The sequence below is a fragment of the Sorghum bicolor genome, chromosome 2, assembly GCF_000003195.3.
Source record: "Sorghum bicolor cultivar BTx623 chromosome 2, Sorghum_bicolor_NCBIv3, whole genome shotgun sequence".
NCBI classification, from domain to species: Eukaryota; Viridiplantae; Streptophyta; class Magnoliopsida; order Poales; family Poaceae; genus Sorghum; species Sorghum bicolor.
The window spans coordinates 57,083,595-57,224,335 of NC_012871.2; the positions used below are offsets into that span (position 1 = coordinate 57,083,595).

At 44.0% G+C, this 140,741-nt stretch overlaps 13 protein-coding genes across 23 annotated transcripts in view; 7 read left to right on the forward strand and 6 right to left on the reverse strand.

The window, feature by feature from the left end:
* On the forward strand, window positions 25–2,383 carry LOC8056183 (protein STRICTOSIDINE SYNTHASE-LIKE 10). Its single transcript, XM_002460105.2, has 3 exons — window positions 25–407; window positions 528–800; window positions 1,707–2,383. The coding sequence occupies exons 1-3, from the start codon at window positions 127–129 to the stop codon at window positions 2,203–2,205; spliced, it is 1,053 nt and encodes a 350-aa protein (XP_002460150.1). The 5' UTR covers window positions 25–126; the 3' UTR covers window positions 2,206–2,383.
* On the forward strand, window positions 14,657–24,527 carry LOC8065382 (protein STRICTOSIDINE SYNTHASE-LIKE 10). Its single transcript, XM_002460106.2, has 3 exons — window positions 14,657–15,074; window positions 15,201–15,476; window positions 23,797–24,527. The coding sequence occupies exons 1-3, from the start codon at window positions 14,767–14,769 to the stop codon at window positions 24,311–24,313; spliced, it is 1,101 nt and encodes a 366-aa protein (XP_002460151.1). The 5' UTR covers window positions 14,657–14,766; the 3' UTR covers window positions 24,314–24,527.
* LOC8065383 (enolase 1, chloroplastic) lies at window positions 25,554–30,554 on the reverse strand. The gene is made up of 7 exons (XM_002462253.2): window positions 29,939–30,554; window positions 27,851–28,158; window positions 27,172–27,326; window positions 26,764–27,081; window positions 26,180–26,326; window positions 26,024–26,074; window positions 25,554–25,930 (listed from the first exon to the last, which is right to left on the reverse strand). Exons 1-7 carry the CDS (start codon window positions 30,328–30,330, stop codon window positions 25,865–25,867), a joined length of 1,437 nt encoding a protein of 478 aa, XP_002462298.1. The 5' UTR covers window positions 30,331–30,554; the 3' UTR covers window positions 25,554–25,864.
* On the reverse strand, window positions 56,383–60,596 carry LOC8056184 (pentatricopeptide repeat-containing protein At1g52640, mitochondrial). 2 transcript variants are annotated; one of them, XM_002462254.2, is made up of 5 exons: window positions 59,356–60,566; window positions 58,366–58,419; window positions 58,006–58,029; window positions 57,876–57,918; window positions 56,383–56,910 (listed from the first exon to the last, which is right to left on the reverse strand). In XM_002462254.2, exons 1-5 carry the CDS (start codon window positions 60,469–60,471, stop codon window positions 56,789–56,791), a joined length of 1,359 nt encoding a protein of 452 aa, XP_002462299.2. In that variant the 5' UTR covers window positions 60,472–60,566; the 3' UTR covers window positions 56,383–56,788. The 2 variants fall into 2 exon arrangements, 1 of the variants encoding a protein (XP_002462299.2); XR_002450239.1 differs by lacking the exons at window positions 56,383–56,910; window positions 57,876–57,918; window positions 58,006–58,029 and having other exon boundaries at window positions 58,364–58,419; window positions 58,764–60,596.
* LOC8056186 (protein ALTERED XYLOGLUCAN 4) lies at window positions 62,017–64,201 on the forward strand. The gene has a single exon (XM_002460107.2). It carries the CDS (start codon window positions 62,508–62,510, stop codon window positions 63,906–63,908), a length of 1,401 nt encoding a protein of 466 aa, XP_002460152.1. The 5' UTR covers window positions 62,017–62,507; the 3' UTR covers window positions 63,909–64,201.
* On the forward strand, window positions 67,989–69,866 carry LOC8065384 (protein ALTERED XYLOGLUCAN 4). The gene has a single exon (XM_002460108.2). The coding sequence runs from the start codon at window positions 68,233–68,235 to the stop codon at window positions 69,607–69,609; it is 1,377 nt and encodes a 458-aa protein (XP_002460153.1). The 5' UTR covers window positions 67,989–68,232; the 3' UTR covers window positions 69,610–69,866.
* Window positions 70,608–75,660, reverse strand: LOC8065385 (uncharacterized protein KIAA1522). 3 transcript variants are annotated; one of them, XR_002450291.1, is made up of 3 exons: window positions 74,257–75,660; window positions 72,852–72,898; window positions 70,704–71,036 (listed from the first exon to the last, which is right to left on the reverse strand). XR_002450291.1 is itself a non-coding variant. In XM_002462256.2 (2 exons), exon 1 carries the CDS (start codon window positions 75,337–75,339, stop codon window positions 74,260–74,262), a length of 1,080 nt encoding a protein of 359 aa, XP_002462301.2. In that variant the 5' UTR covers window positions 75,340–75,344; the 3' UTR covers window positions 70,608–71,036; window positions 74,257–74,259. The 3 variants fall into 3 exon arrangements, 1 of the variants encoding a protein (XP_002462301.2); XR_002450292.1 differs by having other exon boundaries at window positions 70,704–71,120; XM_002462256.2 differs by lacking the exon at window positions 72,852–72,898 and having other exon boundaries at window positions 70,608–71,036; window positions 74,257–75,344.
* On the reverse strand, window positions 79,689–83,184 carry LOC8056187 (probable serine/threonine-protein kinase PBL28). 3 transcript variants are annotated; one of them, XM_021452482.1, is made up of 8 exons: window positions 82,758–83,184; window positions 82,637–82,667; window positions 82,200–82,522; window positions 81,797–81,984; window positions 80,995–81,193; window positions 80,704–80,867; window positions 80,494–80,598; window positions 79,689–80,367 (listed from the first exon to the last, which is right to left on the reverse strand). In XM_021452482.1, exons 3-8 carry the CDS (start codon window positions 82,285–82,287, stop codon window positions 80,041–80,043), a joined length of 1,071 nt encoding a protein of 356 aa, XP_021308157.1. In that variant the 5' UTR covers window positions 82,288–82,522; window positions 82,637–82,667; window positions 82,758–83,184; the 3' UTR covers window positions 79,689–80,040. The 3 variants fall into 3 exon arrangements, with proteins under 3 accessions (XP_021308157.1, XP_021308158.1, XP_002462302.1); XM_021452483.1 differs by having other exon boundaries at window positions 82,637–82,684; XM_002462257.2 differs by having other exon boundaries at window positions 82,637–83,184.
* Window positions 90,595–92,982, forward strand: LOC8056188 (RING-H2 finger protein ATL48). Its single transcript, XM_002460109.2, has 2 exons — window positions 90,595–90,801; window positions 92,562–92,982. Exons 1-2 carry the CDS (start codon window positions 90,696–90,698, stop codon window positions 92,747–92,749), a joined length of 294 nt encoding a protein of 97 aa, XP_002460154.1. The 5' UTR covers window positions 90,595–90,695; the 3' UTR covers window positions 92,750–92,982.
* Window positions 99,344–111,797, reverse strand: LOC8065386 (CST complex subunit CTC1). 4 transcript variants are annotated; one of them, XM_021452353.1, is made up of 16 exons: window positions 110,654–111,797; window positions 110,444–110,562; window positions 109,826–109,900; window positions 109,630–109,708; window positions 109,445–109,504; window positions 108,684–108,761; window positions 108,405–108,596; window positions 107,747–107,851; window positions 102,993–103,253; window positions 102,567–102,902; window positions 101,862–102,458; window positions 101,690–101,778; window positions 100,953–101,148; window positions 100,703–100,793; window positions 100,212–100,540; window positions 99,344–99,791 (listed from the first exon to the last, which is right to left on the reverse strand). In XM_021452353.1, exons 1-16 carry the CDS (start codon window positions 111,746–111,748, stop codon window positions 99,630–99,632), a joined length of 3,864 nt encoding a protein of 1,287 aa, XP_021308028.1. In that variant the 5' UTR covers window positions 111,749–111,797; the 3' UTR covers window positions 99,344–99,629. The 4 variants fall into 4 exon arrangements, with proteins under 4 accessions (XP_021308028.1, XP_021308029.1, XP_021308031.1 ...); XM_021452354.1 differs by lacking the exon at window positions 99,344–99,791 and having other exon boundaries at window positions 100,158–100,540; XM_021452356.1 differs by lacking the exons at window positions 99,344–99,791; window positions 100,212–100,540; window positions 100,703–100,793 and having other exon boundaries at window positions 100,973–101,148; window positions 101,912–102,458.
* Window positions 122,807–125,803, forward strand: LOC110432930. 2 transcript variants are annotated; one of them, XM_021454182.1, is made up of 2 exons: window positions 122,807–124,163; window positions 125,212–125,803. In XM_021454182.1, exons 1-2 carry the CDS (start codon window positions 123,671–123,673, stop codon window positions 125,256–125,258), a joined length of 540 nt encoding a protein of 179 aa, XP_021309857.1. In that variant the 5' UTR covers window positions 122,807–123,670; the 3' UTR covers window positions 125,259–125,803. The 2 variants fall into 2 exon arrangements, with proteins under 2 accessions (XP_021309857.1, XP_021309856.1); XM_021454181.1 differs by lacking the exon at window positions 125,212–125,803 and having other exon boundaries at window positions 122,807–123,410; window positions 123,522–124,479.
* LOC8056189 (transcription initiation factor TFIID subunit 10) lies at window positions 131,227–136,882 on the forward strand. 2 transcript variants are annotated; one of them, XM_002460110.2, is made up of 8 exons: window positions 131,227–131,612; window positions 131,701–131,870; window positions 131,962–132,026; window positions 132,165–132,227; window positions 134,936–134,993; window positions 135,100–135,150; window positions 135,917–135,992; window positions 136,564–136,882. In XM_002460110.2, exons 2-8 carry the CDS (start codon window positions 131,727–131,729, stop codon window positions 136,647–136,649), a joined length of 543 nt encoding a protein of 180 aa, XP_002460155.1. In that variant the 5' UTR covers window positions 131,227–131,612; window positions 131,701–131,726; the 3' UTR covers window positions 136,650–136,882. The 2 variants fall into 2 exon arrangements, with proteins under 2 accessions (XP_002460155.1, XP_021309876.1); XM_021454201.1 differs by lacking the exon at window positions 135,917–135,992 and having other exon boundaries at window positions 131,235–131,612.
* Window positions 140,120–140,741, reverse strand: part of LOC8065387 — a 733-nt gene continuing 111 nt past the window's right edge. Inside the window, exon 1 of the mRNA XM_021454202.1 lies at window positions 140,120–140,741. This exon is cut by the window's right edge and continues 111 nt beyond it. Within this exon, the coding sequence (XP_021309877.1) occupies window positions 140,479–140,741 (263 nt within the window). The 3' untranslated portion in view covers window positions 140,120–140,478.

Genomic DNA, 140,741 nt, shown 5'->3' on the forward strand with positions numbered 1-140,741 from the left:
TAAAAATGCACAAACTGATTTTTTATTTTCTCTCGACCGGGTTACACAAACTGATCGAGCTGCACTCTATCATCAGTGTTCAGCTGCCCGACCGAGCCAAGCACGAAGGCCAAAGCAAGCTTTGACATGGCGGCTGCGGCTGCCACTCGTTCACTGCATTCCTTCCTTGTACTGCTTATTCTCCTGTTGCCCGCGGCTGCGGCTGCGGCGTCGTCATCGTACGAAACCAAGTCCATAGATCCTGGACTCGTCGTGATGACGCTGCCGGAGCCGGTGTCCGGGCCGGAGAGTCTCGCCTTCGACGGGCGCGGCGGCGGGCCATACTCCGGCGTCTCCGACGGCCGCATCCTCCGGTGGCAAGGTCGCCTCCGGGGATGGACCGAGTTCGCCTACAACTCCAAGCATAAGTCAGCGAGATCGAGCATGTTCATTCTTGCATGCATATATATGTGCACATTCAAGAATCGAATGATATACGGCTCACAGTCACAGGATTTTAACCCGTGCGTGCGAACGTCGTACTGCAGGAGCATGGCGGTGTGCGCGCCGGACAAGAAGCTGGTCGTGCCGGAGAGCCTGTGCGGGCGCCCGCTGGGCCTGCAGTTCCACCGGCGGTCCGGCGACCTTTTCATCGCCGATGCGTACCTGGGGCTGCTCAGGGTTGCCGCGCGCGGCGGGCTGGCGGAGGTCGTGGCGACGGAGGCCGGCGGCGAGCCGTTCAACTTCCTCAACGGACTCGACGTTGACCAGCGGACCGGCGACGTCTACTTTACTGACAGCAGCACCACGTACAGGAGGAGGTATGTACAGGCTAATTAACGGAGAGTTGCATGCATATATAGTAGATACACGCACGGAAAGAGAATATATTGTGCATATACTCACTGCCCAAAATGGTTTGACTTGTTAGTATCAATTAAAAAGAAATGCTTGGATCGGGTTATGCCATGGCCCGTTCTCCATTGTTTGAACTTAATTTTCAGCCGGCAAAACTTCAGTTTGTAAGATGTGAATATTTTTCAAACACGATATCTATATAATTGACATAATTTGTAATCAGTGTGGATTACCATGCATTCCGGTTAAAAAGAACGTTGCATAGCATCCGTAAAAACCCAGTGGCAGCAAGGTGAAAAGGGGCCATTATTCATCATTGTACGTATAGTACGTAGTAATATCTCCCCAACTGGTAACAAGAAACTAGCTAGAAACCCAATTTCACATAAACATCAATAAATAAACAGCACTTCTTGTGCCGTAGTAGCCTCGTAGGTCCTGCAACGACATTTCTGTGATAATGACTCAAACTTACGTTCAACACCGTAGCATGGATATCACAGCAACATTCTCGATGCTAATCTTCTTTGTTTACCTATATTCGGTAAAGTCATGATTTATGAAAAACATTTCGGAAGCAAATATGAGTTGATGGCTTGTTCACAAATTTTGTTCCCAAAATGTCAATTGCCCCCGCCGCCCTCCAATTTTCGTTGGACCCATCTCGTCATCACCGAACAAGGTCACATCAACTCAATTAATTTTATTCTGATTACTGTATTATTACTTGACCTCCCACATCTCAGATAAGCTCGTGGAATAGACCCAATCGTAAATATCGATCTGACAGTTATTATGATCCCAGCGGGAACCAACACTGATGCCAACCTGACTTTACTATCTTGCAAATCGCAATGCATTGCATGCAGTGACTACCTGCTGGTGGTGGCGCTGGGCGACGAGACGGGCCGCCTGCTGCGCTACGACCGCCGGAGCCGCCGCGTGTCCGTGCTCCAGTCGGGCCTCTCCTACCCGAACGGCGTGGCGGTGAGCGCGGACGGCACGCACGTGGTGGTGGCGCACACGGCGCTGTGCGAGCTGCGGAGGTACTGGGTCCGCGGCGCCCGGGCGGGCACCTCCGACTCCGAGACCTTCGCGGAGCTGCCGGGGTACCCGGACAACCTGCGCGCCGACGGCCGCGGCGGGTACTGGGTGGCGCTGAGCAACGGCGTCGCCGCTGCGGGCGGCGGCGGCGAGGAAGCGGCGCCCACGGTCGCCGTCAGGGTCTCCCGCGAGGGCAACGTGACGGAGGCGCTGGACGGGTTCAGCTTCGTGTCCGTGAGCGAGGTGGCCGAGCGAGGCGGCGCGCTCTGGGTCGGGTCCGTCGACACGCCGTACGCCGGCGCGCTGAAGCGGCGTACCAGCTAGTGCTTTCGTCTTCTGCAACTATATTTGTACCGTGCAGACGCGCCGTTTTGTCATATGCAACTGTACTATATGTGCGTGCATGCATGTATATGTGGTGGCATCAGCAGCGTGAAAGACATGCAATTTGACTGTACGTACCTCTGCTCTGGATATATAGGTGTGCCATGTCGTCGTCGTAGCTTAGCATTCGTCGCAAATTGTGGATGTGGACTCCGTTTTGTAGTTGCGGTGATCATCATGTACTAGGTCTTGTTTAGTTCCAAAATATTTTGCAAAATCGACACTGTAGCTTTTTCGTTTGTATTTAACAAATATTGTCCAATCATGGACTAACTAGGCTCAAAAAAATTTGTCTCGTCAATTTCGACCAAACTGTGTAATTATTTTTTATTTTTATCTATATTTAATACTCCATGCATGTGTCTAAAGATTCGATGTGACGGGGAATCTGAAAAATTTTGCAAAATTTTTTGAAACTAAACAAGGCCCTAGCAAGTTGGGCGAAATGAGAATTACCCGGGTATTGTTCGAGAATTGCGATTGGCAGGGCAGAGAAGGGCACGTCCCCAGAGAGTGGGGTGACATTATGTTGTCGGGTGGGGTGCCGGTCCATGTTGCCCAGAGCAGAAGGGCGGTGGGCGCTGGGCGTGTCACGGTCATGCAATTTAATTGCTGGACCCTAGGACAATAGATCGGCCACGGAGGGGCTCCATCGGTCGCGACCGGCAGGGGCTCCAGAGACCGATGACGGCGCGCTGATCTGGAGCCTGCTTGGTTGACTTTCAAAATTTATCATGTTAAAGATTTGACAAGCCAAAAATTAGGCAAGAAACAATATAGATTTGGCAAGCTAAATGTAAGAGTTTGGTAGGTTTAGCTAGCAAATCAAATACTAGCCAAAATCGTGGCTTGCCAAATCTCTAAGCGAACCAATCATGCCCGTCTTGTGGCCTACGCTAAATATGTGTCTCGGGGGATGTCGTAGTCATAGAGCGGCAGGGCGAGGTGCATGGCTCTCTGCCTAACGGCTTCGGCCGAGTTGGAGCGGTGCTGCCCACAAGGAGAATGACTATCCCTGGAGAAAAATAGGAAGTGTATGTTTGCTTAGGCCTTGTTTAGTTCGCAAAATTTTGGCTTTTTGGCTACTGTAGCACTTTCGTTTTTATTTGACAAACATTGTCCAATCACGGAGTAACTAGACTCAAAAGATTCATCTCACAAATTTCAGATAAACTGTGTAATTAGTTTTTATTTTTGTCTTTGTTTAATGCTCCATGCATACGACCAAAGATTCGATGTGACGGGGAATCTTGAAAATTTTTGCGAACTAAACAAGGCCTTAGACTCTGCCAGGTTATTGCTTTGAGGAAAGTGTATTGGGAAATTGCTCATATTGGTTGAGTCTAAGCATTGCCATGATTATGTAGAAATGTAGATGGCCTAATCGTCAACTCTTGCCTGTAAAATCAAACATTCAGATAACTATACACAATTAGGAACAAAATTATATGATAGAACACACATGTTCATGGGCTGAAATAGAAACTCCAATATTATCTGGGAGCTAGTCCTTTGGATAAGCATAAATCATAATAGAGTCAAATCTAATAATAATTTGACAAAAACTTTGAAAGTAATGACAGTATAGATACTAACTACAAATATAATTAGGGAAAGCACATGGTGTATATCTAGTCCCATCCATGACAGATACTTAATTTGGAGGGTTCTTTGTCATGTCAGGAACAAGAAATCCTTTGATCATGCAGTAGGTAAGCTGCAGAAGCTGTTAATGTTAGTAAGTTCAGAGATGTTGAGCTTATGGTACATATATTTGTCTTCAGTTAATTCTATGTATCAATTCGTTCTTAGTTGCAGATGTTTATAAGACACAAATATTACATGCTCACAGAAAAAGAGACATAAATATTACGAATAGTAATGCCACACATTTTAGATGTGGGCACCAAGAAGAGCACCAACCAAAAGCTAGCTCAGCCTATATATGGATATCAGGAAACAGGGGATATGTACAATAAGATCAGGCCACGTCACACCAAGCAGTAAAGCACTGCGATAAGCCAACTCGGGAATAGGTTACTGGATCAGGTCATGGTGCACAGTAATCAAGGGCAAAGTAGATGAAACTAGGGTGAACCTTGAGACTTCGTTGCCACCCGTTGCTCGAGAAGAGCCTGGAGTACAGCAAGTGTCGTGGCTACCATGGTGGAGAATCCCATAACCTTGTCCCTGAGCTCAGCGAGCGTGCGCGGATGCACACGGCGGCGGCGATGACATCTCTGTTACTCTGCAACGATAGAAATGCGTTATGTACAAATCATCTATAAAAATTGAGAGGAAGGTATACAGAAAAAAGATACCTTGTTCCCATTTCATCGAACACATTGGCTTCATTATCTGTGGAAGCGACGATGTCGGCATTGAGTTCTTTGGTTGCTGTCAGCAGCGAGCACACGAGGCAGCTGGCGCTGTCCAGTTGTAGTCTTCACCATCGCTTAGGTCGGGATCGCTGCAGACTGGTGCCGCCGCCGCTGGTCAGTCTTGTGCAGGCGCCGCCTTCTCCGGCATAGCGCGTGAGCGCTCTCAGCCACTGCTACTCCGGCGGCGCGAGCTTCGTGGGCTCTCGCGCATAGCAGCTGCTCCCCTGCTCCCCCGGCGCAGTGACCATCAGGCATCACCTCATAAGAGTTGCGCAGCTATGACGAGGAGGGGTCAAGGGCGAAGGAGTTGCTCACGGAGCGCAAGTACGATTAAGCAGTCCTACGACCTTGGCACGGGTCGGAGTGCGGGAGCGGCGGTCCCGGCGACCTTGGTGCGAGCGGGGGTGTAGGCATGGCCTTGGGGATGCGGCCACCCCAGAGTGGGCGGGGGCACGGGCACGGTGGCTGCGGCCACGCCGGCGCGAGCGTGGGGCTCGCAGAGGTCACAGGTTCAGTAAAGGCCAGAGGGAGACGGTGGCTCGACGACGGCAGCAAGGAGTCGTTTGCCATGAGCTCGAGACGAAGCCTCTGGAAACACCAGCTTGTGTAGCCGCTTCTGCACGCTCGATCAAAATCTGACGGCTGTGGAAAGAGCAGGCTACGTGGCCGAATGAGGTGCGTGAGAGTCTGGTGCAACTTTCGTCTATATAAAAGATTAGACTTGTACAACTTCTCTTGTTTAAGCTCGGTTGCATCAATTTTGTATCCTTAAAAACCAGTTTTGGCCTTTAGTTTTTAAAATCTGGATTCTGAGAAAAAAAAAACAGGTGGGGTATTTGGATCCTAGTTTTTTAGAATCTGACTTCATTTATTACTCTATGGATCACAAGAAACTAATAAAAGCTAGGTATCAATAGCTTCCTGGTTTTAAAAATCTGGCAAAATTTGATAGGAAAACTAGCCTGTTTGGATCCTACTCAGTTTTCAAAAGTCAGATTTTTAAAAACTGACAAAAACAGAACGAATCCAAACATGATCTTAGTAGACTTTGTACAAATACTATTTGAATTTACAAGTGTTGTGGATCTAATACCACAACAACTCCTACCCGCCACCTCCATATGCATTGGACCGTGAATTGCAAGAGGAAAAAAATTGGTGGTAGTTGACCCGGTGCCAAGCATTCGTGTCTCTAGGGCAACTCCAATCAACCTCTTAAATTTTTTCAACTACTCTCCTAAATGAGCCACTTGTCCCGATAACCCTCATTTTTCTCTGCACTCCAACCTAACTCTCATTTCAGTCCTCTTATATTTTTATACATAACCTCTTACTAGCAAATCCAACATTTGATATCTAAACTATGTTATTTTACATTAGTACTATTAAAGTGGATATTTGTTAATAATACTTTTATGGCTAAATATTAGAGGAATTATTTTTAAGATAAATTTTCAGTCTTGAAATGGCTATATATTTGAACTATCACTCTTTAGACGGCTACATATCAAACGGCCACTCTTCTAACAACTATATTGCAAGTGCTCGATCTCCAACGATTATACCTTTCCATCTCTCTATATATGGGCATTCTATTTCATGCATATAACACTCTAGAATTTTTAATTTTGGATTGTTATTAGAAAACACTAAATTAAATAAGGATTTAATTTTTTCTAAAATATTCCAAGATTTATTTAAATATTGAATTCAAAAAGAGAGAAAAATGTGGATAAAATTTGTCAACATCACTTCAGATTTCCATTTAGGAAAATGATGTTTTTTTCTAAAAAAAAATTAATTGTGTCGGCTTTTGTTGATTTGATGCTTGTCTATTACTTGGGTTTGTTGTTTTTGTGCACGTTAACATTTTACAAATACATTCGATGCCGCCGATCATTTCTAAGTATTTTCCAAATTTTTCTGGGACTTTTTCCCATTTTCCTAGAGAAAAATATAATTTTTGGACGCTCTAAAATTCTTGTTCATGGACACTAAAAACTTTATCTAGATTGATCAACTCTCAAAATATCTCTAAAAGTTTTCCTTTAATTTTTTTTAGAATTTCAGAAATATTTTTCAGGGATTTAAAATGGTTTTAGTTTTTTCTAGAATTATTTTTGAACTGAAAATGAATTTCTAAAAATCCCGAAATTAATAATTTTGAAACTTTTCCAAACCCTAGACCTATATATATGCCGCCGTTCTCCTTCTCGCGCTGATTCCAGAAGTACAAACCCTATCTCGAGCCGCCACTCCGTTTGCTCTAGATCTAATGCCGAAGTTCCACCGGTGAACTTTTCCGGCGAACACTCCGGCGAGCTTTTCCGATCAGTTCGTCGCGTTCCAGTGAATTTTACCACCACTACGAGGTAGCCCTCGTCATTCTCTTCGCCGTGGTATATTTGTTTACAAAAATCCACCACCGATTAACATATTTTCCATCCCATGTTTATAAATATAATTAGTTTAATTAATATTTTTTAATGTCATTTTTAATTAACAAAAAAACAATTTAGGTTTACACTTCGCTATTTTTATAATCTAATATTAACTTGATTGAAGTTAACTTAAATATTTATTAATTATAATTCTTTTAGTTAGACATAAAGTATATAATTAATTTGTTTAATATTTATTTAATGTCTTTTTGGATTAAAAGTAACCTATGTTTATAATTTAGATCTTTTATAAATAAATAAATGTTAACATTATTAATATCAACTTAAATGGTTCTTTATTAGTTATAACTTGTTTAATATAAATGTGATGCATGTTAGGATTTGATTAGCTGCTCTTACTTGCTTTATGTTTTCTAAAATTACAAAGGCGTAAATGGCTTAAATGATATATAACCATCTACAATTAAAATATAACTAAAATTTAACTCCGGCTTTTATAATTCAACATAATTTGGTTAATCTAATTAGGATAGTTCTATTAAATATCTGTCATATTATTTCATCTAATAAAATACGACCAACGTATAGCAAGCCCCAATAGTCGTGTCCGTTTAACGATAGCTCCGTTCTCAATCGTTCTTGTGTTGTCACAATTATAACAATAAGCCGTGTCGTTTATTGTGCTCTTCTTTTTCAAAGCTTTTCTTTTGATTGATGCTTGTTCTTAGTCGTGATTGTTGTTTGTCTGTTTGTGTTGCTTGGTTGCTACGAGTAGAAGAAGCGTGGTTCGTTAGCAGTGAAGACCCAGGAGCTAAGGACCGAAAGTCGAAGCAGAAGTTGGAGATCAGAAAAAAGAAGCCAAAGAATTCTGAGCAGATATACACTGGGAATTAAGGCAAGTGCAGACACCGTTTGATCATTTTGAACCTACTCATTAATGTCATTTACTTTACATGCATGTGTCCAATGAATGCAAACCCTAAGGACATGACTAGCTTTACTTACTATTCCTTGTTCACCTAGGGTTATGTATATGGGTAGACTAGGCATACTAGGTTTGCTTAGCTGCTCTACTCATCTTATACACATGCCTAAACAAGTAATAATCTCTACTCAACTTGATGCTTAAAGTGTGCTGAATCTTTGGTCACTGCGGTGATGGCGATGTTGGATGCGTACGAGCATCGTGATGATGGTGGTGACAGGGGGAGCGGGTACTGTTGGTGGTCCGGTTTGCCGGGCGTACCCGTCTCTGCTCTCCGTAAGGACTTAGTCAGGGAGCGCCCCCCTAGACATACAGTGCAGCTCCAAGCTATATGGCTCTGGCTTGACTAATTAGCAGGACCTCCACTAGTAGGGTGTTACTTTCTGGGTAGGTGTGAGGAAGTAACTTGGGTAATAAATATTAAGTTGTCGGTTGATCGGTACGCCATGGCTATGGGTATCGACTGCCGAGCGCCCCGGCAAAAACTTGCGAGTGGCATCCTATTAGTTGGACCCTGTGAAAGGTCTCGTAGTGAGACCCTGCCTGCTCACCTTGGCAGTGTTTTGGGGAGTCATGACCCCGGGCAAATGGGAATCACGACTTGGAGTGAACGTGCACACCTCTGCAGAGTGTAAAACTGATATATCAGCCGTGCTCACGGTCACGAGCGGCCCAGACCCTCACTTGATGAGCAAATTGGATTCACTGGATACTTGGAGATGGAACTTGGCGAGGTTGCTACCTCGTGTTTTGGCGGAATGGCTATTCCGTGTTGGCAGGATTGCTATCCTATGTTAATAATTGGGGTTAATCCCTGGACTACTATAATTATTAGGATAGTTATTTAAAAGATGCTAATCACTATTTACACTAATTAAGGGTTGGGATATTCTACTCACCACTAGTAATAGGTTGTTTAATAAAAGAATTGTAATAAAAGTGTACCAACTTAAAAGCTCACCTCCAGTTAAACAGTGTCAGCTTTTCCTTTGATTAAGCCTTGCATGTCATTATATTTTCCGTCTGTACTTGTTGAGTTCGACGTGAACTCACCCTTGCTATTCCCCCACACCCCCAGTGTGTAGTAAAGTGCTGCTCAGAAGAAGGATAAAGATATCGTGAAGTTTTCTAGAAGCTTGTTAGAAGTGCTTGGCGTACGGAGCCCCCCAGTCAACCGTCCCTGAGAAGAATGGAGCCTAAGAAGTTTAGCTACTGTTTCCGCGTACTCTGATGTTTGTAAGTGTTAATATAAATATGTTTTCCGCTATATATAACATTGTTTCTGATATTTCTATTCTTTAGTTATATGTGTGGACTTCCTGGGCACACATATGACGACTCTGGTTTATTTTTAAAAGCCAGGGTGTGACAATGCACCATTGTGTTGCTTCTTGTCCAGTGAAAATGAGTCATCTCTCCTCAAGATGGTAACGGGGAATTTCTTGTCGGATATAGGTCTTCCATCCCTGTTCCCGTGGGGGAATTTTTCCCATCCCCATCTCTGTGAAAGCTCACGGGAGATGTTCCTCCCCATCCCCGAACCCAAGCAGGGAAATCATCCCCGACGGGGTCCCTGTCCTTGAATAAATAAGTACTTGAATTAACAATTCAAAAGAAGAAATGTGCAACTACAAAACACATCTTGCAACAACATGAGATAAGATTGCTTAGTTTATAAATCAAAACTCCCTTTCTTAACAAAATTGCAAAAAATGAAAAAAAAACTAACAATTCCACTAGTGCTTGCGTGGATGAGGATCTGTGCTTATGTCAGGCAAGAGCCACCTTAGTGCTTCTATTGTCCCCAACGAGGATGAGAAGCTGTAGTAGAGAGTGGAGAGTGGAGATGCAAGATAGATCTTCTTGCAGAGCAAGTACGAGGCAACACTACATCAGCACTAGGAGCAGAAGGCATGCTGCACACCAAGGGGAAGAGGCAGATAACTCTGGCTCATTGGCCGGGACTCTAGGAGCGTGGCTGTATGGGGACATGGCTGACACAGGCACACGATAGCGCTCGCATGAGGGTGTAAAACTGCGAATCAAGGCTGAACCAATGACGGTGTTAGCTCTTGGTGCTCTATCGGCTACCAGGTGAGCGGGGTACTGGAGGTTAGGGGCTAGGGGGTTGAAGAGATAAGGGATTAGGATTAGATTTTGCATATATATATACTCAAGACGATGCTGGGCCGATTTCAGTTGTGCCTGAACATGCTCTTGACAGGGCAGGTTTGCGGGGATCGGGGTCGGGGGACATACCTACCAGATTCGACGAGGACTGTTTTGCTACCAGTTAGATCCTTGTAGGGAATAATCTGACTCCATCCCCATTCCCTAATAGGGGAATTCCCTGTGGGGAATCTGTAAGGTCCAAATGGCTAGAGGAGGGGGTGAATAGCCTATTTAAATTTTCTACAACTCAACTAGATAAGTTTGTTAGTAAAACAAATGGTGAAGTAATGCTAGCACAAGCTTAACTAAGCTATGCAATCCACCTATATAAGTCTAGTACAAGGCTAAACAATAAGCCACACCAACAAGAGAAAGCAACACTAAACTCTACTTGTAAACAAGGAAACAAGGCTACACAAGCTAAACAACTAATAAGGTAAGCAAGTAAGTAAAGGAGTGAGTGATGATTTGTATACCGACATTGAAGAGTAGAGATATATCCATGAATCAAGCATAATAGCATACACAACACAATATAGAATCCTTGACAAGAGATGACACAAGATTTTTTTACCGAGGTTCACTTGCTTCTCGACAAGCTAGTCCGTGTTGTGGCGATACACCCACTTGATGGATCACGAGCTAATTGGCAATCCAAAGCTAAACCCTCAGCGGGTGTCGCACATCCACTCACAAGATAGGGATCCTCTAAGCCACAAGCAATCCACTAGAGTAGCCAATTACAATCTCTCACAGGAAAGGCTCAAGAACCCCTTACAAAACACTTGGTGAGGCTCGAAACAATCTCCAATCATGAGTTCAACACCTCTGCTGCTCCAAGCCATCTAGGGTGTCGGGCAACACCCAAAAGTAACAAGAAATATGTAGCCAACTCAAGGAACAAGTGCCACTAGATGCAACTCTCAATGCAATGCACTTAAATCTCACTCAACCTCACTAAAATGAGCAATCAAGCAAGGAGATGAGTGGAGGGGATGTTCTCTAGCTCAAAGTATGCCTCCAGTACTTAGAAGTGCAAGAGAGAGGCCCCTAAACATGGCCACCTTCAATTTATAACGATTCACTCGATGGCTAGCCGTTAGGGCCAAACTCAAGGGTTTTGATTCTACCTTGGAGGCTATAAAAACTTCCTCTTTACTCATCGAAATTTTGAGTACACACTCTAGATCCTATGGGTCCTCTTTCCTGACTTGGTTTCTACATCCACACAGAGGTTGATCTAGCTATCCACGTTGTGCTGAGCTTCATAGGTTTGAAGTCATGACGCAACATTTCCATGAAAAATGTATGACATAAATTGAGCCTACACTACATGTTAACACAGGTATAGCAACCATGGCAAAGTATTTCTCACATTTTCTCTTCCAAACCAAACATTTGGATGGTCGCCCTCAAACTTAAGAAATCAACCTTGGGTAACCTGAACTCCTTATGGATATGGTTGTGTAGTAAACAGGCTAGTCCTATGAGTAGATTCACCAAAGCAATGGTATGTACAGACTACAGAGTAACCATTGTGAAACTAACGGCCCTTGACTAGGAGCTGATGCAAGAGCAAAGCTCTAGCATCTGACCCGTAGGCAAGAAGATCAACAGACCTTGTTTACTTCCAAATTTCTTTGTAAAATAGGAATAGTAGCACTTTCGTTTGTATTTGACAAATATTGTTCAATTATGGACTAACTAGGCTTAAAAGATTCGTCTCGCCAATTCCGACCAAACTGTGCAATTAGATTTTATTTCCATCTGTATTTAATATTCTATGCATACATCTAAAGATTCGATGTGACGGAGAATCTAAAAAATTTTGCAAATTTTTTATCAACTAAGGCCTTGTTTAGTTGCCAAAAATTTTCAAGATTCCCCGTCACATCGAATCTTGCGGCACATGCATGAAGCATTAAATATAGACGAAAATAAAAACTAATTATGCAGTTTACTTGTAAATCGCGAGGCGAATCTTTTGATCCTAGTTAGTCTATGATTGGATAATATTTGCCACAAACAAACGAAATTGCTACAGTAGCGAAATCCAAAATTTTTGCCAAACTAAACAAGGCCTAAACAAGGTGGCCATGGGCCTGCCTGTCCCTCCACCTAGCAAAATGGGGCATGTGGCAGGATGGCAGAGCATTTATTCTAGATAAGGAGGATGACAGAGAAGACGAGGTGCATGCTTCCAATTTCCTGATAATGCCTCGGCGGTGTGCTATGCTGATAGCTTGATTAAGTTCGGTGGAGAACTTGTCCACTTTCGTTAGCCAATAGTGGAAAGCCTCCATCATGCATATTGAGCATGAAGGTCATATATGTGCCTCCAGACCATCGATTTTCTCCTTCGTCGTGATGGGACCACGATCACATGCCTCGTTGAGCCAACTCACATAGAATTTAGGGATCCAAGAGGAATTGGAAGAAAAAAGTTGTTTTTCTGATCACGCTGAGATCAGTACCCCGCAATGGCAATTTACCGCTAAGGCTAGCCACAATACAATCAATGATCAAAAGCAATCTGGCGGCTATATGCTACCGTGACGTGACTGGATGATGAGAATATTTTACTGGCACAATATTTAGCAGGGCCTTGTTTAGTTCCGAAAAGTGAAAAGTTTTCGGTACTGTAGCACTTTCGTTTATTTGTGACAAATATTATCCAATTATGGACTAACTAGGATCAAAAGATTCGTCTCGTGATTTACAGCTAAACTGTGTAATTAGTTTTTATTTTTCGTCTATATTTAATGTTTCATGCATGTGTCACAAGATTCGATGTGACGGAAAATCTTAAAAACTGGTTTTTAGGGTGAAGTAAACAAATGCCTTGTTTAGTTCCGAAAAATTTTGAGAAATCGACACTGTAACACTTTCGTTTGTATTTGATAAATATTGTTCAATTATGGACTAAGTAGGCTCAAAAGATTCATCTTATCAATTCCGACCAAACTGTGCAATTAGTTTTTATTTTCGTCTATATTTAATACTCCATGTATGCGTCTAAAGATTCGATGTGACGGAGAATGTGAAAAATTTTGTAAAAATTTCTGGAAACTAAACAAGGCCAAAGACTAGTGCGTTTGGGGCCCTCTTTTTTTTTCCCCTACCTGCCTCTTTAGTCATCAATGCGAAAAACGCTCGGATGAACACAACATCCAGGCATGTACTTGACTCGATGCCTAACTTTTTCAACCCAGTTCTCTGGCTTCAGCATCAGCTTTTTGTCACATTGTACGTGGCTACAATTCAGTTGGCAACCATATGTGATGAGCCTAATTGTACAAAGGATAGTTATCGATGAACAAGCTCAACGGTGAGCCGATGTCGATAGAGATTTTTTTTTTGTTTTTATAGTTGGTCTCCCAATACTTCCTACGTCCCAAATTAATCGTCATTTTCGGTTTCCACGTTGTAAGTTTAACTAAATTTATAAAAAATACGTGTAATATTTATATCTTTAAATATTTTTTAAACTGGATTTAAAGATCTTTCTGATGATACTAGTTAGAGCATCTTCAATGATTTGATTTTGGATTTTATCTTTGGCAAAACATAAAGTTTACCAAGTCTCAAATCAATATGGGGAGGAAAAAAAATGGTTACCTCCAATGGTTTGGCAAAATTGAATTGGCAAAACTCAAAATATGGACCCAACAGTTATTTTCTCAGATGGAAATTTTCTTCGCGCCGTCGACTTCAAGGTCCAAGCAAGAGCGGCACCAACACACAAACCCTAGGCACCATGGAAACCCGATGCGCATACTGGAAAGATAGACGAATCCATGGCCATGACGTACGTACCTCCCCCACAGATGGCTTGATGAAGATCGCCTCCCCCACAGCCGGCGTTGATGTCCAGCGATCTGCAGAACCGAAAGATCTCGGTCTCCAACTTTCCGCAGGAAGAAAACGGCGGTGGTAAGAGAACCACGCGCGGAGAAGAAAAACGCGCGGGGCTATGCAATGCCAAGCGCAATACACGGTTGGTATGTATACCAAACCTGATCAGAAATTTGCCAAGTTAACCAAAATGCAAAACTCATTTGCCAAACCGTTAAATAGAAGTTTTTAAAACTTTTTGGCAAAAACAAGAATACAAAGCCTATTTATAAAACTGTTAGAGACACTCTTATATAACATAAATATTAATATTTTTAATATATATTTAGTTAATATTATTTTTCAGAAAGTAGCGAAAACTACAGTTATTTTGGGTTCGAGAGAAAGTAGACGTCATCATGGGTCATATACTCATATGACCATTCGATGGTGCGCGGGCCGAAAATTGGATCTGGCCCGACCACACACGCCTCTCAGGCCGACCTTTTACAAGCCCAATAGCGCAAGGATAATTCAGGATTGCCTTGCTGTGCCATGGGCACACCTGTCGTTCCTCCGTGCGCTTCCGATCTCTGACGCCCGAGTCATGAGCCTGGCTGACAACTTCTATAAGAGCCGCCACATGCCTGCCCTTACACTGTCCGGCCACACATAGTAATAGTAATACCAAAAGCAAGCAGGGCTAGCCTGTTTTCCTCCCAAGAACATGGAGCCGGTCGCCAACGCCAAGAAGTGTTGTCGTCCCTCCATCTCCACCTCGCTCCAGCTGCTGCTACTGCTGCTTGTGCAGTTGCCGTCTATGGCCACCTGCCGGCACAAGGAGGAGATGAAGTCCATCTACAACGTGGGGCAGAGGGTTGTCCCCGTCCGCCTCGGCCGCCCCGCGTTCGGCCCCGAGAGCCTCGCCTTCGACCACCGCGGCGACGGGCCCTACACCGGCGTCTCCAACGGCCGCGTCCTCCGCTGGCGCGGCCGCCGCGGGTGGACCGAGTTCGCCCACAACTACAAGCACGAGTGAGTTCTACGTGTCTTGCATTGCATTGCATTGCATTGCAGCAGCATGCAGTAGCTGCACAGGAATGTCGATCGTCGTTGGTCTGTCCGCTACTCTTATAAACAAGCATATATATATATATGCAGGACGGAGGCGATGTGTGCGGCGAAGAAGAGGGCGGCGTCGCCGGCGGAGAGCGCGTGCGGCCGGCCGCTGGGGCTGCAGTTCCACCGCGCGTCGGGCGACCTGTACTACGCCGACGCGTACCTGGGGCTGATGCGCGTGGGGCGCCGCGGCGGCAGGGCGGAGGTGGTGGCCACGGAGGCCGGCGGCGCGACGCTCAACTTCGTCAACGGCGTGGACGTGGACCAGGAGACCGGACACGTCTACTTCACGGACAGCAGCGCCACGTACCAGCGGAGGTATGTACTAGGAGTACTCCTACGTCAGAAGGATCCCGCGCCACAGCTAACACTAATTTCGTTTCTTTTACTATTATACTGCGACGACACGCGCCGCCTACATACGTGTACGAACGTACATGTGGTGTGGTGTATCCTTCCCTCTTATGACTGCCACAAGTAGGAGTATACAAAAAAGTACTACTAGGGCTTGTTTAGGCCTTGTTGATTTAAAAAAGTTTTTAGATTTTGATATTGTAGTATTTTTTCATTTTTATTTAATAAATATTGTTCAATCATAGATTAACTAAGCTTAAAAAATCCGTCTCGCGATTTATAGATAAATTGTGCAATTAGTTTTTATTTTTTATTTATATTTAATGTTCCAGGCATATGCCGTAAGATTTGATGTGACGTGGAATCTTGAAAAGTTGTTGGTTTCTAGGTGAACTAAATAAGGTCTAATAGTTAAAAAAAATTGCAAAATTTTTCAGATTTCTTATCACATCGAATCTTGCGGCACATGCATAAAGCACTAAATTAGAAAAAATAACTAACTACATAGTTTGGCTATAATTTACGAGACGAATCTTCAGGACCTAGTTGGTTCATGATTAGATAATATTTGTTAAATATCAAGGAGAGCACTATAGTGTCCATTTGGCTAAAAATTTTAGAACTAAGGCCTTACTTAGTTCCGAAATCTTTTAGGTTTTGGGTACTATAGTACTTTCGTTTTTATTTGATAATTATTGTTCAATTATGGACTGACTAGGCTCAAAAGTTTCATCTCGTGATTTATAGGTAAACTGTGCAATTAATTTTTGTTTTTGTCTATATTTAATGTTTCATGCATGTGCCGCAAGGGTTCGATGTGACATGGAATCTTGAAAAGTTTCTAGTTTTTGAGTGGCCTAGTATATGTGTGTACTAGGGCCTCGTTTAGTTGCAAAAAAAATTATAAAATAAACACTATAACACTTTCGTTTATATTTGATAAATATTATCCAATCGTGAACTAACTAAGGTTAAAAAATTTGTCTCATAAATTATAGATAAACTATATAATTAGTTATTTTTTATCTATATTTGATGCTCAATACGCAAGATTCGATGTGACAAATTGGTCTTGTTTAGTTCGCAAATGGTTCGAGGTACTGTAGTATTTTCGTTTTTATTTGACAAATATTGTCTAATCATGGACTAACTAGACTCAAAATATTTATCTCGCGTTTTACAGGCAAACTGTGCAATTAATTTTTATTTTCGTCTATATTTAATGCTCGATGCATGTGCCACAAGATTTGATGTGACGAGGAATCTTGAAAAGTTTTTGGATTTTTGATGAACTAAGGCTTTGTTTAGTTCACTCAAAAACCAAAAAGTTTTCAAGATTCCCCATCACATCGAATCTTGCGGCATATGCATAAAGTATTAAATATAAAAAAAACTAATTATACAGTTTACCTGTAAATTACGAGATGAATCTTTTGATCCTAGTTAGTTCTGATTGGACAATATTTATTATAAACAAACGAAAATGCTATAATAGCAAAGTCAAAAAAAACTTTTCGCAACTAAACAAGCCTAAACAAGGCAAAGAATCTAATTTTTTAACTAACCGTGGTATAGGTTGATGATAGGCGTTGATTCTCGTGTCGCAACATGTCGTGACATAAAGTGCATGGTAGTACGTGCGTACAGTACATTCTCGTTACAGAAGTTTGCGCTACGGTGCATCCTGTTTCTTCATATACACGAAAGTCCCTGGATCCTAGGCTATGTTTAGATGCACAAAACTTTTAGAGAAATGAGTATTTTTTGGAAAAATAGATCTAAATAGAGACCTATAAAATTTAGATTGTAAAGATTTGGAATTTAGGACCTTAAAATCCTAAAACTGTGTAAACTTAATTAGAGGCATGTGTCTTATATGTTGCAAATCAAAAAATTTAAAAACCATCTAAATACCTATTTGTAATGTAAAATTGATTGGCAAAAGTTTTGGGATCTAAACAGAGCCTAGCTTTCCAGCGTAAATGCAAGTACCTGTTTAAGTTGCTAAGCTGCTACGGTATCTTATATTTAATACTTTGTAGATTCAAGGTGATGAGAAATCTTAAAAAGTTTTTGGTTTGTTGGATGAACTAATCAAGGCCTCATATAAATAAGATTGCATAGGAAAACAAAACCTAATTGCACATTGCATACGAAAATAAAAACGTAATTGCACATTTTTCTATAAATCGTAAGATAAATCTTTTGAATTTAGTTAGTCTATAATTAACTAATAATTATCAAATAAAAACAAAAGTGCTATCGTATCTAAAATAAAAAAAAATCGGAACTAAACAAGACCTTAGTAGGAAGAGAACATGATAACGCTTGATGACGGCCAAAACCAAAAAAAAAAAATTGGATCTAGAGGCTGTGTAGTTGATGGAAAATTTTGCAAAGTCGTTTGTACTTAATAATTTTGTCTAATTATAGGCTAACTAGATTTAAAAGATTTGTCTTATAAATTATAGGTAAACTATATAATTAGTTATTGTTTTATTTATATTTAATACTTTATATATATGTTGCAAAATTTGATATAATGAAAAATTTAAAAGTTTTGCAAAATATTTTAGGAACTAAAAAGGTGTTTGGTTGGAGGTGCTATGTATTTATTCTCTAACTGTGTTTTTAATTTTGTAAATAGTCTATATTTAGAATTTTATATATGTGTTTACATATTTAATGTGACGAGAGTTAAATTTTAGCTGAGGCCATGTTTAGTTCATCCTAAAAATCAAAAAGTTTTCAAGATTCTCTGTCACATCGAATCTTTCGGCACATGCATGAAGCATTAAATATAGACGAAAATAAAACTAATTACATAATTTAACTGTAAATAACGAGATGAATCTTTTAATACTAGTTAGTCTATGATTAGATAATATTTGCCACAAACAAATAAAAGTGCTACAATAGCAAAATTTAAAATCTTTTGCATGAATCAAACAGGGCTCCGGTCCTAAAAGGCATTCACTGCCGGTCCGAACAGTAGCACTAGCTAGGCTGTCCTCAAGTGGGCTCATGCGTTGGTAAAATTAGGCCTTGTTTAGATGTGAAAAGTTTTTGGATTTCGCTACTGTAACACTTTCGTTTGTTTGTGGTAAATATTGTCCAATCATAGACTAACTAAGATCAAAAGATTCGCCTTATGATTTAAAGGTAAACTGTGCAATTAGTTTTTATTTTTGTCTATATTTAATGCTTCATGCATGTACTGAAAGACTTGATGTGACGAAAAATCTTGAAAACTTTTTGGTTTTTGAGGTGAACTAAACATGCCCTAAAACGACGCGTGGATGCTGCTGCCTGTAATAAGCGACCGCATTTATGCCGCCCTGACCGTGAAGGTAGTAAAAATGGGTGCGGTGACACGCAGATGTCCCCATGACTTGTATACACTGACACGTGGTGCTGAGCTCGTAATTAACCGTACTACGTCTTAGAGCAAGTATTATAGCAGGCTGTAAGCCAGCTAAATGTTGTTGTGGAGGAGAGAGAAGAGGAAAGAGAGTAAAAGCGGGCTGCAAGCTTACAGTCGGCTCAGACACAAAAACCAAGAAAATCTGTGACACAGACAAGTGGGCCATGTATTAATAGTGATAAGCTAACCATTATATAGGTGGGCTGCAAGAAGGCTGTAAAGAAATCTTACAGCCAGCTGGCTGTATTATAATACTTGCTCTTAGGATCAGTATCATTGCATGTTTCATGAAAGTGTCATACACATTAAATAAGATGTCACGTAAGCAAAATTACTAACTTGACAGAGTTATTAAGTGAAGAAGTTTCATCAGATGAGAGAGGAGTTTCTTCCCCATAAAACTCATGTGGTTCGGTTACCTAGTTTATAGTCTTGTTAACTGTGTCATAAAACTATGCATTGAGACTGGCCTAAGAATCAAAAAGTTTCTCGATGTTGACACGGTAGCACTTTTATTTTTATTTGATAAATATTGTCTAACCATAAAATAACTCAGTTTAAAAGATTTATCTCACAATTTACAGATAAATTGTGCAATTAGTTTTTGTTTTTATCTATATTTAATGCTTCATGCATGTGCCGTAAAATTTGATGTGACGAAGAATCTTGAAAAGTTTTTTTTTACTTTGGAGTGAATAACAAAGCCTACACCTTAGTACTACACCTTAGGCCATGTTTAGATTGAAGATAAAAAAAATTTGGGTGTCACATCGGATGTGTCGAAAAGATGTCGGGAGGAGTTTTTAGAAACTAATAAAAAACAAATTACATAGGTCGTCTAGAAACTGCAAGACAAATCTATTAAGCATAATTAATCTGTCATTAGCACATGTGGGTTGTTGTAGCATTTAAGGCTAATCATGGATTAACTAGGCTTAAAAGATTTGTCTCGCGATTTTCAACCAAACTGTGTAATTAGTTTATTTTTTATCTATATTTGATGTTCCATACATATGTCGAAAGATTCGATGGGATAGATAAAAATTTTTTAGATGGAGAACTAAACGGGGCCTTAGTACGTCCGCATCTTCCTATGTCTTATAAATTATACTTTTTATACTAATTTATTTTTCTCTTATAATAAACCAATAAACAGTATTTCAACTATAACTATTTAGATAAGCCAACAGGCTAAGTAGTTAACTTACGTTGAGGAGAGAGACAACAACAAAGACTATTTTATACATATTTATCTTTTTATATATTATTAGACTCACATGTCAGTCTCTCAGATTTTTAGACTACGTGAAATAGATAGACTATTTACTTATCACGAGTGATAGTTCTCTTTCGGCCTTCTATAGTTCACTCCAAAATTCAAAAAATTTTCAAGATTTCCCGTTACATCAAATCTTGTGACATATGCATAGAGCACTAAATATAGACGAAAACAAAAACTAATTATACAGTTTATCTGTAATTTACGAGACACATCAAATCTTGTGACACATGCATGGAGCACTAAATATAGACGAAAACAAAAACTAATTGCACAGTTTGTCTGTAATTTACGAGACAAATCTTTTGAGCCTAGTAGTCTATAGTTAGACAATAATTATCAAATACAAACGAAAGTGCTACAATGTCAAAATCCAGAAACTTTTCACAACTAAACAAGGCCTTATTTTTTGGCTGTTCAAGTCATAACAGCTAGCCAAAATAGCTAACCATTGAGACACCCTTAGTGCATTCTCAATGGAAGTTTCATGATCCAGTTTCCAAAACATTCGTATTTTAAAAATTGTGTAGAAAAGTTTCGTTCCTATGAAATTTTTTTTACTCCTATAAAACTTTTATTATCTCTCTTTTTATTAATATAGTGCCACGTCATAAAACTGACCTTACACGCGCTAGATGGCCGTCCAGTGTTTCAGTCTTTTTTTTTTTGCCACTCCGAGTAAATCCCTCTCCCGTGGAAGTAGTAGTGGTATTACAGGTAAATTATAAAGTATTACAAGTGTAAAAGTAACAACAATTACTACCACAAAATTTAAAATAGAGTCTTCTTATCTATTAATACGTAGTACCTGTTAGTGATTAAAAAAATCAAAATAGAGTAAACATGTAGAAGGAGCCAGTGGTCTGGGGCTCCACTGCAACAACGCTACAATACAGCTACTGTATTCTCTATAGTACATTATTATTCTTTTTTTTAATTAATAGAATATAAGTTACACTCCAGTCCTTGAATCTTTGTTCTTAGGTCTTGTTTAGTTGTTGGGAGGAAAATTCTTTAAGTACCATAGTATTTTTGTTTGTATTTAACAATTATCGTCTAATTATAGACTAATTAACTAGACTTAAAATATTTATCTCATAAATTATAGATAAATTATGCAATTAGTTATTGTTTTATCTATATTTAATATTTTATATATGTACCGCAAGATTCGATGGGACGGAAATCTTAAAAAATTTTTAGTTTTTTGTGAAACTATTAAATGGAAAATGCAAACAATACAACGGTATCGAGAATGCGGAATCAATCTGCTTTTGTGTCGCGGATCTGACCAGACCAACACACATATCCGATCCGGCCTCGCATGGCAAGCCTTCAATTGTTCTGGGTCCAGGCACTGAGGGCCTGCTCTACCTCATTAACTGCACAGTGGTCTTGTGTTGTCCAAATGGGCCCGACCTGGTGCAATGCGCAACGATACGTGGAGGCCTACTGCATGTGGGAGGCATTAGAGCATCTCCAAGAGCTTTGCAAATCAACTTTGCATTGCCCAATTTGCAAAACAGAGTAGAAAACATTTCTCCAATGGCTTTGCAAATGAGGTTTGCAATTTGGTAAGGTTTGCAAATAGAGGTGGAAACTTTACATATATGCAAACCTCCTCAAGGCTTTGCATTTGGGATTCGCAAGGAATCCGGTCCGCCACGTAGGCCGCTCGGTCCCGTCGCGCGAAATATTTTGGGCGGCATTGCGGTTGCCCGACTCGGCGCGCCAAAGGACTCCCGCGCGATTTATCTCCCCCCCGCGATCTCCCTCCGCCGCCGCCACGCGACTTCTTCATCGCGCGGCTTCTTCATCGCTCGGCTTCTTCATCGCGCGACTGGCCTGGGCGAGTTTGGGGATGGGCGAGGAACGATGGGCGACGGGGAGACGGGGGCGATGGGCACTGGAACGACGGACTGCGATCTACGATGGCGCGAACACGGACTGCGATCTGGCACTGCGCGCGAAATTTTTTGGCCGGATGGCGCGTGGGAAAAAATTTCGGGAAAGGACTTGATGAGAATGCAAAACGGTTGGAGATCCCCCTTTGGGAACTTTGCAAACTCATTTGCAACTTTGCAAATCCCCTGAAATGCAAAGCTGAGAATGGAAAGCCCTTGGAGATGCTCTTAGGGCACTCACAATGCAAGACTCTACCACTGAGTCCAAAACAATTAATTACATATTATTTATGATATTTTGCTGATGTGGCAGCATATTTATTGAAGAAAAGAGATAGAAAAAATAAGACTCCAAGTCTTATTTAGACTCTAAGTCCATATTGTTCGAGGTAATAAATAACTTTAGACTCTATGATAGAGTCTGCATTGTGAGTGCCCTTATGCCTCTTCGCCGCAGGGCTCAAGGGCACGCCACAAGCGCATTATAGATGTTGTCTTGTTCATTTAAGCTTACTAGCCGAATCTGTTAGCCGAATCTGTCAGCCATTTAATAGTGTTTTTTCTCTCACAATAAATCAATCAATAATACTTTCTATCATAACTTATCAGCTAAACAAACAAGACTAGTTCTCTGAATCTATTAGCATAACAAATTAGCCAATAGTATTTTTTACCATAAACCAAACGAACGCGGTCACTGACCGGCCGGCATGTAGCATTTGCTGCTGCACATGCACGACTTCCAGCTTCCTGCCCAAAATTCCAATTTTCGCGATACCCGGCTGTGGCTACCCGTACTTTAACCCTAGCCCAGCTGATGCGCGCAGGTTTTTATTACTCGCATTTGCCATGAATGAATGTTCATTACTCCTGTATCATTGCATCAGGGCCGTGCACAGGGGTGTGCCGGCTGTGCGATGGTACAGGGTCCCAAAGTTTTAGGGACCTCAAAATTATAGCTCATTAATTATTAATATTAAATATTTTGTGTTGACTTTTGTACGTAGAGTTTATGGTAAATACTTGTACCAGCTATTAAAATTGCTACATTATTTCTTTTTATTTGGCACCATATAGTTTTATCTAAGTCGTGTCCGTCAGTCTGACTACTCCGTGTGTGATCTAACTTGTTGAGTCATGTCTCCGTAAAGTAGCTAAGAAATCTCGAGTCTAGTACTCAATTGATAACAATAAAGTGCAAATTATAGAGCGTTAACGATGGACACTGGAAAAAGCTATGTTGGCAAATGCCAACTATATATTATAGTGTTATGATCCATAAAAAATTTGAGATAATTGGTACTTGGAGGCTAGAAACCAACAAGTAGCCTAATTCTTTAAGATATGCCTATAATTCATGGCTTGTATAGAAAATATTCTTAGTTATTGAGTGCTACAAATTGGTGCTACCTAATATTATATATGATTATTGTTTTATTTTTTCTAGATAAATTGGGCCTATTTTAGTGTTGAAAACAGGGCTTTAATTTTTGCGGGCACGGCCCTGCATTGCATTAAATGTTAGTGGTATTTTACATCAATCACCTACATTCACCGTGGTCAATTTACATGTTAACGATTTGGTTATGTGCTACTCCGTACTGCCTTTGGGAGATTAGTTCTGTCTGTGCATATTACCCGTCGTTGTCCTGCACTGACCCCGATTTTTCTTTGCAGTGACTACATTATGATCATCCTGACCGGCGAAGCGACGGGGCGGCTGCTACGGTACGACCCGGCGACGAACAGCACCACCGTGCTGGCGTCGGGGCTGTCCTTCCCCAACGGCGTGGCGCTGAGCGCGGACGGGGCGCATGTCGTAGTGGCCGAGACCACGCGGTGCCGGCTGCTCCGCCATTGGCTGCGCGGCCCGGCCACCGGCACCACCGAGCCCTTCGCTGACCTGCCGGGCTACCCAGACAACGTGCGCCGCGCCGCCGACGCCGGTGCCGGTGCCGGTGGGTACCACTACTGGGTGGCGCTGAACCGGGACAAGTCGTGGCTGGTGAATGGGACGACGCCCAGGTCGGTGGCTGCTGTCAGGGTCCACGGGGAGACTGGTGCCGTCACCGAGGCACTGCGCGGGCTCGGGAACGCCACGGTCAGTGAGGTGGTGGAGCGGCCCGGCGGCGCGCTCTGGCTTGGCTCCGTCGACACGCCCTATGTTGGTCTGTTGAAGGTCGACGACCTTTAGAAATTTTCAGAGTTTTTCAGTCTCATTGGATGGTTTACCTGACCAAAAAAAAAACTAGGTGTAAACCTATCAGACTTCAACTGATCATTTTCAATGAATTTGCTAGGCGTGACTTGGCACAGCGAAGCCCTTGCTGACACAGAGGGTAAGAAGCTGTTTTATTTGTAACTGAACCATGAGTTGACATTAATTGAGCTTTTTTTTTAATGCAAAACTTGTTGTGATGTTTTTTCGGTAGAATAAATAGTTTATTCATCCATTATCATCCTATTGGGATGTGTTTGGGTGATAGGCGGGACATACGGTAACGGTCAACGGCTCACACTAGCACAATATATCCGTATCTATCTACCCTTCCTTTTCCTTGGAAAATGTCAAGTCATCGAAGTTTTTCTAAGATGAAATTTTCAAACTTTAAGCAAGTGTATGATAATCACTGAAGTTAACATCAAATTAGTTTTATTAAATTCACCATAAAATATTTTGATGTAATATTTATTCAGTGTTTATATATGTTATAGTATTCATAAAAAGTCAATTTATTTACTGTAAACTTTTGTTTGAAATCGGTACAGACGACTAGACGAGTCTATAACTTGAATCTCTAATGGATAGTACCCACCACAAAATATCTACACGCGCATCTAAGTCTAGAATTTGAATATATAGATTCTACCACAAGAAATCTAACCGACTAACACTCAACTCGCATTGTTCCATAAACTTTAAATTCAAATCAATTTGACTTAGAAAGAAATGAAAAAATATATATATACCTCGTCGAATCATATATATCAGATATAAACCTAAAATGGGCTTACAAGGAGTCATCGTTCGACGCCGTTCGTCGAGGGGAGCTGATGAATTATGTCCACTGTTGGTCAAATCTTATATGGACAAGTCTCGGGTGTTGTAAAATTTCTGCTACTCTTCTTCAGTTCAGAACTTTAACCTTGCGATAGTGCACGTAGTGTTGCATTTCAAACAGACCACAGTAAAATTCGTGAAATACATCCATTTAGGCCGTGTTTAGTCCGAAAAATTTCGCAACACTGTAGCACTTTCGTTTGTTTGTGGTAATTATTGTCCAACCATAGACTAAATAGACTCAAAAGATTCGTTTCGTAAATTCCAACCAAACTGTACAATTAGTTTTTATTTTTGTCTATATTTAATACTCCATACATGTATCTAAAGATTCGATGTGACGGAGAATCTTGAAAAATTTTAGGTTTTGGGATAGAAGTAAACAAGGCCTTATTGTATGACTATAACGCACGATTACAAGCATGATTGTTAATGGCCATGTCCATATAAAGCTGTCACTTTCTCACACTCGCGCGGTGCACAAGAAGCCTCTTCCTGGATGATGACTAAATCAGCAAATGCTCGCAGATAATAAGATGCGTCAAGAAAAAAAATCCGCAAAAAATTGGGATAACTCGTCGTAACAAGGATGAAAGCATGACTGGCCATGATCTAGTTCTTTTATTTCTACTGGATAGTACACATAATTTACGCTTTACTCAGATTCTGAAGTCTGTATAGTTCTTATGGAGACCTGAACGCCTCCCCTGCATAGCGCACGTTGCCAAGCTCCTCTTCAATCCGCAGAAGCTGTAGAGAAACATAACATAACTAGGATGATTTGAAAAGGAACAGAGGAACAGAAAAATGTCATAAATGGGAAAATCCAGAGGATGTTCTTACCTGATTATATTTGGCCAGCCTCTCGCTGCGGCATGGAGCCCCGGTTTTAATCTGAAATATATAATGAGTTCCATCATTATCATCTGAGGAAGACACAGGTGGAAATATAATGTGTCATTGTCAGCTATTCAGCTAGAGTTTCTAGCAGTCCTTTACCTGCCCACTTGCTAAGCCAACAGCCAAATCTGCAATGAAGTTGTCTTCGGTTTCACCACTTCTGTGGCTGACCATCACACCCCAACCAGCAGCTTTCGAATCGAGAGCAGCTTGAATTGATTCAGTGACAGTACCAATCTGGTTAACCTGGAAAGGCACACCGTTTTAACGAAGACATATATTTTATAGTTAAAGGTTATCTCAAGTTAGATACTGTTTGGCGAAGCCATGATGATGTTCAGCACTTGAAGGAAACAAAAAGAAGAAGAAAGGTATATTGTGCTTTACATCACATCCCTTTAGCCTAGCTGCTATTTTCAATCAAAAGAAATTATACTGAACAACTTATGCCAATATATTCAGAGCTAGACTGCCACATCCTACACCAGACTATGTTAAACAAAAACGATAAAACTAAAAAAGTGCAAATATCCATGTCTTTGTTATCACGGTAGAAGCAAATGTCAAAAGATAGTACTCCCTCCACTCCTCCAGTCATCAAAAGATGATGTTTGCACTAATTATCCTGTTCTAGCATCATCTATTGATGACCACAAAAAAATAGTAAATGAGTAAATGGTTACCTTTAGCAACAAAGCATTGCAAGCCTTCTTGCCAATAGCCTCTGATATACGTTTTGGGTTTGTGACAAGTAAATCATCACCCACAATTTGGATATCGACTGAGGATTGCAATGATGCCCATGAACTCCAGTCATCCTGATCAAAAGGGTCCTCAATTGATACAATAGGGAAATCCTTGACAAAATCTCTGTACAGATCACCCAGACGCTGGGCTGAAAGAACATGGGCTCCATCGTTAGGTTGATTCTTAAAGTTTAGATCGTAGCTCCCATCCTTTGTAAGAAACTCTGATGCCGCAACATCCATTCCAATTTTGATCTGCGTTAGGATTTACTTTTAACATTAAAAATAAAAAACAAGTGCGCAATAAAAAAAGTGGCCAATGAAACTATTTAGATGGTGTCACACCTTTCCAGTGTAGCCTGCCTTCTCAATGGCATCCATAAGCAAGACAAGACCCTCTCTGTTGTCTTGAACATTAGGAGCAAAACCTCCTTCATCTCCAACATTGCATGCATCTTGACCATATTTTGACTTAATGATGCCCTTCAGGACATGGTAAACTGTTACCAGAACAACGATATTCCAAGTGAGCATAGAAGATGAAGTGAACAGCAAATATTCCCAATGTAGTCGTTTTCTTATACAATGAATATGACTTTAAACAAACATGAAATACACTGGGAAATCAAAAGGTATGACATGAATAAAAGAGCAGCAAAAATTCCTCATAAAAGAATAGAAGAGCAAAATAGTCTGCTAGCAGATCATAAAATTACTAAAGTATACTGCTCCCACTGTTCCAAAATGTAGGTAGGTTTTTTTTTTTACCTACAAGTCAAATTTCTTTAACTTTGACCTAATTTATAGAAAAAAGCACCAGCATATAGAACAACAAATTAGTTTTCATTAAATCTACCATGAAATATGCCTTCATAGTTTTATTTGGTATTGTAGATGTTAACATAATTTTACATAAACTTGGTTAAAAATAGAAGTTTGAGTTAGGACAAAACTAAAAGAACCTACATTTTGGGACGGAAGGAGTACCATCTTATCTTATAGAAAAACACCAAAGCATTATTACCTTCACTGCCCATACGAAGAGCTTCAGCAAAAGTAGCTGCTCCAACAGGTAAAAGCATGAATTCCTGCATGGCAAGATTGTTGCCAGCATGGCTACCTCCATTTATTACATTGAAAGCAGGGACAGGCATGACAAGCTCCTTAATTCCCGCTAGCTCCTGAATATGTTTATACAAAGGAACTCCCTTTGCACCAGCGCCAGCCCTACATACACTCAAGGAGACTCCAAGAATAGCATTGGCACCCAACTTCGATTTATTCTCAGTTCCATCGATGTCTAGCATGATTGCATCAACATCGCTCTGGTTCCTGATAAAATAGTGGGTGCAGTTTGCATTAGACATGACATAGAAGATATGGTAATTAATAATGCAGCAGCACCTTCCAACATGTAAGCATATATCTGGATACAAAATCCAGTGGAAATATCATGAGTTGGCATTTTTCTTTTTTACATTTCTTCTGATGGCAATGAGGTGTGGTGGTAGTGTATTGTATTGCTTTCTTCCCTGTTCTTCAGTAAAACTGGCAATTTTATCATTATAAAAACCGAGGAACGGAGTCCGCCATAAATGGTGATTTTCCATATAAAAAACTGTTTAATAACTATAACATAAGTTGCACACATCAAACGTATGTCCTTTTAGCTAATTTGTGCAATTGTATTATCATAAAAACATGAGGAATGAAGTCCACCAGAATTGGTGGTCTTCAATATCCAAGAGCCTTTTGTAACTGTAGCACAAGTTCAACATATCAATTGGAGTAGTAACTTTGGTAGTCTAAATCAATTAGCTATTAGAAAAGAAATATTAAATTGGCACCCCAGAAATCATGCTCTATGCATCATATCATAGCATAAAAAGCACAGAAGTTTCTAAACAGGTCATCTTTGGACCTACCATACTATCCTCTTAGGTGTTGTGTGTGCTCTACTGTTCTGAAACAAGATGATCAAGTTTCAAAGCTGCCCAAAGATGCATTCCTGGCATCTAAGTTTATATATTAAACAAGAACAGTAGTATCAATTGTTCAGATTGTAAAAGGCTTGGGAGTTTAGCTGAAGCCCCATGATACTAGATCCTCCACTGCAAACACATAGTGGCTGCTCAAGCTAGAATTAGCCCCATTCCAAATATTAGTTGGAGAATTACTGTGGAAGTTCATAACATAATCATGCAAAACAGTAACTGTACTAGAAAAGCACACAGAAGTTTGCTTGAATAATGGATTGTTCGATTATGGACTTGCCATTATGAGCTTGCATGAGAAATATTCCATGCAGCACCAGAAATACAGTTCAGTATTTCACACCAGAACAATGGTAAGTAAAGCACACAAATCTTTAATAACTGTAACTATGCCAATACAAATTAATACGCTTCAGTAAGTTTCATATTTTAAGTGAAGGACCACAAAATGACTAATATGCTAACCTATTAGCGAACAGGACATGGAGGATCAGTAGTAACAATCATATGCTTTAAAAAGATATATATTGTTCTAGTAGGAACAGTGAGGTCAATAATAATCAAGAATCGTCTTTGCCACCCGAAAACAACTGTGGTGTTCATTAAACTAAAGAGACTGAAATGGGTACTAACCAGTAACTATACACACTACTTTGTTAGTTATCAATGCTTCCCACACTACACAACTCACAAAACATACCTTGACATCAAGTTATTTAGGACATTAGGGTTCTCCTTGTTGCTTTCTGTAAAAAATTGTTGCTCGGGAATGCATATAACAACCAAACTACATGCAAGTTTGCTCCATTACCTACCAAGCCAATAAGTTCCCAGCATATGTGAATAAACTAAGTATGGCATAAATATGCACTTCCACCAATTTAGCCACATTTTACTTCTAATTTTTAGGATGAATGGTCACCACAAGATCCAAAGCATCATTGTCAGATAGGAGTCAAACTAGTCAGGTCGCAAAACCCCATAAACTGAGCCAGTTCAACAATGGATCACAGACAAATGACACACCACGTTTCCCAACTACCCACTTCCCAGCAGTCACACTGGTGATCAAACAGACAGATCCATCAATCAATCCGAGATAGTGATCTCCAGCTCACCTCACATCGACGCCCACGAGCTTGGGCGCGATGACCTCGTTGATGTTACGCACGGCTTGGAGCACGCCCTTCCCGCCGTACACGGCCTTGTCGCCGTCGCGGAGCTCGAGCGCCTCGTAGATCCCCGTGGACGCCCCGCTGGGCACCGCGGAGCGGTGGAGGCGTCCGTCCCCGGCGACGAGGTCGACCTCGACGGTGGGGTTCCCGCGGCTGTCCACGATCTGCCGCGCGCGGATCGACCGCACCGCCTCCGCTCCCGCCGCCGCCTTGGCGGGCGGCGAAGCGGTGGAGAGCGCCGCGCGGACGGCGACGGCGCGGCGCGATGGAGTGGCGGTAGCGGCGGCGGGGAGAAGGGGCTTCGGGGAGGGGAGCACGAGCCGCGGGTGGGCCATGTGTTCGGAGGCGGAGGGTGGAGAGTCTGGGAGGAGGACGAGACGAGGGTCCACTTATATGGCGGCGGTGACGGCGGCGGCGGCGGCGAGGTAGAGGTCGTCGCGCTTGTTTGTTGGGCGGAGGCGGCGAGGTGGCAAGGGGTTTCGGCGAATAAAAATTTTGAAGAAGGCGGGGGTTGGTGGAGGCGACGGAGGCCCGTGTGTCATTGAGCTTTTGCTGGTCGTTTATGGTTTGGACGCCGTTGGCCTTTGAGGTGGCGCGTGGACGGGTGGGTTGGTCCGCATTCCGGTGGGTGGCCGGTGGGACGATTTTTTTTTTCTGCAGAAAATGTTGTAAATTGGCTATTGCAGTACTTTTATTTATGTTTAACATTTATTATCTTATTATAAACTAATTTGGTTTTACAAGATTCATCTTATAAATTATGGATAAACTGTAAAATTAGTTTTTTATATATTTAATGTTTCATACATGTGCTGTAAGATTCGATGAAACGAGAAATTTAAAAAAAAATTGCAATTTTATTTGAACTAAACAGCCCCTAAATATATCTGGGGCATGGAACTAAGGAATATCCCTGATACTCCACATAGACCTGTGTGTGAAATAGCAAATGCAAAGGAAAGGATGTTAAAACATACAAATAATCACTGCCCCAGATGCTAAATCTAACATGGCTTACCTGAAGCATGTCGGAGGAGCTAGCAATTGAAGACCTTGCTTGCTTGATGCTTTGGAATTTGAACAATCAAGTGATTTTAGTGATGCTAATGTATAAACTTAAAATGACTTTACCCATCGAAATTATAGTAGTGGAATACATAGATGTTGGCAAGCAAGGTTTTCTTGAGCCTTGCGGTGGCAAAGAAAATGCTTGCTAGGTGCCATGAGCCAATTTGGCTCGTTCAGCTTGGCAAGGCAAGACTCGCTCACAAAGGCGAGCTGAGAGAAAGCACCAAGTAGCATGTATATGGCGTCAAAGTATCTTAGAGGGTCAAAGTTTTTTAAGTTTGACCAAATTTATATAATAAAATAATAACATTTTTGGTATCGACCAAGTATCATTAGATTCTTTGTTAGTTATATTTTTATAGTGTACCTATTTTATGACATAAATCTTTATATTTCTCTCTATATTTTTGGTCAAACTTAAAAATGTTTTGACTCTCTAAGATTCTTGGAATGACTTATAGTTTGAAACGAAGGGAGTATAACTTTAGAATTGAACAAATTCATAAAAACTCTAATATAAATAAATTAAAGGCGCTACACATAGAAGGATGTGGATAATATCAGCAACACAACTACAATAATATATTGGATCTCTTATACGGCTATATTATAGAGGTTGGTTATTATCTTGCTACTAGCAAAAGTGCCCATGTGTTGCAACGGGTGAAAATGTATAGCGTCATCTAGACGCATATGCCAGAAGGACATACTGGTATGGCTATTGTCCTCGTCTCTCCTACTTCAAACCAATTAATCGAATCTGCCTCCAACGCATTTATGTCCTTCCTAATATGACTCAGAATCAATGTCGATGTGTATCCGTACGTCTGGTATGTAGGGCTATAGATGCTGACGAGGCTATGTACAATTGTGTCCATTTGGTACTCGACGAAGGAGTTCAATTGCAAGCAGCTTTGTGGATGCCCAAGAAAAAACAATCACGTCCGTTTGGTACTTGATGATGGAGTTCAATTGCAAGCATCTTTGTGGATGCCTAAGAAAAACAAAACAGAGTTGTTTAATTGTTAATAATGCTAATTTAATTATACATTGTTCAGATGAACGAGAGCACCAAGTAGCATGTATATGGCGTCCTTCGCTTGGATTCTATCAAGCCCAAGAACCTAATTAGACAAGGAGTCCTGGTGCCAGAATCTTTGGAAAAAAGAGAATATGGATACACATATTATCTCTCCATCTCCATCCTTAAATAAAAGATAATTTTAGATTTAGATTGAGTTAAACTTTCTTAAATTTAACCCACTATATAAAAAATATTATTGATATTTATAACTTCCAAATAAATATACTGAAAATCTATTTTACTATCAATCCATTGATATGATATTATAATACTTACCTTTCTAGGTCCCATATGGTGTCGTTAAATGAGAAAGAAAAAATAGAATAGAAGAAAGAATAAAAAATAAACTAAGAATAAATAAATGGAAGAAATAATTATGCAGAATAAACAATAAAATAAATATTGATAATATAAACATAATAAAATACACTGAGAACAAAAAAATAAAAAAGAAAAAGAAATCCTAAAATGAAAGAAAGAGAAGAAAGGATCGTACATACCTTGGACCTTAGACGGGGAGACGCGAACGTCGTTCCAAAGATTACTAACTCAACCTCGTAGAAATGTTGATCGTAACATCCCAGATTTTTACGTAAATTAAAAATACGAAATTTTTAAAATTTTTCCTATAATCATGTGGAGCATATAGTTTTTAGGTCTAACTCGATCCTAACCCGTTAACAAATCGTGGCATACATGTAGATTTGTTTGTAGGCGAGTGCTTTTGTTCGTGAGTCGTATTGGAGTTGAGTCTTGATTAGGGTTTGGAGTGCACAAATCCGTAGCAAAGTGTTGGGTACCATAAAAAGGATACCCAGATCAGAGCAACAAAAAACGTAAAAGACAGAGCAAATTAACCACAGTCACCAGAATACGGGTCCCAGCTCAACTGACTCTCAGGGCCTCGGACGCAAGTTCCGACTCGCCCGACCCCTCAGGGCCTCAGACGTAAGTTCCGACTCGCCCGACCCCTTAGGGCCTCGGACGCAAGTTCTGACTCGCCCGACCCCTCAGGACCTCGGACGCAAGTTCCGACTCGCCCGATCCCTCAGGGCCTCGGACGCAAACGCCGACTCACCCGACCCCTTCTGGGCTCGGGCGCCGGATCCCTATCTACCAGGATAGCAAGACCTCGACCACACGGCGCCCGTACCCACGACGAGACAAGCGCGATGACTCCCATATCGCAGCAGGGCAGGGTGGCGACTGTTCCAACCACCCTGGGCACTGCAGCCTTACCTCTTTCACTGTGTGCCCTTACCTCTTTCACTGTGGCGTACTGCCTCACAGTAGAAAAGAAATGGGGGAGGTTAATCAGCACCACTATTTGAGGTCTTTTCCCACTATTGACAGGATGATCAGCAGTACCGGCGATCCGACCCCCATGACTCCTACAGGGCTCGGTAACCCTCCACAGAAACAGCCATCCCTCAAGGACAAGATGGACAGGCATCCACAGGGTCGGGACTGTAACTCTTCCACTCGGCAGAGGGAAATTTACCCATGTAAATCCTTGTCTCCCCTTGAGGCTATAAAAGGGGAGCCAGGGCTCATAGCTAGAGGGAGATTCACACACAACCATCATACTCTTTCAGCAACCAGCACTCTGTCCATCACAAAGCCGAGACCTGAGACTTAGCCCTCTCTCGCAACCTGCTTGTACCCCCCTACTACAAGCACCTTTGGGTGCAAAGTTATATAGAACCCCCGATCACACTGGACGTAGGGCGTTCCTGGCCCGAACCAGTATAAATACTCTGTGTCTCACTTGCATCACCATCTAGGTTTGGGTAGTCACGCAGATTCACACTCGTTTGTGTCTAGGCCACGAGTCTAGACGCCGACAGTTGGCGCGCCAGGTAGGGGCCTTCTGCGTGACATTCACCTGTCCCTACTGGGAAGACTTCGATGGCAGACGGATTTCACCCACTCCGCCGTGGCACCATCATGACGTTCAGGTGTTTGGAGTTCATGTCCCTCGGCACCGGCTATGACATGATCCTCCTCCCACCACATGGTGACGTCGAGCCTCACCCCGAGCCGATCCCACCACAGCCTGCGCGTGGGAGCCGCTCGGGACGCCATGCGGGGGGCACCCGGCGGGGGCGCCAGAGGTCCAGGATTTCTGACCCTACTGCTGAGGCCAGGGTCCGTCCGGCCCTCCCCCCGCATATTCCTCACCAGATCGCCCGCTCCTCCTGCCCGACAGGCGCTAGAGAAAGGGCTCGCGGCGCGTCAAGCTCCGCTCCCCAGACCAACAGAGCATCATCGCGACCTCCCGTCCCGCCCCGGTCGAAGGGAAAGGCACGGCCCACGCCCGTCCCTTGCAAGGGGGACAAAGGGGCCTCAACATCCTGTCCACCTCCACCTGTGGATTGAGGAGAGACAGCGGCACCTCCCGAGCTCCCTTTTGGGCTCAGGAACGCGGCCGCCACCTACGCCTCTTCTGTGAGCACTTCATTAAGTGCGTACGCGGAACTTCCAGGGCACCACCTAAGATCTACCCTGGATCTTATCTCCACACCCCCCGTTTCGTCATATCCGGAGGATCCTACCTCAGGCGACGGCGAGTGGGCCGGCGCTGACTTTTCTGGATGTGGCGACCCGGAGACCTTCATACGCTTCTTGGAGGCCAGCAACTACTGTCTCGGCTACTCCGACTCTGACAACGGGAGCTATGACCCGTCACAAGAATGTTTCAACCTGGAAGTAGGAGGGACGCCACGTAACGCCCAGGGGGGCGCAGGACCCTCTAGGCACGAGAACGCGACCCCACCTCCCAACCCTACTCCCAGGACCGATCCTGGAGCCCGTGGGGTAGCATCAGCCCCAGTAGGAGGACACCGCCCTGACCTCGAGCAGCTCAATGAGCTAGAGGCCAGGCTCGAAGAAGAACGCGCCCGCCACCGCCAACTCCGCGAGGCCCTAGTCCGAGACCCGTCCTGCCGCGGAGACGGGGGCGAAGCTAGACACCGCGCCCGCGACGTCAACCGTCGTATCGTCGAGGACAAAGGGGGTGACGCCCCGGTCTTCAGCACGGCCAGCCAGAACGTGATGGCCGCTGCACTCCTCCTCAGGGCGATGCCCGAGCCGTCGACCCCTGAGGGAAGGAGAGTGCGCCAGGGGCTACGTGGCCTCCTAGAGCAGGCTGTGGTGTAGAATGCAGAAAGTTCTGCATCACAATCCCATGGCACGAGACGCCAAGAGGACCGACCCCCTCCGAACAAGGCACCAACGGTGCAGGGTCCGCCGCCCCCTATTCCGCAAGGGGGCAACAGGGCCCCATCAGTCCACGAACGCGTCGGGGCTGACGCAGACGTTCGGGCCACCCTCAAGGCCAGACGGCGTGACAGGGACGAAGCCGAGTCTCGGCGCTATCGACCGCGCCGAGGTGGAACATACGACCCTGATCACGACCGCAGCACGTCTCGAGAGCCTCCGGGTCCCCGCGTCTTCAGCGAGGCCATACGCAGGGCCAAGTTCCCGGCGCGATTCCGACAGCCCGCCAACCTCGCCAAGTACTCGGGAGAAACCAACCCTGAGCTCTGGCTGGCGGATTACCGCCTAGCGTGCCAGCTAGGTGGAGCGGACGACGACCTGCTCATCATCCGCAACCTCCCGCTGCATCTGGCCAATACGGCTAGGGCGTGGCTCGAGCACCTCCCTGAACGCATGATCCACGACTGGGCTGACCTGGTCAGGATCTTCGTTGGGAACTTCCAGGGCACATACGTGCGCCCTGGGAACTCCTGGGACCTCAGGAGTTGCCGGCAGAAGCCCGAAGAGTCCCTCCGGGACTTCATCAGGCGATTCTCCAAACAGTGCACCGAGCTCCCCAACATCACAGACTCCGACGTCATCGGAGCCTTCATTTCTGGCACCACTTGCAAGGAGCTCGTACACGAGCTCGGACGCAAGACCCCGACAAGCACTAGCCAGCTGCTCGACATCGCCACCAACTTTGCCTCAGGCGAAGAGGCAGTTGGCGCCATTTTCTCCGGCGGCGCAGTCAAGGGGAAACAGAAGGCCGAGGCCACCGAAGCCTCGGGCTCGCGCGACGCCAAGAAGAAGAAGAAGGGTCGCAAGGGGAAGCAGGGTCAGTCGGACGACAACTTAGTCGCCGCAGCCGATCGCAAGAACCCCAAGAGGGCTCCTGCTGGCCCCGGTCTCTTCGACGAGATGTTGAAGAAGCCGTGCCCCTATCACAGGGGACCCACCAAGCACACCCTTGAGGAGTGCACCGTCCTCCGTCGGTACTATACCGACATCATCACCAAGGAGAGCGCCGAAGAGCCCCTCAAAGACGACGACCCCCAGGGGGAAGGTTTCCCCAAGATCAAGAACTGCCTCCTGATATTTGGGGGACGTGCGGCTCGCCTCACTGCGAGTCAGAGGAAGCGCGAACTTCGGGAAGTTTGCGCGGTCAGCTCAGTCACGCCCTGTACCTTAAGTGGTCCGAGAGCACGATTACGTTCGACAGGCAGGATCACCCGGATCGGATCCCCAATCCCGGGAGCTATCCTCTGATGGTCGACCCCATCATCGCCGAGACCCGTCTCACCAAGGTGCTGATGGACGGAGGCAGCGGCCTCAACATCCTTTACACCGAGACTCTGGCCCTCATGGGGATTAGCAAGTCCCGGTTGAGGAACGACACAGCACCATTCCACGGAGTGGTGCCGGGACATCGTGCCCACCCCCTCGGACAGATCGACCTGTCCGTCTGCTTTGGGACCCCTGACAACTTTAGACGAGAGGTCCTCACTTTCGACGTGGTTGGGTTCCCAAGCACCTACCACGTGATTCTAGGACGACCCTGCTATGCCAAGTTCATGGCCGTCCCCAACTATACCTACCTCAAGCTCAAGATGCTAAGGCCAAAAGGCATCATCACCGTCAGCACGACCAGCCAGCACGCCTATCAGTGCGACGTCGAGTGCATTGAACAGGCCGAGGCTCTGGCTGAATCTCTGGCCATCCTTACTAGCCTCAGCGACTGTTACCAGGACGTCCCCGACCCCAAGCGTCACGCCGGGAGCTTCGAGCCGGCGGAGGAGACCAAGCTAGTCTTTCTCGACCCCGGGACCTCTGAAGGCAGGGCGTTGAGGATTAGCTCCAGCCTCGACCCCAAATAGGAAGTGGTGCTCGTCGACTTTCTCCATGCAAACGCCGACATATTCGCGTGGAGTCCCTCGGACATGCCTGGAATACCGAGGGAAGTCGCCGAGCACTCCTTGGACATCCGAGCCGGCTCCAAACCCGTGAAGCAACGCCTGCGCCGATTCGACGAAGAGAAGCGCTGGGCCATCGGGGAGGAGATCCACAAGCTGATGGCGGCCGGATTCATCAAGGAGGTATTCCATCCTGAGTGGTTAGCTAATCCCGTACTAGTCAAAAAGAAAAATGGGAAGTGGAGGATGTGTGTAGACTATACTAGATTAAATAAAGCATGTCCAAAAAACCCATTTCCATTACCTCGTATTGATCAGATAGTTGACTCCACCGCGGGATGTGAAATTTTATCTTTTCTTGATGCATATTCCGGTTCCCACCAAATCAAGATGAAAGAGTCCGACCAGCTCGCGACTTCTTTCATCACCCCTTTTGGAATGTATTGCTACATAACCATGCCTTTTGGCCTCAAGAATGCTGGAGCTACATATCGACGATGTATGCTCCAAGTCTTTGGGAACCTTATAGGCAAAACGGTGGAGGCTTACGTAGATGACATCGTCGTCAAGTCCAGGAAAGCGAGCGGCCTAGTTGCCGACCTGGAAGAAACGTTCCAGTGCCTTAGGGCAAAGGGGATCAGACTCAACCCTGAAAAATGTGTTTTTGGGGTCCCCCGAGGCATGCTCCTCGGATTTATTGTGTCTGAGCGAGGGATCGAGGCCAATCCAGAAAAGGTCTCGGCCATCGCAAACATGGGCCCGATTCGTAACCTAAAAGGAGTAAAAAGGGTCATGGGATGTCTAGCCTCCCTAAGCCATTTCATCTCTCGTCTCGGGGAAAAAGGGCTACCTCTGTATAGGTTACTCAGGAAATCCGAACATTTTTCCTGGACCCCCGAGGCCCAGGAAGCCCTCGACAAGCTCAAGGCTCTGCTCACGAACCCTCCCATTCTGGTGCCCCCCGCCGAGGGGGAACCACTTCTTCTCTACGTCGCGGCCACTGATCAGGTGGCCAGTGCAGCTATCGTGGTCGAAAGGAAGGAAGAGGGGCACGCCCTACCGGTCCAAAGACCGGTATACTTCGTCAGCGAAGTACTGTCCGACACAAAGACCCGATACCCCCAGATCCAAAAACTACTCTACGCTGTAGTTTTGGCCCGACACAAGCTTCGCCATTACTTCGAGTCTCATCCAGTTTCCGTGGTGTCATCTTTCCCTCTGGGGGAAGTGATTTAGAACTGAGAGGCCAATGGTAGAATCGCTAAGTGGGCTATAGAGCTCATGGGTGATGGGATCATCTATGAGCCTCGGAAAGCCACAAATCCCAAGTCCTAGCGGATTTTGTGGCAGAATGGACCGGGACTCAGCTCCCCCCACCACAGATCCAGCACGAGTGCTGGACCCTATATTTCGATGGGTCTTTGATGAAAACTGGGGCCGGCGTGGGCCTCGTTTTCATCTCACCCCTCGGGGTAAGGATGCGGTATGCGATCCGGCTCCACTTCCCCGCCTCAAACAATGCAGCCGAGTACGAGGCCCTTGTCAATGGTCTCCACATCGCAATCGAGCTCGGGATCAAACGGCTCGAAGTCTGAGGTGATTCTAGACTCATCATCGACCAAGTCATGAAAGAGTCTAGTTGCCACGATCTCAACATGGACGCGTATTGCAAAGCGGTCCGACGCCTGGAGGAAAAGTTCGACGGCCTCGAACTTAACCACGTGTTAAGAAAATACAATGAGGCCGCCGAAGCGCTCACCAAGATGGCATCCGAGCGGGCCACAGTCCCCCCGGATGTTTTCGTCAGCGACCTCTACAAGCCTTCCGTCGACTACAAGGATGATGGGGGGTCGGACGAACCCCCAAGCGGACCGAGTTCCGACCTCAGGGATTCCGCCACTCCAGAACAGGAGGCCATGGACATCGAACCAGAACCACCTGCGTCTGACGACTCGCCTGACTGGCGCTACCCTCTGCTTCAACGCCTCGTCGACGGCACTCTACCCCCAGACCAGGCTGAGGCAAGGCGCGTGGCTCGTCGCGCCAAGACCTTTGTCCTCCTTGACGGGGAGATGTATAAGCGCAGCCCCTCGGGCGTCCTTATGCGTTGCATCCCACGCCAGGAGGGAATCAAGCTCCTGCAGGACGTACACTCGAGGGCTTGTGGCCCCCATGCCGCGCCTCGGACGCTGGTAGGAAATGCCTTCCGACAAGGCTTCTACTGGCCCTCCGCTGTGGCCGACGCCACGGAGATCGTGCGGACCTGTGAGGGATGCCAGTTTTACGCTCGGCAGATTCATCTCCCCGCACAGGCCCTGCAGACGATCCCCATCACCTGGCCTTTTGCCGTCTGGGGCCTCGACCGGGTCGGGCCTTTGCAAAAAGCGCCCGGGGGCTTCACCCACTTGCTTGTCGCGATCGACAAGTTCTCCAAGTGGATCGAAGTCCGACCCATCACGAGGATCAAGGCCAAACAAGCAGTGTTGTTCTTCACAGATATCGTCCATTGATTTGGAGTGCCGAACTCCATAATCACCGATAACGGCACACAGTTCACCGAACGAAAGTTCCTACAATTCTGCGACAGACACCACATACGTGTGGACTGGGCAGCAGTGGCTCACCCCAAGACCAACGGTCAAGTGGAGCGTGCCAATGGCATGATCCTCCAGGGTCTGAAGCCCAGAATTTTCAACCGGCTGAACAAGTTTGGAAAAAAGTGGCTCAAAGAGCTACCGGCCGTGGTCTATAGTCTGAGAACCTCCCGAAGCCGAGCCACAGGCTTCACCCCGTTCTTCATGGTCTATGGGTCGGAAGCCGTCCTCCCCACTGATCTGGAGTACGGGTCCCCAAGGGTACAAGCCTACGACGAAAATAGCTGCAAAACATTCCAAGAAGACGCGCTGGACCAGCTGGATGAAGCCCTCCTACACTCCGCCAAGTGCCAGCAGGCCCTCCGCCGATACCATGCGCGACGAATCCAAGGCCGAGCCTTTCAAGTCGGCGACTTAGTGTTGAGGCTCAGACAGAGCAACAAGGGTCGTCACAAGTTCACACCCCCCTGGGAGGGTCCCTTCGTCATCGCCGAAGTTCTCCGACCCGGCACCTACAAGCTCGCCAACGAAGCAGGGGAGGTCTTAAAAAACGCATGGAACATAGAACAGCTACGTCGCTTTTACCCTTAGAACTTTGTAAAATTTCCGTTTGTTCATCACCTTGAAAGAATAAACGAAAGTTTAAATTACATGGCCTTTTCCTATCAGAGAGCCTCGGACCTGCCTAGCAGAGTCCAAGCCCCCTCGGGGGCTACATGGGGGGAACCCCCTGTGGCGACCCCAAATCATTCTTCCTTTTTTCGCACAAGCCAAAGAAACCCCGACCCTAGGTCTTCATCCTCTCTCCTAAAAAAGATTCAAGAAACCGAAGATTCATCCCCTGAATCTTAAGGCATGAGCCCGAGGAAAGATCTGCGCTCATGAGCAAAGACGGCCTCTACTCACCTTAGAATCAGGGGACGGATCCGGACTTCTAAAAGCTACTAAGGAAAAAGGAAAAGGACTTAGGCTCGGGGACCCTAGCTAGCATAAAAATCTAAGTAGCTCACCCGACCTCGCGTTGCCGAGATCGGGTCGGCATAAAGAAAAAAGAAAACAAGATACTTAAGGAAAAAGTTCAAAGGAACAGTCATATAAATACACATATTTGGCATTAACATTATGTACACAATACAAGGCACCTTGGCCTTAATACCCACAAAAAGAAAAAAGAAACCTAAGGGTCTCGCTGCCCTGGCTGCGCAGGACCTTGAACCCCGAGGGGGGGAAGCTCCACCTCGTCATCAAAGAAGAAGGCCAAGGCATCTCCGGGGGCAGCCGCGGCGTCTTCAAGCCTCTGCACCTCCTCCTAGGCCCCTGTCTCATCATCAAGGAGAACGTAGCCCTCACAGACCGTCGGCAAGTCAATGCCGGCGTAGTGAGAACTCACCACCGCCAGCGCTTTCTTCACCCCGGCGTGGAGCGCCTCCCTCATCCTTTCTCCGGCCCGGGAGTAAAGGGCTTCAACCCGACTCCGCAGCGACGATCCCGACGCCGGCACCTTGAGCCCCTCACACGCCGAGGTGACCACAGCTTCAAGAGCCGAGCGGTCCGAAACCTCGGCGTCAAGGGACCTCTGCAAGGTTTCGGCAGTAGAGGTCGCCTCGGCCACCTTCCTCTCTAATTCTATTGAAAAGCAGAACAAAAAATGAGAAGTTAGGAAAGTTAAACCAAAGAATAAAGGGGGCCGAGATAAAAAACGCAAATCTTACCCTCGGCTCGCTTCTCGTGCTCCGCCGAGCTCTGGTGCCAACGGGCCACCTGGCTCAGAGCCGCAGTGAGGTCAGCCTGAGTTTGGTTCAGGGCAAGGTCTTTCTCGTTGAGCAAAGCTTCAAGCCGAGCGACCTCACCCTTATACCCCTCAGCTGCCACCTTCTGCACCTCGGATTCCTGGGCGAGGTCCCCGACCCTCTACTCTAGGGGGGCGACCCTTTCCCGGGCCTCCTGAGCCTCGGATGCAAGGGCCGAGCACTTCTGCCGAAGCTCGGCGGAAATCTCGCACTCCTTCGCGAGCTCCCCCTCAGCCGCCTCCCTGGCAGCTCTCTCGTTCTCATAGGTCGCCCAGGCATCCCTTTCCCGGCGGCGAAAAACTGACTTCTCCAGGGATGTGGCCTTGAGCGCCTACAGAATCAGAAATTGCACAGGGAGTCAGTATTGCAAAATAAGAGCAAAAATACTTCACAACACGAGAAGAAGCCTTACCTGGGCCAAGTTGTACATGTCTCGGCTCACGAACTGAGAGGCTCGGTTGATGGCCTCGACGCTGGCACGCCCACACGCGTCCAGACCCTGCTAGAGGTAATCCTCCGACGGGTCGTCCAGAACGAATCTGGCCCCTCCCTCGGCATCGTCGAGGTTGGGCCAGATTACGGGGCTCTTGCCCCATCGGGCATCTCCCTCCCCTCCCGCCATGGGAGCCTCGGGCGCCGCGCTGGACGCCACAATGGCTCGACCTTCCTCGACCTGTGCGGTCCGAACCGCACCTCCCAAATCTGCGTCCTCCGGAGGAGGCGTAGCCTCGGGGGCAAGGGTCGTCTCCTTCTACCCTTGGGGCCTCGGCGCCCCCGTGTCCTGCCCCTGACGGCGCTCCCCCTCCTCAAGGTTCAGAGGGGGTGGCGACACGGGCCTAGCCGACCCAGGAGTCGACTGCGCCCCCCTCTTCACGGCCTTCAGGGGGGCCAGCGCCACCGATGCCGCCTTTTGCTTCCGGCTGAAGAAGCAACACAAATCAGAAGAAAGAGAAAAACAAAAAATCAGTGGAAGGATCAGAAATCCTATACGTGCCTTGCTCGAGGGGCAGACTTCTTCTAGGAACCCGGGGCTCCTTGGGGGCCTCCCAAAGCGCCAGGGGCCGTTGGCCGGGCCCCCATCTCGCCTAAGGACGGCGCAGGGGCCTCGACGGTAGTCTCAGCCTGCGTCGCCTCCCCCGAAGCGCCGGCCCCCGCCCCAGGCACTGGGCGGGGCTCGGCAAGACCCTCTGGCACTACCGGTTGAGGGGGCGCCTCGGATTCGTCCCCCGACACCTTCTCCCCCTCCCGGGGACCCACGGGAACTGGTCTCTCCCGGGGGGCGCTGTCTTCATCGACAACAATAATGTGGGGGACGGTCTGCCCACCCCCCGGCGCCTGAGACCCCTTGGGGGCCTCAGACCCCTCTTGGGCCTTCGGCCCCTCTGGGATCTCGATCCCCCCACCGGCAGGGGGGATCACGTCGTCCTCCTCCGCTAGCTCGTCGAGCCAGTCGGCGTTGCCTCCTCCGCCCTCTATCTCCGAGACTGAAGTCTCGGGAGAAGGGGGCAGGGCAACCCCCGCCTTCTCGGCTTCGCGGCGGTTCTTGGCGGAGATCTCCCGTCTTTGCGCCCTCCGCGCCGATTTGGCCTTCTTGTCCTCCTTGGCCTTCTTCTGTTCTTCGTTCCGGGCCCGATTCTTGGCCCGGATCTCCTTGTCCTCTGGGACAGGGGGCAGGGAATCCTGGACGACCCCCATCCTCTGCAAACAACCAGGGGTCAAGAAAAAGGCAGGAAGAAAAAAGGAAGAAGGCGCAAAAAACCCACTCTTTACCAGAGAAATATAGCCCTTTTCAGGGCGCATCGGCACCACCCGGGAATTCTTCATGTCCGGGTACGTCGTCTTCTCCACCCGGGCAGTGATGTCCGATGCCGATATGGGCTCGGCCAGCATCTTCGTCCCAGCCCAGGGGACGTCCCGAGTCATCTCAAACATAAACGCTCGCCGCTGCGCCAACGGGAGCAGACTCCTCTTGTGGAAGGCTATCGCCACCGTGGCCGCAGTGACTTCGGCATCCCGCAGCTTCTGGAGCCCCGCGAGAAGCGGGGCGAGCCTCTTCTGCTCCTCGGCCGGAGCACCCCACACCCATTTTTGGGGGCCACCGTCACCATCTTCCCGGTGTATGGCGGGAGCAGACCGCCGTCATTCCGGAGGTAGAACCACCCGTTCTGCCACCCCCGGTTTGATGAGGGCATCGTACTCCAAATGTACTGCCCAGCCCGCTGCTGACGAAGCTGCAGCGTGCAACCACCCACTCGCAGAGGGATCTTCTCTCCTCCTACATAGCGCGCCGACATCTCCGCCTTGAAGAGGTGAAGCCAGAGGTTCCAATTGACAGGAACCCCCAGGAACCCCTCACAAACCGTGGCGAAGACAGCGGCCTGCATCACCGAGTTGGGGTTCAGGTTGTGCAGCTCCACCTCGTAGTAGTGGAGGATCGCCCTGATCAGGCGACCGGCCGGAATCCCGAACCCCCGGTCTAAGAACGACAGGAAGCAAACCACATAGCCCGGTGGCGGGTTTGGCTCCCTGTCGTTCGCCGAAGGAACGATCCACTCCGGGAACTCGACATCCTTGAGAGGACGGAGAATCCCGGCCTTCACACGCGCCTCTAGCGCGGACTTGGTCACATTGCAGGGAGGCCACGCCTCAACGCCCGCCATGGCTATGGGAGGAGAAGGACGTCTACGCGGCGAAAGAGGAGAAGATGGTAGAAGAAAAGGCAGGAGGCAAGAGCTTTTTGGCGCAGGAGCGAGAGGGAAGAAACCAAGCCCCCAGCGGCCGCTTTTATAGAAGGGGCGCACCACGACCACGTCGCCTGCGCAGAAGGCCGAGCGGGAAGGAGAGCAACCGTCGCCCACTCCCCACCAGGTGAAAAACTCGAAGCGCCAACTCCCTCTGATCCCGCGCCCGCCGCACGCGTGCATTTATTTCGCAGGCGAAACGTCCCATCCAGCCAGGGCGAAACGACACGGCCGTTTTGAGTCCCCACGCACCAAGCCTCAAAAGGAGCGCCTTGAAAAGTCATGTCAGGGCGGTTCCTTCCAGGGCAAGCGGTGCTCGACCCCCCGCTGACCAAGGTCGCAGGGCGGTCTCCATCGGGCGCAATCCCTGTCTCGCCCGACCCCCTGCTAACCCCGAGCAAAAATCGCAAGGCGGTTCCCGTCGGGCGTAGACTCCTTCTCGCCCGACCCCAACACTACGAACAAGCCTAAAAAAGCCTTTCAGGGCCAAAAAATCCCCAGGCCACGGCCACTTACGTTCCAGAGGTTGCGAGACTGACCTGCAAGACAGGTTCGAACAGTCGCCTCAGGATGACTGAGCGAGGGATGACTGGAGATGAGCACAATAGAGGCCAAGGACCGAGCCCCATAGGGAGTCGGCGCATCTTTACAAGTCATATCCGAGACCCATGCGGGTGTCACGCGAGTGGGATCCCATCGAGGGAGGCACCGAGCCCTCGGAACCTAACGAACGGTTCCGACATCCACCGTGACTGCCCTCGGGTATTTTTCGAGATGTGCCCATAGGGCCACTAGCCGACCCCTATCAAATGAGACTCGGACATCCACTTGGATCTACCCGCTTGTAGCTCCCGGGAAGCGTCGTTACTCGCCCATCGAGGGTAATACGGCACAACCCACCCCTCCTCCGAGCGAAAGGAAGAATGAGGGACGTAATCACAAGACGAGAAAGAACCTGATCGACCCTTACGGGGAAAGGGCTCGGGGGCTTCCTCGCACCATGGGAACAGGCGCTACATGTAAAGAACATGCAACCTATCCCTCAAATACTCCGGACTATAGCTATCAGGGGTAAAAGCCTTTGAAGGAATAACACCATTCCTCCAAAAGGCTCGGGGGCTACACCCGGTGGGTGCGCTCGCGCGCACCCTCCGTAGAAAAAATAAAAGGGCTCCCAGTCAACAAAAGTCCCTTGAAAGAACCTCTGAAGGGGTGACCTCACCCCTTCAAAGGCTCGGGGGCAACTGTTGGGTACCATAAAAAGGGATACCCAGATCAGAGCAACAAAAAACGCAAAAGACAGAGCAAATTAACCACAGTCACCAGGATACGGGTCCCAGCTCATCTGACTCTCAGGGCCTCGGACGCAAGTTCCGACTCGCCCGACCCCTCAGGGCCTCAGACGTAAGTTCCGACTCGCCCGACCCCTCAGGGCCTCGGACGCAAGTTCCGACTCGCCTTACCCCTCAGGGCCTCGGACGCAAGTTCTGACTCGCCCGACCCCTCAGGGCCTCGGACGCAAACGCCGACTCACCCGACCCCTTCTGGGCTCGGGCGCCGGATCCCTATCCACCAGGGCAGCAAGACCTCGACCACACGGCGCCCGTACCCACGACGAGACAAGCGCGATGACTCCCATACCGCAGCAGGGCAAGGTGGCGACTGTTCCAACCACCCTGGGCACTGCAGCCTTACCTCTTTCACTGTGTGCCCTTACCTCTTTCACTGTGGCGTACTGCCTCACAGTAGAAAAGGAATGGGGGAGGTTAATCAGCACCACTATTTGAGGTCTTTTCCCACTATTGACGGGATGATCAGCAGTACCGGCGATCCGACCCCCATGACTCCTACAGGGCTCGGTAACCCTCCACAGAAATAGCCATCCCTCAAGGACAAGATGGACAGGCATCCACAGGGTCGGGACTATAACTCTTCCACTCGGCAGAGAGAAATTTACCCATGTAAATCCTTGTCTCCCCTTGAGGCTATAAAAGGGGAGCCAGGGCTCATAGCTAGAGGGAGGTTCACACAAAACTATCATACTCTTTCAGCAACCAGCACTCTGTCCACAACAAAGCCGAGACCTGGGACTTAGCCCTCTCTCGCAACCTGCTTGTACCCCCCTACTACAAGCACCTTTGGGTGCAAGGTTATACAGAACCCCCGATCACACTGGACGTAGGGCGTTCTTGGCCCGAACCAGTATAAATACTCTGTGTCTCACTTGCATCACCATCGAGGTTTGGGTAGTCACGCAAATTCACACTCGTTTGTGTCTAGGCAACGAGTCTAGACACCGACACAAAGTCTTTCTAAACCTCCACCGGTAAATCTATCTTGAATTCGTAGCAACTCCTTTCCAATCCTTCGTGATCTCTCTCGTATTCCTTCGAGTCCGTTTTAATATATATATATTTAAATCTCCTTCAAATCCCCTTGCTAAAAAATGGAGAAATCCCTTTTCCTTTCTCTTGGGCTGAATCTCCCTGGCCCAACCGGTCTTTCTCCTCCCCTAGCCCGCTAGAGCAGCACCCTTGGGCCACCAGTGCGCAAAGCCCGTCCTGTCCCTCCACTCGCCTCGGCCCCAGCAGCGCCGCTGGCCTAGATGCACGACCTGCTTGGCCCAACTCCTGTGTGCCCCCTAGCCCTAAGCCGTGCACGCTCTCGACCCCAGGCCGCCGCCGCCACCGCCAGGATAGGGAGCACCCCCGCGCCCGCGCCCTCCTGCTCCCTGCTGCGCCCGCGCTTGCCCCTCCACCTCGGCGTTCGTGCCAATGCGCGCCACGCGTCCCATCATGGGCACGGACGCCCAGCAGCAGCCGTGCTCGCCCCGAAGCCCTAGTGCTCGCGTATAAAAGCAGCAGCAGACGCTCGCCCTTCTTCTTCACTGCACTGCCGCCGCCATAGCTGACCCGGAATCGAGGCCTCGCCATCGCCATTGCCTGGGGCTTCACCAATCACCACCGAGCTCATCCTCCATGTCCCCGTGCACCCGTCGCTGTCAAGCCAGCCATGGAGAGCCACGGCGCCGTCCTCGCACCAGGGCTCTCAATCGCGTCTGCGACGGTGTCGACCGCGAGCTCTCGTGCCGCCGTGGAGCTTACCTCGTCGAGCCGTCACGCCGCCGAAACCCACGATGCCGTGCTCGTGCCCTGTCGCCCGCACGTCGTCCTCGCCAAGTCGAGCCACGGCCGCACCACCGTCCTCTTCCTCGTCGCGACGCCGAGCAGCAGCAGGACCGCGGCCACGACTTTGCCCCGACGCACCCGCGACCCGACGCTGTGCTCCTTCGCCAAGCACCGAGGCTGCGACACCGACCTCGCCACGACCACGCGCGTCGCGCCCTTGCCGTGATGGTGTCACCTAGCACCGAGCTCCGTCCACGACGTCGCCCGAGCCCTTGGACGCGTGCTCGCCGCGGTCACCACCCTGGCAGTAGCATGGCAGCCGCGACGTCGCTGTGGTGATCGCGAACACCCCCCTCCACTGAGCCAGAACGTGCAGCAACATCAACGCCTCGCCAGAGTCGTTCCTCTGTCGCCGGTGAGCAACCAAGGCCTGAAGCTTTTCTTTTTCGCGTAGTCGTCATGCTCCTATCTGAGACCGGCCTTCGTGCCGTGTTTTACCGCTGTCGCAGGGAGCAGTGGCTTCGCCATACCATTTTACTAGGCTGCGACGTCTCCTAGATCAACTTCGGCCTCCAACAGCAAACCACAGCGGTCCAGGACATGTTGTAGCTAGCCAAGTTCACCTGGGCGCTCTGCGACAAGCCTCGCCTACCCCGCCATCGTCAAGGTCGACCTTTTTGCACTTAGTTGACGCCCTCCGTGACGTCGGCAAAACCCTTGCCCTTCATTCTTGTATCTTGTATATACTTGTTAGTTATCATCTATATCCATCTATCTATACTTGTCGATACATGATCTATTTATTCTATGCCTGTGTCGTGCCTTCGTGCCGGTCTATTTATCTATCTGTTTATCTATCTCTGTTGGTCGCTATGGAAATGTGCTACTCCATTTTGTCTTTGCGTTGGTCATGGCATTGTGGTTCTTTGTGCGTTGGTTCTTGTGTGGTGTGGTTGGTTGGTTGTGAACCGTGCCTTCGAGCCGGTTGAGAGAGTGATGTGTTTGAATGTTACGATCGCGAGTTTGTCTCGCCTTGGTCGTAGTGCCAAGCATATCCCTTCTCTCGGGTTGTCGTTGTTCTTTCTTTTGTTATTTGCCTGAGGACTGAGCCTTCGAGCCGGTCGGGGAAGTGGTAGTGCGCTTGACCATTTCGATTGTGGGTTCGTCCCACCGTGATCGTGATGCCGAGCGTAACTCGTTCCCCGTGTTCAGTTGACTATGTCGCGCTACGGTCGTTAGCTCTTGTTCTTGTCCCGCAAACGTGGTCATCGTGGACTCGATGTCTTTATCGACGCGGTTCTTATCCGCACACTCGAGACCTAAGTGACCTAGTCTAGTGGGATACGAATTAGGGGACAACCTTCGTGGAACTGTCGGAGGAACTTGTTAGGTGAAGCTCATGGCCGCGAGTCCACCTTGCCATGACCATTGGGCTTTACCCCATTTCTTGTGTGTTTATCCTAACCACCTCATATGCTTGTACCACCTCGACGATAGCATTCCCTCGGGCCTAGCAGTGATAACCACATCACTACGGGCCTTAGGAATAGCCTTGTGCTGATTTAGATGCACAGTCATGGTGCCCTACTGAAAGCCCTAGTTTGGTTTTGGATAATTGATGAAACCCTAGTACTAACCTCTATTCTGAGTGTGTGTAGACTTAATGAGGTTGGTACATGCCAAGTAATGGAGCAAGAGATGATCACGGTGATGATGGTGATGACCACAAAATGATCTAGTGCTCAACTTAGAAAAGAAGAAAGAGAAAAACAAAACCCTATGGAGATCAAGGCAAAGGTATTGCTTAGGGTTTTGGTTTTAGTGATCAAGACACCAAAGAGGGTGTGATCACATTTAGGATAGATAGCCGTACTATAAAGAGGGGAATTCTTTGGCTAAGCGGTTATCAAGTGCCACTAGGTGTCATTGTTCATGTGCATGCATTTAGAACCTAGTGAGCTAATCTAACTCCTTCGAAGAAAATGATTGTGAAAATGCTAACACACATGCACTTGTTGGTACACACTTTGTGGTGTTGGCACACTTTGAGAAGGAGATGGAGTTTGAAAGGTAAAGAGAGGATGGGTTCCTCTCTCCCTCCCATCGAGCTTGCGAGGCGGGATTCGGCGCTTTTCGAGAAAATGAAGTGCATTTTTTCTATTGCGCCGGTGGGAAATTTGGAGAAGTCGTGGGAGTGTTCCTCTCAGAGAAACACTCACCGTACGCTGGCCTTTAAGGCACCAGACGCTGTGGCTGAGCGTCCGGTGTGCTGTGGTGCTAGGGTTAAGCACCGGACGGTGAACACCGGACGCTGGGGAGCTCCTGTTCATGCATCCGGTGCTATCTGACTTCGGTCGGAGTGTTTAACTGGAAGCACCGGGAGCGTCCGGTGGTTAGCGTCCGGTGTGCGGGCGTTTTGCGACCCTCTCTGCGCATGGGTCCAGTGAGCACCGGACGCTACCGGTGCTTAGCGTCCGGTGACCCGTAGGTTTGCGGATCTCTCTGCGCATGAGTCCGGTGTGCATGCTCAGCGTCGGGTGCACTGCAGGTGACCGTTAGATTCTGACACGAGAGTTTCAAAAGGTGACATGTGGCTGACGCTGGACCACCGGACGCTGAGTCTGAGCGTCTGGTGCCCCTTTAAGAGCGTCCGGTGACCTCGAGTTTTGCCCAGTGAAAGAGCCAACGGCTCTATTTGTTTGAGGGGCTATATATACGTGTTTGGCCAGCTTAGGGCTTATACTCTTGGTATTCTAGCATACTTGACATCCTTGTGAGCCTAAGCAAACCCCTCCCACTCATCTCCTTCATAGATTATACATCTTTGTGAGATTGGGAGTGATTCCAAGTGCATTTGCTTGAGTGATTGCATCTAGTGGCACTTGGGGATCGTTCTAGCTACGGTTTTCTTGTTACTCTTGGTGGTTGCCGCCACCTAGATGGCTTGGAGCAGCGGAGGAGGATTGGCACGAGTTGGTGATTGTTTGTGGCCATCTCCCGGTGATTGTGAGAGGTTTGTGCCTACCTCGGCGGAGTGCCAAAGGCCACATTAGTGGATTGCTCGTGTCATTGAGCTACCTCACTTGTGGGTAGGTTCTTGTGGTGTCCTAGTGAGGACGAGGTTCGTGCTACACCTCTTAGCCACCGAACCACCAAGTGTTGGTCGACACAACGGGGACGTAGCGTGCCGGCAAGCACGTGAACCTCGGGAGAAAATCGTGTGTCTCCATTGTGATTGTACTTTGGATTTCTCCCGGTGATTGGACTTCATATTATTGATTGGTTCATCCCCTCTACGCGGTGGTATAAAGATCAAACCTTCTCTCTTACTTTCTTGCAAACTAGAGTAGCTTACATACTTGTATAGAAACTTTAGGTAGCTCTCTAGTGTAAATAGAGACATAGCTCTTGTGTGCCTAGTGATAATATCAACTAGAATTGTTGGATAGGTGGCTTGCAAACACCCCTTAGAGCTAGAGCAAAAAGCTTTGCTTTGTTATTTACTAACCTCCTGCTCTAGTGAATTTGTAGAACTTTTTAATAGGCTATTCACCCGCCCTCTAGCCATATTAGGACCTTTCACCTACGAGTGGGTTTGGATCATGGGGTCGTATCTCGTTTATCCAACCGTCGTTCGTTCCATGATGAGTTGGTCGAAAGAATATGAACTCCATTCTTCTTCTCTCTTGCTATTAATCCCCGTCGATCCAGTAAGATGTGGATTGAGCCCCTTTTTGCTTGTTTGGTGTTTTGTTTCCGATCCCGCGATTCCCGCCGTTGCTATGGCGAGTGGATCAATGGAAAGTGAAACCCGTGTATTTTCCCGCCTTTTTGGTTCTTTGTGCTTAAACTCTTGTATGCTTGTACCTATTCGACCATAGCATTTCCTTGGTTCTCGCGGTGACAACCGCACTGCTAAGGACCCTAGGGATGTCTTAGTGCATTTAGTGCACCTAGGTTGAGGTACCCTACAAGTAGTTTGAGCACTCGTGTTCTTGTGTGTCACTCTTTCTGATTTCCCGTCTCCTACCATGGCGACTGGATGGGAAGAAGTAGACCACTCCCATTTTCTTCTCTCTTTGCTCCACCCTCTCTTGGCTCTCGCCAACTACAATGGCGTATGGATTGAGAGAGACCGGAACTTCTCGTGCTCATAGTCTTTTCGATTCCTCTCGATATCTATGACACTTGGATCGAAAGACCGTAAGCTGTGGTGTTTGCTTAGAATGGGTTAGAGTCTCAGCTATTTATTAAAGTCGTACAGGTTGACTCAGTTGACCAGGGAAGTACCGGCTAGGCTAAGACTCTGGCTTGTACTCAGTGAACAGTCATTCCTGTTTCTTTTAGCCCAGGGATCGGACATCCACCAAGAGGGATAACCCGTTATCCTTTCAGTACTCTTTTAGTGCAGTCGTTCTTCAGTGTTTTGTCGCCTCTTTTCGCAGTCCTTCTAGGTCTAGCGGTCTGATTGTTTCGCCTTGTTTGTCACTTACGAGGTAGTTGCTTCGGGGTTAGCGTTGATCGGGTCACGACCTGTTGAAGGAAGGACATGTGAATGGAAGAAAGACCGTGGATGAGTACAACTGCAAGTGCACTGAGGATCTTGGAAATGTCATTCAACAGGTGCCACGTCCCACCCAACCTCGTAGAATCCTATTAGACATGCAATAATATAGATGCTAGTGCTTTAATTTTACGCAAATGAACTGAGATAGGTTGCATGGTAGAAATGCTTGTGAGCCATTGCCTTGTTGCAACCTATCACCCTCGCACACCCGCTGTCAGGTTAGATGCTTGCATACTACTTGCTACTGCTTCTACTACGCCTTATATCTGTGATGTGATGCATTGTGGAGGATTGGATGTGAGTGGATAAGGCACGCGGTGCCAATAACCGGATAATGAGATGATAATGGACTTGGGGAGATCTTGGCGTGTGTCTTGGGTGTGTGGTGAGGGTCGAGTCGACCGAGCAGGATCTACGACGAGTCTTGGATCAAGTCTTGCTGGAGGACGCTACCTGGGCGTTCTCCACGAGAGATACCTGTGGCGGGTACATGTGACAGGGAGAGGTCCCGGAGTGGAGTGTCTTCGTGGGACGAAGCATCGGGATAGGAGGTGCTGTTTAGCACGGGGTAGCCGGATGTCCCGTCGAGCGGGGCATCAGTTGGCCCCTCGTGAAGATGTCCTGTTCGGTTACCCTAAGGACTGTCAGGTTCTGAGAACCGGTTCGTAGGAAGCACTCGCCTTATTATGGTGCGGGACGGATGTACGACCAGCTAGTGCGGTGCCACTACTACTAGGTTGATAGCGGATAGTGTAGGGAGGTACGGGCATGAGGACCCGCACCCTCCTAAGACAGCGCAGTGACCTTTGGGGCCCGGTACTACGCCTCACAGTCTCAGCATGCCGGTGGTACTCCGGTGTGGCCCCAGTCCTAAGTGGTAGGGTGGCATCGTATTTGGTTGGAAGGCAGCCCGGTATCAGCCTAGACGAGCCGGATCGTTGATGATGGTGATCTTGTGGTTAGTGTAAACCTCTAGAGAGTTTGGTTGATCGATCGATACATATGCCCTCTTTTCGGCTATGGACCTTTCCTATGTTCCGCTTCGCTTGACTAGTGAGAGGAGTCCTTTCTACCTTCCCCTGGGTTTGTGTTGGATCCGGCGTTGGCCGTTGAGGCAAGGCACGAGCGGGAGTCGTACTTGCCGACAAGAGAGTGAGAGTGTGGTGAGATGTGTGTGATGGGTTGGATGGATGGATGTGTGGATGAGATGGAATAAAACTTGATGAATTATTATAAAATATTGATGAACTTGCATAGGAAAACTACAACCATATATAGGGCTCTTGATCTACCCTTTGCATTCCACTTATCACAAAGCTTACGCAAAAGCATAGGGTGGGAGCCAGTGGCCAGTACAAATCGTACTGAAAATTGTTTAGCAGGTTTTGAACGTGGTCTACGACGATAACTACGGAGAATAGAAGGATTAGGTGGTCTCGTTCCTGCGCTCAAGTTTGGTTCGGAGATGAAGGCTACGCCCGCTGATAAACTACGCCGACTCTGATGATTGCTCGTGAAGGAGGAGCCTTCACCGCTGACGCGCTACATCGACTCTGATAAAAATCTGTGTGTGTTTCCGCTAGAAAAACGATGTAATAGGCTTGTTAATCAAGATTTGTAAAGTAAATGTGTTGTAATCTTGTTTTTCACGATGTATGACTATGATAACAGCTGATATATGATAATGTGATGGCTCAATTTCTGAATTATCACATTATAATTCGAATCTGTGGATTTTCTCCTTTGTGAAAAAATCTAGGTCGTTTCATTGATGGGCCAACGCGCAACGAAAATAGATGGTTGCACTCGCCCTCGTGAGAGGATTGGGTCCGATTAGTCGGCAGCGATGGTTGCCGCAATTCAAGACTTTGTTTCGTGTTGACACTATGGATATCGGTCTTGAGGCGGAGTCGTGGCTGGCACGGGTGGCAGACAGAAATCTAGGTAAACTAAAATTTTGGCTCTTTATAGATAAGTATAGATTAAAGGGATGATTGTGGCCAATGCTGCCTCTGTGCTGGAGTGTTTCATGTTCTATTTTTATAATTATGAAAATTTGACTCAAATATGAAAAAAAAAATCTTCTAGCAATAAGGATCAACTTTTATAGCTGTGGAAAGGAGCACTATCCTTTAGGGTATATTTAGTATGGCTCTGGCTTTGGCTCCAGCAACAGTTGAAGAAGCTGAAGCCGACCAAACACTTTTTTTTTTCAGAAGTCATCATCTAATGAATAGTAAAAGAGATAGAGCAGTATTTGGATGAGCAAAGCTGCAAAAAGTGGCTTCTCGTGGCATGCTTTGGGAGGAACCATACCAAATGAACTCTTATTTCCTTCTATGTTGCTGACCTTATCTACAGCATTTCAAGTACAAGGCCTAACCTCCACTCGTATCCAACGAGCCATTTAAGTCCCTACCTTGTCAACACTTCATTCATTTGATTGTGTAAAAAGTTGCACAGGGCTAGAAGGGCCTTCAATTGCTGGCTCCTCCTACGTGCTTCTTCATTTGGTTTTATCATTTAGGCACTTGGTACGGATTTTATCATTTAGGCACTTGGTATGGTGGAACTGTTGTATTCCACAACAGAATCATCAGGGCACAAGTAATGCAGGCTAAGAGCAACTTCAACAACTTGGTTATTCTTGTTGTAGAGGCTATTTTAGAATTGGCATATTAAAAAGTAGACTCCAACAAATGTGCTATTTAGTTTTGTAAAATAGAATGCTGACTATTCCTTGTTTTTCACTGGCCATATATAGCCACACAAGCTATATGATTTTGTAAAATAGCAAGGCTGTTGTGAACCTCTTTTTTTTAAGAAGTTTTCTACTTTACAAAATTGCTAAACAATGAAATTTGGCTACTAATTTTAACCAAGCTCTTGGAATTGCTCTAAAAGCCTGTTTAGATCACTAGACTAAAGTTTGGTTCATTGTTGGATAATAGGCTAAACATAGATTAATATTTTTTTCCAATAGGTTTTACTCATCAGTTAGCCACCATTAGTTTTCGTTAGACCATGATTGATTAATATTTAGACCTTCTATTTGGCATTCAAAACAGTTTAGTCTATCCAAACAGGCTAACACTGCTAGTGGATTCACTACACATAATGACATAAAGTGGTCTACATAGATTAGGAAATATTGAGACTAGTATCACACAATATAAAATATCATTACTTGTGCAGTTCACAACACCTTTTTTTCTTTCATCATGTGTCACTTATTTTCTCTCTTCTTTTCTTACAAGAACCACCTTCTCTCTCCCTATGAGCAAGGCTAATAATATCTCATTGCTGGTTGTATATATTTACAACCTATTTTTCTGTCCACTCATCTAGTAGTTGGTTCATCTATGAGTTTATGACATACTTGTTTCTCTCATAAAGTTTCTTTTTTTCTATATAAACCATTTGTAAACTTGCAGCTCGTTTCTCTCTCCTCTCACCTCATCATCCAGCCCGCTTACAGTCTTTAAGCATATATTTTCTCTCCCTAAGGGCAGCAGCAACGCAAGCAAACGCTAGCTAGTGGTCTCACCGAAAAGGAAGGTTCATGTAGAAAAAGTACTAGCAGGGCATCAATTGCCACAACGCGGTCGTACACGTTGCAAGGACAAGTGCAGTGCTATTATGCGGGCACACAATGCAACTTTATGCTGGGACGCATAGTTCTTTTTTTGAGCAACAAGCTCACAACGCGCGTTGAAATGGTGGCTCTAACTTTTTGTCAGATCAAACGGTTGTCTTCTGTAAGCACTACTCTGCGAGGCTAACACTCAAGATGATGTGGCCGCGTGCAGTAGTGTCTTCTGTAAGCACTACTGGCCGTCTGAGAGGCTAACACTCAAGGTGATGTGGCCGCTGCACGCGTATGTGGAGGCCAGGACATACTACAGGTGGAGGTGGAGCGTTGGGAACGGCCTAAACATATGTAGCTCCTACTTTGTGTACAACAGGGCATCAGATCTTCAGTTTGTGTACAACAGGGCATCCGATCTTACGTGGACACATGGATTCTAGGGCTACTACTAAAGTCACCGTGTTGGAGAAGCCCCGAGAGGCTTGCCTTTTTGTCATGGTACCCTACTCCCCCCACTCCACAGCTAGAGCCTCGAGGATCTTCATCTGATATCCAAAGTATCAGTAGTCCACCACAACCGACAACCACAGGGAGATTCTGTCCGAAAACGGCACAGCTGACATAAGCTCATACGAGTAATATATTAGATCAAATATTATAGGGCACAATAGATATCATTTGGACAAAACAGTCAACAGACGCCATGAGTTATCAGCAATCAAGAAGCAACAGACTGCAGTAACACAAGGATTATGCATTGGTATCATCTAGCAGCAAACCTGCTCTACACAAGACAATTACTTTAAATGGAATAGATGCCACACATCTTATAACAGTCAAAAATACTTGCCGAAAGATGACAGAAAAACTAACTAGGAACATGCGTTGATGTCTGAACTCTGGAGAGCCTGAACTATGGATTCATCATTCACATGATGGGCTAGTGTCTACATAGTTGACAGGACTCATGCAACAGATGATCCTCAGAAGATACACAGAATGCTGAAATTTGTCACACCATCACCAAATCTTTACTCAACAATCTCTGGGTTACACCCAAGTTACGCGGAGTCAGCAGGCTTTGGCTCATCAGGCTTCTTGGCCGGCATCTCAGTGCCCATCTCAGCTTTGAGATTGTTGATGCTCTGCTCGAGTTCGTCGATCTTGGTTCCCATTTCATCTAGTGCAATGTAGTTAAAGAAAAAAGAAGATTGTGGCACACAAGTGTATATATATAGCTAATGTCAAACAGACTTTCAATGACTTCTGCCATTCCTATGTAAATTTCACAAATATGTGCTTCGAATTATCAAAAAGTAAAATGGTGTGATTGGTCATACTGTGATAGTGATCGTGGAATCTCAGTGCACTACCGGACTCAAGATTATACAAGAATATATTAAAGACACCTTAATAAAAGCTTCAATTTAACCATATTTGAGTTCCTTTTGAACTTACTGAGTGTAACTGAACAATGGTTATCGTGCAGTTTAATAAACATTGATGATACAATTATAACAGCAAAAGTGGTATTTTCCTTCGATTCTAATGGAAAGTTTTGATTCTGTGTATAGCTTGGCAAAACAGACAAGAAATATTCTTTTGCATGTCTCAGACTTCTGCTTTATTCTTTTATAGGCCGGAAAAGATATACTAAGAAAAACTGTAACCAAAATATGATCATCGTTGCCGTTATTTTGTATCGAGCATGTGTATGCTCCAAGAAAACAATAAGTACGGGGCTATAAAAATTTAATATAAAACAGAAGAGCAGGAAAAAAAAGGAAACACCAATAAAATAGTTATCAAGGCCAGGAGACAAAAAGGAAAAACCAATATTGTATGGATAATGGTGTATTTTGAGTGTATGTATAGCTGATTTGTTTAATTTCGGTTATAGAATGTTATAAGCTTGGACAAACACACCCAAAAGAAATATTTCCATGGGCAATGATTTGTTACATATATCAGCATCCAAAATGCATATTGGCACTACAGAAGCATGGCATCAGATATTACTATATTAGAAAACATCAAAACAATAATGACTGCACTAGTATAAACTATAGTCTCAGCGCTCTATTTTTCACATTTTCTTTTACAAGACAAACAGAATAAAGATAATAAAATAAAAGCAGATAAGGATATTCCTTGACACAATGTTCTCCGACATGGACTCGAACCTTGTTTGCTGCAACAGTCAGTGTTCAAGTGAGTGGGAGATGGTGGTAAATTATGTGAAGGAGATGCGAATGAAACCATATCCAAAGGCACTCACCATCTGTCCAAGGAGGTTCTGGACCTGAAATGGAAAGCTAACAATCAGCAATTATAGACTCATCCAAAAGAAAAACACTTTTTGGTAGTACAAAACCAAAAAAATAAAGTTGAATGTTAATATCTTAAACCTATTTTATGGCTTTATTAATAATTCAATGTTGTACTTCATTTTCTTATCTAAATGGTTCAAACTACACTGCCACATGATATCAGAAGCAGTGTTTAGACTTTGTTTAAGAGACCCAGAGTTTTATGTTCCATCCCACTATTGTGCCAGAAAACAGTAAAATTTTTACCTATAAATAATGCATGCCAACAGATCTTATGATGCATAACCACGTAAAGAATCAGAACTTACAAATGCAGTCATATCTGTTGGGTTCTGTGATGACGGCTCTGAATCCATGTTAGCCTACAAGACCAGATTCAGAAAATGAGTGAACAAACATAAAGAGCAGTATACCACAGCAGACTTGCATACAAATCAAAATAAACTCTAAATAGCATCAGGATAGCTCCTTGGTTTTCAATTTTCATACCAACAAATGTAAAAGGACTGGAAATAATGAAATCCAATTCTGGTCATAATTTGTAAGACTACTGTAAAGTTACAAAGTGAACACTATATAAAACTTGTTAAAGGGAAAACAAATAGTTGTAATGATGGAACCATTCAACATTCTTAACAGGCAAGTGCATAGCAAATACCAAAACATTGCAAAGGAAAAATAATGTAATTATACACTAGAAAAATACCCAGCAAGAAATTGCAGAGCAAAGTTAGTAGTGCCATTCATCAATGGGATCACAGAGATTCTTATATACATTAAACCTCCCTCTACGAGGTGTCTCCAATTTTCCATTTCTCCCTCCACTGGCTCTCAGCAAGATCAAGGCCAGAGAATTCATGGTCACATTTCAGATTTCTAGTTTCCTCTGCCCTCTTATTGCACATGATACTTGCCAAATCTTGTATTGTGCAGGACGTGCTCCGGCGCATCCTATCAGTGAGCATCTCAAGATCATCTCGCAAACCAAGCCTGAGCAACCTATCCCTCAGCACCTGACAAGTAGCCTGGTAAGGAGGGATACCGTCATCTACCATCCTCAAAAAGTAACTGCAGGCCTCCTCTGCTCTACCCTTCTTGCAAGATAGCCCATGGATCATAACAGCGTAAGTAGCTGCTCCTGGGTGGAAACCACGTTTTTCCATACCATCCCAAACCTCAATTGCCCTGTCAACCCTTCCTATAGCAATCAACATTTTCAGTATCATGTTGTAAGAGTGCCGATTAGGCAAACACAAGCCTTCATCCATCCTTGAAATAAGCCGTAACGCTTTGTTCACCTCTTTCAGCTTACAATGTGTATTAAGCAGAGTGTTGTAGCTCCAGACATCAGGCTTCTCCCCATAGGTTGCCATCTCATTGAGGATATTATAAGCCTCATCAACCTCTCCCAACTCACACAGTAACCGAATGACAGCATTATACGTGAATACATTTGGTGTAAGGCTGCGTGCACGCATCCTATCTAGCACTCGAAGAGCAGCACGAGCATCTTTTGACGCACATGCAGAACGAAGGAATGGGCCATAAGTAGCAGCATCAGGGGCAAGCCCACGGCTGCGTTGCATATCTTTTAGCTGCTCCTGTGCAAGTGCAACATCCCCTCCTCGACACAAGGCGTCAATCAACGCATTATAGGCAGGCACATCAGGCTGGACCCCTCTCTCAATCATTTCGTCAAACAGCTTCTGAGCCTTCTCTGGCTTTGCAACAACAGCCCACCCAGAGATCAGGATGGTATAGGTTTTGGCCGAAACATCAAACTGAATTGGCGACTCCCTAAAGAATGCCTCGGCATGCTCTACCAGGCCATTATGCGATAACGTGAAGAGCAGGGAGTGGAGATCAGCGACCGTCGGCAGGAACCCGAACCTCTCCATGGAGGAGAAAGCTCGGATGGCGTCGTCGGGGAGGCCGGCGCGGGCGTACGCGCGGAACAGCAGCGGGAACAGGTCCCGCGAGAGCGCGGGTCGCGGGAGATCGGAGAGCAGGGAGCGCAGAAGCGGGAAGAGCCGCGCCCCCGCGAGCGAGCCGGCGAGGATGAGGAGCGACTCCGGAAGATGGGTGAAGCCCGGCAGCGCGGCGGCGAAGAGGAAGAACCGGAGCGAGGGCACGGGGAGGTTGCGGCAGCGGCGCAGGACGTCGGCCGCCGCCGCGGGGGTGAGGCGCGGCGCGAATCCGTCGAGCGCGGCGCGGAGGTCGTGCCGCGGCCCGCGGAAGTCGCTGAGCACACGGCAGAGCGCGCCGACGAGCTGTGGGTCGGGGTCGAGTTCCGGGACCGGATAGGGCCGCGGATCCGGCTGTCCAGCGGGCGAGGCGGAGCAGAGGCCGCGCAGCAGGAGAGGCCGCGGGCTTCGCGGCGCGGCCGCAGCGAGGAGCCTGGCGGCAGATTGCATCTCGCGCGATGTGTGGGCGCACGGCGCTGTGCAGTGGGAGCAGATTCGTGGGTGACGCGAGGATGCACGGGTTCAAACCAAAAAAAAAAACACGGGAGATGAAGGTGGAGAGGGGCTCCGAGGCGGCTTACCGGGGAAGCGCAGGTCGTGGAGGAGGAGGAGGGGGCTCGCCGGCGGCCGGAGGATTCGGAGGAGATAGCGGTGAGCGTGGGTGCGGCTCAGGTGTGGTTTGTGGGAAGGGGAGGACGCTGGAGCGGAGAACTGATGAAAAGAGGCGTAACGAACTATCGATGGCAAGTGGGCCCGGGTCGCGTGGGCTGGCCGCTGGCGAAAGCGAGCCAGGCAAGGGTTTCGAAATTTGCTCGAGGGAAAAGAGTGCTCGCGTGGTGGGCCCTAGAGGCTGGAGCTGTTGGAAGGACCGAAGAAGCCGCCGGAGCCGGGGGTGTTCTGTTATGCGGGCCACTGACGTCACGTCCGTTTTTGCGTGCCCAAGTTTGGCCCAGTTCAGCACCCGTTTCTAAAAAAAAAAAAAAAAAAAAGAAGAAGCAGTCCAACACCCTTACACCCGCAACAGCGTTTGCGGTGCATCTGTCGGTGGCACGGTGCGCCGGCCCGGCAATCAGCGGTCGGCCGGGCGGAGGAACGTGCAAGCCGGTCGATGGATTTTGCACAAAGCAGTGGCCGGGCGGGCGGAAGAACGTGCAGCCGATAGTGCGGGGCCACGACGCTCTACTTCATCAATCGATTCTTTTTGTTTGTCCCTTTTTTTTCCCCTTTGTTTACCCTTTGCTCTGTTACTAATCTGGTCATCCATTAAACCCTTGTATATAGCACAGTTAAATATAAAACTATACGTAGAAGAATTTTCTTTTATTGTGCAGTTGTAAACCCACAACTTTTAGCAACAGGGTGAATATATATCGAACATGCACGTAAGAATACAATAGGTGCGTTTGGCATGGCTCCAAATTCTTCTTGTTTAAACGTTTCGAATGTTGATTCTACTTTGAGATGTTTCAGGTGAAGAATCGGAATCACTTTGTGAAACCTTTTGGTTGATAGCCTTGATTCTAATTTATTAGAGAAGGGAGATCAAAAAGTGAAATTTAATCTGGCGAAACCAGCCCCTAGTTGATTCATGTCTCTAATTTTCACCATTTGGAAATGATTCTATGGTTCCAGTTTAGAATCCGGAACGTTTCAACTTGCTAAACATACTCTTAGAGCCTATTCGCTTTTTTAAAAAGCTATGGCTAAAAATATTGTTCGCTGATTTATCGTGACAGAAAAATAATGTTGGTTGATAGAAAAAATATGGCTTATAACAATGGGCTCTAGTTTAAAACCTCATTTATGTACTATATTTAATATATAAACAAATAAACTTTTTTCAAGCCATTGGTTTCTCCACGGCACTTCTACCTCTCAAAAGATTATCATATAACCCTGTCATCGCATACCCATCTCGAAGGACTGAGTCCGCCAAAAATCCTGTCAACTATAAAACTAATAATCATATAAGAAAAATCACATGATTCAACCTCAATGAAGGTTTAATTATTCCTTTTAAAAGTTCTTTCTCCGGGAGGAAATGCATTCTCAAACTAATATAGCTTGATAATGTGCAAACAAGTACTTTCCTTTTTTAGGAAAAGAAATGAGTACCCAACTTCAAATCTGTTGTTCTCAAAAAGAAAAGAGAAGAAAATAAAAAGAACTTCAAATCTGTTGTTGTAAAAAAAACAGATCTGTTTGGCCAATGCCCATAGATCCCCGTCTGTGTCTAAAAACTATGACTAAAAAATATTATTTGTTGATTTATCATAAGAAAAAATACTATTAGCGGTAGAAAAAATACTAGAAAAAATACGGCTCACGAGCGAACGAGCTCCCCGTTGAAACTTTTTTTTTAGCAGCCTGTCCGTTGAAACTTCAACCACTCGTTTTTCTTTCCCCAAAACCCGCACCGGCACACCGCATCCTTGACTGTCTGAACAGCGCCCTCGGCTGGATCGGTCCTCGATCCCGTGCCTCCCATGGGCGCCTCCACTCCTCGCCACCATTCCAGCTCCCCCTTCCAGCGATCCCTCCTCTCCAGGCGGATCATCACGTTCGCGCTATACGCCCTGGTCCCGCTCGCCCTCCTCCACTACCTCCTCTCCTTCCCTCCCTCTCCAGCCCCGACCACCTCCTCGCCGTCACCGCCGCGGGGGCCCAAAGTCGCTGCCGCTGCGGGCGCCGCCGGCGGAGCAGCAAGAAAGATCCCGGCGCCAAGGTGCGACTACTCGGATGGGGCGTGGGAGCGGAGCGAGGCGGGCCCGCTGTACAACGGCACGAGCTGCGGCGAGACGATCAAGGCCGCCCAGAACTGCGAGGCGCACGGGCGGCCCGACACGGGGTACCTCCGCTGGCGGTGGCGGCCGCGCGGGTGCGCGCTCCCGCCGTTCGACCCGGCCGAGTTCCTGCGCCTCGTCCGCGGCCGCCACGTCGCCTTCGTGGGCGACTCGCTGGCGCGGAACCAGTGCGAGTCCCTCGTCTGCCTGCTCAGCTCCGCGTTCCCGGCCCAGCTGGTGCGCGGCGCCGGCGGTGGGGACGGGGACGGCGACGGCGACGAGCTCCGCAAGTTCCGGCGCTGGGCGTTCCCGTCGCACAACGCCACGGTGTCCGTGTTCTGGTCTCCGTTCCTGGTGAACGGCACGGAGAAGGCCAAGGGCGCAGCGGTGGGGAAAGGGCCTGACCACAACCGGCTGTACCTGGACCAGCCGAACGAGCGGTGGGCGGCGGAGGTCCCCGGCATCGACGTGGTGGTTCTCTCCGCGGGGCACTGGTTCCTGCACTCGGCGCTCTTCTACGACCGCGGCGAGGTGGTCGGGTGCCACCACTGCCCGGAGCCCAACCGCACGGAGACGGGCTTCTTCGGCGCGTTCCGCCTCGCCGTCCGCGGCGCGCTCCGCGAGGTCGTCCTCCGCGGCGCCAGGGCGCAGCAGCGGGGGCCGAAGCTGGCCGTGGTGACGACCTTCTCGCCCGCGCACTTCGAGGGGGACTGGGACAGCCCCACGGCGTGCGCGCGCACGGAGCCGTACGCGCCCGGGGAGCGGGCGATGGAGTACATGGACGGCGAGATGCTCCGCGCGGAGGCGGAGGAGGTTGCGGCGGCGGCGGCCGGCGCGCGGGCGCGCGGGGCCGGGGTGACGGTGGAGGCGCTGCAGGTGACGCGGATGGCCGGGCTGCGCGCGGACGGGCACCCGGGCGCGTACATGCACCCGTACCCGTTCGCCGGCGGCGCGAGGGAGCGGGTGCCCAACGACTGCGTGCACTGGTGCCTGCCGGGGCCCATGGACACGTGGAACGAGATCCTGCTGCAGGTCGTCAAGCGGTGGTCGGACGACGGGGTCGACGCCGGCGCCGACGCCTCGTCGTCGTCCACGTCGCCGTGAAAGATGAAAGACACCACCACCACGGGAGGAGACTGAGAGGCCAGTCTGGATTTTGGAGTTTGGTTGAAATTAGTATAGACTGTTCGAACTAGAATGTTTACCTTAAAAATTCTTTAGAGCGATTCCTGGTGAAACGGCATCGGTGAGAGGAGTTGATGAGATAGTGTTGTTGTAACAAATGTTGTTGGATCGTCTCGTATTGATGTTTCCCCTGCGCTTGTAGCGTTGCTCCTAGTACTGCTACTAGGAATTACTGAGAATCGAATCCTATATATACTGTACTCCGTATTTAACTTGCCCTGTTTAGTTCCCCACCCAAAAAATTTTCATCCATCCCATCGAATCTTTGGACACATGCATGGAACATTAAATATAGATAAAAAATTAAACTAATTACACAGTTTAGTTGAGAATCGCGAGACGAATCTTTTAAGCCTAGTTACTTCATGATTAGCCTTAAGTGCTACAGTAACCCACATATGCTAATGACAGATTAGTTATGCTTAATAAATTTGTCTTGCAGTTTCCTGACGAGCTATGTAATTTGTTTTTTTATTAGTTTCTAAAAACCCCTTCCGACATCCTTCCGACACATCCGATGTGACACCTAAAAAATTTTCATTCCCAATCTAAGGGCCTGTTTAGATTGGCAATGAAAATTTTTTGGGTGTCACATCGAATGTGTCGGAAGGATGTCGGGAGGGTTTTTTAGGAACTAATAAAAAAACAAATTACATAACTCGTCAGGAAACTTCAAGATAAATCTATTAAGCATAATTAATCTGTCATTAGCATATGTGGGTTACTGTAGCACTTAAGGCTAATCATAGAGTAACTAGGCTTAAAAGATTCGTCTCGCGATTCTCAACTAAACTGTGTAATTAGTTTATTTTTTTATCTAAATTTAATGTTACATGCATGTGTCCAAAGATTCGATGGGATGGATGAAAAAAATTTTGGTGGGAAACTAAACAGGGCCTAAACAGGCCGGTATATAAGGCCTTGTTCAGTTCGCAAAAACATGTGAAAAACGGCACTGTAGCACTTTCGTTTTTATTTGACAAATATTGTCCAATTATAGAGTAATTAGGCCCAAAAGATTCATCTCGCGGTTTACAGATGAACTGTGCAAATAGTTTTTGTTTTCATGTATATTTAATGCTTCATGCATGTGCCGCAAGATTCGATTTGACGAGAAATCTTGAAAAATTTTGCGAACTAAACAAGGCCTAAAGAAAATAATACTGCATGTTACGGTCCACGAGATTGTCAGTACGATGACACCGTGATTACCGGAACCCACGCGGGGCGTGGCGACGTGCCCGTCACTCGCTCCGGCTCCCAGTCCCGAAACGAGCCTGGACCTGGACCTGGGGCGTCAGGTGCGGATCGCAGCGAGCTGCCCCCGTCCTTTCCTGTTTGCTCCTCTGTAGGGATCGGTGAAAAGTCAAACGGTGCGTCGGTGCGAGAGAACGGGAAGGGATCACCTACTCACCTAGCAGCGGCTGCCCAGCACCCGGCACCCGGCCCGGCACGCGGCACATGGCTCCTCGTGCCCGTCGCATGCATGGAGCATTCATCTTTTAACTTGAAGGAAACGGAAGGAATTTTACAAGTTAAAAGATGTGCTAGAGCTCTGGTGAGCTAGCTAAGGCCTTGTTTAGAGTCAAAAAGTTTTTAAATTTTAACACTGAGCATTTTATTTTTATTTGACAAACATTGTCCATGAAGTAACTAAGCTTAAAAGATTCGTCCCACGATCTACAGGTAAACTGTGCAATTAGTTTTTATTTTTATCTATATTTAATACTCCATACATATGACGTAAGATACGATATGACGAGAAATTTTGAAAAGTTTTTGGTTTTTAGTGTGAACTAAATAAGGCCCACATCGAATTTTTCAACGCATGCATTGAGCATTAAATATGGATAAAAAAAAGTAATTGCATAGTTTGCCTGTAATTTATGAGATAAATTTTTTTAAACTTAGTTAGTCCATGATTGAACAATAATTATCAAATATAAACAAAAGTGCTACAGTAGTCCGCGAACTAAACAAGGCCAATTTTATAGGACCCATGCGTGGAAGAAGAGTGAAAATCTCGGCATATTTTCTCCAATTAGAAATGTAAAGTCTAATAGGATATTAACTACAGGATGTCTCCCTTAACTAGCAATATCTCAAAAGAATATTGTTAAATCAAATTGATTATAACATGAAAATATTTTCATAATAAACCTAATTAGGGTGACTTTATGTCGCCGATACAAACAATATTATAGATAGCAAAGTTTGGTTTAAGGCAAACCTTGCACTTCCACTAGGAAGTACAAGTACTCGTAACAAAAGATATGCCCACTTGCTTATCACCGGGCACACAAAACTGAGAAACTAGAACCCAACCGAAAATATTGAGAACCAAACCGAAAGTACTAAAACCGATTTTTTTTATCTTATTCGGTTTCTAATTTTCCGCAACCGAAATTACTGAGGTAAATTCAATAGTATACCTCGGGGAACCAAATTTACCGGGAAAAAATCTACATAACCCCCCAAACTATCTGAGTGGAATACTTCATCCCAAACTATAAAACCGGATATTCTACCCCCTAAACTTTCAAAACCGGTCAAATAACCCCTAAAGTTGTTTTGGAGGGTGGTTTTGTCTTTGTCTTTTTTATTTATTTCCGCTGAGTCTTTGAAAAATCACAATAAATCATAAAATCATAAAATGAAAATTTTGTTAAGTAGATCTACACAAGAATATATAATATGGTATACTTTAGTACAAAGTTTTTGCTGTAGCTTTAAATCTATGTTTTCTATAATTAATAAGAATAATTCATATATGTAGTTTCTATGGTCCAATTGTGGTAAATTTTTTATAGCGGGCTCATTATTGTATGCTTGAACTATGTTAAAAATTTCATACTCAATGGATCACGTATAACTTAGTTATAGATAAATCATAGATTTAACAAGAATAAAGCTAAATAAATCTATAACTAAGTTATACGTGATCCAATGGGTACAAAACTTTTACCATAGTTCAAGCATACAATAATGAAGCTCACCATAAAAATTTCACCGCAATTGAACCAAACGAACTACATATATGAATTATTCTTATTAATTATAGAAAAACAAATTTAAAACTAAAAAATGATGTACTAAAGTATACCATATTATATATTCATTGTGTAGATCTACTCATCAGAAGTCCAACAAAATTGAACCTTTTATTTTATGATTTTTCTGTGATTTATTATATTTTTTCAAAGATTTGGCAGAAATAACTAAAAAAGAAAAAGACAAAACCACCTCTAAAACCACTCTAGGGGTTATTTGACCGGTTTTAAAAGTTTAAAGGGTAGAATAACCGGTTTTTATAGTTTGGGGAATTAAATATTCCACCCGAAATAGTTTAGAGGGTTATGTAGACTTTTCCCTATTTACCGAACTTACCGAAATGTGCTGAGTTTGAGTGTAGTTATATTATTAGTAGCACTATTTTTGTCTATTATGTTTTGTATATGTGGTACTCTACTCATATAATCTTGTGGACTTGTATATGCATGTATTTGGCACTACTATTCTTTATGAAATAATCTCTAAATTATATCATAAATAGTTTTTGAACATGTTATTATATGTTCATACAATTAATTCGGTATTTTTCAGTAAATACCAAAATCAAACAAAAAAATATCAAAATTAAATTTTCTCGATACCGATTTTTAAAAGAAATCTATTGATACCTATTTTCAGAGAAACTGAATTTTTATGAGAACTGAGTACCAAATGTCCAACGTGACTTGCTCAAGTACCAAATGCGCAACGTGACTTGCTTAGATCCTCAGCTTAAGAGAGTAGGAGACCCCAAAATCTTGGGGTTTACGAGACCTTATTTAGATTTAAAAACTTTTTGAATTTGAACATTATAAAACTTTAGTTTGTATTTGACAAGTATTACCAAACTATGGACTAACTAGGCTTAAAAGATTCGCATCGCAAATTACAGAAAAACTGTACAATTAGTTATTTTTTTATCTATATTTAATACTCCATACATGTGTTGTAAGTTTTGATGTAATGGAAAATCTTAAAAAGTTTTTAGATTTTGGGTGAAACTAATTAACTAATTTTACAATTTGACTGTAATTTTTAAGAATAGTTTATAGCCAAACAGCCGAGGCGACTCCACTTCTTGTCCTCCCATTTCAACCACCGTCAGCCTACAGGCGAGGCGACTCCACACTCCGCTTCTTGTCCTCCCATTCCCATTGGCGCCTGGACTTGCTCTGGTAAACTGGATCCCTCCATGGGTGCCTCCAGTACTTGTCCTTGCCACCACTTGAGCTCCTCCTCCGTCCTCACCAAGCGGACCATCGCCTTCGCGCTCTACGCCCTCGTTCCCCTCGCCCTACTCCACTACCTCCTCTCTCTTCCTCCCCCTCTCCCCCCTCCTCCCACCACCGGCGCTCCCTCCTCCCCATCGCCGCCGCAGCAGGCGGAGGCTCCGGCAGCGCGGTGCGATTACTCGGACGGGGAGTGGGTGCGGACCGCGGAAGGCCCTCGGTACAACGGGTCGAGCTGCGGCGAGACCATCAAGGCCGGCCAGAACTGCGAGGCGCACGGGCGGCCGGACACGGGGTACATCTACTGGCGGTGGCGCCCGCGCGGGTGCGCGCTGCCGCCGTTCGACCCCGCCGAGTTCCTGCGCGCGGTGCGCGGTCGCCACGTGGCCTTCGTGGGCGACTCGCTCGCGCGGAACCAGTGCGAGTCCCTGGTGTGCCTGCTCACCTCCGCGTTCCCGGCGCAGCTGGTGCGCGGCGCCGGCGGCGGCGACGGCGACGGCGACGGCGACGAGCTCCGCAAGTTCCGGCGCTGGGCGTTCCCGTCGCACAACGCCACGGTGTCGGTGTTCTGGTCACCGTTCCTGGTGAAGGGCACGGAGAGGCCCAAGTCGCCGGCCGCGGCGGGAGGGCTGGACCACAACCGGATCTACTTCGACCAGCCCGACGAGCGGTGGGCGGCGGCGGTCCCGGGATTCGACGTGGTGGTGCTGTCGGCGGGGCAGTGGTACCTGAACTCGGCCATGTTCTACGACCGTGGCGCCGTCATCGGCTGCCACCGCTGCCCGGAGCGCAACCGCACGGAGACGGGCTTCTTCGGCGTGTTCCGCCTCGCCGTCCGCAACGCGCTCCGCGAGGTCATAACCCGCGTCGCCGCCGCCACGTCCTCCTCCTCCTCTTCCTCCTCCGCGACCGCCCGTCCCCGGCTGGCTGTGGTGACGACGTTCTCGCCGGCGCACTTTGAGGGGGAGTGGGACAGCCCGACCGCGTGCGTGCGCACTGAGCCGTACGCGCGCGGGGAGCGGGAGATGGAGTACATGGACCTGGAGATGCTGCGCGCCGGGGCGGAGGAGGCCGCGGCGGCGGGCGCGGACGCGAGGGCGCGCGGGGCGGGCCTTGCGGTGGAGGCGCTGCAGGTGACGCGGCTGGCGGCGATGCGCCCGGACGGGCACCCAGGCCTGTACACCCGGGCGTTCCCGTTCGCCGAGGGGGCGAGGGATCGGATGCCCAACGACTGTGTGCACTGGTGCCTGCCCGGGCCCATCGACACGTGGAACGAGATCCTGCTGCAGGTCGTCAAGCGATGGGCCGACGGCGTCGGCGTCGGCGCCGACGCATCGTAGCCATCGCCATGAACCATTCTTTACAACGAGAAGCTCCAAGCTACCGACCGCGGTGTCTGTTTGGATGGGCGATTTTGGTCAAAACCCTTGGAAATATAGGTTCGAATTATTGGATGGCGATTTTGGTCCAAATCCTTGGAAATGGTTCGTTCAAATGCTCCCGCTTAAGTTGGGATTGTAATGTTGCTTAACAGGTGTCTTTCGCTCGTGTTTTAATAATGGAACCAAGACTGACCGCTCGTGTTTTAATAACGGAACCAAGACTGAAACCAGCTTTACCAATTCAGAATGTGAACCTGAAATATGGCAAGAACCTGCGGCGTAAGACTATCTCCAACAATCGTCACCCAAAATACAAGACCCATTTGTCCTTTGGGTAGCGCTACAGCTAAAAGGTTCCATACCTATTTTTAGTCTTCTCTAACAACAAGACCTAAAAGACAACACTCTCTGCAAATGGGTCTCGAGAAGAGAGGATACCTAAATTTAATTTAGGTTATGCCTCCCCTGATACATAACCCTGATACCTAAAATGGGTTTTCTGTATGATTACTCTATTGGAGGTTATAGGTATTGCGTTGGAAATCTATTTTCGGTTTGGGTTTCCAAATGCATATGCTATTGGAGGACAGCCTAAGGTGCGGAACGCTGTGTGGTGCTGACCTTTTCTTGGATGATCGACGCTCACTATGCGCCACCACCAATGACCTTTTGCCCAGTTATCAGGGGGCTGTTCCATCTTCAGCTCCAACAATGCTCATTTTCGTGATCTTTACAGATCCTGAAATCCCTGGACAAAAGCAGTATGTTTTATGCCCAGCCCAGCTTACACCAGTCTAAAACACTGGCTCTCAGCGATAATCACTCAACGTCATCACAAATTAAAAGGAATGAGTGATTCGCGATGGACTGTCACAATGAAAAATCTGCAGGAAGAGCAAACAGCGATCATCAGGCCACCCGAGTTGGCACACCATACCGGAAACTACCAGAAAATATACAGAATTGAGTCGCCTGCCAAGGAGGTAAGGACGAACTCCTGCATTGCAGCCTACTTCCAAAAATGGCTACAAAAGAAGGCATCAAGACATGGATGAGTCATGTGAACAAATCAGTTGAGCGAATGAAGACAGCACAACTGGTTTTCAGGGCACAAGAACACAACTGATAATTCTCATTACAGTAAACTCGAGGACAAGTGATACTATGTGAAGAGTCTACAATGGAGGGGGAGGACATCAAATACAATATCAACCAAAAGATTAAAGAAATGACTAAACAAAATACTGTATGTGTTAGGATACAGCATGGTCCAGCCTTCTTCCAAATGTAGCTCCTCGGAAGAAGGCAAATTGTGCGACTATGATGTCCTTGTTAAGTATGATTGTCCATCCATGATCTAGATATGGTACAAAATACAACAGGACCTGAAAGATAGCCATCCATTAGATTAACCCGGAGGATCACTTCGATAGAACTGCATGATAGAATATTGCTTGGAAGTGTCCTGGCTGATCAAACACAGAAACTTTACTGTTTGCAGTGGTGAGAACATTAAATATGTACTGTTAAATGTAATATGAAAATAGAATATCAACAGAAAAGTCCATCTCATGTTTTCACCACTGGAAAATTAGTGTTGTAAATTCATTAGTTGTTTTAAACACTACAAGGAAAAATGACATGAAATGATCTTGCTGGATACGTAATTGACCCATGCACCCCTTGCCTCCATCTGACAAATCCAAATCCTTCCATGTTTAGTTTCAAAGTTCAAATGCACATTCTAGGACAACAAGCAAAAAAAGAAAGGGAGTACATAATTTGCTTGAATGATCATACTGTCTTTCACAATGCATTACATATTATCAATTACTAGATAACTTTTACTCAAAGCAAACAGCCACATCATATCTACAAGGACGGCACGCCAATGTTAGTTTGTTTGTTTCGCCAACGTCTAACCTCTGTGAAGACACAAGATTAAAGCCACGACACACGATATACTTTGTTTGGTGGCAGAATGCTACAATTTTTTGTGCTTAGAAATTTGGATTTAGGGTGTTACTGACAATTCAAATTTGTTTCTTGATAGACGAGATTGTAGTTATATTATAAACCTAAGGGAATCAAGTGACACATTAGTTATTAGGATTAGGACTATGCTCGCTTTCTCAGTCACTGTTTTGACTCCTTTTGATGTTGAGGTCAACTAGGCCAAGAGTTACTACAAATATGCTTGGTCCAATTTTGTAGCTCAATAATCACTGAAAAACCACATAACCTCAAGGTATGGAATTGCAACTTGCTTCCCCTTTGCTTTTTTTTTTTCATAGACAATCCATTAAACAGTTTAGCTTGACTGGATTATTAGAAGGAATATGCTCACAGGAAACACCCAATGCTCGGCATTACAATTTTGCAATTGTTTCTAATACTTTTACTATTTTTTCATCCATTTGTTATTGATATGTTAAGAAAAAATCCCTCCCTCCCACAGATGCCATTCTCGACATAACCCTTTTACTCCACTCCACTGCAGCTCCAGGGCTCAGCCATTGCATCAGTACTATCAGAATCCACCAATGCCACCCTTCCCTCATCTCAAGTCCCAACTGCCCTGTGTTAAGATCCCATGGACATGGCCAAAATTCTCCCAACTCCAGCAGTGCCGACAAAATCACAGTCAAAGTCTGTGTGTGACAGGGTGAGGCTGTGATTGATTTGTAGTGGTTCTCATTCTCCTCATTTGCAAAAGAGCCATGATAAACAATTAAACAGAACCAATCTTCGATACTGCAGAAATGTTATGCAATCTTGGATCCAGCTACCCCTGCCCCAATTTTAGTAGCGACCGCTGCTGCATAGAAAGATGCCAACAACTCCACATATCATGTCACAGCCAACCTGCATCAGCGATGATATTACACTCCTGCTGCTACTAACTAGCAGACAACTGCTTGGATCCGTGGGATGAAAATGGACGTGAGCAGTGGCATAAGGTATGGTAAGCTAAAACATGGATTGGCCTTGGAAACAGTGGGAGGTGGAGGTGGGCACTGTGGCAACATGAGATGGAAGATAGCATTGATATGTCAGTCTTTTCTAAAAATTCAGATGAACAGTAGTGACCAAGACAAAATGGACCTTAACAGAAGATTTTAACAAGAGACATGAAAATAATAGGCACATACATTGAAAAATAGGTGCCTCTTAAGGGCATAAACAAAATTATCCCTTACCAGAATGTCGATCACGGTTTCAGAGAGCAGTGACCAGCTCAATTTCCCTAGGAATGAAAAAAGCAAAGTTCCTTTAGGTGTAAACTTTCCATGGGTGGTAGGCAGATGGCAGAAAATCAGACAATAAGGCCTTGTTTCCTTCCGAGAAAATTTTGCAAAACTTTTCACATTCCCCATCACATCGAATCTTACGACACATGCATGAAAATATTAAATATATATATATATAATAACTAATTACATAGTTTACCTGTAATTTGCGAGACGAATCTTTTGAGTCTAGTTAATCTATGATTGGACAATATTTGTTAGATACAAACGAAAGTGCTACAGTGCCCATTTCCCAAAAAACTTTGGAACTAAACAAGGCCTAAGAAGATCGTCTTGGTATAGGGGGCTCACTGCACACTTGGATGGTACTTCAATGGTCTCGAGTTCACATTTTTCTTTAATCAAGAATAGATGTCTATGTTCAGGAGTTTGAATTTGATCAGCCCACTTGACTAGCGTTACAAATTACTTCACTGCCATTTTTTTAGTTTATCGCATGGAATTAAATATTTACTAACAGATTGCTTGGACAGAATTATCGACATTTTTGTTTGGAAGAATTGAAATATTTGGGACACTACACATGCACCTGGAATTACATCTTACCCTAGTGGAGTGCTGTGTGCCTGTGCCAACATTATCGAAACCATCAGTGTAGAGACTCAATGTTTGTGAACCTGAGATATTTAGAAGGAAGAAGGTATCTATTTTTTCCCCTTTCCTTACGACAAACTAGCACTATAAACATACCGTATGTCCTTGTAATATCATAAAACCAATGTAGTTAGGCACTGTATCTGTTAGAGCAAAGTGGTGACAGTAAGTGATATACATTTGTGCAATTCAGTAAATATCATTTGTTACTCCTTCGTTGCAAGCTACAAATGTAATGCAGGAGTTAAGGAATGCTTCTTGTAAAGCATTTAGGAGTAGATTTTGTTACCATTGCTAAGATAAAAGGAACAAGTAGCAGGCTGCTTAACTAAGGATTCTTTTACTCCTGATTAGTCCACTCTAATTATAGTGCCGTCCAGTGGCGAAGCTATGTTATAGCTTGTGGGTGCAAATGCACCCACAAGAATTTAAAAAATCACTACTAAAATTAAATTTTCACCATGGTTGTTGCTTATATTTTTACATCTACAAGAGAAATGCACCACCCTCTAAATAGCTCTAGCTTCGCCACTGGTGCCGTCAAGCAATCTCATCAAGCTCCGAGTTGATTGCATACTACCATGTGAATTGCTAAATCGGCAAAGAATCAGTATCAAGCTAAACAGAGCACTCAATGTAAGTAGATCAAAGGATTTGGCACTGAGAAGTGAGATCAAGATCCAGTCGAAGAGTATCTCACCTCTCAGTCGGCTCCAGCGCTGCCGCTGCCACCAAGCGGGTAGGACACGAGCTCCCTAACGGTGGCCCCGACCTCGACGAGCGCGATGTCCATCCCGTACCCAGAGACGGGTAGCAGCTTGAGCTCTCGGAGCACGCAGAAGGCCTCGGCCATGCGGCCACGGGGCACGTCAACGGCGACGGCGCACCGCGGTAGCCAGTGGTCGGGCCGGAAGGCGTCGGGGACCTCGACGCCAGCGTCCTTCCGTAGCAGCTCGCAGAGCTGCGCATGGAGTCCGAGCAGGGCAGCGGACGGAGTGGGCGCGAGGAAGAGGACGTTGTCGTGCGAGGACGAGGATGCGGAGGCCGGGAGCGCGGCGAGCGAGGAGAGCGCGAGCGGGAGCGGGTCGAGTCGCGACGCGAGCGCGCGGAGCGAGGGCGCGAGGCGGAGGAGCGGGTCCCCGCCCGCGGCGCCGGTGCCAGGCGGCGGGAGCGCGGCGGCGGGGAGGTGGAGCAGCGGGAGGTGCGGGCGGGCGGCGGCGTCGATGAGGCGGCTGCCGAGCTGCCGCCGCGCCAGCGCGTTCCACGCCTTGAGCACCTGGTTCTCCAGCGCCGGGTCGAAGTAGAGCTCGACGGCGTAGTAGAATCCGGTCGCGAAGGAGGAGGGCGGCGGAGGCTGCGGCGCGGCTGCTGCCGCGGAGGCCCGGGGCGTGCCCGGAGGGGTCGTGGAGACGGCGGGCGCCGAGGGGCAGCCGCCGCCGCCGCCGGCGGCCCCAGCTGCGGAGGGCGCGGTGCCTTGCGCCATCGGGATGGATTCCGATTCCGACAGGAGGCGAGGGGGTCGGCGGTGGGGAGGGGGCTGTGGGTTTTTTTCGACCGCGACGAATCGAGCGAGGAATTTGGAGGAGAGAGATCTCGTCACGAATCGAGTTGGGGGTGGGGTGGGTAGCTGACTCGGAGGACTCACTGTGGGGGACTGACGTGCACGCTTTGGCCTCGCTCTGCTATGGACCGGGCAGTCACTGAGAGGTGGGGCCGCATGGTTAACAACCAGCTGAGCACAAAGAAATTGACGTGTTTCTAATTTTGTTGATAGCGTAGCCATATCAAAAGCTGAGATAGTTAGATTAAAGGATTTATGTCAGACGTATGTGTTCTTGCTAAGGGAGGAGAGTAGCTAGAGGAAAGAGCATGTGCAGCAACAACTCAACAACACGAATGTACACTACTTCGACAATCACCGTACGTGCTGCAGTGGTCCAAAGTCCAAACACATCATTGTAATCTATATGTTCGGCTCCTGATGATGCAATAAAGCACTTGAAAAATGGCTGGAAATTTTGGTATGGGGCGCCGATTTGGCAATTTCTAAATGAAGTGAAGTATCCAAACCAAGTGGATTTGTTGCCATAGTTTCGGTGCGAAACCTACCATGGCTAATTGGCCATCTAGCGCTTGATTGGTTTCTCGCTAAGGTAAGGTGTCTCGAGTTAAAAATGGCAACATGGCTGGTTCTGCGATCTGCGATGATCTCTGCTATGATCCAGTTGCAACAACACGATGATCCAGTAGCCAGAAATCGATTAGAATCAACACACGCGTGAAAAAAAAAACAAAAAAAAACTGATGCATCGATCCAAACCGCAGAAACCCAAATTTGTCAATTGGAGAAACTGCTAAAAGACCATCTCGATTCTTCATCTTTAACGGCCACAAGAACGAACCCCGCGCGAGTCTCCTCCAAGAACTAGAGCAAGATTGAGATCAAGCAAAAACCCTAGACCGAAGCTCATCCGAGCCAACGATCCAGCCCGCTGTCGTCAGTCGTCGTCAACGCGCCTCGCGCCGCCGCAGCCGCCGACATTCCTGAGGGCGGAGCCGCCGCGGCCGCGGCCGCGGCCGCGACGCGCTGCCTCATGGAGGTGGAGGCGCCGCTGGTCAGCGTGCTGCGGCCGCGGGCGGCGCCGAGGCTGGCGACGTCGTCGTTCTTGACGACGACGATCTCCTCCAGCTGAATGCTCAGGTACGCCGCGTCCTCCACCACCTTCCCCTTCCCATTCTTCCCCTTGGCCGCCGGTGCCGGAGCAGGAACAGAGGCTGCTCGGTGGCCGATGACCATGGCGGCGAACCTCTCCATGCGCATCAAGAAGGCAAGAACTCGATCAAGATGTGGCCGATCGAGTCGGATCGAGGATGTTGGTGTGCGCAGACTACTGGTAGCGTTCTTGCTCTTGCCTTGGGGGTGCTGCTGCGGCCTGCTTGATGCCGCGGTTGCCTTACCCCCCGCTCTGATCTCAGTTGAGTTTACAGCGGAGATCGGAGATGTAAAAAAGGCAAGCGCTGGTCTTGCGTCGTTGCTTTCCCCACGTTCTGCACGGGACCCGGCCCGGACCCGAGTCGGCGAGCTCGGCCTCGGCGGCTCGGCGTCCGTAAAAGGCAAGAAACAGAGCATGCGGAGCCTTGGCGCTGGGAATCCGATCGACTGCTGGGCTCTTGGGCCTGGTGGCCTTGGGCTATGTAGGGATTCTTTTTTATTTCTTTTTCTTTTCAGATTGTGTCAACCATGTGCAAGTTCCCCTAAAAAAAAATGTGGCATCGCCTTTCCGTTTAGTGCCGTAATTATCGACTCAAATGTTATATGTATATTTTGTAACTATAGTAATTAGTGTCCAATCATAAATTAACTAGGCTCAAAGAATTCGTCTCACAAAATAAATGCAAACTATGCAATTAGTTATTTTTATCTATATTTAATACTTTATGCATGTGTCCAAACATTCGATGAAATAGAGTGAAAAGTTTTTGGGTAGAAATTCAGCAAGGCTTTACCAAAAAACGTTTTGACTCCATAATAATATTTTCATCTTAAATATTGAAAACATGTTGTGATTTACTTGTCGAGGAACCCAAGATTGGCGTGCTCTCGAGGAAAATCACATCGACAAAATCATCTGTGGCTGAAAAATGGCTATTATTGATGATGTTATTGTTGTGAGAGAAAAAGATTATTTTATAATTGAAAAGTAATACACATAAGTTCAAAGGCCGCTCCAAGTGACCACTCTTTGTGCCATTTGCCAATTTGGAGTGAGGGCTTTGGAGACAGGCACCACCGCACTGAGCGGGCACTATTGTTGCAGCCACGGGCAAGTGCCACAAGGGACTATGGGTGCTGCTGGTGGAGTTTTCGTTGAGAACCCAAGACAAAGAACTTGTCGAGGCCGGTGGTGTCTATTCAAGAGGAGGCAAATGGGAATAGTACATTTGTCAATTCCCATAGTTTTTATTAAAATTGAGTATAATAGGTCCAATTTTATATACCATATTAACATTGATTTGTTATTCTTTTGCTAGAGTAGAGACACTCTTTTTTAGTGACTTGTGGCAAAAGCCACGTTTGAATGGTGTCCACAAACCAATTTTTTTTTCCATAAAAAGGGTAAAGTGGGAAGCTAGCCTGCTTGTGAACTCGTTACTTCGTGCTCAAACTGGACATGTGTGCTCGATATTGGTTGCGACCAGCCACATAGAGGTAGGCACATGAGACCAACCATGCTTGAGATTTGTGCCTTCGTCGAGCGCCATCGCGTGCTCCGGTCCTAGGGCGTAGCCCTGGTAATGGTTTGGTGTGAAATGATTTTAGTGGACCGTTTACTAGATTGTACAACTTTGGTTTCATGGAGAATGGATTTAGATTCTTGGTGTGAAGGTGTAGCTTGGACTCTTGCTAAGGATCCGTGGGTTCAAATTGGAGTTGTGGGCCTAAAACTATGAGATAAAGCGGAACTATGTGTTGAAACTATGAATCACAACGCTAGGCAACCAAAAACGGAAGTAGTCGCCTAGCTCTCATCTCCGATCTCTTTTAAAAAAAAACCCTTACCTTTATTTTGACCGTGTCTCGCGGCACCTCCGCCTCGGCCGTCATTGCTATGTCAATTTGACTATGCTTTCACTCCTGCTCTCTCCCATCCATACCAACCTTGTCCGCCTGGTTGTTCTCCACTCTATTTCCTCATATCTCCTCCATGGATCTAGTGTCTGCTGGTGGAGCACTCCAAAATTACCACACTATGGAGCTCACATAATCCACTAGTGATTGACAACGGTGACTATAACTCCAGCCTATATATGGTGGGAGGAGCCCCTGACTGGCACAACTCATAGCATCTAGACAACCCCTAGTGCTCAGCATACAGCTCACAAAAAGCAATACGAATACCATCGTACATCAGACGTAGGGCCCTCCTAGATAACCCTAGTGTCGTATGCTACCATCTAAATTTGTTGTGCATAGCACGGTTAATCACAAATTGGTGGTAAAGACTGATGGTTGGCACACCATGTAGTGCCTATATATACGTGTACATCTAACCTGAACAGATCTAGATGGATTCCGTCATCATTATCGACTCGATGGGGTCCCTATCCATAATCCATTGACCAAGGATGGATGGAGGGGGCCACACCCCCTAATACTCTGGTTGCAACAGGAGAACACTTTTAATTCCTGTGCTAATTAAGTCATTGTTAGTGAACTCAGCCCCTCCAGTCGCCAGCTACGCCCATAGCCTACCCTCTACGTTGATTTTCTGGCTTTGTCTCTGTCGTTGACATCCATCATTGTCCGTCAAAGTCAAGTGACATACCTTGTCATCCCTCGACATCTCTCGCCAGCCCTTCAATCCACTCAGGAATATGGACACTACTCAAAATCTGGACGTGATTCATGATATGCCCCTAGTTAGGTCATCAACCAAGTCTCCACCCATGGAGTAACGGGATGTCACAAGGAGTAACCTTGTTATTAGCACAACAAGCCGTGGTCTCGGCTCATCTTTCTATTCTAGCTACTAGCTACTAGCTACTCATTGAGTCCTTCATGAACTCATACCTCACTAACAAGAAAGAAGGAAGCACGCTCAAGCGATTATAATTTGGAAGATTAGCTCATGGGAGAAGGCAGAAAGCAATTTAACTCTTTGTTATGTGTGCAATTTAACTCTTACTCCCTTTGTCCACAAAACATGTTACAGTTTAAATCTTGTCCCAAAATTTATGTAACCCTAGAGTTCAGGTTATCATTTTAGATGGACCCCACCAATAGAAAACATTGCACCTTTGGAAAACCAACCCATCCCATCTTATACTTTGAAGGAACATTCATATGAGAAGAAGAATGTAGAAGGGGCACATGCATAATCTCATATTTCTACTAAACTTGTCTCGAAAATGAGATTTACATGTCTTGTGGGACAGAGGGAGTATAAGAAACCGATCGACAAAAAAGCTGAAATGGGTTAAGGTAATCTAAAATCAGCTTTTCAGAAACAACTTCTAAAAGTCTTCGCCCAAACAAACAAGCCTATGCATGTGGGCAGTGAATTCCAGTCAGCTCGGTGACAAATCACAAATACAAATGCATTACTAGGAAGGAAGTTTTTGATTTGGAAGTCTCTCCTTAATCTCAAATGGAGTTTGCGGTCCCAAACAGAGCCCTTATTGTTTGGTATCCACATTTTGTTTATTATTACGAAATGCATTTCGCATTTACAGACCAAAGTCCATATACATTCCTATCGCAAACAAAGTGAAGTTACTACTAGCAGTAACTATATGAGCCTGTACAAATATCATGATCATGAGACCATCCCTTTCAACAATTCGTTTCATCACCAAACAAAAGCTGCAGACCTGCAATTGCAATCCAGCAGCAGCCCCGTCTCAAAACCCCTGCGCGGTTTGCGCCCTCCAGATCGGGCGACATTCCGACTCTGAGCGAGAGGAGAGTGATGATATGATACCATCATATCTTCATGTTGGCGTACATGATGAACTGGAGCTCCTTGACGCAGTCCTGCATGGCGGGGCGGCCGGCGCTGTCGAAGCAGACGCAGCGCGCGGCGAGCGCGGCGAACATGGACACGGACTCCACCGTGTAGGAGGCCTTGGGCATGTCCCTGTCCACCACCCTGCGCAGCTTCTTGCGGTCGCCCACCACCTGGTGGATCCCCACGATGAGGTTCTGCTCCTGCGGTCCCTGGCTCAGGTCGATGGCTCGCCGCCCCGTCAGCAGCTCCAGCAGCACCACGCCGAACGCGTACACGTCGCTCTGCAGCGTCAGCTTCCCTGTCTGGAAATTTCAAGAAACTCTCATTTGCAGTGGCATGGCCATGGCAATGGCAGTTGGCAGGCAGGAACCATGATGAGCTCAATGTGAAGGATCATTCTTCCTTTCATGATCGAGACCGGACCGTACCAGTGCGTATTCGGGGTCGAAGTAGCCGAAGGTGCCCAGCACCCTGGTGGTGGTGTGCAGGTCCTGGTCCTGCTGCAGCAGCTTGGCGAGCCCGAAGTCCGAGATCTGGATTCCGGCCGCCGGCGTGCAGAGGAATGGAGAGCAGAGGTGGTGAGTTTTGATGCCTCCGTTTGAGCAGAGATTGCCGTGGCCGGAGCTGCTGCTACGTACCTTGGCCTCGTAGTGCTGGGTGAGGAGGATGTTGCTGGACTTGAAGTCCCTGTGGACGACGGGGACGCCGACGGCCGTGCTGGAGTGCAGGTAGGCCAGCGCCCGCGCCGCGCCCAGCGCGATCCGCAGCCGCAGCGGCCAGTCCATCCTCACCTCCCCAATGCCTGAAGAAAAAGAATGGCGTCAGGCTCTCAGTGTCAGTCACCTCTGAACATGAACCATCTTGGCTGGCACCTCTGAATATTGTGGTGATGCAATTGCAATGGGGGAAAAAGAATTAGAGAAGCAGACCATTGAGGATGTCCTGGAGGTTGCCTCTGGGCATGAACTCGTAGACGACGAACCGGTGCTTGCCGTCGGCGCAGTAGCCGATGAGCGTGACCAGGTTGGGGTGGTCTAGCCTGCTCAGGATGTCGATCTCCACCCTGAACTCGCGCTCACCGTCGGCCTGCTTCGAAGTAGGCAGGTCCATCTTCTTGATGGCAACGATCTTCACGTTCACCAGAATTCAGTTATATAATATATACGGTCGTCAGATCATGTAACTTTCTGAACCATGCATGTAATTCATGAATGACTGAAACTAGTGGGCTAGCGAAATTCATCGCGGACGATCTCAAAACTGGTGTATTGTTTGTTGATCGATCATATGCTCATCAAAACTTCAGTTTCAAGTTTTGTCTCGAGAAGAATCAATGGATGAGTGACACAATTTGACCGGTGGTTGCCACATTGTTTTCTTCATCAGTGGATGTTAAGACGAAATGTCACACCACTTTGATCTTCGCTGTCCGCTGACGTATCACATCCGAATCAGCTGACAATCTATAGCCTACAAAATTTAATGATCCGCCTCCCAACAAATATATGCAACAACAAGAAAGAGCTTCTCTTCCAAACTTGAATCATTGGACAAATAGGCTCCATTATTTGAAATGCTTCTCATGAAAGCTAGTACAGTTCTAAAGGACACATTGACATCAACACCGGAGCTTAATTAACCAAACATGTACGTTAGCGTGCGTCTGAGAATAAGCCCGCGCCGACAAAAAAAAAACAGAGAAGGACTGGTGAAAAGCAAGCAAGCAAGCACCTGGCCATCCTTGAGGACGCCTCTGTAAACCCGGCCGAAGCCGCCTTTGCCGACGAGGTTGCGGTCGCTGAACATGTTGGTGGCCGCCTCCATCTCCTTGAGCGTGAACACCATCGTGCCGCTGCGCTTCTTCGGCGGCGGCGGGTGATTCTCCTTCGCCTGCCATAGCTCAGCCGGCTTGTACACCCCTGCAGAGTGCAGAGGAGGGTCCGTTCAGATCATCAGAGTTCCATGGAGGGCACAGGGCAGGACATCAACCAGTAGTCAAGTGAAATGATTATATTCCTGCATTCTTTGCTTGCTAATGCTAACTCATATCATCACATAGGAGAAACGATAGGAAATTCAGAATGGTTAATTCATTCGATTAAACCAGAGAAAAAAGAAGAGTTGCACTACTCACAGGGATTTAACTGATCAAGTGATCTGCTTCTCCGCCTCTTGTTCCACGATGAAACTATGTTGAACATCTTAAAGCCTCCTAGCTCCATTTGAACTGAAGGCTAATAATGGAACCAACTACGGACGCCAATGCAACCTTTCGTGTTTCGTCACACTTTCTGACGACGATGCATCTATCCAGTTCTTCCAAAGATATATACCTTCCTGTGATGAACAACCGAGATATATTCCTTGCTCTGGCCGTTTGGCACGCAGAGAGGACTAGCACACTTTATCAGAAAAGCACATGTCCTGGAGGAACTGCAAATATATATATGGCTACCACTGCAAGTATCACGGCACACGGGACCCAGTTGGCGATTCAGTTGGAGATCAAAAGAAGAAGAAGAACACAGGATGAACGAGCAAATTAAAGATCAGAACTTCAGAAAGGCTGACCTGATCCGATTAGGAAGCCGCGGTGCGACGCCTACGGAGAATCAGAATCTGATGTGAGCAGTGGATGAACAGGAGGATCACAAGCAAAGGATGGATGGATGAATGGTGAGAGAAGACGTACAGGAGCGCACGGAGGTGCAGTACAGCGCGTGCAGGCAGAGAGCGATGGGATCAAGGGTAAAGAAGGGGACGGTCTCTTGGGAGGCAAGGACGCACGGCACGGCGACGAGACGCGCCACCTAAGTGGCGTTGGCGTTGGCCAAGAAGTAAAGGGAGGACAACGCGAAGAGCGAATTGGCGTTGGCGACGAAGGCATTGGCAACTAGCAGCAAGGCATGGATGGATGGATGGATGGATGGGTGGAGATGGAGCGTGCTTTGGGGCCAAGAAATGCCGAAACAGACGACACAGGTTATTGCAGTTGCAGCAAATTAATCAACAACAAGCTTGTAGCTCTGCGAGAAGCAGAAATGGAGTTTATTTGAAACATGAGTGAGAGGGAGACGGAGCCTGTTTGGTTGGTGCTGTGGGATAGGTTTTTGGGCACAAATTCTGGCGAAATGGCGAGTGGCGACGTGGACGTCTGGACGCGTTGATGGCGACAAGGAATGAGGAAGAGGAGCGGTGGCGGCGGTTGCGATGTAGCCGTTATCAGGAAGCTGTGTCAAGCTCCAGTAGTGATGAGTTTCTTTTGTGGCGAACCAACCCCACAATTAATTCAGGTGATCGATCTCTTCTTTGGTTTTCAATCCGTCCACGACTTTTCAAATGAAACGGCGAACCGGCCAACCAAATGAAATCGATGATGATACACACGTCAGTTACTAATTAATAAAGATATATATATATATATATATATATATATATATAGAGACACACACACACACACACACACACACACACACACACACACACACACACACACACACACAGCTTCAAAGGTAATTAATCAGAAGAATATACTGTGCTAAGGTCAACGTCGTCGCAAGATCTGTAGATAATGATCTGATCAGTGTTGCAACGGTCCCAGGGGCGAGCTAGCGGCTGGTGGGGATAATCCAAATCCAGGCTGATTTTCGACGCGGTGAAGTGAAACGGACGATCAGTCGTCTCATCTTTAGTGGGGCAAGTTTGTTTCGCAAGCGTTTCTTTGGTTGGAGATCAGTCCTCTGAACTCTCAAGTTTTGTGATGGCGACTGGTTAGTTCGAGGTTGCAGTTGCAGTTGCAGGGGGGCGGTGAAGTTGTAGGTGAGGTGGTTGCTTCTGCTGCCTCTTGTGTGGGTGTAGCGGTCTGGCTGACGAACAAATGACCAAACTTGCCACTTGTTAAGTTGTAGGAGGGCATGTTATTGACACAACAGGAGTAGCTACATTACGCACAAGGTGCACGTTGGTATGCCTAGAATTCAAAAGCATTAGATCTGGCCTTCGTCATCAGATTGGACTTGTGAATTATTTATTGGTTAGTATTCAAATATCCAGTAGGTGAACATTCAGGTCCGCAGAACGTTACACTTACATGAGAGTTTATCACTGACTACTAACCTTTTTTTTTTTTTGAGCTTGACTACTGATCAAGTGGAATCACATGAGCAGCATCCGGTCTTACACACTTTGCATTCACGTGCCTCCGACTTTCTATCTAAATTATCCACATTTATTATTACAAAAAAATAATTATCTAAATTATCACCTCTGTCATTATAAAAAATAACCTAAAATACCCATACATACATGATTCCAAATTACCAACTTTTGTGTTTTTAGTGACACTTCTACTATTATAAATATATTTCTCCTATATTTTCAGGTGCTTGATTTTGTTGTTGTTGTGGTTTGGACAACAATGTAATTTTATCATTGTTTGACTATAAAGAAATATCTTTTAGTTGTACAAGTTGGTCGTTTAGGATTGTTGCCTGAAAATTTAAAGGTCCTGAAACATAGCAACTTCCTTATAAATATATGGAAAAACTAAGTCAAAGTATACATGCGTGATGTGTGTTATGCATTGCACATATACATGCAAGTAGGGAGTGCTAAGCCTATTGATGTAACAATTGTGACAAATAGTAATATGTAATCAAAATCTATCATAGTTGGATAAATATTAGAGGGTATTGTACATGTTAGAAAATAAATAAATAGTTGACAATGATTATAAATATATAAAATCATTAACTATGGAACCATATTTATTCACAGATTTCTTATACTCATGTGCCTCAAAATTGTTAGCCGTTATAGGAGCTACTAGAATGATATTTTGCGGTGCAATATGTACCTCAATAACATTGATCAACGGTCCTGTATTATTCCTTAATCGCAAAATAAAAAAATACATATACCCTTTATCCCAAACAAGTGATTTCTGTGATTTAAAATTTGTCTCAAGAAAAATGATGTTCTGAGTTTTAGTCACGCTGTTGGCTCACAAATCTAGCGCCAAATTGTCAATTGAGATGTGTTGCTTGCCTGGGATCTCTGCATGCTTGCATATAGCATGTCTTTTTAAGGAAATCATATGTGACATACTAAGGGTATTAGAGATATTTCTCTTCTCAACTAATCTATCTAAAAAATCTCAGATCATCACATTTTTCAGGACAGAGGAGTAGATGTCTAAACTTAGTAATTATACCCCTCATGGCATATACCACCCTAATCAGTGCTAACACCCCTATCTGACATAGTGATTATCAGGGCATCCCCAATGATGATGAAATCACTGGCTTAACCTTATTTTTATTGGCTACAGAGGTGAGAGAAGAACGCGCTAGCGACGAGATACTCGCTAGTCTCGCACGTAACCCAAAGAGCCAGCCCCTCTCAACTCTGATCTCTTGTACCTGTGCCTCTAGTTTTTTTTCCTCTTTTTTTGCACTACATCTTTTTTTATAATAAACAACTTTATTATTAACAACAAGAGGCTGTTAGAATAGATACAGAGTGCAAAGCAATAGGAAGAAGTGCTTCTCTAAGAGAGCACTGGACATGTTCTGCATGAGAGTAGGTACAAATGAAAGTAGAAGAAGAAGAGGATTGCATTTGGATGAAACTTTGCCTGGCTAAAGTATCAGCCATACAATTTTGATCTCTCTTGATCCTATGAATCCTATTTACAACCACAGTGGAGAGATTGGCGAAGGTTTGAGTGTAGTACTTGATTCTCCTGTCTGGTGGATTAGCTTGATTAGGAGCATTAAGGAAGTGCACCAATTGTTGGTTATCTGAAAGGAAGGAAACCTGTTGTAAACCAAGAAGATTAGTAATAGTTGTCGCGAGGGCAAGCGCTACTGCTTCGGCCATCAGTACAGAAGTGGTGTCCTTCATAATTGCTTTGATGTAGATGGTTTGCACTAGATGCACCTGGTTGTTGATAATATACCAATGCCTGCATTTCTAGGTGAGTTAGAAGAAAGATCAGGAGATGTGGAAGCATCAGTGTAGCATCTAACTCCCGTCAGCAATGTCAACAGTCGAAGAAGATAAGGGTCACTGTCATTCGGTCCTGCAGTGGAGAGTGGCGTATCCCTGCGGCTGGTAGTGCTTGGATGGTGGCCCTGTTGAGTATGTACCTGTACCAAAGATAGACGGCTCAACTGATGATTTGATCATGTCACTAAGAACACCCTTACAGAGAGGAAGATGGATATGAGGGAAGAGACGAGGGCACATAGCTAGCAACATGCCACATGTTAGGTTCTATGTGTCCACTTAACATGCCACGCAACGTGGGTGGTAGTCATGGGCGGATTTAGGGGTATTCTCCTGTATTTCTGGGAATACCTAACTATTTTAGTACACTTTTATGTAAATATGTATATATACTTATATATATAAATGTATAATGCTATAATATACAGTATTTTTGCTCTTTTGAGCTCAAAACATGTAAAAAACTGGCATTTCAATTAGAAATCTATATTCTAGAAAGCAAATTTTGGTTTAAAGTTGCTGACTTATAGTGAAATTAGCTATATTTTAAATTTATAAATTTAACTTTGTGGAAGTGGAAATACCCAAGTTTTAAATCCTGGCTCCGCCACTGGTGGTAGTGTGTTACTATTAGCAAGTTTAGAATATATAAATATGTATTTTGAAAGTTTGTGCAAGACAATCATCTATGCCAAACTTGAATAATAAAAATGGAAAATAAATGTGCACGGAATGAAAAAAAAGACACATTCAAAATTTGCAGAATATGTTGTTTTCCCGAGTCAATGTTATGAACCTTTTGACATGGAAAATATACAGTGTCAATTGTATCATATTTGTATTTTAGTCTCTAAACCATTATTTACAAAGTCATTTAAGTAAAAGTCACTTCCTAAATCTTTGTACCTTACAACAGCTTTTTACATCTTCTTTGTATTTTAGAGATTCATCCTCGCTCTCTATGTTTAGCTAATAAGAAATTCATAATAGAGGATGTCTATATTAGATCTAACGAAAGATGTTGGAGGATGTTTTTTCACCAAAATATGTATCTATAACTCTTATAAAGCAAAACTCCACTATCCATTTCTCTTAACATTCAAGGCGTCCACCTCAGCAGTCTACTATTAACCCTATTATCTATTTCTCTTAAAATACAAAGTGTCCACCTCAACAGTCCACTATCAATTTCTCTTGACATGCAAGGTTGAAAGCCCTAGTTTGGTTTTGGATAATTGATGAAACCCTAGTACTAACCTCTATACTAAGTGTGTGTAGACTTAATGAGGTTGGTACATGCCAAGTGATGGAGCAAGTGATGATCATGATGATGAAGGTGATGACCACAAGATGATCAAGTGCTCAACCTTGAAAAGAAGAAAGAGAAAAACAAAACCCTATGGAGATCAAGGCAAAGGTATTGCTTAGGGTTTTGGTTTTGGTGATCAAGACACCATAGAGGGTGTGATCACATTTAGGATAGATAGCCGTACTATAAAGAGGGGAATTCTTTGGCTAAGCGGTTATCAAGTGCCACTAGGTGTCATTGTTCTTGTGCATACATTTAGAATCTAGTGAGCTAACTTAACTCCTTCGAAGAAAATGATTGTGAAAATGCTAACACACGTGCACTTGTTGGTACACACGTTGTGGTGTTGGCACACTTTGAGAAGGAGGTGGAGTTTGAAGGTTAGAGAGAGGATGGGTTCCTCTCTCCCTCCCGCCGAGCTTGCGAGGCGGGATTCGGCGCTTTTGAGAAAATGAAGTGCATACTTTCTATTGCGCCGGTGGGAAAATTTGGAGAAGTCGCGGGAGTGTTTCTCGCTGAGAAATACTCACCGGACGCTAGCTTCTAGAGCACCGGACGCTGAGTCTGAGCGTCCGGTGCAAACAGTGCCTAGCCCAGCTAGGGTAAGGCACCGGACGCTGGCTTGAGCGTCCGGTGGTGCGCATCCGGTGTGCGGGCGTTTTTGCGACCCTCTCTGCGCATGGGTCCGGTGAGCACCGGACGCTCAGGGTGCGTCCGGTGACTTGCGTCCGGTGACCCTGCGAGTTTGCGGAGCTCTCTGCGCATGAGTCCGGTGTGCACCGGACGCGTCCGGTGCCAACCTGCTCAGCGTCCGGTGCTCTGCAGGTTACCGTTAGACTCTGACACGCGGCTGACGTTGGAGCACCGGGCGCTGGTGTTGAGCGTCCGGTGCCCCTTTAAGAGCGTCCGGTGACCCCGTATTTCGCCCAGTGAAAGAGCCAACGGCTCTATTTGTTTGAGGGGCTATAAATACGTGTTTGGCCGGCTTGGGGCTCACTCTCTTGGCATTCTAACATACTTGACATCCTTGTGAGCCTAAGCATACACCTCCCACTCATCTCCTTCATAGATTAAACATCTTTGTGAGATTGGGAGTGATTCCAAGTGCATTTGCTTGAGTGATTGCATCTAGTGGCACTTGGGGATCGTTCTAGCTGCGGTTTTCTTGTTACTCTTGGTGGTTGCCGCCACCTAGACGGCTTGAAGCAGCGGAGGAGGATTGGCACGAGTTGGTGATTGTTCGTGGCCATCTCCCGGTGATTGTGAGGGGTCTTGTACCTTCCCCGGCGGAGAGCCGAAAGGTAACTCTAGTAAAGTGCTCGTGTCATTGAGTTACCTCACTTGTGGGTATGTTCTTGTGGTGTCCTAGTGAGGACGAGATTCGTGCTACACCTCTTAGCCACCGAACCACCAAGTGTTGGTCGACACAACGGGGACGTAGCGTGCCGGCAAGCACGTGAACCTCGGGAGAAAAATTGTTTGTCTCTATTGTGTTTATTCATTGGATTTCTCCCGGTGATTGGACTTCATATTATTGATTGGTTCATCCCCTCTATGCGACGGTATAAAAAATCAAACCATCTCTTTTTACATTCCAGCAAACTAGAGTAGCTTTTTACTTGTATAGCTTTTTACTTGTATAGAAACTTTAGGTAGCTCTCTAGTGTAAGTAGTGACATAGCTCTTGTGTGCCTAGAGATTATATCAACTAGAATTGTTGGATAGGTGGCTTGCAAAGACCCCTTTAGAGCTAGAGCAAAAAGCTTCGCTTTGTTATTTACTAACCTCTTGCTCTAGTGAGTTTGTAGAATTTTTAAATAGGCTATTCACCCCCCCCTCTAGCCATATTAGGACCTTTCAAAGGTGTCCATCTTAGTAATCCACTATCATTTGCATTAAAGTTCACTAGCATAACAATTATGATACCCATATTTGCGAGACACATCATCCATTATAGATATAATCTCCACGACTATGCTAATAAAAAATTTATATTCATATTCCTCCTTCAAACTCGCGGCAACGCGTGGGGAATCTTTGTAGTTTCTATAAATTAAGAAGGATATATGAGTCTCTTGGAGTTGAATAATTGATGTTGCCCTCTACAAAGTTATGTTTAGTATTGTTCATTCTCTAAAAATGGATAATTAATTAGATGCCCCCTATTAAGACACCTAACATAATATAATGACCTGTTTGATATAAGGCTAATTGCTAGCTAGCTAAAAATTAGTCATATTAGCTCTAGCACATCTAGAAAACTGGATTAATTTTTTAGCTAACTCCCAGAGTAGTTGTTAGCCAGCTAACTAACTGACCACAACTGATCTTAACTAACTTTTAGCTCCAACTAGTAACTACACATGTATCTAGACAAAGCCTTAAAAAGTGTCAATTTGGTTAAGGCTTTGCTTAGATGTAATTTTTTTGGATTTTGATACTGTAGCACTTTCGTTTGTATTTGACAAACATTGTCCAATCATGGATTAACTAGGCTTAAAAAATTTGTCTCGTGATTTATAGTTAAACTGCGCAATTAGTTATTTTTTTATTTATATTTAATGCTCCGTGTATGTGCCGCAAGATTCGATGTGACGAAGAATCTTGTAAATTGTGATGAAGAATCTTATAAACTTTTAGATTTTTGAGTGCATCTGAACAGGCCCTTAGTTCCCACCCAAAAACTTTACATCTATCTCATCAAATGTTTCGATACATGCATAGAATATTAAATATAGGCAAAAAGTAATTAATTGTACAGTTTGCGTATATTTTACGAGATAAATCATTTAAGTCTAATTAATCTATGATTAGACACTAATTGTTATAGTAACACATGTGCTAATAATAAATTAATTAGATTTAATAAATTCGTATCGCAGTTTACAAATGGATTCTATAATTATTTTTTATTAATCTATATTTAATACTTCAAATATATGCTGATATATCTAATATGACATCTAAAAACTTTGCATTTTAGAACTAAATATAGCCTAAGTCGAGTACAAACTAAAAAAACACTGATCGCCAAAATACGCATTCCAGAAGGTTCTAGACTAGAGCGAGGATCGACGATGGAGAAGATCGCTGATTTGAGGCCCGGTTGGCAAGTTCGACACCACAAGCAGACCAACTAACCCCAACATCCCTCCGCTCTCGGATCTCAATCGAACGGTGCGCACGCCCTCTCCTCAGTAGCTGAAGAGCGGCGGCAGCAAGGTTCCTGCTGCAAACTCGAAGCGCAGCGCCGCCACGGTTGCAAAAGGCGCCTCTTTTTTTTTCTTGTTTCACCTCTACCCGGCGACCCGAATGGAGAAGGGCAGTGGAGGCAGCGCTCCGCCGCCGCCGCCGCTCCACATGGAGGACTTCCAGCTGGAGGGGAAGAAGCCCGTCAAGAACCCCTTTGTGCCCATCGGTATGTACGCGCCTCCGGCCTCTCTCTTTCTCTCGTTGACGCCAGCGGCCCTAGCTAGTCCCTTTTCGCACTGAGGACGGGGAGAGTACCTGCCCCGGATCCAGGGCCGTGGGATGTAATTCGTGCGGGGTTCAGGTTTTGGATTGGTAGGGTGGGGTGGGGGATCTGGCTCTGTTGATTCATATGAGTAGGACCGTGTTTTGTCTTGCTTATGGCGGCACTAGATTGATGGAGCCGCTACTGCAGGAATTAAGATGTGACAACTGGCGTGAGATTGGATGTTTGTTGTTTGATTTGCTACTGCTTCATACATAATTCATATAGGCTGTGCTGTAATTTGTCTGTTCGTTGTACTTCTTTTTCGTGGCGTGTATTCTTAGTTGCATTGATAAGTAACTGCACTTTGTGGGCTGAGCAGGAGAAAACGAAATTCGAGATGATAGTAATTTGCCTTGCATGAATTTTTACGTCCCTGTTTTGTATGTATATGGTGGTCGAAATTTTCTGCCTTATCAATAATCAAATAGTGCATAGGGATTCACCCTGTAAAACATGGCCATAAAGGATTTCTTTGTTGATGGTAGGGGTAGACAAACTGTGGAATAGACCTAGGTTCCTGTGGATGGTTATTCGTACGCACATTTATATCCATTTTCATGTTCTTCTACCTTTTCGCTGAAATTTGGCTTATGCTGATTTGTTGTGAGAGGAAAATACTGTTCGTTCACTGAAAAGTACTGCTGAAGTAGTGCTGCAGAACAGGTTACCGCTGAGTCGCATATGTGTACATGCTAGGACAATCAATATTTCTTACTCTTGATGCATGTTATGGTGATCTAATATATGCTTTGGTGAAATCAAGTTAGTTGACTAGTTCCAAATTAATGACTAGTTTGAAGATGTCTGGTGCTGTTATTGGTTAATTGAACTTTCTTCTTTTATATATAATACTAGCAAGCATGTCCGTGCATCGTGCAATGGAACGTACAGTTTCACCAACTTATCCCTAATTCATCACGTACTACTTTCTCCTTTTAATATTAGGTATAGATTTATTGTCAGCCAGATCTTCTTCATCTTATAATGAATGGCTACTTTGGAGGTTACTTAAGCTATTGTCTGACCAATAGACTGTTTGATGGAAACAAAAATGAGGTAGCTAGGTTAACTCAGGGTAACCTGTAACTGTCTGAGATGGGAATGACGAATGAGTAACTTTCATCTGGTTTAGCCGTTTAGGGGACATATCGGTGGTGATGCTTGAGTTTGTAGCATAAAGAATGGATGTTGGAGTCAGGACATGTGGCACCCCCATGAGCAACACTTCAAGAGTTGAATTTGATGATACCCTTATAAATAATAGTAAGAGCATAAAGAATGGAGGTTGGATTCAGGATGTTCTGGAAATTTCAGCCTCTTTGGCATAACTGTCCATCAGCTTTAAGATAATTCATGAATATGGGCCACTGTCCTTGAAGTATTTAGATTTATTAGGAACTCTTATTAAGTCTTTGATTTGTTCTGAGTTTACCATCCTTGCTTTGCTAGTTCTCATTTCAAAACCTCTCTGTGTGTGTGTGACAATTTTTCTTTATAGTTACCAATGAAACTTTTTGTCATTTTGTGATGAAGCAAGATGGAAACTTGACTTGGCATTCGCTGCTAAGATTTTAATTTATTAGTAATGTTTGGATTGGATGCCTTAATTAACCTTAATCACTTGATCACCAAATTTTTATAATGTTTCGCATCTTTTTCAGGTGCACTGGTTACTGCTGGAGTTCTGACTGCTGGTCTGGTCAGTTTCCGATATGGGAACTCTCGGCTGGGTCAGAAACTGATGAGGGCACGTGTAGTTGCTCAAGGCGCTACAGTTGCTCTGATGATAGGCAGTGCTTACTACTACGGCGATGAAATCAAGCTGTTCAAGAAAGGGTCAAGCCCATGATCTTCCATGAATATTGATGTTTTTGGTGTGTGGAGGAATGTCTTGTATACACTGAAATTTCACCTGGGCCCTGCTGTTGACCCCTTTTAACATCATTTTGGCCTATGTGATGATAGCTAACAAGAAATCGCTGTTGGTCCGATCGGCAGGCTTGAAAATAAATAATTTGTTTGTTGATTAGGTTGTGCATCAATTGCTATATGTTTATACAAGCACGTTCTGTTGTCTGGCAACCAGCAGATGAGGTTACCATCTTGCAATTCTTAGGGGTGCAAATGAGTGATGATTAGGTGCACCTCTAAACCTCTTTAGTTCAAATATTTATACTACTTTTCCAAAAAAAATTAAGAAGTAGTACAAATATTTGAACTAAAGAGGTTTGGAGGTGCACCTAAAGGTTACCCCTTTGCACCCTTAGCAATTATTGCGACTTAAATCCGAAATGTGATAATATTGACTACATGATATATATAGCTGAGGCACATTGGTCATTATAGTCTACTAACTGTACCATGGATACAAAAGTGTGCTGTGTGCTTTTGTGGTCCTCGCAATTCTGAGTTTGTCATATCTGATAGTTCAGTCACTATGGTGTGTCCAGACTCAGGTCAGCTGATCTTGATGGAACGTCCGGTGGAAACTACAATTTTCATGAAAATCCATGCAAATCACAGTAAAAAAATCGTCTAAATTCACCAAAAAAATCACACATGTAGTTGATATGATGATACATAACCTTGTAAAATATCTTGTCCAAACTCGAATTCGTTTGTGAGACATAAAAATAACAAATTTCTAACGGATACTGTGGACACACCTTTCTGGTTTGAAATTTGTTATTTTTATATCTCACAAATGAATTCGAATTTGGACAAAGATATTTTACAAGATTGTGTATAATCATATCATGTACATGTGTGATTTTTTGGTGAATTTAGAAAACCTTTTTGCCATGGTTTACATAGATTTTTACAAAAGTTGTAGTTTGCACTAGATATGTTTCCGATCTTGATACCCTCAGTTGATAGTGGTAGGATAGGAGCCAGCAAGCATGATCTAACTGCCAAAATTAACGTTGGGAAATAATGCAAGTAGAATATTTACATTGCGTTGCTTTTGGGAGCTTGGAACGTTGGATTCAGAAGGGCGAAATGCCCGCTCGTTCAGCAAATCAGCATCAACATCAAGAGGGTACATCGATAGGAGAGATCGAACAGCCACGTTGCAATGCAAATAAGCATCAACATCAATCAAAAGGATATGTATATCGCTAGTTCCCTGTCAGTATATTTCACTCGTTCACCATCAGTATATTTCTTACACGATGCGAACTCGTTCACCGTCAATATATTTCTTACACGTTGCTGAATATGGAGGAACAATCTGGGATCAACTTCAACAGAGATGAGCAATTGAGCACCCAGAGACCAGTCTCTATCATCCCTACTTTTGGCAAGTTCTCCTGATTCACGATATAAACATGAGGTCATGTTATAGCTTGCTTGTATGATTCGGCGTCCCCATCCCCAAAACAACATAATCACCCAATTTGATCAAATATACCAAAAAAAAGAAAAAAGTGTAAGTAATAGGAGCATAATTATGCCTCTAGGCTATATTGACTTTACATTGGCCAGAATTAACAACTAAAAACAATCTCAGTGAAGGCTCATCGTGAATTTGTGACATGACTCCAGTATAACCCTAAAAGCATATTCACATTTTTTTTTGACAATTGCAAAGAAATTTATTACCCGCAGCAAGAAGCTGCTAAGATGGTTACAAAGTTTAGGTCTACCTGGAGTAGAGCCTGAAACAGAGTACAAATGGGGCCACAAAGAGGCCTGGTACAGTTACAGTTTTGAAATATAAGCAATGAGCTACGGGCCTGTTTTGCTAAAGTATCAGCTGTAGAATTTTGATTTCGGTTGATCTTGAAGAGTTGAGTTTGAAGTGTGGTTGCAGCATTGATGAAAACCTGTGTAAACGGTTTGATTCTCCACTGGGGCGGGTTTTGGTGGTTGTCCTGATGGAGGAAATGCACCAGTTGCTGGGAATCTGAAAGAAAGCTGCAATATGGAATTTGAAGAGCCTGGACAATAGATGCTCCAAGAGCTAGGGCTGCAGCCTCAGCCATGAGAACGGAGTGGCAGCGCTGAAGTTTAGCTTGTACATAGATGGATTGAGGCGGTTGTACCTGAAAATTTAGGATAAAAATGCCTAGACCAGCATTGTTAGTGTATATATTTTGATCGCCAGGGGTTGCTGCTGCATCAACATAACATCTTGAACCCTGAAGGTTTGCTGGGAGGGGGCAGTAGTGCATTGTTGGCTGTTGTAGGTTTGCCTGCAAAACTGAAAGTTGATTACCTTGGTTTTGAGCAAAATGAGATGATGTCTGGGGTGGATTTTGCTCATTTTGGGTCATGTAGGCTCGGATGGCTTGATGAACTTGAGGTGGTGTCCAATCCTTTCTGTTGAAGTGGTAGTCATTCCTTGCTTTCCAAATGAACCAGAGAGTATAAAGAATTTTGCTTAATAAAGCTTCAGGAGTGTTATCATTAACAATAAGGTTTAGCGTTGATTGAACACCATCAATTTTAGGGGGAAAATTAGCTGTGTTGTTGGAAGGGTTGGCTGTGAGCCATACCTGACGTGGGAGGGTACATTGGAAGAACATATGGTAATCATTTTCAATCATGTTGCATCTGTCACATGTGTTATTACCTGGGGATGAAAATTTGGTTGCTCTGTCAGCTGTGGCTAAGGCTCTTCTTATGAGTCTCCAGGTGAAGGTTTTTATAATAGGAGGGATACTTTTGCATTTCCAGACCCTGCATAGAATTGTGTTAACCTGAGGAGTGATGCTTCTTGTACCTGTGGCAAGAATATGCAGAGTATTGTTATTAGAGAGATGTTTATAAATAGCTTTAACAGTTCCTAATCCATCTTTGGTAGGAGTCCATCTTAGGATGTCACTGTCAGTACTGTCAACCGTAGGAGTATTTATGATGTGGCCAATAGCTTGATTGTCAAAAGTGGTAGTAAGAAGAGGTAAGTTCCAATTACGAGTGCCTGGGTACCATAGTTGATTTACAGTGCATAGAAGAGGTAGAGTTGTGACTGGGATAAGCAGGTGGTCATGGATGGACTTCCAGATTTCACACCAGGGGGCCGACCAAATAGAGCTGTTGCCTTGATGTAGTTGAAGCTGCACACTTTCCGAGAGCTCCTGTTTGACCTGCAGAATTGAAGACCAGAAAGCGGACTTGGGAACATTGTTAGTGGCCTTCCAGAAAGAGGAAGTGGGATAATACTTTGCTTTGATGATTTGTTGTAAGAAGGGGTTTTTATTAGATGCCAGAGTGTAAGCTGTGTGCATAATCAGGCTTTTATTAACAAGATGAAGATCTCTTATGCCTAAACCTCTATTTTGACGAGATTGACAGATATCTTCCCAAGACCTGAAGTGGATAGGGTTAGTTGCATTCTCCTCCTGGATTCCTGCCCACCAAAATCTTTTAATGATGGTTGTTAGTTCAGCAATAAAGGTTTTGGAGAAGAGGATGGTGGACATATAATAAACAGGAATGGCAGAGAGAACAGATTGAATATAGGTGAGCCTGCCGGCATGATTTAATTTGTTTGCTTTAACAGTGGTGAATTTAGCATGAAATTTGTTCTTGATAAAAGCATATGCTTTGTTCCTGTCTTTATAATTAAAAATCATGGGGTGCCCTAGGTGAATGGTATTTGGGTTTAGATCAGGAACTGGGAAAATTGATTTAATTTGATTGCGTACCTGATTAGGAACATTCTTACTGAATAAAATGGATGACTTGTTGAGGTTGGGGGTCTGACCTGATTGTTCACAGAAATCATACAGAGCTGAGTGAATTGTCTGAGCTTCCTGTAAGCTGGCGTTTCCACAAATGATTAAGTCATGTGCAAAAAGGAGAGAGTGGATTGGGGGGCAGCCATGCCCCAAGGAAATACCTGCAAGTCTAGAATTCTGCAGGAGGCATTGGAGAGAGATTGAAAGTTCATTAATAGCTACCACAAAAAGATAAGGGGAAAGAGGACAGCCTTGCCTTATTCCTCTGGTGACCGAGAAACCTGCAGAGGGCTCACCATTGACCAACACAGAAAGAGTTGTTGTGGAGATACATTGATAGATGAGATTTATAAAAGGGGCAGGAAGATTTAGTCTTGTCAGAGCAGCCACTGTGAAGTCCCATCTTAACCTGTCAAAAGCCTTAGCAAGGTCTATCTTGAGAAGAAAAGCTTGGTTAGTCCAGGATTTTAAATTGAAAGAGTGAATAATTTCCTGAACAATGATAATATTAGTGTAAATATGTCTGTCCTGAATGAAAGCCGATTGAGAATAGTGTATATTGTGTGGGAGATGATGTTTGAGTCTTTCCGCCAGAGTTTTGGAAATAATTTTATAGGCAACATTGCAGAGACTAATTGGTCTGTAATCTTGAGGAATAGTAGGTTGAGGCCTTTTAGGGATGAGAACTAAGAAGGTTTGGTTAATCTCAGGGTGCATGAAAGCTTCAGTGTAAAACTTTGTTACCAGGTTAAGGAGGTCAGGAGCTATCCAGGTCCAGGCTGATTTGTAGAACGCTGCATTGAGTCCATCCGGGCCCGGGGATGCGTTACTTCTCATAGTTTTAATTATGTCATGAATTTCCTGCAAGGTAGGGATAGAATTGGTGAAAGCAAGATCTGAAGTATTAATGTGCGGTTGATAAGCTGTAGAGGCCGAAGTTAAGATTTGAGTCGTAGCATTGTTAGAAGGATGGGGATGAACGTTATTATTAGCATGAGCTTGACCTGCATGATCCTGCGCAGAGACATTGTTGACAGCAAAAATATCGTGAAAGTAATTTAGCAAAGTGGATTGAATCTGATGTTGAGTAGTAGAAGGGGAACCATCAGGATTAAGTAAGAAAGTAATTCTATCTTTTCTTACTCTTTTGATTATGGCTTGATGAAAAAAGGCAGTATTACGATCACCATGATTGGCCCAGTCCTTTTTTGCTCTCTGCAAGTGGAACTGTTCATCCTTGTGAAGAAGTTGCTGGTGCTGCCGGGAGAGCGGCAGGTTGTGGTCTTGGAGGGTAGGGTGCAGAGCTTGAGCATTAAGAAGTTGACTTTCAATGTTAGTAATGAGATCATCCAAACGGGGCTTTTTCCTACGCCACTTTTTGAGATCTATAGCGAGGTATTTGGTTTTTTGATGAAAAGATCTTTGACTGGATTTAATCCAGCTTGATCTTGCGGTGGAATCAAAATCATCTTCTAAAAGCCACCAATTCTCGAAACGGAAAGGTTTGATCGTAACATGCCTATTAGAATCAAGGACGGTCAGGATGGGGGCATGGTCACTGCGAAGCATAGGGAGATGGTAGACAGTGGTTCTAGGGTATTTCGTACACCACTCAGCATTAGCTAGGCATCTATCTAGGCGCTGAAACGTAGGAGTAGAAGTGAAACGTTTATTACACCAAGTGTAAGCCGGACCACTATAACCAAGATCAATAAAACCGCAACGATTGATAGCATCTCTAAATAAATTCATACGACGAACATCAGCTCTACCTGGACCATGTTTTTCATAAGGATGCAAAATCTCATTCATATCTCCCATACAAAAGATAGGCAAGCTCGGATTGTTATGAACAAACGAGTAGACATGCATCCAAATAGTATCTAGTAGACGGTGATAGGGGTCACCGTAGATACAAACTAAGCTAAAGTTCTGATTATCTAGTTTATTATTACACACAGCCAAAATAAAGTTATCAGAGTGGTCGACAACAGTGATAGTAACATCCTGCTTCCAGAGGAGCCAAAGGCCACCGGAGTGGCCTAGAGCAGGGACTACAAAAGCGTTAGCAACATTGAACCTGTTAATAATGGAAAGTCTAGAAATAGAAGAGTTTTTTGTTTCAGAAATAAAACATACCTGTGTTCTTGTGGAGGATAGCAGACGGGCGAGGTGCAGCATTTTAGAACTGCGCAGGGATCCGCCCGACCCCTGGCAGTTCCAAGTCAGGAGATTCATGGCTGACCCGACGCCCCGCGGGACGTCGTCTGTTGAAGCTGTTGACGAGTAGAGTGACCCCCACCATGACCACGTCCACCACCATTGCCAGTGGTATCCGGATCTGGAGTGTCGGTGTGGTGGTGGAGATGAGGCTGAAGACCATCACCGCTATCGTCCACCACCATTGCCAGTGGTATCCGTATCTGGAGTGTCGGTGTGGTGGTGGAGATGAGGCTGAAGACCATCACCGCTATCCGATAGCAGTGATGGTCTTCAGCCTCATCTCCACCACCACACCGACACTCCAGATACGGATACCACTGGCAATGGTGGTGGACGTGGTCATGGTGGGGGTCGCTCTACTCGTCAACAGCTTCAACAGACGACGTCCCGCGGGGCGTCGGGTCAGCCATGAATCTCCTGACTTGGAACTGCCAGGGGTCGGGCGGATCCCTGCGCAGTTCTAAAATGCTGCACCTCGCCCGTCTGCTATCCTACACAAGAACACAGGTATGTTTTATTTCTGAAACAAAAAACTCTTCTATTTCTAGACTTTCCATTATTAACAGGTTCAATGTTGCTAACGCATTTGAATTACTGCCAGCAGACTAGAAAAGGATCGCCTGCCAAGAGCACTTAATGCTGAAGTGCTTAAAATGATGATGCGGCACCCTCTAATTAGAAAGTTCCTACTGTCCCCTAGTGTGAAACACGTTTTCTGTTTCCAAAAATCTCAGCAAAATGGCCGTACAATCTGGACAATCCATCCTTTTCTGGATGCTGTGTACTAAATCATCCAGAATGTGCAGTGCTGGCTGAACAACACTAGCTGTTTTCCAAAATATCACAAAGTCTGCGAGCTTCTTCCAAAGGATCTACTGGGAAAACTTCTTCTATCCAAAGCATCCGCATGTTCTGTATTGGAGCAGGGAGCTCCACATTGAACCCATTTATATCATCTGGGTTTAGAGCTGATGTGACAACATTCTGCAAAAATGTTGAGTTCATCAAATAGCATACATTTAAGAAAATTCAAGTATATTACTGATAAGCATAAGGCCTGACCAACCAGTGCAGCAATTTTCTAGTCATTATGAAACTAGAAAACACATAAAGAAAAGGAAAATTGGTGCATATCTCATGAGACAAATCAAATCACTGTAGAAATGAACTGCAAATCACCTGACTAATGACACAAATAGCAAATATTTTTGTTACAGACTTTCAAAAAAAAATAATTTTGTTACAGATCAATTCAAAGGCTGGGAGAATAATGTCAAGTTTTTCTATCTAATATAACTGTACGGTATTAATATAAAAATATTTTATTAGCTCCAATGATATATGTCCTAGATATTTGATCCAAACTCAAACATGCTTTGACAACCAATGTATAGATAAACTCACCAGAGATCCCTTCCAACAAGCATTAAGGACAATAAATTTCAGAAGTTTGTCTTCCAAGCGACTTAAGACTTTGTCCGAATCAGAAGATGCATCCAAATCTCGGCAAGAGAAATCAGGAGGAATTCCACAATTCTTTACGGTAACGCTTGTGTGCTTATTCAACATTTTTTTAAGGCAGCATCCAATAGTATATTGTAAGTTTGTGCTGTTTTCTCCTTTTGAAAGCTTCAAATTAATAGAAGCATCCAGATGTGCAATTTCCTGCAGTCTAAGCAATAATTCTGCCCTAGCATCATCAGCCCAGCCACAGCACAGGGATGATCCATCATCTGCAAAAAGCATAGGTAATATAAATGATTAATAAATACATGTGCACTATGCAAATTAGAATTGTAGTACATCCCTGTGTATCATTGGAACTATTTCGAATTTGGGTATGATGTATACTATTCTGTAGCTTAAACAGAAAAAAAAAATACTGCATATCTTACCAAGAATAAAACCAGCTAGCCGAACTTTTACATTTGGAGTTTCACCATGATTAGTCGATTTGTTCAATACCAGCACAAGAACAGTTGCTATCTGGAAGAAAGATGATATCAGATGAGAAATTCAAAATGAGTACAGCAAAAGATAAAACTGAGCTAGCAACCAAAGAATACGTCTGAGTGTCTGGCCAACAGGACCCTGAATGATTCAAATGTAACATGTAGAGTGAACTTTGAGCAGAAAGCAACCTACCCTGCAGTGAAATTGCATGGGTCTACTGTCTGTAAAGTACTTCTGATGAAAGAACAAGCACGGTGAAGCTGTGCTAAGTGAACCATCTTTTAACCAATTAGACTTTGGTGACGAAATAACACTTTGTTCAGTAAAGTTAGCATGGCTGATGGAGCTAACCTCAATGTATGTCTCGGAGGTTAACCATAATCCATGCCTAGAGCCAGAAAACAGAGAATATAAGAAATAAGCAGATAGATAATGCAATTGCATATTTAGAAGTAAAAATGCACCTTGAAGTTCAGCTTTAAACATTAAACGTGACATTATGTAAAAAGAATGTAATCCCAAGCAATTAGTACAGTGAGTTACTGTAATTTGTAAGGATTGACAAAAGTAGACTCATAAAAATTAGGATGCAACTAGTTAATTGACGTGTTTATCCATGTGAGTATAACATGTAAGTGGGGCTCACTAGTACTCACCCTCACTTAAACTGCATAATTTACCTCTACAAATAAATATATAACTATTGGTTAGCTAATCAGTTTGCTCAACTCGTTCTATTCAGTGTACCACCAAACTACCATTTTTTACAAAGCAAGCAACAAGGGTAGACATCAGGTTCCAAGTCAGATCAAGGTAAAAGCTACAATGCTGCATATGGGTAAATAAATAGGGGTCTTTTGCTGCAAGGATCCTAACAGAACAATGGAAGAAACAATTAAAGAAAACCAGAAGAAAGGGAAGGAGCAAACTGTTTCAAACGGATGCGGTGGAATGTCGCTGTTGCCCCTGGTCCTATGCCAACAGTAGAATGTTTGTTTGAGTATCCCCGGATACATACCTGCAAAGGATTGCCATGAAATGGAATATTAACAAACTAACAACTACGCACTTAATAAAAAAAAATGCAACCTGGTTATTTACCGCATGATTATTATCAGCAATATGGATACATAGACTGTACTTCTCATTACCAGGAACGCATCTTTCCCACTTACAGACAAGTGGATGTATATTTTCTATTTTTCCCTGTACTGATAAATCTCCATGACCCACTTCTTTAGTTTTGAAGTTAGCAGACACAGAAGCAACTTTAGGCATCATAATATCAACACATGATGACACACTTAAAACTTCACTGGAGGAAGCACACAGCCCATTCAATACATGACATATGGTGTTATATTCTTCCATCTTTTTGCTTAGTGCCTCACAAGAAAAATCCAAATGGAAATAAGAATTACGGTAAAAGTCATTCCAAGGCTGAACCAATCTTAGCTCATCATGGATGATATTTCTGGAAAATAGCTCATCCATCTTCACTGAAGTACCTCCAATAGACTGATCCCCAATTGACCCCTTCATGTTTATAGTACCATCAATGGTAATGGCAAAGCTCCAAAGTCTATCTTGAGAATCTATCGAGACTTTACCACCTCGCACACATCCGCAACTTCCCATGGTGCAACTAAAACTTCCACTGGGACATTGGAGAATATAGGAACCATTGATTCGCGGAAACTGCATATTGATGCGGTTATGTAGAATTTAGAGATACTAGCTATAGAAACACAGCTAAATGTGGAGGTGGCAATGAAATAATGAGAAAATAGACTTCTTCATCAATACCTGATATTTCATAAAACTTCCCATCTTGAACTCCAACAAAATCCTTGATGAGTATTCTCTTCTTTGTACAATAGGTTCATTTAGAACAGTACCTTCTGATCCAGAGGAATAGGTAGACACCAGAGTACCACAAAGTTTGGTGCTGCCAAAGCTTAGCGAACATGGAATAATACATGATTTTGCCACAGAGGCTTCAGAATTACCTAGTAAAGTAGAGTGTGACATTATAAAGCCCTCAGCATGCTCAAGAAATTCATCTTGCCCAATAAACCTCAAAACGTATGGAAGTATTACAGCTTCAGCATACAGGGACCCTGACATGTTTTGACACTGAATCTGAAATGGCAAATCAAAAACACAGACACTATTTAGGACCATGATTATGCTAAAAATCTCAAGATTATTGACACATGAAAAACGACTCACGTTGCTGTTCACAGGAAATACGTGGGACAATTTCAGCAGGTGAAACAACCTGGCCCTAGAATAAATATAAGAAGGAATACTCAAGGGAGGGCCAATATGAATTAATTCCCTCCATTGAACTATAACATAAATATTGAGGTGCTGCAATCTTTTTTTGTAAGGAAGCTTCTGAAACACAGCTTTACAGGACAGGGGATCAGCAACATCATAATGATCTACGTAAGCCACTGGGCCTTCAAGGGCTAGTTTGTAATTGACGATCTGAAAGGCAAAATGGAAACAAGAAAACAAAGTTTAATATATACAGCCAAAAGATAAAATGGCAACTTTACTGTTCTGTGAATTTTGTTCAGAGTACAGCAGGAGATAATCTAAGTATACCAAAATCACGGCTTATTGTGAAAGAAAACAGAAAGTGCGATTGTATTAGAAGTGAAAATCAGAAAAACAACTCAATATCTTCTTGTCAAATAGAAGATCTAAAAACAAACAAGGAAATGAAAAAGATCAAAACAACTACACAAAAGCTTCTAGCCATTGCTTTAATAACTGGGAACTGCTTATTTCTTGGCTCGATGGTTAACCAGAGCAAATTCCTTAAAAATAGATTTGCACTGCTGGGTTCTCAGCTTAACTCCCCTGAAGAAGTCATTTCTTGAAGCCCAAAATACCCCATTACATGAGAATGATGATTTCCATGTAGAATGGAACTCCCAACTGCCTTTTGAAACTCTCCGATTCATAGGAGGGGAGATCCATATTTTTTCTCTTCTGAGAATATTCTAATACTGAACCTATCTTTTAGGTAGGAGGAGCCAAAAGACTTTGTATTTGTGTTGACAGGACTTCGAAACTCCAAAGCCACTTAAAACTGGATGCATCTCAGAATGTCCAATTAAAGATTTCTATGGCCGGGCTGATGTGTAAAGATAAGAACCAAAAGTGCGTGTCCACTAAACAGTTTCATATGCTCGGCTTATTCCCTCTAACTCTAGTTTCAGAGCTTGTAGCTGGGCATACGCTTGTCTTTAGCAAAAAAGTGAAGTTTCAGATAAGTCTGATAAGTGAGTCTTCCTTTCCATAGATCTCAAAGTAAACAGATTTTACAATCTTCAATGATTACTGTTGCAATTCCCTTATAGGTGTCGAGAAGCTTCAAAATGTCCCTACACCAAATTGCTAAAATGAACCCTTATTTATGACTCAACTTACTGCTTCAGTAATTTCCCCCCAAACTCATTCAATCCATGGGTTATCTTATTGAAGAATTTTTGCAAACTTTTTCATCAACAAAACATCATTTGGTGTCCTCAAGTTTATAACCACTAAACCACCTTCATCCCTGGGCTTGCAAAAACCATGAATCAAGTAGCTTTTGGTGGATTTTTAGCATTTACATGCCCCCGCCCCTCCATAAGTAATGCTTCCTAAACTTATCTGCACGTTCCATCACTGTAGAGTGTTCTGAATGTGCACACGAAGAAGGTTGGGAGAGAGGCAAAGATTGAGTTAGTTAACTGCAGCCAAACTGCCTGTTAAAGATAAATGGATGTAATTGTAAGTCTTCTCTCACATCTAGTGACCAATTGCAAGAAATCTTCAATTTTTGGCTTTTTATTCCCAAAGGAAGTCCCAAATATATGAAAGGTATAGTGCCTTTGGAGCAAGCAGAAGATTTTGCAAGGATATCAAATTTGGCAGCCTCCACATTTATTGGAAGCATTACTGACTTTGAGTAATTTACTTTGGATCCTGAAGAGTCAGCAAAAAGTGTTGAGCAAGGCTTCCAAGATAAAAAAAAAAACGTCAACTACACCCTTCAATGATTATGTGTATCGTCAGCGTACCGAATGATGGGAAATTCTGCATTTGAGTAGACTGGCATTGGGAGATTTAAGAATCCTTGATTCTTTGCTTTATTCATGGTTGTTTGGAGCAAGTCAGTAGCTTACACAAGAGGGGAAAGAGTGGGTATCCTTGCTTCACACCTAGCAATGAAAAGTTTTTCTGGTTACACTATTTGATAGCATTGTAGAAGTTCCTGAGTTGAAAATTGCTGACATCCAGGAGCAGCAAAAATCCCCTAATCCTGATACCTCATTATTCTCATCATAGCTTCATGTTCAATCTTGTCAAAAGCTTTTTCAAAGTCTACCTTCAGGATAACCAATTCCTTTTCGGATTGGTGGCGAACAGGTCTGTAACCTAGTGGTCACAGGAGCCTTAGTAACACCTCCCCTGTGGGAGTGAATTTAAACAGGCTCGGGGTAAAAAACACCCCTCTTCAGTTGTGTCCTGGCCATGTGTCCTGGGTGTTTTGTGGCACATCCAGAGCAGCCGGCCTTAGGGGTGTTGATCAGCCTGTATGCAAGAAGCTGCTTCTTAATGCAATGCTGCAGGGGTGGTCTTCCCCCAGCAGGTCAGGTTTTTTGGATTGATGGAATAAGTGTAAATACTCAGACGACCAATTGAGGTGATCTTGAATTGTCCTTGATTTAAAGAACCCATATTGGTTTTTATGTATAAGGGTTATGGTCAGCTTCTGCAATCTGTTTGCCAAATTTTTTTTATGAGAATAATTGAACAATTGAGAAGGGAGATAAGCCTGAGATCAGCTACTCTTGTTGGACCATCCTTATTGGGAACTTGAGACTTCCCTAGTAAATTGAGAGCTGTTAATCTCTACTAGTACTACATGAAGCTAACAAAAGCATATAAGTCAGGCACTGTTAGAACTGTAACAGCAACACACCATTGTTCTGCACATTGCGTCATTACGTTGCTTTAAAAACCCTTAATTAGGATAAGTATGCTGCAATCCAACATATGGAATTAGTAGCTGGTAATGCCAATAGAATCAATAATCTGCAGATACATATATCTCAGCACATTTCTACAGAACAGAAATCTGTCAGCAGTCCACACAAGATTGTGCAGCAAGGGAGTAAGCCCTGGAGGAACCGATGTTTTCAGATCGTCCAATTAATCGCGATTAGTCATCCTGGTCGGTCCCAAATGTTCGATTAGGAGGTCCGACTCGACCAGCTCGACCAGAAAGCTGGTCGTCTGATTAGTCGACGACTAATCGCGATTAGTCGTCCAACCAGGACATGGACGACCAGTTTGGTTACTCTGTTTTTGGGCCTGTTTAACCAAGACATGGGCTTTGGTTATGTAATATGCTGGCTGTGTGGCTGCTATGGTCTGCTAAATGTTAGTTATTTGCTATTGCAACAGTGCTGCTGTTAAGTTGTGTCAAGATCAAGACTGCATTAGTGTTGCTTCTTGCTAATTATGGTATTCCAGGCTTCCAGCAGAAAGTCAGCAAAGAAATGGAGTTTGGGACATGAATATGGACCTCTGGACAGTGCAGAAAAGAGAGGAAAACAACTCCCACAAATAAGTCACCAGCTAAAGACTAATGCAGTCTTGATGCTTCCTTTATTGTGTATAATATAGTATATAGAGAGAGAGGTATGTTATGCCGCCGAGCCTTGCTTCGGAGAAGATAGGGAGGGGAGTGCGGGGCACGACAGCGGAGCCGATCCCGGCGAGCTGGTGCCGTGATCGAAGCTTGGCGTGGCTAGGGGAGCTGTAGATAGGGATGAAAACGGTACGAATATTTTCCGACCGTATTCGAGACCGAATTCGTTTAGAGAGGTTCAGATTTGTCCGTATTCGAATCCGAATGTTTAACATCCGATACCGTATCCGTATCCGAATACTTAAATCGTATATTTATGATGTCGACATCCAATCATATCTTATCCGACATGATTGACATTATCCGTATTCGAATCCGAATCCGATCAGAAATATGAAAACAAATATGATATCAGTGATATCCGTCCGTATCCGATCCGTTTTCATCCCTAGCTGTAGATGAGTCTGGCGCCGGGCGCCCAAGGGTGATTATAAGAATCACAATCCCAGGCTAATTCTTTATTGATACGATAGGGTGGCCTTTTAAAGGCAATTACAAACTGACTCTTGCTAAAAATATGGAATAGGTAACAACCCCTAAGATTTACCTACCAAAACTGAACCACCCAAGACCTCAGTTGCCAGGTTCACCTGGTGTTCGCGGTCACCACGCCGTGGCCGTGCGGGACTAGCTGGGCCACGTGCAACTAGCCACTGGCGGCACGTGACCTCCTCTGGTAGGTATTCCCCACCATAACAAGGTATATATATAGGCATATGTCCTGATATACATGGACGACCAGATGGACGACCAGGGTCGATTAATCGACTTGGTCGACGATTAATCACGATTAATTGTCTGGTCGGTCCCAGGTTGACCAGGTTCGACCCCGCTGACCTGAAAACATTGGGAGGAACTACCTCTTCTGTGTCCGTTGAGGAGACAAAACAGCTGCTACCACTATGGCACTAGCTGGATTATACCCAACCTCATAGTGCCAGTTGATCATAGATTTAGGGCGACACAACATCCACCTCTGCCGGATTTCTTAAACAACCATTCAAAGGTCTTTATTCTGATGTCAAAGTGATTAAGTGAAAATCATTAACTTTACAACAAGGCAGGCAAGGCAATTGAGTAACAAAGTTACAATAATAAGATGCATCACATATTCACAACATAGCCTTCTAGTCCCAAGCAAATTGGGTAGGCTAATGCATCACGTATTCAAGTAGAAATATTTCATAGTAAACTTTTTTTTGAGACGATATATTTCATAGTAAACTTTTTTCTAGAGACGAAATATTTCATAGTAAACTACGGTTATTACCTCATAAATGCCATACAAGCTCTCATTAGGTGGAAGATCAGGTATAAAAATATCTATACATCCAGTAGAATCAACCAGCTGCAGTCTCCCTGACAGTGGAGAAGTCTGTATGCAGAAAGGACACAGGCATTTCAAAATGTATCCTAATACCGAGTCTTAAAAATTAGGTCATGAAGTAAAATCACCTATGCGGCTATGCAGCAAATTCATTCACTAGTCTGCACAACCAACATGCAAATGAACTATTTCCAAAAACCTCCATGTACTACTAAAATGTTAACAGTTGTCAAAATCTGTGCGTTCAAAGTTGTCACATTAATTGGCCTAATCTATTTACTTGAACTGTCTACATGCAAACTATATTCAATACTAAACCTGTGAAAATACAGCCTCTGGATACAATAATAGATGAACTAGGGCTATACATGTTGAGTTCCAAGGTAAATGTCCCATCAGAGAATTCAGAAATGAACAAAAACAAATTTTAATAACAAGGATAAATATTCTAGCTATTAAAAAATCAGTGAAAGGAAAACTCAGGGTTCAAAAATCTCACAAAATATTCGAGGTATCACAATTCTAGTATCCTATGACTTGATAAAAAAATTAAAATAAATATCATTACTTTGAGGTAGATAACGCAAGAATTAGAAATAACCTTGATGCTTCCTACTAAAACAAAACTCAGATCTTCACTCGAAATTAATCTTCTGGTACTGCTGGTATAGGAAAAGCCATCACATAAGAAACCCTGGCTCTTGCCCACTTCTTCAGAACCATTCCACAATTTAAGCATCGATGATATCCACAACGATTCACTCTCAAAGAGTAGATTAGAGAATGGTATGGCCTAGTGAAGTCAATACTGAATTAGTAATGAGGATAAACCAAACTAGTTTCAAGTAAACAATTAAAGAAGATAGTAAGATAACAGTACCAATTTGCAACCCTCGAGTTTAGATCCAAGGCTTAAGCTACCACAATTATGTCTACAGAATTTCATTATTAAACTTTCCTGCACAACCAAGTTCAAGCTAATTAATTCACAAGGAAAAGAGGTGGGACAAGAACAATAGAAAGGGCTAATACAACAAGCACCACTAACATTAAACACTGTTGGTATTTGGTGAAGTTGGAAAAACTATAAACAGAAATTGTAAGTGTCTACGTGCAGTACTTTAACTTCCAGCAAAAAAAAATTGTCCATGGACATGCCTCGTTCAAAAACATACCATATGTTCCCCTGCCAGTTCGAGTAAAAAAAAATTATATCAAATAAAGATTTTTTTGATATAAGTAACTTTCATAAAGAACCCTGTCCCTGAGGTGTGCCACAAGATATCAGAATTTTAGTGCCTCATATCAGTTTATGGGGGAAGTAATAAAAATATCAAAAGAAGAAACAAGTAAACAAGCATATATTGGCTCTGCTCAAAAAAGAAAATCTAACCATATGACACGCTCTCCTAAATTACACTTTAACCATTTATTTATTTTATATTATATTGTTTATGCTTATAAATGTATGATATTTGGATAGTACATTTCATTATAAATCTAAACATATCAAATTTGTATTATAATAGTTAACAAATGTTGGCAAAATTATTGGTCAAAGATTTAAAGTTTGAATTTTGATATGTGCCTGCACCTTATAAAAGAATATGGAGGGAGTAGGTATACTACTAATAAACTTGCCTGAGGTTGGCACTTTGACGGGAGAATTTTAGTAGCATAAGCATGAACCACTCCTTGCTTCTGTTGGTACCTTACAATACAAGAGTTTTAATTCAGTAAATTAGCTGCAGTTACAGTGGAGTGACAGTAAATAATTAAACAGTCTATAAACTGTTCCAATGATGAAATATAAACTAGAAACATACATTTTGTGAGCCCAAAATCTCTTTATCAGAAAATAATTTAGTGAACTTCTGTTTAAAACATGATATCAGGAGTAACATCCTGCAATTGAAATGGAGAAAACAATGAGCACACCTTGTGACAGAAACTTGTTTATTTTGTCAATCATTTATCATGGTAAGTATATTTCATAGAAGTTAAAACATAAAAAGTTCAAACCAAAATCGAGCAGGCATCTCCAATGAGTCAACAAATGTTCCCAAGAGGCCCTTGTTCTCTGCCTTCAAATGATTTCTGCACCAAGAGTAGAAGTTGTTTTATGATAACTGTAATACTCCCTCCGTCCAGTTTGTAAAAGGTGTGCTTTGATAAACATGTTAGACAGGGCCATGTTATGGGCCTTAGGCCTTATTAGCTTCAGCCATATGGGCTCATGTCCAGCCAGCCTTATCTCTGTATAGAGGTCGCCTAGGGCTGCGAAGTTGTATTTTTGTACTCCTGAGTTGTATTAGGCAAGGATACTGGAGGTTGGTTGTGTTTCCATAAGCCACCCCTATCCTCACCTATATATGTACATGTTCTTGTCCTTCAATAATCAATCTATAGTTCCCCAACTTACAAAACGATTAGTTAAATTATATGCATGTTTCGTCTATAAAATTTTTATCAGTATATTTGTATTTCAAAATGCATTTTATTATTATGTTTATTTTGTAGCAACTGATAATATATCAAAACAAAACCAACTCCTTTTGAAGACGTCATCAAAAGTATATCCTACATTGATGGACAGAGGGAGTAGTATGTAGTGACATGGAAATATAGTTCCTGTCTTACTTGGAGTCCACCAAGGAGAAATAATTTACAGTAATGCAGGTTTTACAGCATGTTGCAAGTAGAACAATCCGTGTCCAAGCAAAATTCAGACACGTTGCTCGAAAGTTCTTTATAGAGACCTACAAAGAAGTAGGATAGATAAGTGGCACCTTATGATGGAAAAATGTAAGGCTGAAAATTTGAAAGTGAAAGTGACAATTTGAAACATACAATGGCACCAACTCGAAGGGAATGTGGTGGTGTAAGCTGCTGATCATCAATCAGCAGCCATGCAGTGTCATCCAGCTCGACCACCAGACCCTGAGAATAAATTCCAGTGATAACCCCAGCATACTCCCCACCGCACTTCTCAGGGAAGCTATCCAATGGCAGACTGCCCCTATAGGATGGGCACCATGCTACGGCTGTCTTTGCAGATGACACCAACATTATGAGTGAGGCTTTGTCCCCAACAGAAACCATTTTTTTCTTTAACCCAGAAACGTACACCAGCCTCCCCACAAGCCACACTAGAACCGGCCGCCACATGCTCGACGCATCCAAAAAGTAGACAAATTTCATCGTCTCGAACTTGTGACTCTGGGCATCTTTGGGCGGTGTCGCCCTGCAGCAGCTGCGACACCCGCAACACAAAATCTCCGCCAGAAACCCGACTGGATTTCTGCTTCCTGCATCAGCCTTGGCAAGCGGCATACTGAACACCACGCTGACGGACCTGACCAAACCAAATGTGCATCCGCGGGTGGCCAAGTCGGGCTCTTGATCGGGGAAATGGAACGGGACCGTCGCCAGGAAGCTACGTTTCGGAGCAGGAGCATGCTCCTCCTCCTCCTCCGCGAGGCGCCAGCGGACCACTTCGAGCACGCCCGGGGCGGCGTGGAGGCGCACTGAGGGGAGGTAGTTCCACGCGAGGATGAGTATCTCGCGGCCCAGCGCGGCGGGGTCGAAGTCGACGATGCAGCAGCAGACGGAGGCGGCCGCGGTGGCCGGGGAGACGGAAGTGGGGGATGGGTCGGAGAAGGAGAAGCAGTTACTGCGGCAGGAAGCCGGGGAGGATGCGGAGGGGAGGGAGAGCGTGCCGGAGAGGAGCACGGGGTGGGATATCGGCGCGAACGGGACCGTGCCGGTGCTCCAGGTTGGGGGTGGAGCGGAGAGTTTGTGCCTTTTACGGGGCCGGGAGGTGGAGCTGGAGGTGGAGGTGGGAACGGAGGGGCAAATGAGGGAGGAGACGCCGGTAGTGGGGCGGCGGAGCTGGAGGAGGTCGGCCACGGTGAAACGCGGCGGGGCGGGCGCCGAGGCCTCCATGGCTAGGGATTTGGTGGGGTTTGGGGTTTGGGAATTTTGGGAGGGGAAGGGGAAGGGGAGGGAAGAAGAACGGGCGGCGGCGAGTGGGCGGGAAACGAGGAGGTAGGGAGTGGGGTGTGGGGCCATAGTGTCAGTGGAAAGTGAAATGACGTGTGGGGCAGGTCGTGGGCTTTAGATGGGTCTCATATTATTGGGTTGGGTCACGGAAGACGGTCGGGCATGTTGGGCTCAGGTCTTATTGATTTGTTGGATAACGAGCTTGGAAGGGAGGGAATTACACTCGAAATCTAAAAACTTATATCAAAAACTTACAACACATATATAAAGTATTATAGTAAATAAAAAATAATTAATTATATAATTTATAATTTTTTTTAAATTTAGTTAGTTTATATTAAATAATAATTATTAAATATAAACGAAACTACTATAATACTAAAATATTTTCGCTCAAGTAACTAGACAAGGCGGTAGTTACTTGCAGCCTTAATTAAGCTAAAAAGAAATAGGGTCAACACGAGACTTGGCTCTATCTAGCAATAACGCCGCGTAGTATTTCTGTTCACGTCAACAGCAAAATAAAGAGGCATTGAATGAAATTACTAATGAAGGCGCGTGTCGGCGCGTGCGTGGATGGATTAGCAAGCAGAAAAGTTGCGGTGGTGAGTCCTAAGAGCAAGTATTATAACAGGCCGTAAGCTGGCTAAATGCTGAGATGGACAAGAGAAGGAAAGAGAGAGAAGAAGCAGGTTGTAAGTTTACAGCTAGCTTAGGCACAGGAACCAAGAAATTTTGTGAGTGATAAGTGGGTCATGTATTAATAATAAATAGCTAACTATTGTATAGGTGGACTAGAAGAAGGCTAAGAAAAACCTTACAGCCAACAAGTAGGCTGTATTATTTAACTTGCTCTAAGCTCGTCCGATGGCGCCACTCAAGAATTAGCCTCTCCGTCCATGCACCTTATGCTTCGCCGACCCACATGATACACGTGTACTTAAGGAGTAATCCTCACAATTCTCTAATTTAGAACCTGGATTTGTCCAGCTAAAGTTTAGCTAGTTAAATTTTTCAAAACTAAATTTTAGTCACCTAAAATTTCTCCCGACTAAACTTTTAGCTAGTGTGTATAGATCCTCCAGCTAATAGAATGAAGCTAAACTTTAGCTGGGTTTAGCTAGGTTAAAGTAGCTAAACTTTAGCATGTCTTTTAGGAGATGTGTGGATACAAGGACTAAAGTTTAGAAGGTGTCACATCGGCTATCATATCGATTATCGTGTGTGTTTAAATACTAATAATAAAACTAATTACATAAGCCATAACTAATTCGTGAGATGAATCTATTAAGTCTAATTAATCTATTATTAACACATATTCACTGTAGCACCATATTATCAAATCATGGAGTAACTAGGGTTAATAGTTTTGTCTCATAAATTAGTCTTAATCTGTGCAAATTAGTTTTGTAATTAATCTATGATTAATACTTCAAATTAGTGTCACTACTACAGAAAACTTAACTGTGACGAGTGTTTTTCATTTTCGTGGCGGGCAAAGGCCTCATCACGGTGGTCACCTATGCCTGTCACGATAAATCCATTAACCAAGGCGAGCACTGTTACCAAAAAAACCCAAAGCCCACCGTTGTGCCTATTTTTGAGCCCACCGATGAGCCCAATCCTAGACTTGGCTACCGCTGGATCAGGTCGGTCCCGTGCGCGCTGCCCATTGGAGTGGGAGGAGGAGGTCGTGCCACTGCAGATCCGCCTGCCCCTAGTGTGCCTGGCCACCAGAGAGGGAGAAGGGGGTTACGCCGCCGCAGATCTAATCAAGGCCCCGCGTGCCTAGTCACCGGAGATGGAGGAGGGGGCGGCGCCGCCACATTAGAAGAGAAGAGCAGTGTCGTCGCCATCACTGAGGGAGGGAGATGGAGAGAGTGGGAGGGAGGGGCTGTTGCGGCGGGTGGGGAGAAAGTGGAGTTGGGCGCGACGGTTGAGGAGAAAGTGGAGTGGGATGTGAAGGAGTGGCGAGGGCATCTCGAAGAGATTAGCCAAAAAACACACTAGCCAAATTTACTAATTTAGCTTCTCTCTAAAATAGATTTGACAAAAAAAATATTAAAGTACTCCAACAAACTCTGTAAAAGGATGGCTATTGAGGTGGGCTATCCAAAAATAGAGAGCAAATTAGATAGGATAAAGAGCTACTAAATTTGAAGAATCGTTTACAGAGTCTGTTGGAAACTTTTTCCTTCAACAATAATTAAATTTGCCTCTAAAAAATGATTTAGTTAATCTCTTGGAGATGCTCTTAGGTAGGATTTGGAACGAGCTCTAATGGGCCTCCAGTAGGGCCATGATTTTTTGGAGGGCTTTGTATGTGTGCCCGTCTCATAAATAAGATTTATCGAGGCGGTTGCATTATAATACTCATTTCGATAAATAGACATTAACCGAGACGGTTATATTATATTGCCCACCTCGATTAATAGATTTTAGGAGGCAATTTTTTTAACCACCTCGATTAATAAAAAATAACTGCCTCGATTAATCTAAGATATTAGCCGAGACGGTTAGAAATCTTGCCCACCTCCAAGACCCATTCTAAAACGCCTTGCAATTTTTTTTTGGTAGTGTGTCAAATATCCGATATGATAGGAATTAAACTTTAGAAAGTGGATTAGTTAAGGCCCCGTTTGGTTAGGCTTGATTTTTTTATCATCCATCACATCGAATGTTTGACACATGCATGGAGTATTAAATATAGACTATTTATGAAACTAAAAACACAATTAGAGGACAATTAGTGTGAAAAGTTTTTAGATTTTGACACTGTAGCACTTTCGTTTTTATTTGACAAACATTGTCCAATCATAGATTAACTAGGCTTAAAAGATTCGTCTCGCGATTTACAGACAAATTGTGCATATAATCATTTTTTATCTATATTTCATGCTCCATGCATATGCTGTAAGATTTAATGTGACGAGGAATCTTGAAATGTTTTTGGTTTTTAGGTGAACTAAACAAGGCCTAAGGTCATGTTTAGATTGGAGATGAAAATTTTTTAGTGTCACATCGAATGTGTCGGAAGGATGTCGAAAGGAGTTTTTATGGACTAATAAAAAACAAATTACATAGCTCGTTAGAAAACTGCAAGACAAATCTATTAAGTATAATTAATCTATCATTAGCACATATGGATTACTGTAGCACTTAAGGCTAATCATGAAGTAACTAGACTTAAAAGATTTGTCTCGCGATTTTTAACCAAACTGTGTAATTAGTTTATTTTTTTATCTACATTTAATGTTCTATGCATGTGTCCAAAGATTCGATATGATGGATAAAAAAAATTTAGATAGAAAACTAAACGGGGCCTAAGGAGTGACGAGCCACTGATCATGTGCTGCAGACCTGCGGTGCTGCTGCTGCCCGCCAGCCCCTGTTATGATGGCACAAATCCTTTACCCTCCAGGGCACGGAAGGAACACAGGCCTTGTTCAGTTTGCAAAAATTTTTGGATTTCGATACTGTAGTACTTTCATTTTTATTTAACAAACATTATTCAATTATGAAGTAACTAGGTTTAAAAGATTCGTCTCGCGATTTACAGATGAACTGTGCAATTAGTTTTTATTTTCATGTATATTTAATACATCATGCATATGCCGCAAGATTCGATGTGACGGGGAATCTTGAAAATTTTTGGGAACTAAACAAGGCCACAAATAATGAACCACGCGATTAGCGGATAGGAATCACTGAGTGGTCATGGCACAAGCTCCATCATTTCGTTTTCTAAGGCTGGTGACGCCACGGAGTATTTAATCATTCATGGCTCGCTCATGGAGTCATGGGGCCATGGCCGTTCACCAATCCAACACAAGGACAAAAAGCAGCGCAACTTGGACAGGGCCGGCGACACACACACACACACACTGTCACCAAATTGCAACTATAGCTACTACTAGTATTTTTTTATGCTAATAATGAAGCTTTTGTGGCAACATTACGTGTTGCTGTTGTTTTTGGCAAGCACGGAAGGGCAACGCTCCACGAAAACAACAGGGTGCAAGTTGGATGCCTTGCCTGCCTGGAATCAAACCCTTTTTTTCCCGTGAAAGCACCAGACCAGACCAGACAGTCAGCAGGGTGCGGCAAGTTGGAGCGGACGAGCCGTGTGTTTGCCCCGGGGCTGATATGATATGCGGCGCTCTGTGCGCTACCCTATGCTATGATGATAGGCTAAGGGGGCATCTCCTTTTTTGGTTGCTCTGATGTTGATTGTCTTTGGTGTAAAACACCGTCTCAGTTGGTATTTGGTTGCAACTTGCAAAGGGCTGTCATCTGTCATCTGCAAAGGTTGACAAAGACAATTGCCCTATACAAGCATCACAAAGGATGGTCTTAGTAACCACATCAAGGAGAAAGTTAGCAAGAAGCTACCCTTTGATGAGCAAAGTTTGTCCCATTCTTTTGTTACTTCTCGAGGACGAGGTATGCATGAAGTCACGGACTCATGATACAAAGTTTGTTGAAAATAAAAAGGTTGTAAAAAAAACAAAACAAAAACAGTGCTTTAAGCTGGTTTATTAAGAGCATCGTCAACACTTACGTAAAACCCCTTCCAGTCTTGACTTTTTATATTATGAAGGAAAAAACACACTCCAACAAATGCTTATCCAAACTCCCGAGCTATCCACGTTTTTTTTAAAAAAAAACAGAGACATTCATATATACACGAACTACACAGACTCCCAATTGGTATTGGCACCCTTGGCGTTGTTGTTTTCTTTTTCTCTTTTTTTTTTCTTGAATCCTCGGTGCTCCATATTTGTACCCACCCGCCGTCCTCGGAAGGTTTGCCAGGATTGGATCTACTACCACTAATTTCAAATATGAGAACACTGATGGCTGTTTAGATCCCAAATCTTTACATCCCAAAACTTTTGGTTGTAAACTTTACATTCAAATATGTGTTTAGATGCTTTCCAATTTTTTTGGTCTGCAAGACACATGACACGGGTCCCTAAGCAAGTTTACACAGTTTTGGAGCTCCAAGGTCCCAAATTCCAATTTTTTACAGCCAAGTTTTACAAGCCCCTGTTTAGATCCATTCTTCCAAAAAGTGCTCATTTCTCTAAAAGTTTTGGCTGTTTGGCTGCATCTAAACAGACCCTGATAGATAGAGTAGGCAATAAATGTTCCTTTTTTGAGATTTTGGGTGTGGGTTATGGTGATAGGGATGTTCGGTCATGGACCGACCACCGCCGTCGCCTGGGAGGTTCACCAAAATTGTAGTTGTTGTTTATAGACTTGAGAATACTTGGAGGTATAGCAAACAACAAAAATCCTGTTTTGAACGTTTTGGATGTGAGCTAGGATGCCGAGGATGGCCAGCCATGACAAGGAGCTGCGGCGGCTCCAGATGTACGTTGGCGACAACATGTATGTTTCTAAATCAACTTTAAGACTCATTTTTTAGATATTAATGGAGATGAACTTCTCTAGCCCCACCCGATCTGCTATTTTTTCAGCGTGTCATGCCCTCTTGTCACTAGTCATAATGAAAAAAATACATAGTACAAAAGAACTAAAGCATATGCCTCCATAATATAAGACACTCCAGAAATTCTAGGGCAGATTATGGAGTAAAACAATTGTCGTATGTAACTGACCTTTAATCGTGGGAATTCTTGTGCTTATTTGTATTTTTTGTCTATTGGTTAGGTTGAGAATAAACATTAATGACAGATATGCACATGATTGGGTCCAGTTAGCTAATTCACCTAGAATGCCTTCTAATTTAGGAAAACTTTCACACCTTATATTCTATATATAATCAAATCAAATATATTTTATAATTAATGAAGTGAGATTTAAGTAAGGACAATCCAACACCATCATTGGTCTAGATAGGTGAGATCCAAGACGTCACTAGATCCTCTTCATCCAATTCTAGTATGACATTCGAAGTTGGGAATATGTAATCTTGAGGGTAGTTTCCCTTATGTCACCATAATTTTGGATGTGGTTTGCACATACATTCCTCTTAATCCTTCTATAAAATCTTTTACCTGAATTCATTCTTGCATAACCAATAATAAACATGCATGTTCTTTCGAACTCGACAGGTCTGTATTAGCATTTTTTTTAAAAAAATGTTTTTATTCTAGATTGTTGTTAGACCAAACACATGAATGATCCATGGGTGGGTGAGGGGCTAGGCCAATTACCTAGAGTTTGAAATCTATGTGAGGTCATCATTTATGTATAAGTAAGCATAAAACTTTATCTTGAATAACAAGAGACAATTATACCTAACTAGGAAACCAATCTAAAACATAGATAAGGGAGGCACAATGTAAACTTAACCCCGCACTATATAAGACAAGTTGATTGGCACCTCATCTCATACAAACAACCATCAACATACGAGGCATGGGGCAATAAACAATACACCATGTATGGGCCTTGTTTAGTTCATTTTTTTTGCAAAATAGTCATTGTAGCACTTTCGTTTGTATTTGACAAATATTGTCTAATCATGGATTAACTAGGCTCAAAAGATTCGTTTTGCAAATTACAAGCAAAATGTGTAATTTGTTATTATTTTTATCTATATTTAATGCTCTATACATGCGCCGTAAGATTCGATGTGATAGTAAATCTGAATTTTTTTTGTAAATTTTTTTTGGAAGTAAACAAGACCATGATGTTATTAGGCTCCGAAATCTATATAAATTTTATGTCCTATGTGATACTCTCTAGTTCTTTCCGTTGTGCTATGCCCTATATTATCAACAATTGCCATGTAGGGAAAGCACATGCAAATCCTATGTATAACGTTTTGCTGAAATTTAGCTTGTCAGAGGAAAATATTGTTTATCCGCTAAAAAGTCGTGCTACTGACCATGTATTAGTAAGAAGAAGATAAGTATCGATTTAGGCATGTGCTACCAGTAAGTAAGAAGATAAGTACTCAAGACCAAGGATAAAATGAAGGAGCAGGAAGAAAGATCAGCCGGAACTTATCGTTCCAAACACACACACACACGTCCACCACACGCCATAGGTAATGAGGTAATGCAGTGCCGGGTCTGCCGAACGCTCGGGCCGACGCGTGCGCACACCGCACGGCGGGCGCCTCAGTGTGATTAGTGCTCCAATCTACGGAGTACTATATGCTTAATTTAAATTTGGCAGACAGTGTGATTTCCAGCCGTGTTGGTTACTGCCAAGTGCCGATTTGCGGCAAGCTCAAAGGATGAGACGTTTCTGTCAGGTACGCTACGGCTCAGGCTCAGGTGGCGAGAGATGGGCGACGTGTCTGACGTGGAGGCCCTGCGCGGCACAACAACCCGGCGATTGGCCTCGCCCCCACAACCACATGATGAGGTGTCTGGCATCTCACGCACCACTGCAGATTTTTTTTTTTTTTTGGCCTTGTCTAGTTCCGAAATGTTTTCGGATTTCGACACTGTAGTACTTTCGTTTGTTTGTGGCAAATATTATTCAATCATAGACTAACTAGTCTTAAAAGATTCATCTCGTGATTTACAGGCAAATTGTGTAATTAGTTTTTGTTTTCATCTATATCTAATGCTTCATGCATGTGTCCCAAGATTCGATGTGACGGAGAATCTTGAAAAGTTTTTGGATTTTGGGGTGAAGTAAACAAGGCCTCTGTTTGTTTTTTTGATACTATTAGCACGACTGCAGATTTGACGCCACATGGACGCGACAAGTGGCGGTCCGGTACCTACGGGTCCACAACATAATGACCCATACCCCATTTGCTGCTGCCTGCTTATCCAAAGAGAGCCTCTTCGCCACACGCTCGAAGATTCTAGAGCACGTGTCGTCAATTCTAAGAATCTTGGGTTTTCAACGTCGAAGCTACTGTGACTGTAGTACTACGTGACACAGTTTTCACGTGGTGATGGAGGAGTAATAGGGGCTCTCTAGGAAATGCAAAGTTTTTTACAAAATCCATTCATTTTTCATATCATAGAAAAAAGTTACAGAAATCAGAAAAAACAATCTTTTATTCTAAAAGGAGCCATGCATAACGAGAGATGCCACTACAAGTATATAATACTTGCTTCGTTGAACGTTGGACAACATGAGACGTGTTTTGAAGCAAGGAATATATAAAATTCTGTTTTCCAGGAAACGTAAAACGAATTGTAATCTATTGACCAACTTAATGCTAAGTCCTATACCAACCAAATACTGAACTGTAACTAAAGTGTAGATTGTTTTAAGGCTTGATTGTTAACATTTCAGCTCTGAGATCCAGGTTGGATTATAGTACTATCTGGTTATGGTAAGGTAATTTAAATATCATGTATAGTACAAACTACAAAAAAAAAATGAATAACTCTAAATGCCCACAACATATCTCTATATCCAGATTTAGGGTCTCTTCGCTTTTTTTTTGTTTTTACTATACATTTTTTATGATTTTTTTATTTCAAACAGACCCTTATGATTTTTTAAGCTAAAAATGCCCTTAACGTGTCTCTACATTTAAATTCTAGATTCCTTGGAGCTATAAATGCCCTCAAGGAATTTCACCCTATGTCAATTTTCTATGACCAACTTTATAAAATGTTGAACTAATATTTACTCCCTCTATCCCCAAATAAATCAATTCATAGAATCAGTGCAATTCAAACTATCCTATGTTTGGCTAACTTTATATGAAAAAGTAAAAACATCCATGACATAATTTGAGCATATTATGAAAATACACTCTACGATATATTTAATGATACTAATTTAATGTCATAAATCTTGATGATTTTTTATCTAGAAATTCAGTCAGAATTTAAAAGTTTGGCTTTAAAAAACTTGAGGTATGGAGGGAGTACAACAACATACTATTCCCTTCATTCTAAATTATAAGACACTGCAATAATCTTAGACAGTTAAAGAATCTCAAGTTTGATCAAAATTATAAAAAAACTATGAAAATTCGTGAAATCAAATAAATATACTATGAAAACATTATTAAAGAGGAATCTAATGATGTTTAGTTGACATCATAAATATTATTAATTTATCGTATAAATTTGGTTAAACTTAAAATGTTTTGACTCTTCAAAATTTTTAGATTGACTTATAATTTGGGATGGAGGTAGTAGTTTGATTGAGTCCACGCAGTTTTAGTAATGTTGCCACTTGAAACATACATGTTCTACTAGCATACTTGGTCCACCAGCCTATTTAATTTCTCCTCGGAACTTTCATGGTTCACCAGCCCATTTAATTTCTTCTAGAGAGTAGTACTTTAGCGCATGGTAATTGTTTGAGTCTGTTTAGTTGACATTAAATGCAGCTCGTTGGAACCAGAGAACCATGGCTTAACGTGCATGATTAAATGGTGGAATCCAAATTAATTGAGGGTAGAATGGTCTTTTGTTTGCCACACTAATTTGTCTAAAATCTGCTAGAAATAGCAGTATTTGAGGACGGAGGGAGTATTATATTTCGTGAGACACTGACATGGTTGATCCGCCCCTATTTGAAATTTAATATATGTCTTCATGCTACGTTCATTTGCTATTATAATTTATTATTATTATATTTCCTTATAAATTTAGCTAATTAAGATTATAAGAATTTGACAAACAATATATAAAAATAGAATGGCTTATATATTTTAAATGGAGTAGATCCAAATCTCCGCTTCCGCTGTTTTTCCCGGCAAATTGGCACGATCATCATATATTCGTTTGATGGACGCGGTCGCGGTGAATGAAAACCTCAGGACAAGTAATGTGATTATTCTGACCACTTATCTCTCACAAAATTGTGCACGGCAATGCACCGCCGTTGTTTTGCTGCTAGCTCCGGCGGAGCCACCATCTGCATCTTGGTTTTGAAAGCCTTTCTCAGCAAGTTCCATCGGCAGAGCAGCCAGGAAGGCAGGAAGGTCTGACCAAATCACCTCCGTGTGTTTTACAAGCGTGATGTTTGATAGTATAATAAACATAAACACCTCCACAAGTATGGCCTTGTTTACTTTCACTCAAAAACTCAAAATTTTTCAAGATTTTCCGTCACATCGAATCTTTAGAGACATGCATGGAGTATTAAATATACATAAAAATAAAAACTAATTGTACAGTTTGGTCAAGACGAATCTTTCGAGCCTATTTAATCTATGATTGGACAATATTTGTCACATACCAACAAAACACCTACTGTAGCGATTTTGCAAAATATTTGGTAGAGCATCTCCAACAACTTGGTATTTCAACATGCTATCCTATCAAATTTGCTAAAAACATAAAAATCATCCTCCAACAACTCCTTATCTCAACTTGCTAAATTTCCCAAGTTGCTATCCAGAGGTTTCTACTGGCGAGATTTGTCAAGTTGCTATCCCAAGTTGCTATCCCGAGCGCAACTGGTTGGAGAATGGAGACACATATTCTTTTACCAAGTGAGCGGGTCCCATCTGTCATCTTCTATTTTTACCAAGTGAGAATAGCAACTTATTGGAGACACATCCTTTTTTCTTTTGCTAAACAAATTAGCAACTTGCTATAACTCAAGATTTGACAAGTAAATTTTATCAAGTTATTGGAGATGCTCACACAGCCTATATATATATATTAGTAGTAATATAACTGCATCTACTAGTACTTGTATTAATTACAGAATTATTATTAGAAATAGATTCACCGACCCGACGGCGACATGAAATGAAACCCATCCAGATGCAGCCGCGTCGCGTGACGGCACCCACCCACATGGACGCGAAACCAGACCAGGCACAGCCGAGCAGCGAGCAACGAACGAAGCAACAGCAACACGCCCAGGATCGAAACGAAATGCCCGGTGACAAGTGTGAAGAAGTGCCCCGGCACGGCAGCGCACGAAATCGAGCGGAGCAAGGGGCTTGGCCCCGCACGCTGGCCCCTCGGGGCCGCGACACGTCAGCACGGTCGCGGCAGGATGATTGGCCTGTGTGTGTGTGGGCCCGCGCCCGCATGGACGGCTGGGATGTCTCGCCCAGGGTGTAGTATTATTTATCCGGCCGTGTGGCCGCGGGGCTCGCTCCCTCCCTCCACAATCCTTAACCTCCCCATCGTTCCATCGATTGGTGGTTGCGTCGTTTCTTCGAGTTCGTGGAGGTTGGAGTCGGAGTGTGAGTGGGCCGCGTGCGTGCGAGAGGATCTGAGCGGAGACGAGAGGGCATGGAGGAGAGCGAATAGCGGTTGCCGAGTCAGAGGCGTTGTTGTGGTTTCTGATCGTACTCGCGTGCGTTTGCCGGGCCTCGATTTCGAGCAGGCAACAGCTTTTTACCGGAGATTCTTGGGTGTGTGTGTGTGTTTTGGGCCTACCCGAGGCGGGTTTTGTGTGCTGGTGTTCAGTTTTGTTGCCGGATTTTGAATTGGAGGAGGAGCGGAGATTTTTTTTTTTTGCCTGTGTTTTCGGGGGTAATGGTTTTGGATTCCCTGTTTTGCCCGCCACATGAAGACTTGAGATTCATATAGGTTGTTGGTCTCGCGCTTCGGATTACTGAATTTTTGCTCCATTTTTTCGTTGTGCTACTCGTCAATCAAACCAGTGAAGTTTGAACTCTGAAAGAAGAAACTTTCCTAATTGGACCCGGTATTTCGTGGTTGGCGTCTAATCTAAACAAGTAATTTTCCTGCTTATTAATTACTCTGCCCAAAAGCTTTCCGTTGGATCTACTTGTGAATCGTTTTTTTAAAAAAAAAATAAAATCTGAGAGATATCCTTGTTGCTTTAGGTTTTCGACGACTCGGCAGATCCAGGGGGGGAACGCCGACGAATTTTGCCTGATTTCTCCGCGGTTTTTGGTCCGATCCAGAGGCTCCCAGTCTCAGGCTTTTTTTCTCGCGAAGAAGCAAGGTTTTCCCTTCTTTTTTTTCCCCCGCCATGTCCATGGCGTTGAGCCGCTTCACGCAATGGCTGTGGCCGGGGGGCGCGGCGGCGCGGGTGGCGGCCACCCACGAGCACCCCAGCGCGGGGCTGACGAGCTCCTCCTTCCCGGACTTCCCATCCGGGTTCCGGGAGCCCGACACCGTCACGTTCTACACCGGCGGGGGCGCCGGCGGCCGCCGCGCGCGCCCGAGGAGGGTCAGCAACCGCCGCCGCAGCCGCGGGGAGGCCCGTGTCGACCGGGAGTACGACATGGTCATCGTCCCGTCCGACGGCGGCGGGTGCTTGTCCGGCTCCGACTCGGATGATTCCGATTGGTCCATCGGCTGGCTCGAGCCACAGGCGCCGGAGCTGCAGACGGACGGCGACCCTGAGAACTGCTTCGCCGTCCTCGTGCCCTGCTACCGCCATGGACGCCAAGAGCAGCAGCCCCGGAGGCACGAGGGCAGGTTTCTTGGCGCCGGCGCCCTCACCGATGGTGGCCTCTCTGGTGAGCATGCTCACCTCACCTCATTTGTGAATTCAATGTGCTTTCTTTGAAATCTTTGGTCAAATAAATTCGAAAAGCGATCATTGCTACTAAACTATATGGTACTAGCAATACTCGGATCTGTATATGTTAGCTTATTTATGGAAAGATTCAATTCTGTACATATTCAGGATTGGAAGGAAATCACGTACCCTACTAGCAATACTCGGATCTGTCTGTCTAGAGTAGAATTAGGAAGGAATCATGTGAGCTGGTTGATTCTTGTGTACTGTGAATAGTTTAATCTTCTGATTCTTCTGTACTGTGAATAGTTCAATCTTCTGTTTCACAAGCTGACATAAACTGCCTAAATTCGGCACTTTTCACTTACAAAATTCTTGTTTTGGCAAGAATTAATTTGTTAAGCTGACATAACACAGAGTATAATAGGATAAGGAGCTATTGTCTTTATCAGGCAGACTGGATTTCTTTCCTTTTTTTCTGACAGAAATTGGTGGTCATATGCAACTAGGCATCAAGAGTTATTCCCTAATGATTGCTTTGTATATGCCGTTGTTTGTTCAGCAATGAGCTGATTGGAGTAGTTCTATCGCATTTGTTGGAGCGGATTGGCTTAATAGTCATATCCCATTTTCATGATTGGTGCTGTTGATTCATGGATTTGGTGGCTTACTTTGTAGTACCATGGAAGATTTAAATACTATAATAATTTTGTTAGTTATAAAGTCTGTTGTGTAGTCAATTGGTGGGTACACTAAGACTTAGTGTCGTCTACTTCTGGTGTTTCAGTGAACAAAAAACTAACTCAATAATGTGTGACCTTCAGTTAGAGCTCTTCAATTGCCTGCTTAAACTGCTTTCTCTGATTGAACTTGTACAAACTAATAACATTCAATTGCCTTCTTTAGCCTTTCAATCTTTTAAAATGTTTCACATTTTTTTGTTCTGTTGTAGTCTTGTTTTATCATACAGCATCAAGTCCATCTAAACCTAACACGAGTGCAGTTTATGTTCTCCTCTAATATCCTTTCCCTCTTTTCATTTGCAGATGGAAAGAATTTTGTAGAGCAGTGGCTTTCTTCTCTCCAGAACTAATATTGCCAGTCCTGTCCTAGCTACGCTGTAAATAGTAGTATTACTCTGTTTTGTTCTACTACGTTTGTCCTAGTCGCAGAATGTATCGATGAAGGAAGACATGAAAAAGCCCTAAAAAAAAGAAGGAAATCTAAAAATAAAAAATGAGGAGCAGTGGGATTCTGAAGCAGCACCAAATGGGTATGTCCTTCCTGAGGTTCCCAAGCTATTCTACTCTTGCAAAGCAAGGCGAAAGCTGAACTACACAAACTGCGCGTCATCGAAAATGATTTTGCCGTCCTGATATGTGCTGAGTGCTAACTTATGATGATTGATAACACGTAGAGATGAACTGCTATTCCATTGTTAATTTGTCCCACTTGCTTGCGGACCTCGAATTCTACTGCCTGTACATAGTGTTCTTGTAGTGTATATAGTTTTGCGCAGAGCTGCAGTTGCGCGATTTTTCAGAGTGTGGTGTGTGTGTGTCCTATTCTTACATGGGAATTGAATTCTGATGAATGAATCTATCTGCTGTATATAAATTATGACAATGTGTTCAATTCTGCTGTGTCATCCTGTCCTGTTGTATGATGTGCGTGATTGAATTTCTGTATATAGTTCTTCAGTGTCTGTGTGATGCACGTGAGTGATTGAATTTGCCAAAGGGGCACAAATCTGGGTAAGAAGAAACAAGTAGGTCTGCAGCAGATTCCAACATTTTTTTTCTTCTTCTGATAAGATTGCTGTTTTTCCATGGGTTGCGCCAAACTTGATAGGGTCTTAGAGCAACTCCAACAGCTTTGCTATTCTTATTATGGAGACCTTTTAGAACTTTTATAGTAGAGAAATAGGCTCCAACAGATATGCTATTTGGTTTTATAAAATAGAAAGTTTGCTATCCTTTGATTTTCGTTGGCTATATATAGCCAACCACTGACACTAGCTATCTGATAGAAAGGCTGTTGTGAACCTCTTCTTTTTTAAGAAGCTATCTATTTTACAAAATGGCTAAACATTAGAATTTGGCTACTAATTTTAGCCAAGCCATTTGGATGCACGTAGAATTCCCGAAACATGGTAAGTCATTGTATCTTGAACTGTAGATTATTACCGAAACATGCTGAAGCAGTGTATCTTGAATTGTATTTCTGATATATCCTGAATTATGTCTGTTAGAATCCAGGCTAGTATTATTTTAGAGATAGCAGTCCCAAACCCAACCCTAATGGGAAAATAGAAAAATATTTGTGAGTCCCTCAAATCATGGCCTCCCACTCCTCAAATAAAGGGGAGACCTCTCCTCCCCCAACCCACTATTTTTCTCGTTTTTACAACCCAAAATACATTTTGTATCTCCTCCGATAGCTAGTTTTCGTACCTTTGGGTTAGAGTTTCTTCTGAAGATGCCCTTAGAGGAAAGTTAATGGAAATTGGTTCCACAAGAGCGGAGCAAATGAAAATTAGATGGACCGACATTATCAGTGGGCTTTTAATAGGCTATACAAAGTGCACGGAATTTAGTGGGCTTGTCATTTTCTAACAGTGGATTTCTATTTCGGATATGGGCTCAATCTGCTGTATACTCTTTTTTTAACAGTACAGAAGCAACGGCCCCACTCACTCACCTTTTTTTTTGAACTTAACACTGGCTCTACGGCCTTGTATTAAGGCCTTGTTTAGTTTGCAAATTTTTTCAAGATTCTCCGTCACATCAAATCTTGCGGCACATGCATGGAGCATTAAATATAGATGAAAACAAAAACTATTTGCACAGTTCATCTGTAAACCGCGAGATGAATCTTTTGAGTCTAGTTACTCTATAATTGGACAATGTTTGTCAAATAAAAACGAAAGTGCTACAGTGCCGTTTTTCACCATTTTTTGCCAACTGAACAAGGCCTAAGAAAGGTGAATCGCGAGCTACTGCAACATTTACACAACAGTTTGAAAAGAATCTGTCCAGACATGCAAGTGTCCCGGATCCCAACTCCTAGCAAATTGAGCTATGACATGAGCAGCCGAATTACAAGAACGTGGAGCATATACAAGATTAGAGTCAGTAAAATCACATCTAAAAATAAATCTCGAATAGAGGTCCCTTGAATTGGTTCGGGTAGCATCAAGCATCTGAGTTGAATCGGTCTTGATTATAAGCTGCGATATACAGTTCCATGTTGTTCAGCTACCTCCAAAGACATCAAGGCAACCGGCCCTTCGTTCCCAGCTCCAGCCAACAGACATGCCCCGGTGTCATCACGAATAAGAAATCCCCAGGCTCTCTCCTTGGAAGTTGACAGAAAGCCCCGTCGAAGTTGATCTTCAGACAAGACGTTGCCAGCGTACTCCATTTCAGATTTGCAACAGTATTGGACTCTAGGCCTTCAGCCCTGTTTGGTTTCAGGCGGTAAAGTTTATCATCCGTCACATTGAATATTTAGACATATGCATTAAGTACTAAATGTAGACTATTTACAAAACTAAAAGCAAGGCTAGAGTGTAATTTACGAGATGAATCTTTTGAGCATACTTAATCTATGATTGAACAATAATTATCAAATAAAACAAAAATGCTACTATACGTGCAGCAAAGGTAAACACTCCTCTAATAATAATCACCCCATCACTCACATCTGCTGCTCCCCAGCATTCACTTTATTGCGCATATCCCACCCCCTCCATAGTAGACACACACACAAAAAAGTAGCACATTTATGTGGATTGGCCTTGTTTAGTTCCAAAATATTTTGCAAAATTGACACTGTAGCTCTTTCGTTTGTATTTGACAAATATTATCCAACCATAGACTAACTAGGCTTAAAAGATTCGTTTCGTCAATTTCGACCAAACTGTGTAATTAGTTTTTATTTTTATCCGTCTAAAGATTCGATGTGACGGGGAATCTGGAAAATTTTGCAAAATTTTTTGGGAAAGTAAACAAGGCCTAAGATCCAAGATCTCTCCCACAAAGTATTATTGACTGATTTGTTGTAAGAGAATAAGCCATGGCAGAAAATATTATTATTGGCTGATAAGCCATGGCAGAAAATATTATTGGCAGAAATGTTTCATTGGCAGAAAATATTATTGGCAGAAAAGTAGCACCAAAGTATTATTGGCTGATAAGCCATGACAGAAAATATATTTGGCTGATTTATTGTGAGAGAAAAACACTGCTAAATGACTGACTGATTCGGCTAATAAACTCAAGCGAACATGCTGAATTTGCTGATCCTAGCAACTTGACCCGAAAACCTTCAAGGTCCGGTTCCCTCCAGCATTGGCGTACTACTTTACATTCCAGGTAGCAGTGGCCTCCATCATCATCAAATCTGTTGCAGACTGGACATCTACTAGTGTCTAGGTTAATGTCGCAGCGCTTTATGTTCATCTTTAAGGGCAAGCTATTATGTGCAAGTCTCCATACAAATTGCTTCACCTTTGTCGGGCATAAAACTTTTCAAATTCTCTTGCAAATCATGTCATTAGGCCGGTTCCTCTACGAAATGGACCCCTCTCCTTGTTAGCGTTGCTTCATTCTCTGAGCCCATCATCAAGTATGGTATGTCAATTTCACCGAGAAGACCCCCTTTGATCAAAATGCCACAATACTCCCTTCATATATAATTTAGAAGTCGTTTTGGACAAGGTTTATGTCAAACATTGAAAATATAAATCATCAATAACTTTTAAATTATTAAGATTACAAATGTGAAAATTATTAAATAGATTTGTCTTGAAAAATACTTTCATAAAATTATACATATATCATTTTTCTAAATATTTTATAAAAATAAGGCCTTTTTTAGTTCGCAAAAAATTTTAATTCTAGCTACTGTAGCACTTTCGTTTGTACTTGACAATTATTGTCCAATCGTAGACTAACTAGGCTCAAAAGATCCGTCTCGCAAATTACAGACAAACTGTACAATTAGTTATTTTTTAATCTATATTTAATATTTCACGCATGTGACACAAGATTTGATGTGATGAGGAATCTTGAAAAATTTTTAGAACTAAACAAGACCTAAGAGGTCAAAGTTATGTTTTGGAGACTGTGTCGCTGTCCAAAACGACTTCAATCCTATATAGAGGGAGTAAGTGCTACATATTCTTTCCAAAAGATGTCTTTAAGGCTAGTCTTTGAAGTTTCATCAAAGTTTTATGAACATTAAATATGATGATATTGTACCATATTTATGAAAAAAGAGACAACAAGAATTTTATCGGAGCAGAGAGAGTTTTATCATCATAAAAGTCTTTTGCATTGTTGAAAATTGAAATACGAAACCTCCGTTGAGACTGGCCTAAGCAATTGCTTGTCCTAGGGATCGGTAACAAGATTGATGAATTCAGAAAGTCTTGACAGCAATACTGGCCCCCATGGCGTTCTAAGTCTCCTTGTTACTCCTGAAGGTATCCAAGGATCCTCCTTGTTTAATGAATTTTTGTCGACTCAAAATCCTTCATATGCGCGCATATGTATCCCTAATATATAATTGGGAAAATTTTAATCTGCTCACTGAAAATTTTAGTCTGCCCACTTTATTCTGTCCACCAATCATCTGTATCCTGAATCAGCCCGTCCCCTGCTTCAACGCTCGTGGAAGAAGATAAAGAGAATAAAAGCTTTTATAGTGCAAAATCTCGTGACACATTCACATCAGAGCATGTTGAGAATAAAGAAAGGTACAAGGGCCTAGATGCAAAGTGTTTGTCCTATTAGTTTACTTTTCTTTTATTCTTTAAATCGGCTGAAAATTGATAAATACGTAGTAATTCATAGAAAAATTTAAAAATTACAAAACAAATTTTGTTCAGCTCCACATATGTAAATCCATGCAGTAAACAAAAAACACCACAAATTTTAGTATATTTTTTTTGCTGGATATGCTTGCCTATGCTTTTTAGTGTAAAATTGAAATTATAGTTATCTTGCTCTAATTATTATGAAAATTTTATGGTAGCCTATTTAATGTGATGCTTGATTTGAGGTAAAAGTTTTAGCACCATTCACGCATATCTCACTGATTTACTAATTTACCTAGATTTATGCTCGCTAAATAGCTTACAATCAATTTAAGTATGTAAAAATAAAAAAAGGATGCTTCCACTACCTTTGCACGATGTGTTATTATATTATATGAACACTTCATAAGCCTATGTGTTCATATTCTACATACATTTAACTGATATATCATATTTCATAGGAATTCTAATCTAAAAAGAAAAATAAAGCTAGCAACAATTTTATCATGTTTTAATATAATACTAAGGTATATCAAGAGGTAATATTAGAGTAAGATAAGGTTTGTCTAATTTCTATTATTATTATTATTATTATTATTATTATTATTAAATAAATATGTCTTCAAGCTACATATTATTGTAAATATTAACTATATAATATCATAGATGTCATGGTTATCAATAAAATAAATTATGAACTTTAAATTTTATAAAAAAAGATAAATATAAATAGATATGTAACATTATGTCATCACTTTCTATGGCCATTTGATGTTTTTCTTCCGTTGAAACACACTAGCATATTTGCTAGTAATATAATTATTTGTGTGTGTGCCGGTGTGTAATAAGTTAAGGCCTTGTTTAGTTTCATTTTTTTTGCAAAATAGACATTGTAGCATTTCCGTTTGTATTTGACAAATATTGTATAATCATAGACTAACTACGCTCAAAAGATTCGTCTCGCTAATTACAGGTAACCTATATAATTAGTTAGTTTTTATCTATATTTAGTGCTACATGTATGTGCTATAAGATTCAATGTGACGGAGATTGTGAAAAAAATTGCAATTTTTTTTTAACTAAACAAGGCCTAAATATATAAAAATTAGCGTGGAGTTGGAGTGGAGGCAGGATGGAGGAGGAAAGCGGTTGGTGGGCTGAACCCTATTGGGCCGAGCCGAGCCGAGCCGATCATCCACCGAATTGGGTAGGCCTGCAGGACTCTTGAAGGTGAGGGCGGGCTGCCCAGCGCATCTGCCCCTTCCCCGCCTCCCCCGACGTTGACACGACGCCGGCGCCACCGGATTGTCGATTCGCCCTCGCCAGCTCGGATTCGCGTCGTGCCCCTCCTCTCCCAGCGCCGTGCGCTCAAATCCTTCCGTCTTCTCGGCGCTGCCGGCTTGACGCTGTGCCGCGCCAGCACGGGAGCCCCGCCGCGGCCAAACCCTAGCGAGCGCCCGTCCCCGCCCTCGTCGGCGCCGCCCCTCTCCTCGCCGTTTATTCGGGCTCCCGTCTCTTGTTACAAGTGGGTCCAGACGTCCAGTTGCAGGCCGCGAGCTGCTGTCGTCGTCGTTGACACCTATAGCAGCTTCCAGGTCGCTGCCAGCCAGCGGGCGTTCTCCCACGGTGAGCGCCGCTCCTCCCCTTCTTATTAGCGATCTTCTCGCGATTCTTAACCTTCGAATCTCACCGGCTGCTCGCGCGGTGGGGGCAGTGAGGCGGCAGGACGTGAGGTTCAGGATGATGAGCAGCAACAGCGGCGGCGGCGCAGGAGGCTCTGGCGGGGGCATGGGTCCGGGAGTGGGTGGAGGCGGGGACGGGCGGCATGACGATGAGGCTGCACTTACCGAGTTCCTCTCATCGCTCATGGACTACACCCCCACGGTATGGTGCCGCCGCTTCCCTCTTGCCTTCTCTACTTTTCTGTCAGCGGTTTAGCCCTGATGCTTGGTTCGGTGGTTCGGTGGTGCGGAAGATTCCCGACGAGCTGGTGGAGCACTACCTCGGCCGCAGCGGGTTCCACTGCCCCGACCTTCGCCTGTGAGTGATCGTCCTCTTTCCAATCTCTCTTCCTGATGGATAGTAGTAAGCTGAGATCTCATCAGTGCCACGGATTAAAAGTTAAAAACACAAATTGCTTGATTTCTTGCACACATAATCTGATTTCGTGTTTTACAGAACGAGACTGGTTGCTGTAGCCACCCAGAAGTTCCTATCAGACATTGCTAGTGATTCTCTTCAGTGAGTAAATTTCATAGTCTTGTTATTACAAAGTAAAATGATTCTCTTCTTAATTTCATTGATAGCATATTCAAAAATTAAACATTATCATTCTTTTCTTCCATGTGAATGGCTGAATGCAAATCTTCTGTGCAATACTGCAATTCCATATTTTTGTTTGGTTTGACAAGTATATTAGGCTTCAACAAAAATCCCTCCCTAATTGCATGTACTTGTGAAATTAATAAATTATTCATCAAACACATGGTTTTTTAAGGTGTCGCTTAGGCGATAAGGCTTGCTGGAAATCTAGGCGTCCCTGTTGCCATGATCAAATAGAGAGGGAGGGAAGGAAACTGAAGAAGAATGGGAGGGGAGGGGGCCATCAAGGCTAAGAACCCGAGCTGCTGCCATCCCTGCTGGCTAAGAAGTGGGAGGAAGGAGAAGTTTCAGCAGTGGCAGTGGTGGTGCATCTAGAGAGAGAGGTAGAGGGAGCTATGCTCCATGGATACATGGGGGTGACCATGTATATGCACACAGGAGCCATTGGTACCGTGAAGGGAGGGAGAGACTAAAGAAAGGAAGAGCATGAAGAGAACCAGGCAAGGCTGCACCTGCCTCACTCTCATCTCCGTTGGCTCCGGCGCCTGTGGTCATACAGCTCTTCACCGGTCAACTGTATAGCTCGATCTGAAGGGGGCAGCACCAGTACACAATCTGCATATGAGTAGAGCTCAATTTCAAAATGGGTGGCATCGGCCCTCAAAACAGGGAGACGTGCTCTTGGGACAGCCAGGCTCGTCATTGCTCCAACGCGGTAGCATCGGGAAGGACTGATGGAAACGGCATCCAGTGAGGAATCGGTAGATTAAAGATTGAGGGGAGAGGGTAGGGTTTTGCTTTATGGGCTGTTGGTTGAATTGGGTTCTAATGAGTTAGTGGGCTGGCTGCTAATAGTTATTATGGCCCATCGGAGCTTGTATTTACCTCTTATTCTCTATTATATATATCTTATTACATATTTTATGTGCCATATTCTTTGGCAATGGACCAATTGATGACTAAAAATTTTGGTTGGGAAAAAATTGGAAGCCAACCAAGCAGGCCCATTATTTACTTTTCTAAAATATTAAAATATATCCCCATATTGTGATTTGGGAAAAGATGACGTATCTGTGTATCCGTAATTCTGTATCATAGACTGAGGGAAGGGAGCACTGACATGAGGGACATATGTAGGTCTCACCTTACTGCCTTAAGAACCATGTAACCACAATCATCAATGTAATAATATCGGAATGATGACAAACGTTTTCCTATTGTTACAACATTTCATTTTTCTACTGTTCCATTCAGAACTATGTTATGATCCTAGTTATCACTTACTTGCATTTATGCTGGTTGTAAGTTTGACTCAATAACCTTCCTAGTTGCTGAAACATTGTTCGCTCTTTGCTGCTCTCGCAAGCTTACCATACCACCATAGTGATGGATTAGTCCGCTGGATATTTCTTGGTAGGAAAGAATATACCCCGTCTTCATTGTCTAAATATATGGTATGATCTCTCTTGGAATTTTCTATACTAGCCAAGGGTTCCGTGGATCCCTCTGCATCCACTAACTCCCTCCCAGGGTTCTTGTTCATTAAAGGAATTCATTTTTGTTAAAGGATTATGTTCTGATACATAATGGATGTGCCTATACTACTCACTTAATTTGTGAGGCCTTTCCTCATTTTAAAGTTCTAAAGCTACAAATAGTATAATGGCTTTAAGTTCAGTGTGACTCCTTAGAGTTTCGTGTTATATCATACAACGTGCAAAATTTAAAAGTATTAATAATTTCCCCCCTATTTCTGCATAGTCAAGTTACTTTTATAAACATGAGTATATACCAGCTGAGGCTTGGTTTCTTTAATGGAAATCCAAAGGGGTAACAGTGTAACATGCAATTGTCTTCTTCAAAGTTTTTTAAAACATACAAGATACATTTACAAAGTGTATGCTCTAGTCCAACTGGTTAGAGTGCCTCAGTGGCACTCCACAGGTCCTGGGTTTGACTCCCCGTGGGAGCGAATTGTAGGCTGTGGTTAAAAAAAATCCCCTCGCCTGTTCCATGGCCAAAGCACAGGTCAAAAAGGCATGGCCCGGTTCTCACAAGGCAACAGTGCCCCTGTGTCAGGGTGGGACAGGGGTTCGGGGGTTTTCTCGGCCTGTGTGAGAAGGTCTTCTATCGTAGCAATGCCCGGGGGGTGGTCTTTACCCCCTGCAGATCAGGTTATTTTTATGCCTAATTTTGTGGAGATTCTGTAATTATATTACCAATGGAGCTCATTCTTTATGTGGCCTGGCTAATCAAGTGATGAATAACTAAAACATACTGAAATTAGAAAACAAGCCAATTAGATTTTTTTGGTATCATCATCATGATGCGTTACCAACTAAAAGCATACCTAATTAACTAAAAGATGCCTGATCAATCATGATAGGCTCATGTATCACATCAATGTACTAATCCCATGAGAAAACAGATTCATTGTGAGGGGAGGGTGGGCTCTTTTGGATTATATTGTGTAAGTTTGCTTATTTTGTGGGGTTTTTTTTGTCAGTGTATGACACACTCTACTCTTCACTATATAGCAAACTATTGTAAGATTTTCTTAGCAACATATACACACTGTAGTTGTGTGCACTAATTTTGCTATTACATTATTCTTTCCCTTGAACTAGACACTGCAAGGCCAGGGTAGCAGCACCTATCAAAGACAATAAGAGCAAACAGCCTAAGGTGTTTTTACTCACCAGTTGAACTTTTCACGTTCCTAGCGTTAAATCTTGTTTAGTATCCTTACTGCTTACTTATCACATTTTTATTAAAAAAATGTTATTTTCAGGATAGACGTCTTGTATTAACCATGGATGATCTTTCTAAAGCTTTGCGTGAGGTAACCATGTTTCCATTTAATTCTGCAGTTTGCACTTTACTTTTTTGTTGGCAGCAGCTTACCATTTACTATCTTCTGTATTCCAACCAGTTGGTCAGATCTGTATTCTTGAGAGAAAAATTAGTCAGGCGGCATTATTTGGTTTGAACACTACAACAATCTGTTTTGTCAGGACTTGAAATTGAATCTTCCCACTGTTTTCTTAAACTTAAACAGTTATGTAAGATCCAGTTTGATATGCACTTGCTCCTCACAATTTTCAAAAAAATTCATGAGGAAAACGAACTGTTAGCAGCAGTTAAGAACAGAGCACATGAACAAAAAATTAATGATGCAGGATAGATATTTAAGCAAATATCATGTGCTGCACAGTTGGAGATCTTAATGATGATTGAGTTCCTTTAGACTAGATACGATCAATTCCACCAACCCACGGCAGTGTGGCAGTGCCCATATGACCTGTATCTTTTGCAAGAGTGAGGTACACACCATCTTCTGTTATTGATATTGTGCATGGACCTAAATATGCAAAGCCATATAGAGATCAGACTAGTGCGGTTTTCTTTGCCTGTATTGAATGGAGCAGCTAATCAAATTTCAAATTGCCAATCCAACATTGCATATTCTGACCTTCTTAGTGACAATACCCTTTATAGGTTTAATAGTTTATGCAAAATTATCGACAAGAAGACCACTATGCATGGAAGTAAGCACTTCTGGAATCTAGAACATAGGAATTTCACTTAAAACAGTACAATCCCTGCAGGAACATGGAATTTCCTCTTTCCTGCCTAAATCTTTCAGTCCGATTAGCACAACTCTTGAGGCTGTTGAAAACTATGGTATATTCTTCAGTCCACAGCAAATTATCTTCTCCGGTTGACCTTTACTAATCAAGCAATGTATATTTGGTACCATACCAGTTCCATTAAGCATGATGATGATGTTTTTGTTCTTTCTTATATTCCAAAGTAAGTCTATGTTATATCCAAACTTTGCACAAAGGCATTGTTTTTGTGCTTTATTTCAAATACAAAGTTCATAATGTTGATAGAGAGATTCTTCAGCATCCACTATCCAGACATCCTTCTAGAAAATAGATTTGGTAAAATTCCTGATGTTTTGAAGGTGTGCTTCTGTAGTACCTCTAATTTGAAGTTCCAGTATGTTCCAGATTCCTTAATACTTAATAACATCTCATGGCATCATTGTTGGAAGAATGGAGTGACTGATAAATGTAGGCCAAATTCGTAAAATCTTTATCCTGTTTAGGCATAGAAACTTCGGTTAAGTCATATTCCATTCGTTCATAGTAACTACTGGTCATGGTCACTGGACTACTTTCCACCACATTAGCTTTTGCTCCATTTGTGATCTTATATACCCTGATACTCACATGAGACCTCTGTGCAGCATGGTGTGAACTTGAAACACCCGGAGTACTTCGCAGACAGCCCTTCAGCAGGAATGGCTCCTTCGACAAGAGAGGAGTAGATTGAATTAGGCCAACTTGTACGAAGTGTCCAAGTGGAACTAGAAATTATACAGGGATCATGTGGAATGAATGGGCATGCTGGCATTATTGCCCGATCAGTTCGTTGTAACGGTGGACTACCATAATCTCCAAAGTGTATCCCCATTGCTATTCGGGATGTATTGTTATTAGAGTACTGCTAATATGATTAGTATTTCTCTACAATTTTAATATAAAGTTTGTCTTCATCTAAGTTCATATGGATAAGTTATTTCAATGCAACTACTTTTAGAGATGGACACTTAGAATTGCCGCCTCTATTAATAGTGGTTTTTAGAGGTATATTAAGATGCTTGCCTCAAAAAATTGATTTACAGATATGGACGTCCTTAGATGACAGCCTCTGTGAATTGATGATTTAGTCGCCTTAGGATGCCAACCTGTATAAATGATTTTTAGAGGTGGGCATTTACAAAGGTCGTCTCTAGATATGCCCACCTCCGTTAATTAGAGAGGCTATATTTGTGTGATTGATAGTGTCTGTCTAATGTCATAGTTTTCAAGACGGATGTAAAAGCTTTTATTGTGACAGGCCTTATAAGTTACAAATTTCACCCATTCCATGGGTTGACAAACTGATGGGCTCTGCGCTGGCCCAAGCTATTTTCTTCATTTGAGTGGCCAAGCCATCGAATTTGTTTTTTCTTTTCTCTTCCCCTAAACTTGTTCTTGGCTATATCTTGCTAGCTAGTATCACTATGTGAAACCTTTTATATAGCTTTATTCTATACCTATGATGACATACTTGATAATTATAGAAAAGTTTATGTTTTGCTTATTGTGGTGATGATTCACTGTCGTGCAAATTTGAAATTCCAAGAATTGCAGCAGACAAGGAGAAAAAAAAAATCAACTAATTAAATGCCAAAGAACATAGTATCTTATTGTTTTTTAATTTTCAGTTAATTTAACTTTAGACTTTTGCTCTAGTTTTGTTTATCAAATTTTAAACTGAAATGTGAGAGCATGATAGCCTATTTGGTATTGTATTTAACAAAAACTTTTATGGAAATTTGAATTAGTTTGTGAGAACCAAGGAAAATTGGAAATGATGTGGAATCAAGCAACTGTATAGAAGGCCATTCTAATGAAATTCGAAAATCACGCATACTTTATGTATGTTCAACCGTAAGTGAGACATATTCCTTGCTTTCAAAGCACAAAGTGTTCTTAAATCAAATTTCTCTAGAATTGACCATGGTTATGTGATTGCTTGTGCTATTTGGGCTGCAGCAGCAGCAGCTGCTACTACTACTCACCAGCTTAAATATTTGCAAACTCAAGTGGCACAGCCGATCAGGTTAGCACAATGCAACTGTAAAATTACATGCATGAATATCTTATTTAGTTTTGTTACAAATTATTACAAATAATGGTACATGCTTATGTGATAGACTACATACATTGTCGGAGCCAAGTGAACTTGGGTACTCATGTTTTGATAAAAGAAGGAATTTCACAAGAATATTGTGGAAACTCAATATATTGAATGTAATTAGTTTTTTTCTTCAAAAGCAAATTGATGGAAATGAAAAAGGCACTTTCTTTTACATACAATAATTTTAGACAATATATACAATATTACAAACATTTATATTAAAGATAATAAAATTTTGAAACGCAACAAACAATTCTCATCCAATAAGGCCTTGTTTATTACTTCCCTGAGTGAAAAGTTTTAACTACTATAACACTTTCGTTTGCATTTAGTAATTATCAATCATGGACTAACTAGGCTCAAAAGATTCGTCTCGTAAATTACAGGCTAATTGTGTAATTAAAATTTTTTTATCTATATTTAATACTCCATTCATGTGCCACAAGATTCTATGTGATGGAAAATCTTGAAAATTTTTTAGATTTCAGGTGTAACTAAACAAGGCCTAACCATAGCCATTAGTGTGTGCATCCAAAAGAGACCGCTAACATGCAGCCATTGTTGAGAGCAACATTATAACCATAAAATGGGCTAGCGTCTTTTTAATTAAGACCAGCTAAGCAAATTGTTGAATACAGCCAAGTTCCAGCTCACATATCTCATCATGCGTGCCAATTTAATTAATTTATTAATGATATTACTACTCACGCATGCATGCGCTTTGGAAGCACTCCAAGAGCGGAAAGATTGCCTAATTTAAGAGAAAAAAAAAAGATTGTAGGGTGTACGCGGTGGTCGACGAAAGCCAGAGAACATGAAACAGCTTTGCCAGTGGCACTGGCACATGGACGAAGGCAAGAATTAGAATACATATGATATGATCATACTATTTGAGAAAACAAACGGTTTTTCAAAACCACAAAACCTGATGCAAACACAGCTACTCCTAGAAAAATACTCCGATCCCTCTGTCTCAAAATAAATCAATATCTAAAGTTATGTTAAGTCAAATAATTTATGTTTAATTAAATTTATAGAAACCAGTAATAATATTTATAACATCAAACTAGCACCACTAGGTATACCATGAAATATATTTTCATAATCTATTTATTTGGTGTCAAGACTATAGTTTGACTATAAAACTTAATTAAACTAGTTTGACTACTTAGGATAATTTTAGGACTTGATTTAATTTGAGATGAGGGAGTTAGTATTTGATAGATACCACATAATTTTCTAAATGCTATAGTTTTTCTTAAAAAAACTCAAGAAAATATAATCCATATGTCCAAACATCTCGTCAATCTACTTCAATTCTTCATGCACCATCTTAGCTCGCTAAGTTGCCGATAAGTTACCTGAAGATAACATATTGATAAAGAAAAACAAAAATTTCAAAACCACACGTGCAAAATAAAATAAATAAGAAAATATGGACAAAATAAATAAGTTTGTGTGTATATATATACACGTATGTGAAAAATAAAATTTACATGGACATTGGAAAAATTAAATTAATCAATATGGAAAAATGATTTTTTAATTTATGGTATAACTAAAAACATAGTCATCTCTATAGAAACCATGGGGTGATCTCAAGCACTCGCACTTTTTAACATCTGAGATATTTATTTATCACCAAAACCACGCACACAAAGCTATATCATACTCTCTAATATATACTCCCTCTTTCCCAAAATAAGTGACTTTTTTTTTATTTTTAGACACTTTTTTTGACGTTTGTTTTATTCAATTTTTTTGTATAAGTTATAAAATAAGGGAGTGTCTAGCTCTGTTACCAGATTTTATATGATTAAATCTATCAGATTTTTTTTATAAATACGACCCAGTTGTAGCACAAATCATAAAGCACAATCAAACATATAGAAATATGAGATACTTAATACCAAAAAAAAATCTATCAACGGATAAATAGCAAAAGTCATAAAATAAATAAATCATTATTAAAATATCTCTAATGATAAAATAAATCATAACAAAATAGATAATATTTATATAAAAACTGAATAAGATGAACGGTCAAATAAAATGTCTGAAAATAAAAAAGGTCACTCATTTTGAGACGGTGGAAGTACGGTACAAACAACCACTAATTATATAATCACAAGTAATAATTCCCCCCAAAAAATAAAAAAATAATAAAACTTCTATTGAAAGGAAACAAAACTGTTGGGAGCGCAAAGAATGATACACATAACGACGTGACTACAAACAGCTCGATCGCTATATAAACAGTCAAACTGTCCTTTATCTCTGCATATATGTAGTACAAAAACCGAGGTCGATCTATATACATGACATGCATACTTAATTATATACGCGCAATTACGCACGCATCACCTGTAGGTGTAGGGCGACGACACACAGATCACAAAGGCTCATCAGCAGCTAGCTAGCTGCTAGAGAGATTGCTAGTGTGTGCGTCGTCGTCACCGTCGTGATGGCCGCCACCGCCGACGATAATCGTCCCACCATGGTTGGTGACGGCGATGAGCTCCGAGACCGCCCTGAGGAGCTCGACCTTCGCCCGGAGGCGCACGATGTAGTCGGCGGTACGGAGGAGCAGGCGCTCGGCAGGCATCGCGGCGGCGCCGGGCACCAGCCGCCGCAGCTCGCGAACCTTGCGCCCCAGCGCCATCTCCACCGCACGCCGCC

Coding starts and splice junctions, on each gene's coding strand:
- LOC8056184 (XM_002462254.2), bottom strand. CDS start 60,471: ATGCAATCTGCCGCCAGGCTCCTCGCTGCGGCCGCGCCGCGAAGCCCG. Junction 58,030..58,365: donor CAACAGATATGACTGCATTT/GTAAGTTCTGAT, acceptor TTTCCATTTCAG/GTCCAGAACCTCCTTGGACA. Junction 56,911..57,875: donor GGAGAACATTGTGTCAAGGA/ATATCCTTATCT, acceptor ACTACATTGCAC/TAGATGAAATGGGAACCAAG.
- LOC8056183 (XM_002460105.2), top strand. CDS start 127: ATGGCGGCTGCGGCTGCCACTCGTTCACTGCATTCCTTCCTTGTACTG. Junction 408..527: donor GCCTACAACTCCAAGCATAA/GTCAGCGAGATC, acceptor GTCGTACTGCAG/GAGCATGGCGGTGTGCGCGC. Junction 801..1,706: donor AGCACCACGTACAGGAGGAG/GTATGTACAGGC, acceptor CATTGCATGCAG/TGACTACCTGCTGGTGGTGG.
- LOC8056187 (XM_021452482.1), bottom strand. CDS start 82,287: ATGGAGCTAGGAGGCTTTAAGATGTTCAACATAGTTTCATCGTGGAAC. Junction 80,868..80,994: donor CCTCCAGGACATCCTCAATG/GTCTGCTTCTCT, acceptor CTTTTTCTTCAG/GCATTGGGGAGGTGAGGATG. Junction 80,368..80,493: donor TCGACCCCGAATACGCACTG/GTACGGTCCGGT, acceptor TGAAATTTCCAG/ACAGGGAAGCTGACGCTGCA.
- LOC8065385 (XM_002462256.2), bottom strand. CDS start 75,339: ATGGCTACGCTATCAACAAAATTAGAAACACGTCAATTTCTTTGTGCT.
- LOC8056189 (XM_002460110.2), top strand. CDS start 131,727: ATGATGAGCAGCAACAGCGGCGGCGGCGCAGGAGGCTCTGGCGGGGGC. Junction 132,027..132,164: donor CACTGCCCCGACCTTCGCCT/GTGAGTGATCGT, acceptor CGTGTTTTACAG/AACGAGACTGGTTGCTGTAG. Junction 134,994..135,099: donor ATAAGAGCAAACAGCCTAAG/GTGTTTTTACTC, acceptor TGTTATTTTCAG/GATAGACGTCTTGTATTAAC.
- LOC8065383 (XM_002462253.2), bottom strand. CDS start 30,330: ATGGCCCACCCGCGGCTCGTGCTCCCCTCCCCGAAGCCCCTTCTCCCC. Junction 28,159..29,938: donor CTCGTGGGCGTCGATGTGAG/GTGAGCTGGAGA, acceptor CTATTTTATCAG/GAACCAGAGCGATGTTGATG. Junction 26,075..26,179: donor TTGGCTTAGCAAGTGGGCAG/GTAAAGGACTGC, acceptor TATATATTTCAG/ATTAAAACCGGGGCTCCATG.
- LOC8065382 (XM_002460106.2), top strand. CDS start 14,767: ATGGAGCCGGTCGCCAACGCCAAGAAGTGTTGTCGTCCCTCCATCTCC. Junction 15,075..15,200: donor GCCCACAACTACAAGCACGA/GTGAGTTCTACG, acceptor ATATATATGCAG/GACGGAGGCGATGTGTGCGG. Junction 15,477..23,796: donor AGCGCCACGTACCAGCGGAG/GTATGTACTAGG, acceptor TTTTCTTTGCAG/TGACTACATTATGATCATCC.
- LOC8065384 (XM_002460108.2), top strand. CDS start 68,233: ATGGGTGCCTCCAGTACTTGTCCTTGCCACCACTTGAGCTCCTCCTCC.
- LOC110432930 (XM_021454181.1), top strand. CDS start 123,671: ATGTCCATGGCGTTGAGCCGCTTCACGCAATGGCTGTGGCCGGGGGGC.
- LOC8056188 (XM_002460109.2), top strand. CDS start 90,696: ATGGAGAAGGGCAGTGGAGGCAGCGCTCCGCCGCCGCCGCCGCTCCAC. Junction 90,802..92,561: donor GAACCCCTTTGTGCCCATCG/GTATGTACGCGC, acceptor CATCTTTTTCAG/GTGCACTGGTTACTGCTGGA.
- LOC8065386 (XM_021452353.1), bottom strand. CDS start 111,748: ATGGAGGCCTCGGCGCCCGCCCCGCCGCGTTTCACCGTGGCCGACCTC. Junction 109,505..109,629: donor AGATTTTGGGCTCACAAAAT/GTATGTTTCTAG, acceptor AGGTACCAACAG/AAGCAAGGAGTGGTTCATGC. Junction 102,903..102,992: donor TATTTCCTGTGAACAGCAAC/GTGAGTCGTTTT, acceptor TTGCCATTTCAG/ATTCAGTGTCAAAACATGTC.
- LOC8056186 (XM_002460107.2), top strand. CDS start 62,508: ATGGGCGCCTCCACTCCTCGCCACCATTCCAGCTCCCCCTTCCAGCGA.